Genomic DNA, 144,179 nt, shown 5'->3' with positions numbered 1-144,179 from the left:
ACTAACGTGTAGAACCTAAAATATACTTAAATTTGTGCAAAAATCGTAATTATAGCATATAAAAAAGATTCTCACGCTATGGTGAACATTTCCAAAACAAAAAATATTTTTTCATATTATATATATTTATAAATTCAAATGAATTCTTGCAAAACTATATAAAGAATCTTTTGGATATAGAAATTAATTATATTTTTTAATTATTTACGAAGAAAAGTAATGATCTATAAATGTACCAGTCAGTTTTCTCTAAAAGTAAATTAATGCAATATATTATTGCTTAAAAATATTAACTTCTAATTATAGCAATTAAGTATAGCACTGTAAATTAGAATTGTCCATATTAAGTACTTAAAATTTTTGTATTTATATCAATTCTTATTGGACCTCTAAATTTCAATTCAAATGAGAGAATGTTTGAGAATAATTGTGTGAGAATTTATATACTATAAATGCATTTCTGTATCATAAATTTTCCTATTATATACATAAAAATTAATAAATCACAAAAAAATATTTATATACAAGAATGTTTTACCAAAGTCAAAATTAATCCATTTAGAATAGCTGGTACGCCTAAAAGTACCATCGCATATAAAAATAATGTCACTGTAAAAAACTCAAACAGTGGCGATTGTTCAGTTTCAAAAGGAAGTTGTATCTTTATAGGAGACTGCCGTAAAGTGTCATTTTGATCATTAGTCGAAAGTACGAAACGAGGTACATATTCCCCTAAGAAATAAAGTACTGCAACAACCGCATAAACACATAATATACTGTTGGAAATAAAATGTGCTACATTGGCTTTAATTGTCATCATAAACAAATGTTCATCCATATTGATGCACTCGCGCCAGTCATTATCCATTGCAACTAGGATTTGACGGAAAACTCTGCAATACGTTATTTTAATCTATTATAATATTTCAAATAGAAAGATTGTATTTTTTCCAAGAGCCATCAACATTGTGTTTAATGCTTAAATTACGAAGTTTGGGTTACATTGTTAATAAGTCACTTTCACTTATGATAAATCAAATTCACAGTGTTATAAAATTAAAAAAAATTGTTTTTCGAAAACAAAATTAAATAAATCTAAGTAAATTATATATGGGACATTCTAAGTCAACGGGGACAAGTGTCTAGGCAAAATTTGTGAAGTCGAAATAAAATGTTCCTGGGGTTAAAATTTTCGATTTTATATGTAGTTTAAGGAAAAACGTGATGTTTTTTAAAATTCAAAGCAGCTGCTCTAATATGGCGGTTAGAATGAATAAAAAAATTTTAGACATTATTGAAAACATTTATTTCATTGATCAGATGATCAAATTCATCGAATTTCCTTGAACGTCTTATTTCAACTTCACAGATATTACCCAGACACTTGTCCCCGTTGACGTGGAACGTCCCATATACATTGTAGAACAAAATATCTTACTGACGACGTATCCACAGTCCAATCAATTTAAATAACGTCGAATTGTAAGATATAGTTACATTCAAACAGTCAATGAGATTCGAGATTTCACTGATTTTCAAGTGTTCAAAAATGTACAAATACTGATAATACTGTATTATCATTATGCCCAATATAATACTCAGAAAGTGTACAGTAGAATGCCAATTACTCGGCCAAATGCCAAGTAATTGCAAACCAATTTTCAGCACTGGGCTGAGAGTACTTCTGATTATCATTTGCCAATAATTTCTAAATCTTAAGGAAGAGATGAAAAGCGTTTGCACATTTGTACGATTCTCGAAATAATGGAGACAGTATATCGTCTATTTCTCCAAGTATTATTTCCCATTCGGTGCATTCCCACTCGCATAAATATGGATCAATTATTATGTATTGTGTAGCATCAACAAATGAAGAATTTTTTTATAAACGTGTTGTAATTTTCTATTGAAATCTAACAACGTAGTAAATTACTCGGAAAAGTAAGAAAGACGTACATGTCGAACTATTGATGCATGATGATGATGTGTAATATAGTCAGTTGCCTTTTCTTACGAACTTATATCTGAGCAACGAATAAATAAAAAACAAACGTCCGCTACCTTCTGTACATTGTAAAAATCGATAATCGCACATCAGACCAACAGTAGTTATACATTAAATATTCTAAGCGAACGTAACTGAATTACATTCGTGAAATTCTACTTTTAATGGCCTTCAAAGAAGTAATGTAATAGAAAGATAACAGAATATCTCGTTAAATGCCATGTAATATTCCTTAATGCTTCTAGAAATGTTATTATCCTTATGGAAGGTATTTCGAAATAAAAAATTATTTAATTGAAAATATTTCAAATATTTAGTTTATAGAATATACTTACATCCAACGTCACTGCAACGTCGCTGCAACGCTGCAGGAAAACTGCAACGTCATAATACAGGGTGATTCGTATAAGGTAATCTATTTAATTATTAACGAAATTTATATAAAGACAAACAGAAAAATGGTTTATGCCAACATGTTTAGTACAAAAAAGGACATCACATAGTAATTTAGATATTAAATTATTTATACGAGCAAAATCTAACTTAGCTCTGTAGCCTTTGTTCGGTTGACTTTTTAATATAATATAACGCAAAAAAAATATATTCTTCCGAGGCATAATTTAAAATATAATAATAATAGCAATATTAATAATAATATTATTATACGTATGTAATTACTAGACAGCGGATTTTTATGTAAAAAGATTTAACTGAATGTTTCGCATAAATGCATATTTGCATAAATCAAACATATTATTTGTATAAAACGCATATTTTTCAAAAATTTACATATTTCATGTAATTTTCAAGTAGGTATATAGTATGATGATATCATGATTATATATGACGGAATGCAGCTAATTCGAGTTTCCGCAAAGACAATATGCATTAAATCTATTTTCGGATTCGTATTAATATTTCGCGAGTATATCTGACAATGAGATCAGACAGACAGTTGAGAAAAAAAGGCAAACGATAATCTTTCATATCTGAAGTGCCGTCTCCGCGAAATTAAGTATTTATGTAATAGCTCCATTTAAAATCAGAAGAATAATATCAACGACTATGAATCGTCAATTTTGATTACGCGATCTATTTTGCCGCTAAAAATGAGCATCAAGTGTCAACATAAAAAGGCACGTTAAAATCTCACCACACACGCTTTTATTCGACGCGCCTGTCGTCTAGATGGGGGGGCAAATACCCTTTCTTGCACCTTGTGGACATCCATATATACAAGATATTAGCGGCATGCTAATTAATTAGAAGAAGTTTGTCATTTACGTGAAACCGTAGCTACGAGTGCATGTCAATACATGCAAAACATTCTTCTAGCGATAAAAGGACTGCAATCTTTAATTCGGCACTTTATATGGTTATACGAAATTCTTTTATTTTGTAGAATATCTTCTTGAGGTCGTACATAAATGGAAAATTTTCTAATATTAATACCGAACCGATAAAAAGCAGAATATTTTTTTTTGGATGCTAATACTACAAATTAAAAAATAACATTTTTTATTTATTGACTTATTACACTAATTTTATTACTATTTCAACGAATATCTGTCGTAATTTTGTTTAAATCAGTAAAGAGCATTCAGAATAGATACATATGACATTGACGCTTTAATGACCTAAAAAAGCATAAATAAAAAGAGTACATTTGAAATGGAAATTTAATTTGTTCTTCTAATCAATCTGCCATTTGCGTCCTTATGTATAAATACATTTTGATTTACAAATTATATTTACGCATAAAAACGTAAATTGATTAACAAATTAAAACAATTTTCTAAAAACTAAATGATCAAAAATTAGGAAAATTACATTCGTAAAAGTTTCGAGCGACATATCCATCATCTTTCCTGCCGTTATGGCTAATTGCTTCTGAGATCTCATTATTATTAGTATTAACATTTTACTCTGATGTGACGGTATATCATACCACGGCGATTCGTATGCTGCGCTGACAATTAATTTACCCTAAAAGTAAAAATATAATAGTTAAAAGCAATAACTCTTTATACATATGTTACATATATTCACTTTATTTAAGAATAAATTTTCTTTTAATTGTTGATATCAGAAAAAGTTAGGTATATGAAGAATGAAAAATAAAGAAAAATATAAGTAACAGAGAAGTTTAATATTATGATATATAGAAAAAAAAGAGTAGTAAAAAGAAAGCAGAAAATAAGAACATTTTTTATTGAAGATATTCTTATTTTTTTAAACAAGATTTGTTTTAAATAATACATATACTGTAATTAAAATATTTTTGTGCAAAAATCTCCAAACATTTTATCATAAAATTATAATTATAACATCTCTCCCGCTCGAGTTGTCGATCGACGGGAAATTACGAGCGATCGCGGAAAATAACGTGCGCGGGCTTTTTGACTTATATAAAGCTGCGTCTCGTGATTACGCGGCGTATTACGATTCCAATTCCGATCCCGTCTCCGAATTCCAGAGCCTGCGAAAACGAGACCACGGGTTAGAGAGTACTCTGACTCGATCGCGAGCGTTCTCTATACCGCGTCCAGGCATAATAATACATCGACGAAAACCAGGGACAGAGCTCTGCCCCTGTCGAGCGTTTTCGACCATCGCTCCTTGCACCGCTGCCACGCTGACGAAAACCAAGAGACGGAATATACTCTGCCTCGGTCGAGCATTCTCGACCGTCGGCCGCAGTCTTATATCCACGCCTCTAGATCCTCGCGGCCGCTGGCATTTGCAAAGGAGTAGAATGTTCTCTGCCTCCACACGACAATATTGCACACAGAGCATTGCATACACGACACTTTTGTAGACAAGCACATTATATACAGGATAATAAAGAGTTATCCAGATACGATGAATGATAAAGCCACGTTATTTAAAAAGTCGAATTGCATAGCGCAATTTGACTTTTGACCAAATAACGTAACTTTGCTGTGTGCAATATTATCGTGTGTGTCAATGTACTGTGTGCATTATTATCGTGTATGCAATGTGCTGTATACGATATTGCCGTGTGTAAGATAAGATTTGCGCAAATGAAACTGTAGGCAATTGGAGCCTTCCCAATGTTATAAATACTTACTTTGTAACTAAGATGTTCTCCAGTAAAGCAAATGACAAAAATCTGACACATCATGACAAAAAGACCAAGAATTGTTTTTGTTAGCACGAAAGCACCCGTATTGTTGTGAATCATCTAATTCGAAAAACGATAAAATAGAAAATAACGATATATTATATGATATCAGTTAATGCACTTTTATTGTAGAACTTACAATTATGATAAAAAATCCTAGACAGCAAATAAGTAACGTAGTCCACACAACTTCCATGAATGCAATAAATGAGACAAGTTTTTCAATATTTTTAGAAAATAAAACAATTCTATTATGTCTCTCAATTAACACTTTAAATAAAGATACAGTATGTTCATGAAAAGAAGTACTCTTTATAGAAATATTTCTAAGTTCATGACACATTATATCAATTTGTCCACTAATGTGCAGAACCTAAAATATACTTAAATTTGTGCAAAAATCATAATTATATAGCAAATAAAAGAAATTTTCACGCTATAATATACATGTTTCCAATATAAAAAATGTTTTTACATAATATATATATTTATAAACTCAAAGAAATTCTTCTTGCAGAATTATGTATACGATTTTTGTGAACATAAAAATTAATTATATCTTTTAATAATTTACGAAAAAAAGTGGCGACCTGTAAATATACCAATTAGTTTTCTCTAAAAGTAAATCAATGTAATATATATTATTGCTTAAAAAAATATTAATATCTGATTATAACAATTAAGTATAGCACTGTAAATTAGAGTCGTTCATATATTATTAAAAGATTAAAATTTTTATCATTATGTTCTATAATTGAATTATAACCATTAATTGTTTATTGACTGATCTATTTATCTTGTATAACAAACTTTTTAGAAATTTTGACGTAAAATTTGTTTATTGTTACCATAAATAAGTTTTAATTCTAAATCATAAATTTCCTTATTATACATAAAAATTAAGAAATCACAAAAATATATTTATATACAAGAATGTGTTACCTGTAAATGTACCAGTTAATTTTCTCTAAAAGTGAATCAATGCAATTATTGCTTAAAAAAATATTAATATCTGATTATAGCAATTAAGTATAGCACTGTAAATTAGAGTTGTCCATATTATTAAAAGCTTAAAATTTTTATCGTTATGTTCTATAATTGGATTATAACCATTAATTGTTTATTAACTGGTGTATTTATTTTGTATAACAAACTTTTTAGTAATTTCGACGTAAAATATTGTTACCATAAATAAGTTTCAATTCTAAATCATAAATTTCCTTATTATACATAAAAATTAATAAATCACAAAAAAGTTATATATATAAGAATGTGTTACCCAAGTCAAGATTAATCCATTTAGAATAGCTTGTGTGCTTGCAAGTATGATCGTATATAAAAATAATGTCATTGCAAAAAACTCAAACAGTGGCGACTGTTGAGTTTCAAAGGGAAGTTGTATTTTTATAGGAAGCTGCCGTAAGGTGTCATTTTGATCATCACTCAAAAATACGAAACGAATTACGTATTCGCCTAATAAATAAAGTACTGTAGCAACTGCATTAATACACAATAAACCATTGGAAATAAAATAAGCTACATTGGCTTTAACTGTCATCATATACAAATGTTCTTCCATATTGATGCACTCGCGCCAGTCATTATCCATAGCAACTAACATTTGACGAAAAATTCTGAAATACGTTATTTTATTATAATATTTTAAATAGGAAAATTCTATTTACTTCAAGAGCCATCAACGTTGTGTTTAAAAAGTAACATCTAGGTGAAATTTTCGAAAAATCGGAAATTTTTTTTGTCTGAAATGATGCTTTAGAGTCTTAAAAATAAGGTGCAATTGGTCTTATAAATAAAAAACTTTTTTAACTCGTTTTACAGTGGTTTCTTTAAAGCGATTGAAATATGAAATAATGTGTTACTCAAAACATTAACCACGTTTTTTTAATTGGCTTGCAGCATAACTTTAACAAACTTTACCCGATACACTTGAAATTTTTGCGGCATTTGCTAAACTAAATTTTCTAGAGAAGTACATATGATTATTACGATCAGTTAAAAACTTTTTTTGTTATACTTTTTTACTGACAAAATAACGTTTACATCCACTGTATTTACTGGTATTTGCTTATTTAAAACTTACGAAAATTCAGATTATTTCTTTTTTGTGTCAAATGATTGTAAGTCGTGTCATTAATCGTGCATGGACTGTTAACATTAATACAGAAAGGTGATCACTTCTCATTTTGTGAAAATTTACGAGGGACAGAATCGATTACCGTGGGTGTACGTCGCTCGGCTTTTACGTGCGTGCTCAGATCTTGGTAACACTGCGTCCTATATACATAGTATAATAGTATAACTTACTGACGACGTATCCACAGTCCAATCAATTTAAATAACGTCGAATTGTAAGATATAGTTAAAGTCAAACAATCAATGAGATTCGGGATTTCACTGATTTTCATGTGTTCAAAAATGTACAAATACTGAAAGTACAGTATTATCAGTATGCCCAATATAATACTCAGAAAGTGAACAGTAGAATACAAATCACTCGGCCAAATGCCGAGTAATTGAAAACCAATTTTCAGCACTGGGCTGCAAGTACTTCTGATTACCATTTGCCAATGATTTCTAAAACTTAAGAAAGTAACGATCTGCGTTTGCACATTTGTTCGATTCTCGAGATAAGGAGTAATTGAGACAGTATATCCTCTGTTTCGTCAAGTATATTCCACTCGGTGCATTCCCACTCGCATAAATATGAATTATGTAGCATAAGAAGATATAGCAAAGGAAGATATTACTAATTTTTTTATAAACGTGTTGTAATTTTCTGTAGAAATCTAACAACGCAGTAATAAATTACTCGGATAAGTAAAAGAGACATCTGTATCAAATTATTGATGAACGATTCGATGCGTAATATAGTCGGTCCGTCCCTATTCTTTCAAACTTATATCTTGACAACAGATTTCTATGTAAAAGAAACATATATCGATTACATTCTGTAATTGTAAAACACGATAATTACAAAGTAGAACAGTAATTGTATGTATTAGGTATTCTAAGCGAGTGGAACTGAATTATATTCGTTGGTAATTCTACTTCTGATGGTCTTCAAAGAAATAATGTAAGAACAAAATAACAGAATACCAGTAAAATGACAAATAATGTTCCTTAATGCTTCTAGGAATGTTATTATCTTTATGGAAGATATTTTGAAATAAAAAATTATTTAATTGAAGATAATATGAGTATTTAATTTAATGTATATCCAATGTGCTTGTACAGTGCATTGCACGAATGGCTGTGGTTCGATTTTAGAAGTATATGTTTTGTTCTTAGTTATTTTTACGTTCACGGCTGATACGGTCGAATGTTGCATCAGCGATCATAAATATATCGTAGAGTTAATGAATTGTGTTTTGACAGCCGACGTAATCTCAGTTTTGATCGCATTGATTCATAAAGTCATATTATTCATTCTGTTCGTACAAAAACTGAAAAAAAATGATATGACGTAGTCATGTTATAATATTTCGTAAGTAAGTAATTGCTTTTTACAATTATCAGAACATCATTAATTTTCGTAGTTCATATTATTGTAGCCCTATATATGTATATATATATATATATGTATATATAAATAATATATATTAGAAGGCTCTATAAGTATGTATATAAAAAACAACAAATAACAAATGAAGGGCTAAAAGCCAATTGTATAACAAAGAAACTTTAATTTAAATACTAAACATATTACAACAAACGTTTCGACGCCGATCGAATCATACACTGTATGTGATATTGTATAACCCGATTGGCGTCGAAACGTTTGTTGTAATATGTTTAGTTTCTAAATTAAAGTTTCTTTGTTATACAATTGGCTCGCTTAGCCCTTCATTTATAATTTGTTGTTCTATATACATACTTTACAACACTATATTTAGTTTATAATTAAATATTTTTGTTTATAATTAAAAAAGAAGGAACTCGTATAGTGATCCTAATGTGAACCACCTCTCGTCATATCCGAATAGTGCCAGCATGCACCACGCAAGTGCACGCAAGTGCACGCAAGTGCACGTAATCCAGATAACAATATGTTCGCATAATGATCGCATGGTGCACGCACGCGTGCGGATTATTCGCATGGCAATGAGCCCATGGCATTAGACAGATGCGTCCTCAATTGTTATATCGTTCGCATGCGTGAACCCGCACGCATGTAATACGAGTAAAATGCGCTCCTCGCGTGCGAGCGATATGAGCCTCACCTGAGCTATGAATGCGCATTTATGTTTTATATAAATATATATTGTAACAATATTTAATACTGAAGACCGTTAATGTGAGAACACAACCGATACAAATACAAAGCCATGTAACAGTCTAGCTTGGATCCTTTTATCGCTCACATATAGTAAATTACCGCGGTACTATCACGAATTAAATTAAATTAATAATTAACTAATATAGTATATAATAAATCATATTATAAAAATGAAAAGGTCAAGCCGTGTTCAAAAAAAGATCCTCAAAAATTTAGACCTTTTTACTTAATAATAATAATATTAAAGGTCTAAATTTTTTAGAGGATCTTTTTTTGAACATGGCTTGACCTTTTCATTTTTATGGTATGATTTATATTATTTAATAAATCATTTGCGTGATTGTCTATTTTAGCGTATGGTTAGCTTACATTATCAATACAAAATTGGACAAACTACTACATCAAGAATTATTGCGGAAACTACAAAAGCGATATGAGATACTTTACAACCAGAAGCACGTATTACCTATATTAAAAGAACAGGAATAGACCGTCGAGCGGCATTTGGATTACGCGCGGAGTGGTGAGATGAGGGGGACAGCGGAAGGCGGAGCCGATTAAAAAATCGACCGAAAGTTGCATCGCGTTCCGAGCCCTGTTCTAAAAGATATTTCAAAATTAAAAATATTACAAGCATTAGATATACGTATATCTGAACTAGCTGTAATTAACGTATTTTCTCTAATACTTGTTTATTATTGTTAAAATGTGAAATATTCTACGCAAAGTATTACAATAGTATTATACTTGATGATAAAGACACAACGTTAACAATATGAAAGTATATAGACAGAAAGTGTCTAAATATAAATTTTTCAAATACACTATGTGAATGTCGAATGACATTTTTTATCGTTTGATGACAATTTTTAGCGTGTTCGAAAGTGTTCCCTATTTTTTGTTGAGTAGTGTATAATTCTAGATACAATAATTTATAAATACATATATAAATTTTAAAACAGCATAATATGGTACTCAATAAAATACATAATAATATTAATTTATAGAAAGCAATTTAATAATAACACAATCTCTATTTTAATATATTATACTAGTAATACTATTAACATTACGATTTCAATTAAATTTGTTAATATTAATATATCGCATGTAAAACAGATACGTATGATGCTGATGCTTTTAATATCTAAAAAGTATTTTAAAATCAGTTTACATATGTACATTTTTTGGAAAATGCATAAAATTCTTATATACTAAGCTATCAAAAGAATATATGAACTTACACTCGTAAAAGTTTCCAAAGATAAATTCGTAATTCTCCCTGCCGTGATCATAACTTGTTTTTGAGCTCTCATTATTATAAATGTAATAGTCTTTTTTTGATTTGCCAATAAATCGTACCACAGTGATTCGTATGCTGCGTTGGCGATTGATTTACTCTGAAAATAATGATACAAAAAATAATTAATAATGTTATTAATAATTCTTCCTCATTAAAACAAATACTGTGTAAATATCTTCTATTTCATATCGAAATTTCCTTAATCTTTTGTTATTGTATGTTTATAAGTAACAAAATTTGAAAAATTATGTTTAAAAAAGATATAATACCGTTAATTGTAGAAAATAAAAGCAAAGGATCTATGTATGGTATAATAGTACTGTAAACGTGCGGTCATGTCGCGTATCAAATTTTCGAATGTCGTGCACGACAAAAAACATAAGCGATAAACCGCTGGTCAGAATGTTTGGACGCACAAACACGGTATTATATTGTAATATCATCGCATCATAATTTAGGTGCACAACTTAAATAAAATTTAAAATAAAAATACGCCCCTCTTATATATTACAGCCGTTCTGTTCTTGTTTAATAAATATTTTATCTATGTTTCGTATTAAATTAAAAATGTTATACTTGCAGATAATTTCCACATGCTCACTAACCTTGAAATTCAGATATTCTCCTGCAAAGCATAAGATGAAAACTTCCACTATTACAGCAAGATAAGTGAAAATTGTTTTTAATATTGTAATGACACCAGTCTCAACATAAAGGGACTATTTCAATAAACAATAAGACCAAATAAATTAAATATAATATTGATTACAAGGCATTTAATGCAATACTTACAATTATGATAATAAATCCTAGACTGCATATAATAAAAGTATTCCAGATAACTTGCATTAAGGCAATAAAGGAGAAAAGTTTCTCAATTTTGTCAGAAAACAAAAAAATTCTGTTGTGTCTTTCAATCAGTACAATTAATGTAGATGTAGAAGTATTATGAGGAAAAATTTTTGCAGAAATAGTTTTAAATTCTTGACATAATATATCGATTTGTCCACTTACATGAAATACCTACAAATATACAATATGTATACTTAAATTTTTATAAATAAATACTAACAAACAAAGCTCTTGATGTCAAAACAATAAAAAGGATACAGTAAAGGACAATTCGAGAGTCATTGATAAATATAAATACGAAATTGTTACTTATATAAAATTAGTAATATAATTAAGACAAATTCAAACTGCATACATAACAAGTTTCGGCTCCCGGATTAAGCCTTTTTCAGATGTAAAAAAAAACCATTATATTAATAGTTCTGGCATTATATTATTGTACCAATAGTTTTTTACATCTGAAGAAGGCTCAATCCAGGAGCCAAAAAATGTTATGTATGCAGTTTGAATTTGTCTTAATTATATTACTAATTTTTTATATGTGATGACTTCTTATTTATATTTATCGATAATTCTCAAATTGCCCTTTACTTTGTTCTTTACATTTTTATACAGGTTCCAATTATTAGAACCGTTTATACGAGTAGTTAATTGATATAAAAAAAAACGAAATGTAAAATGCAGATTACTTATATAAGTATAGTATTCAATTAATTAATTAATATTACACTTATCTACTATATTATTATCTTATATTATCTATAATAGAAGTGATATAAAATCTTAATTAACCGTAAAATCAAATTACGTGCGTAAAACGTAACAAATATGACAAGTGTCATAATTTATGTATAACTAAATCTTATATATCAAGAAAAATCTAATTTTAATAATTAAATTTTGCTTTTTTTTACGTTAATACTGATGTCATAAGCCATTAAACAACCTTTGTTTAAATAATAATAATAATATTTATAAAGTGAGACTTACTAGAGTAGAAATTAATGCGTTCAGAATAGAGATCGTGCACGAATTTAACATCACATGTAGAAATAGAATTATAACCAACAGCTCAAAAATTGGTGATTGTTGTGTTTCAAAGGGAAATTGTACCTTGATGGGTAACTGCCGCAAGGTATCGTTACTGTAACCTCCTGACAGATATATAAAACGAATTGCGTAACCGCTTAAGAGATAAATCACCGCAGCAATTGTATTAATACTGAACATAATATTACAACAAAAATGTGATATACTGGCTTTGACTGTCATTACATATAAATGTTGATCAATATTGACGCACTCTTGCCAATCTTTATCCATAGCGGTTAGGAGCTGATGAATGACTCTGTAAATGCATTATTCTAATTGGGCCAATTATAAGACATGTTCCATAATCATAAAATCTAACTGATGATACACACACAACATATAATAGATATTATATATAATATATTGTGTGTATATATATTTGTATAATAAAAAATAATATACATACGTAAAAATAATATAATATTCGGTTTAAATGATTTACACTATAACAATAATAATATTTAAATCTTAAGTTAATAAAAATATTATATGTGATTTAAGGAATTGGAAACCAAGTTATTAAATTTACTTATTATAATTTAAATTTTTTTTATGTGCGTACTAATAACTAATAATTTTATGTCTTAAATTAAATGGAAGAAGTTAATTTTTACAGCGATACATCTTACCGACGATGTATCCAAAGACTGGTTACTTTCAAAATTGTTAAGCTGTAATCTAAAGCCGCGGGTAAACTATCGACGAGATTCGAAAGCTCACTGATCTTGAAGTGCTCGTACACGTATCGATATTGGAAGTACTGTACTATCAGTATGCTAAATATATAAAGTAGCCAATATGGAATGGATTGCGACACCTCCGGCCACACACCAAACATCTGAAGACCGATCTTCAGCACCGGACTGACAGTACTCGTAACTATCATTCGTAATCAGTATTGAGAACACAAGAAAGTAAAGATCAGTGTTGGTACATTTGTCCGGCACTCTGGTTTAAGAAAGAAAGCTTTAATTCAGAAAGCTTCTTCTTCTTCGCAAGAGAATGATCCCGACTTCAGCCACGGAGTCGATAAGCCAAGAACTCAAAAAACACTGACAGTTTCTTCAAGAGCAACCCCAGGGCAGTCCATCCCCACTCGCGTAAATATGGATCAATTGCCATTATGTAACGCATATAACAGCAAAATCGGGATAGAGACTCATTATTTATGCGGACATCTCATAATTATCTGATGATAGTTTAACAACGTAGTCTAATATCTGTGTATAAAGAAACAATGACATCAGATATGATCGCTAAATGTGTATAATTTGATGTGTACAATTATCTATTCTCTTTTTTTTACTAACTTGTATCTTAGCAACGTGATTCTATAGAAAAATAAATAAATGTCTACGTTCTGTACATACGTATAGTAAAAATTAAACTTATAGTAAAACGATTGTAATTATATGTTCTGTACCTTAAGCGAACGGAACTGAATTATATTCGTTTACTTCTTGTCTTTAAAAAAATAATGTGAGGGAAGAACAACAGAATAGGGACGATATAACGAGTTATATAGCATAGGAAACATGTTATTATATTCTTCACTTGAGAAAGACATTTCAAAATAAAAAATTATTTATTTGGAGACGTTCATTTAGTTTCAAATATGTCTATATCCAACAGAATATATCTATACGTACTGAGTACGATTTTCTAAAAAGGATCAATATCTGGAAATAAGCTACAATTTCCGTAAGAATATTCTTTTAAGTAAAAATACGAGTATGTACTGTAATATAATGACGATAATATAAGTCAGAAAAAAACGAATGTGTATCATTTTTTATATATTGTCATTATTGTTGAACATACGGCAATTGAAAGTTTATTAAGATGCAATTATTTGCATCTTGGATATTCTTGATAATGGAAATTAATTGTGTTCATGGCATTGATCGTGAATTTTTAAAGAGACAAGAGAGAGAAAACGTCATTATAACTTCCTTTGATGTATTAAACTGTAACATTATAATAATGGATACAATTTGTTAAAATTAATAAAAATATGGTAAATATAAGATTTACCGAAGCAGAAAAAATGTCTATTTAGAATATTAAAGTACATAGATGTAACGTTACACACACACACACACACACATATTCATGTATATACACAAATATTGTTACACAAGAAGCTCAAACGTCGGTGATTGTTAAGTTTCAAAGGGAAATGTATCTCTATAAAAAGCAAAAAATCTGCTCTGATGTTATGTTGTAACATTTGGTTATAAATATAAAACGAATTATGTAGTTGTTAAAAACGAAAAATACAAATGTAATTGGTAATAATAATTTCTTTATATTAACGTATATATACTAATAATACAGCAATTTCACATCAATACATTGCACGTAAGACAGATGCGTACGATGCTGATGCTTTTATTATCTAAAAAGATTTAGAAATTAATTTACAAACATATATTTGCACACATATACTTTTTATTGTATAAATGTTAAAATTTATATTTAATTGTTTAAAAAGTTATTCCGAAATCTTACACTCGTAAAAGTTTCCAAAGATAAATTTGTAATTTTTCCTGCTGTAATTATAAGTTGTTTTTGAGATTTCAGTATTACAAACCCTATAATCTTTTTTTTATTTAACGGTAAATCATACCAAAGTGATTCGTAAGCTGCATCGGCAATTAATTTACTCTGAAAATAATAGAAAAAGTGTATGGATTATAACAAATCGACGTTTCTCGTAACTTATTATATGTATATGTAAGAAGTCTTTGTATAAATAATATCAATGGAACTATTTTTACACAAATTTTAATTTTAATTTGTTTATTCTTGCATAAAAATGAAAAGTTGAAATAAAAATGATATATATTATTTATTGTGAAAGTAGAAGCAATACATTCGTGCTTTAAAATAGCATTTTTAAACATTTAGATTAGAATTTAATTTAAAATAACGATATATGTATATTATAAAGGCACATTCACATCCATCTCTGTGTTTTTAAAAAAAGAGGTTTTATACACATGAAAAAACGTCTAATTAATTAGCATTGGATATCATTTCTATATTATTTTATATTTAAAAGATGTAATTTTTATTATTATATGTTATACATGTCACTATTATGCATTACATATATACATATGTATATATATATATATTATATATATTATAATGTATTTTATCATATAAATAAATATTTCACCATAACCATATTGCATATTAATATGAAGTTAACAATTTTTTAATCTTTTACTAACCTTCAGCTTAAGATATTCTCCAGCAAAGCATAAAATAAAAATTTCCACTAGTTGTGCAAGATAAGAAAAAACGGATTTTACTATTACGCTGACACCGGTCTCAATTTGAACGGACTATTTTTGGTAAACAATAAAATCAAATAAATTAAGTATAATACTTATCACAGGTTTTTTTTTATACTCACAATTATGATAATAAATATCAGACCACAAAGAACTAAAGTATTCCAAACAACTTCCATTAAAGCAATAAAGGAGAAAAGATTATCGATATTGTTAGAAAACCAGAAAACTTTATTGTGCCTTTCATCAGTATACCTAATGTAGATGTGGAAGTTTTATTTGAATAAGTTTTTGCAGAAATAGTTTTGAATTCTTGACACAATATATCAATTTGCCCACTTACGTGAAGCACCTAAAATGTTAAAATTTCTAGAAATGTTCTAATAATATATATTAAAAATATGAAATATCACGTAAGTATAGATATATTATGCATGCATAAACATTAGGTATAAAGGAAAAATCGAGAAACGCAGTACGTTCGTAAATAATATTCAAATTATAAAAGTTATTAAAATTTGTCTGCACATTATAATATTTTATTATATTATCAAGTTACGCATAACATATAATTCGTATAAAACTATAAATATTACTCATCAAGCAAAAAGTAATATTGAAATTTAAATTTTATTCTAAAATCTATTCTGACATTACATTCCGTTCAACATTTTTTATGAAAAAAAAAAAAATTAATTTATAAGATTGCAACTTACCAGAGTAGAAATTAATGCAGTTATAATAGAGAGCATGTACGAGTTGAATAATATAAGTAGAAATTGAGTTACAGCCAGCAGCTCAAAAATAGGCGATTGTTGAGTTGTCAAGGGAAATTGTACCTTGATAGGAAACTGTCGCAAAGTATTATTATGATCTCCGGGTAGATACACAAAACTAATCGCATAACCGCCCAAAGAGTAACTTATCGCAGCTAGTATATTGATACTGACCATAACACTAGAATAAAAATGCGATATATTAGCTTTGATTGTCATCACATTCAAATGCTGATCAATTTCGACGCACTTGCGCCAATCATTATCCATAGCAGCAAGGAGTTGATGAAGAACTCTGCAATGTATTACTTTAATTAAACAGATGAAATAAATAAGACATAGTATAGATATAATATAATCTTTGTAAAATTCTATAAATTTCGTTACTCAAATAAAGATTTAAAATTAGAGAAAACTGACAATGAGATACACTGCATATTTAAAAATAATACTGCATATTTATGTACCGTTTGTAAAATCTAATCGATAGTTTACAAGAACTAATAATTTTATGTCTGAAACGGAGCGAGATTAAGTAAAACTAATATTTGCTGTGACACCCATCTTACCCACGATGCATCCAAATACTGGTTACTTTCAAAATTATTAAACTGAAAGCTAAAGCCGCTGTTAAGCTATCAACGAGGTTTGAAAGCTCACTGATATTGAAGTGTTCAAATACATATCGATATTGGTAATACTGTAAAGTCAGTATACAAAGTATATTAATTATATGATAGATATTCCAATATAAGGTGGACATTCCCGGCCATACACCAAGTAATTGAAGACCAATCTTCAGCACTGGACTAACGGTATTTGTAACTGTCATTCGCATACAGTATTGAAATCGCGAGGAAATAAAGATTAGAACATTTATACTCCAGTTTGAAAAAAAATTGAAAGTGCACTGGCAGTTTCATCAATTGCAACCCTATAGAGTACATCCCCACACACGCAATGGATCAATCGCCACGTATTGTGCAGTACAGCAAATCCAGATAAAGCTTATGATTTATATACACATCTTATAATTGTCTTTGATGACAGTTCAACAATGTAATGTGTGCAAGGTAACAAAGTAAAAAATCAAACTTATGAACTTTAAATGAATAATTTGATCCGTAATTATTAATGTTCCTTTTTTTTGCAAACGTCTCCTGGCAACGCGATATCAATAGAAAGAAACAATACGTCTAGTACATTTTGCACATCATAAAAATCGTTAAATATATAGCAGAACAATTAATTATATATTAGATTTCATTCTAAGAGAACGGAACTATATTGTATTCTTGCAGTTCTACCTCTGGTTTTGAAAGAGATAATTTGAGGGGAGAAACATGGATGGGATATACAGTGAGGTGTAATTTCCTTTAATGATTCTAGTAATGTTATCATGCACAGAACTCGCTTGAGGAAGAAATTTCAAAAATAAAAAGTTTTCAGTTGAAGTTGTTATAAACATTTAGTTTTAAATATAACTGTATGTCTCTACAAACTGAATGCAATTCTCTAATAAAGGATCAACATATCCAACGTATTTCATAACAGCATATTCTTTTATGTAAGATAATATAATATATAATACGAAATATAATAATAATATACAAAAACAAAAAATAATTAGTATATAATATATATTAATTGCTTTATATAAAATGTAATTGTTAAATATACAGAATTTATTAATAACTAATAAAAATTAATAATTTGTTTATAAACATTTAATTTTGAATTTATTTCAGCATCTTTTTACTATTTAGTTTATATTATCTATGTTTCAACAAATATGCAGTAAAAATCCAAAATAAATAGTCGTATAATCATCAAAACGATAAGTATATGGAGTTAGTTTTAATGTTACACTATTATTTGAGAATCTTTTGATCAAAATTAAATTGTGTGTTGCTCGATATAATAATCAGTAATAACAGATAAAAATTTACTTTATTTTATAGTTTCAAAGGGAATTTATATTTTTATAGAAAGCTGTTATAAAGTAAAGTTGTAATCTTTAGTTAAAATAATAAAACAAATTACGCAGTCGATTAGGAAGTAAAAAAAATACTAAAATAATAATTATTAACAATATATCTATATTAATATTTTAAATGATACTACAATTTCATTTAATCACTGTTGTTAATTTTAATATTAATACATTGCATGTAAGACAGATATATACGATGCTGATGCTTTTATGATCTAAAAGATGTTAAGAAAGTTAATTTACAAACACATGCACGTTCACTGTGGAGCAAAAGTAAAATTCTTTTTTTGGCGTAGATAGGTGTATAAATATTATCTATAAGTTGTGGATGACACGCTTATCTACACCTATCTACTTCAAAAAAGCGATTCATTTTTGCTCCTCAGTACATACATATATTTTTATTGAATATCAAAATATTTTATTCAACTATTTAGAAAGATATTCCAAAAACTTACACTCGTAAATGTGCTTAAAGATAAACTTGTGATTCTTCCTGCCGTGATCATGAGTTGTTTTTGAGATCTCATTATTATAAACATTAAAATTCTCTTTTGATTCAACGATAAATCATACCAAAATGATTCATATGCTGCATCAGCGATTAATTCACTCTGTAAAAAAACGCAAAGATATAAAAAATAACAATATAATAAGTTTCTTATTAAATCAAATATCGTTGGAAAATCTTATTTATAATAAAAATAATGACAATGCTTCTAATTTCTTACAGTTATAAAGCTTTGAAAAAAAGCTTTGAAGTAAAGTAAATATATATCGTGGATAAATATTATTGTGGAAAAATAGAATCAGTGTAGATATGTATTACAAAAAGTAGCATTAAAGACATTTAAAATATAAAAATAGAATATTATAATACATATTACAAAAATTCAGTTTCTTTTTTAGTATCACTTCCTTTTAGCAAAATTGTAATCTCATCCACTTTATTGGCGTGATATTGATGTATTCCTGACACATGCTAATATTTGACCAATATGTATCACCAATAATCTTATATATTTTCAAGTTCTGTTATAAATAAAAGAATTCTAATACCCACAAAAAAAATAAGCACATTACACTTTTCTATTATTTTCCATTATAAAAATGTCTATTTGTGATTATGTTATAAATGTTATAAATATAACATCTTTATTTTATAAGCATTTTGCTTTACACTTGCAATTAATAATTTTTAAATACTTACTAACCTTTAGATTGAGATATTCTCCAGCAAAACATAAGATGAAAACTTCTAATATTACAGCAAGGTAAGCAAAAATGGATTTTAATATTGTTGTGACACCAGTCTCAGTATAAAACGACTATATTGATCAATAATAAAACCAAATATATGCATTAACTGTAATATTAATCACAATAAATTTGTTGCTACTCACAATTATAATAATAAATCCCAGGCTGCAAATAACTAGGGTATTCCATATAACTTGCATTAAGGCAATAAAGGAGAAAAGATTTTCGATATTGTCAGAAAACCAAAAAACTCTGTTGTGTCTCTCAATCAATATCCCTAATGTAGATGTGGAAGTTTTATCAGGAAGAGCTTTTGCAGAGATAGTTTTAAATTCTTGACATAATATATCAATTTGTCCACTTATATGAAGTACCTAAAGTATATAGGTACATAAATTTCTGCATCGTTTTCAAATTTCCGAATTTAAGAAGTATTACACACACACACACATATATATATATATATATATATATTTATAAAGAATTGCTTGGTATAAAACGCATTGCGCGCGCGCGCTTATCAGTATTATCTAATTAACACATTAAGTGCCGAGAGTATTTTATTTATCCCTCCATTCATGCTGTATTTAGCTATACATTTTCTTTTTTCTAATGCTAAAATTTTGCAATTTTTAGTATAAGGATATAAAATTTTGTATTATATCGGTTACCAGTGTTCAATGTGGCATGAACGGAAAATTTACAATTGGTTACCGATAATCGACACGGTCCTTATTAAATTTTTTTGACAGTGATATAAAATCTTATAATAAAATTAAGTTTGTATATAACACGTCATAATTCGTATACCTATATAAATTTTACATATCGAAGTGTATGTTAAAAATTAAATTTTGTTTTGAGTGTCAAAGAGTTTGCTGATTATCTCCATGCGATCCATTGCTAATGGTAACATTTCGTCAACCATGCCGTTCACTTTATCAGTGCGCTTCTTGTCCTAATGAAGTGAATGGAAAGGTTCGCAAAACTTTGGTCTTAATAATGGATCACGACATGACGATAACCCGTAAACCCTTTGTGGCACCTCAAAACAAAAGTTTAGTTGGCATTAGCAATGCATCACGACACAACGATAACCCGCAAATCCTTTAGTACTTTTGAAGAAGATACTCGTAAAAGTTTCAAAAGTATTTATTCTGAAGTGTCTCTCTTTACTAATATTACATGCAGATAAATGATTTTCATGAAACATCAAAACAATAATTTATAAAATAAAACTTACTAAGGTAGAAATTAATGCATTTAAAATAGAAACCGTGCACGTATTTAACATCACATGTAGAAATAAAGTTACGGCTAGCAGTTCAAAAATCGGTGATTGCTGAGTTTCGAAAGGAAAATGTATTTTGATAGGAAACTCCCGCAAAGTATCATTGTAATCTTTAGTTCCATATATAAAACGAACTACATAACCGCTTAAAAGGTAAAACATCCCGGCAGTTGTATAAATACTAAACAGAACATTAGAATAAAAATGTGACATATTGGCTTTAATTGTCATCACATACAAATGCTGATCGGTATCAATGCATTCATGCCAATCGTTATCCATAGCAGCCAAAAGTTGATAAAGGTCTCTGTAATATGTTATTTTATTGGACAGTTATTGGGATAAAGATGATACTGTCTATACAAAACTGTATAAACATTAATTGTATTAAGATTCTTTTTGTTTAGAGAAAATTTTGGTTGCGTTCCGTTAAACGCGTAATGCGTATGAGATATTGCATTATCCTTGTTGCTCGCAGAGTAGGGGAAATCAGATCTCGTTGGCACTGCATGCTTTCACAATTTCAGCATTAAGTCCTTTAAATAACTGATTAGTATGATTAAACTATGCTAATATGATAGAAAGAACCTTTTCCTACATTTTGAAGCTAGAAACGATTCCGTATATAAATGTACAGTTTCTTTGTATTAAGTGTAATACGAACACGCTACATTGCAGCCGCTTGCTCCGATAGAGGGATAAGTTGAGAGATACCATGAGACAAGTTGCCTATAGTATACATATATCAAGACATAACCTCGTAAGAGAAGTTATAGGTACCTATCATGGAACAAAATCGGAATGGTTTCCGATCGAAATTGTTCTTACGACTTTCACGTGCAAAGTGCAAACAATAGCAAATCATGCGAACCTATGCTGACCTTGCATAAGTTGCATTAAATATGAGTAAACGTACTCCATCTCCACATAAATTTGATTTTAATAGTTTTATTGTAACAAATTACTATCATCACTCAAAATAACATGTCGTATATAATAACAAAAGCTTTTCTTTTAACTAATAATATGTCATTTAGATTTATTTTCTCAAGCTGAAACGTATTAATGCAAAATATTGAAAAGCTCGAAAATCTACTTCGTGCTTCTTGAATTACATTATTCTTTTTTTTTATTATAATACTTGTTTGATTTAAATGAAACTTAAGAATAAGTACCTATGTTATAAAAGATATATTTTATAGTAACTATTGTTTCTTTTGCCACAGATACATAAACTGAACGCGATGCCAACTTATCTCTTGTGCCAACGAGACTCGGACTCCCCTATTAAACAAGGATAAAATAATTTTTTTATTCTTATTATGCGTGCAATGAAACACAGCTTTAATCAACACGTATGTTACATATATGAGAAACTAATATCAAATTTATAATATTATTATTTTGTGTTATAAACAGAACAATATTTGATAAAGTTAACGTTTGCAGCAACATGACACCTTACCGACGATGTATCCAAAGAATAATTATTTTAAAAATTGTCAAGCTGTAATCTAAAGACGCGGGTAAGCTATCGACGAGATTCGAAAGCTCACTGATCTTGAAATGCTTGTATACATATAGATATTGGAAGTATTGCACAATTAGTATGCTACATATATAAATTAGCCAATACGGAATGGACACACCAGGCCACACACCAAGCAGTTGAAGACCGATTTTTAACGCCGGACTAACGGTACTTGTGACTATCATTCGTAATATTGAAATTGTGAGAAAATAAAGATCAACCTCGATACGTTTATCTAGCACTATATGGTTTGTGAAAGGACTGAAAGAATACTAACAGTTTCTTCAATTGCAACCCCACGTCGTTCATCCCCTCTCACGTAAATATGGATTTATCAATGTATTGTGAGTAATATAACAGCAAATCGAAATAGAGCTTATTATTTGTATAGACATCCTATAATTTTTTGTTAATGATCTAACATATACACGGAAAGTAATGAAGATATCGGACTCAAACTCAGAATGCACAAGTCGATGCCTAATTGTCAGTTATCTTTTTTTTATAAACTTTCTTGACAACGCAATTCCAACAAAAAAAACCAAATGTCTGTTACTTTCTGTATATAGCAAAAAAACGTACAGAACAATGATAATTGTATGTATATCAGATATTCTAAACGAATTGAATTGAATTACATTCGTGCGTGTACAGTTTTACCTTTGCTTTTTTTTTAAGAAATAATTAGGAGGAGAATAACAGAAAAAAGAAAAAAGAAATGAGGATGTAATAATAAATAATTCCCTTTAATGATACTAAATTATCATAAAGAATATTCGCTTGAGAAAGAAATTTATAAAATTTTTTCAATTGGAGATATTACAAATGTCTTTAATTAAGTCCACCTATATCCAACGGATATTCTTAAATTAAATATACAATTCTCTAATGAAGAGTGAATGTCTGAAAATCCAACGTATTCGTTAAATATAAATATATAATTTAATATATTATAATATTATAATAATAATAATAATAAAATTAAAATAACTAACAATAATAGAAAATACAAACATATTTTCATTTATAATATGTAAATATTTTGTAATAAGTGAAGCTTTTAGTTTATATAATTTATCAACTAATTACAAATTAATAATAGCTAATAACCTGTTAAAAACAATTTAATTTTAAATTTATTACCAATTGATTTACTTATTAATTCATTAATGACGTTATTATTTCAACAAATGTATATTACATTTTTGTTAATACATCACATTTAGGACGGATATATATGATACTGATGCCTTCATGACCTAAAAAATAGAAACAGACGAATTAAATCTCTATAAATCATATTTATATATATGAAGGACACAAAAAGTAGATTTATTATAAGCAAAATAAAATTTCTAAAAAATTAGATGTAGAAGAAATTTTAGAAATTACATTTGTAAAAGTGTCAAATGACATATCCATCATTTTTCCTGCTGTGATCGTCAGTCGCTTTTGAGATCTCATTATTATAAATATTATCATTTTACTTTGACAAGACGGAATATCATACCATAACGATTCGTATATTGCATTTGCAATTACTTTACCCTAAAAGCAAATAGTTTTAAATGTGAAGACTTTTTGCATAAAGTAATATTTATTGATTTTACTTATTCAAATAAAATCATTCTTTAATTATTATTAGTAATGTTGCCAATATTATGATATTAAAAAAAAAAGAAAACACTAAAAAATAACAAAGAAAGTACAATTAGAAGGAAGTACAAATACAAGAAAAATTAGTAAAAAAAAATTTGTAATTAGAATTCTATTCTTTTATTTTTAATTTTATTATAAAATAACATATTTCTAATTAAACTAACTGACAATATTTTAAATTTACAACAACTTTTTTATTAGAAATGTCGACATTACTCTTAAAATATATTATATTTATAAAATAAATAACATTTATAATTATAGAAAACGTTATTATTTATATAATTCAATGCTTTTGAATAATATTATATGCACTTTAATATATTATACTCAGTACACATTATACCCAGTAAACAACACCATGTATTTCATTATATATATATAATATCATGATTATATTACATACAAATATTATAATAAATTAGAATAAGTACCTATTTTAATTTATTTCTTTGAAATCTTATTAGAGATATATATTTATGGTTTGTATAATATAGTGCCAAGAAATTTTTTTTAATTCATTATTTCGTAAATAGTTAGATAATAAAATACTTACTTTGAGACTAAGGTATTCTCCAGCAAAGCAAATGATGAAAGCTTCAGCCATTATAGCAAAGTAAGAAAGAACCGTTTTTATTAATACGAAAACACCAGTTTCACTATGAATACACTAGTTCGATAAACAATAAAGAGAAAGATAATTTACACGGTGTTAATTATTGCACATTTACTATGAAACTTACAATTATAATGAAAAATCCTAGAAAACAAATAACTAACGTATTCCAAACAACTTGCATTAATGCAATAAAGGAGAAAAGCTTTTCAATGCTCTCAGAGAATGATATAATTCTATTGTGTCTTTCGATTAATATTCCAAATAAAGACACGACAGATTCATGAAGAAGAGTACTCTTAATTTTTTTAAATTCATGACATATTATATCAATTTGTCCGCTAACATGTAGTACCTACAATATATACTTAAATTTTTGCTTATATATAAAAAAATGCTTTATTTAAAAAAAATTTTGTGCTACAATGAATGTATTTTGAATACAATACAAACATTTTATAAAAAATACTTATTTATTCAAGAGTTTTTCTTGTAAAATTAATTTCAAGATTTATCGAACACGAGCATTAATTATACTTCCAGATTTTTTACATACAGAAGATATAACAAATTATGTACAACAAAATTCTATATATTTAAAGTAAAATATTAATATGACCGATCCACTATAGTTATAAATATATTATAATCTTCACAAATTGCTGTGTTACGTACAAATTAATTCAGAATATATATATAAAATATATATCATAGTTACCAAAGTAAGAACCAATCCATTTAAAATGCAAAGTATACTGACGTGTAACATTACATGTAAAGATATAGTTACAACAAAAAACTCAAATATCGGCGATTGTTGAGTTTCGAAGGGAAACTGTATTTTTATAGGAAATTGTCGTAAAGTATCATTTTGATCTTCAGTGAAAAACACAAAACGAATTACATAATCGCCTAAAAGATAAAGTATCGTAACAGACGCATTAACACTCAATAAAGCGTTAGAAATGAAATGTGCTATATTAGCTTTAATTGTCATCATGTACAAATGTTTATCTATATTGATGCACTCGCGCCAGTCATTATCCATAGCAGCCAAGATTTGATGAAAAACTCTGCAATATATTATAATATTTTAATCTGTCAAATGTTTCAGATAAAAAAATCACATTTTTTCGAGAGATCAACTTTGTATTTAACAACAATTAAGCTAAAGTCCAGATGATATTATATCACTTTTAATTATAGTAAATAAAACCAATGATGTGTTAAGAAACTGAGAGGAAATCTTGTTTTTTTAACACGACGATTAAGCGTTAAACCATTACATAGAGAATATCTTACTGGCGATGTATCCATAATCCAATCAATTTAAATAACGTCAAACTATATTCTAAAGTTACAGTCAAACCGTCAATAAGATTCGAAAGCTCGCTGATCTTCAAATGTTCAAAAATATACAAATATTGAAAGCATTGTATAATCAATGTGCTTAACATAATACTCAGCCATTGAATGGTGGAATACGAAACATTCGGCCAAATGCCAAGTATTTGAAGACCAATTTTCAGCGCTGGGCTGACAGTACTTGTAATGACCATTTGCTAATAATTTTTAAAACATAAGAAAATAAAGATCAGTATTTGAGCATTTGTATGATATTTTAGATGAGAAGTAAATAAGACTGTATTGTACAAATTTCTCCAAGTAATATATCCCCACGGAGTACACAATCCCCACTCGCGTAAGTATGGATCAATCGCCATGAATTTTGTAGTATAATAGCAAATCGAGAGAGAGCTAATTTTTTTATGGACATTGTGCAATTTTCTGTTGGTAGTCTAACAACGTACATTATTTTCAAAGTAATAAAGATGTTGAACTCTGAATGAACAACTCGATGTGTAATTGTCAGTTTCTTTTTCTTGCAAACTTGTCTCTTGAAAATATAGTTCCATCAAAAAGAAAAAAATGTCCATTACATTCTGTATAGAACGACATTAATTATATATTAAATATTCTAAGCAAACGAAACTGAATTATATTCTTGCAGTTCAACCTCTGGTGTTTAAAGAAATAAAGTGAGGGGAAACCAACAGAATACAAGTGTAATGATGAATAATTTCTTCTAATGATTTTATGAACGGTATCATACTGAAAACTCGTTTGAGGAAGAAATTTTAAAAGTACAAAGTTTGTAATTAGGGATATTAACATTTAGTTTTCAATATGCCTATAACCAACGGAATATATCTATACGCGAATTCAATATACGATTCTCTAGTAAAGAATTAATGTCTAAAAACATCCTAACATACTCAGCATCAATATTCTTTTAAACTAGAACGTATAATATATATAATGATACACAAAGTTAAAAAATTATTTGCATTTGTATTAATTGCTGTTTATTAAATGTAATTTTTAATTTATGTAATTTAGTAAATAATAATTAATAAAGAACAATTAATAAACTAATCATAACAACTTAATTCTAAACTTATTCTCAATATTGTTTTACTAATTAACTTACAATAATTACTTTTAAAATTTATGATTGCCACAAATGTATATTTCGTTTTTATTTGTATTAATACATAGCATTCATGACAGATATATATGATACTGATGCTTTTATGATCTAAAATAGAAAAATAGAAAAATTTATTTAAATCTATAAATTATATTTATACATAAAGAACATATGCAGCAAATTGATTAGAAACAAAACGAAATAATCTTTTAAAAATTAAGTAATCCAAAAATTTTTTTAATTACATTCGTAAAAGTATCAAATGACATGTCCATCATTTTTCCTGCTGTGATCATTAGTCGCTTTTGAGATCTCATTATTACGAGTATTAACATTTTACTTTGACCTAACGGCATATTATACCACAGCAATTCGTATGTTGCATTAGCAATTAATTTACCCTAAAAGCTAATAGTGTCAAATGCAAAGTTTTTTGCATAATTATATTTACAATAATTATTATATTTAAATAATTCTCCTATTTATGTCTAAAATATTGTATGCACCGTAATATATCAAAATATTTATTATCGTTAGGAATCAACGCTAGGTATTTCATTATAGTAAGTTAATTATATGAATCGAAAAATTTTGTATGTACGTATAATATGTATAATACATATTAATGTTTAAAAAAATAAAATCTTAAATACTTAAATGCTTACTTTGAGACTAAGATATTCTCCGGCAAAGCAAATAATAAAAGCTTCAGCCATTATGCCAAGGTAACCAACAATAGTTTTTATCAACACGAAGATAACAGTTTCGTTATGAATTGACTAATTTGAACAAAAAAATAAATATTATGTATCAATTATTACACAATATTATAAAACTTACAATTATCATGAAAAATCCTAGGCTGCCAATAACTAACGTATTCCAAACGACTTGCATTAACGCAATAAAGGAGAAAAGTTCTTCGATCTTCTCGGAAAATGAAATAATTCTATTGTGTCTCTCGATCAGCGTTCCAAATAAAGATACGATAGATTTATGATGAAACACACTCTTATTAGAAATTCTTCCAAACTCATAACACATTATATCAATTTGTCCACTTACATGAAGCACCTGGAACATATTTACATTTTTAAAAAATCGTAATTATTAGATATGAAAAAGATTCTTGCTATAAAAAATGTATTTTGAATATAATGAATAAACATTTTATGTATATATATATATAATACTTATAGTATATATATATATATTCTTATATAGTATATTCATCAGTTAGAAAATTTTTCTCGTAATATTTAATTTTCTTAACACAAGCATTAATTAGACATATTATACAAGCTATCAAATAAATATATAACAATTTATCATCAATATTGCACAAATTATTTAATATAAAATTTTAATTCGGTATAGTATCAATAATTTAATACAATCTTGTTTCACAAATTGCTTTATTACATTTAACCTAGTAAACGCCAACTAACAGTAATATAATATTAAAATTTCATAATTGTACATTCAATAATATAAGTACAATATAACACATGTTGTACATAACAGTTATATTAAATGTAAAATTATAAAATTAATGTTATATCACCATTAATTAATGTTTACTAAAAAATTAGTCAAAAATAAAAATTTTAAAGATTAGAAATAAAATGTAAAAGTTACCAAAGTAAGAATTAATCCATTTAAAGTACAACGCGTGAATCCGTGTAACAGTACAAGTAAAAATATTGTTATAACTAGAAATTCAAATATCGGCGACTGTTGAGTTTCAAAGGGAAGTTGTATCTTTATGGGAAGCTGCCGTGAAGTTATGTTGTCATTTTCATTTAAAAATATAAAACGATTTACATAATCGCCTAAGAGATAAACTACTGAACCAACTGCAATAATGCTCAATATAGCATTGCAAACAAGATGCGATATGTTAGCTTTAATGATCATCAAATACAAATGCTGATCATTATTGATGCACTCGTGCCAGTCATTATCCATAGCAACCAGGAGTTGATGAAAAATTCTGTAATATGTTATTTTAATTTATTAAATTTCCTATAGAGAGAGAGAAAGGTTGCACCTTTTTTAAGAGAACAAGAATGTGTTGTGTTTATCAACAATCTCGAACTGTAAAGTTTACTATTAAATATTTATTCTTGGTTATCATAAGTCGCATTAACAATGTGTTTAGAAACTAAAATAAAACCTTGTTTTTGAACACGACACTTGTTTTTGAGCAAAATTAAATTATTACATATTGCAATTGTGTAATTATAAATACTTACCGACGATGTATCCACAGACCAATCAATTTAAATAATGCTAAACTAAAATCGAAAGTTACAGTTAAACAATCAATGAGATTCGAAAGCTCGCTAATCTTCATGTGTTCAAAAATGTATAAATACTGAAAGTATTGTATGATTAATGTGATTAACATAAAACTTAACCAATGAACGGTAGAATACGAAACACACGGCCAAATACCGAGCATTTGGAGACCAATTTTTAGTACTGGGCTAACAGTACTTCTGAATACCATTTATCAATAAATTTGTAACATTTAAGGAAATAAAGATTAGTTTTTATATATTTGTTCGATACTGTAGTTGAGATGGAAATGAAAAAGTATCATCTATTCTTTTAAGTATAACCCCACAAGTGTCTCTATTCAGGTGAATATTGATCAATCGCTATTATACGTCGTACAGCACACGACAATAATTCGAGACAGAACTCATTATATGCATATACCATAATTTTATAAACAGGTTGATAACTTATACTTCGAATGTAAAGTAGCAATGTTATTATATTCCAGAAACAGGAAAAGAACAGTTCGATACGCGTCAATTTCTTTTTTTTTGTAGCTCTGTCTCTTTGGCAACGTAATTCCAACAACAAGAAACAAATGTCTAATACTACATGAAAATTATCAGAGGTAACTATTATAACCGTAACTATTATAACCAAAGTAAAAAAAGTTGTAGCATAACAATTAATTTTCTCTTAAAGCGATTCTGACCATGAATAACCATTATAAATGATTAAAATTATTTTTGATTACGAATAACTATTGCTGATGTAGGAAATTGTTTTTAAATTATTGAGGGGTTAGTCTACCCTGAAAACTTTCAAAAAATCGAACAATTTTTTATTGCTTAAATCGATAGTTTGTGTCTTAAAAATGTAAAATTTTTAATCCGAATACGAAATTTCAAATATTAACAAAGATACAGTCGATTATGTCATATTATTTTATATACAAAATAAGTTAATATCTCTCTAATTTTTTAAAGAAATATGATAAAAGGAGAAAATCAGAATTTCCTAATTGGATTAAATAGCGTAATGTGATAAGTAATTCAAAAAATATTATTATGCAAAACTCGTTTGTAGAAAATGTTTCAAAAGTAAATTTTTTTAAATCTGAGATATAAAAATTAATCACAAGCTTAATAAAAAATTATTTATATAAGGATATATATGATATATATAAAAATATATATAACTATTTCTATAAAATATGACCATTGTGTACATAAATGTTTCTTTCTTTTAATTTTTGTTTAGTGTAAGGATGATAATATAATACGAAAAGACATAAAAAAAAATATTTAAAAATCATTTTATATTGTTTCTTTTAAAAAATTTTTATAAAATTATAAATTCTGTTGTTATAGGCTAGAAGAGTATATAATATACAGAAATGATATCCATGTCTCCATATTAAATCTAGAAAGCCTCAACTAAGAGATTGGACATCGTTTAGACAATTTCTGATTGGTCCATTATATTTTTCAAGACGTATTTAAGATAGCATGCGAGAAGAGATGTGCCGATGTCATATTTTATTTTAGGTCCTGAAATATATGGTAAACTAATGTATAATATCTAATCTTTTACTTGAGAATGTCTAATTGGATGCAACCATTAGCGAAACACTCATTAAACGGCAATTTTTATGTTTATATTCATACATATATAATATATTTATATGTATTTATATATATAATCTTATATAAAAAAATTTTTTTAATATGGTACATGCGATAGAATACAGACAAATACATATGAATTTTTAATAAAAAGTCAATGCTTGACGTGTTACATAAGTAAATATTGCTCTTAAGAGTAACAATATAATAAATTATTTAAAAATATTTAAAAAATTGTTTGCATTTACATTAAATATTTTTATATAACGAATGTAATTTCAGTTGTGTAATTTACTAATCGACAGTTATTAATGAAACAGTTGTCAATATAATTTAAGTCGTAATTTCTTGTAAATATTTTTTACTTATCGCTTATTATTGATTATATTATAATTGCACCAAATAAATACATGCTGATATCTTCTGTTGATATTAATACATAGCATTTAAAACGGATATATACGATGCTGATGCCTTCATAATCTAAAAAAAATACAAGTTAAGGAATAAAGTTGGAATTATAAATTATATTTAATCATAAAAGACACACACATACACACATAATAGTAGATTATAAAATAATAAGTAAAATATACATAAAATTATTTGGTGATAATTAAATATCCATAAAATTTAAAAAATTACACGAGTAAATGTTTCCAATGACATATCCATCATTTTTCCTGCCGTAATCGCTAGTTGTTTTTGAGACCTCATTATTATAAATACTATAATTTTATTTTCATTTGATGGCATATCGTACCATAGTGATTCGTATATTGCATTGGCGATTGATTTACCCTAAAAATAATGCAAACGCAACGACTCCTTTTATATCTAATTGTTTAATTTATTTTACAGTAGTTTTTCTAATATTATTGTCGATGTTAAAAAAATGTTATATATAGATTTGAAAATATTAAAAGAAATAAAAAAATTATAGTAAAAAAATAGTAAAATTAAATTAAATTTGAAATGTTTTACTTGTTTTGAAACGTCATTATTCATTGAAGAAATAAATATTATTGGTATTATACTATAATATATAATAAAAAACATTTTCATTGGGAAAATTCTCTTAAATGATATCTTGATGCTAAAGATTAAATATTTTTATTAAAAAATAACATCGTATTTTTATTATTACATTAATATAATTGTGTGATTAAAAGCTTTTGTAAGATACGATTTATTATGTATTGAATATTTACCTTTAAGCTAAGATATTCTCCGGCAAAGCAAATTACGAAGGCTTCAATCATTACAACGAAGTAACCAGAAATAGTTTTCACTAACACGAAAATCCCAGTTTTGTTATAAATAGACTAATTCAACGAATTATAAAAAAGAAAAATGAATACGTATAATCAATCATTGCGCATGTATATTATAGTACTTACAATCACGATAATAAATCCTAAACAGCAAATAACTAACGTATTCCAAACAACTTGCATTAATGCAATAAAAGAGAAGAGTGTCTCAATGTTCTTGGAAAATAAAATAATTTTATTATGCTTCTCAATCAGTAATCCAAATAAAGATTCGGAAGATTCATGAAGAAAAGGTACTTTAGGAATATTTCTGAATTCATGACACATTATATCAATTTGTCCGCTTACATGAAGTACCTAAAATATACTTGCATTCTCATAAAAAAATTATAATTATAACGTAAAGGACTTTTTGAAGAAAATATTTCAAATACAGTAAAAATAAATAACAATACAATAAAAATAATATTATTATGTTTACATACTTATTATAATAACGAAAAAATGTATTGTGCAGATATTATAATTAAATTTTTCTAATATTGACTTTAATATAATACTCTTTAAAATGTTTTATACACAATAATATACAATTCAACGATAAAAATATATAATTAAGAAAAATTTTAATGTGACTGTGCTTACAATGCGTTATAAATAAATAAATTAATTACATAATAAATCATAAAATGATATTTATATACAAATATGCATTACCAAAGTCAAGATTAATCCATTTAGAATAGCAATTGTGCATGCATGTATTGCCACATGTATAAACAATGTTACAACGAGAAACTCAAATGTTGGCGATTGTTGAACTTCAAAGGGAAATTGTATTTTTATAGGAAGCTGCCGTAAAGTATCATTTTCATTTTCAATCAAGAATACGAAATGAATTACGTAGTCGCCTAAGAGGTAAAGTACTGCGACGACCGCATTAACACTCAATAAAATATTAGACGTGAAATGTGCTACATTCGCTTTAACAGTCATCAAATACAAATGCTTATCCACATTGATGCACTCGCGCCAATCATTATCCATAGCAGCCAAGATTTTATGAAAAACTCTGCAATATGTTACTTTAATTTGTGATATGTTTTAAATAATCACAATATACACACACACTTTTTTTATAAAACAATCAATATTATACATATATTTCAATATTTGAATTATGATTTATATATCAGTAGTCACTTCCACTAGAGAGAATCCTCTTAGAAAATTAATATTAAGGAATTAAGGGACAGTCTGGTTTCTTGATTATAGTTGTAGAGCATAGAGAGAGAGAGCTGAACCATTACATGATGCATGTTATCTTACCGACGATATGCCCACAGACTGGTCAATTTAAATAACGTCAAACTGTAATCTAAAGCCACAATCAGACCGTCAACCAGATTTGACAACTCGCTCATCTTTAAGTGACCAAATATGTACAAATATTGGAAGTACTGTAAAATCAACATGCTCAACATAAAGCTCAGCCAATGAATGGTAGAGTATGAATCACCTGGCCACATGCCAAGAAATCGGAGGCCAACTTTCAACGCTGGACTAATACTAGATGTAATCATTTGCCAATAATTTTAAAAACGTGAGAAAATGAGAAAATAAAGTTTAGTTTCGACACATTTGTTCTGTACTCTAGTTGAGAAGGAAATAAGAGAGCACTGTCCATTTCTCCAAGTGTATCCCCACACGGTGCGTCCCCACTCAATATGGATCAATCGCTATTATACGTACGTTGCACAGTATGACGATAAGACGAAACAGAGTTCATAATTTTATTATACGATAATTCCATAAACAGTCTAATAACGTATAATTCTTTGACCGTATAGTAATGAAGATATTGTACAGCTAAGATAATACAAAAAAAGCTTTTATTGCGAGACAGTTCTTTTTTATACAATTTTTTTTAACACAAAATTATAGGTAAGAAAGAAGTGACCAGATGTTCACCACAATTCCTGCCTTTCATGAAAATATTATATACACGACGTGGTGGTTACACATATTAGATATTCTAAGTAAATGGAAATAAATTGCGCTCATTTAATTGATTTTCAAATCTTTGAAGAAATATGATGAGGAGAAAACAATAGGACTCACTGACTGAACATAAAGTAATTCGTTATTTCCACTAATAATTCAAAAAACGTTTTTGCGTATATACAAACTTGTATATTGTACAAATTTAAAAGTAAAAATGGCAATTGGAGATAATATAGACGTGTAATTGTAAATAATTCAATAAAATACGAGTTAAATTGCCAATCCTGTGATAAAAAGCAATCGATTAAAAATAATAGCCTACATACTACTGCAAGTTTTTATTTTGTTGAGAGACAGAGAGAGAGAGAGAGAGAGAGAGAGTGAGAGAGAGAGAGAGAATAAAAAATTAAAATAATTCACAAGATATATGAGATTATTTTGCATTTACAATTAATAACTATTCCATTAAATGCAATTTAAATCTGTGTTATTTATTAACTAATAATTAATAAGTAACAGAAACCAACTTTATATGATAATTTGAGTTCTGATTCATATTTCTAATCTGTTTTAACTTAACTATGGTATGAAATTATAATAATTACCAGATATATAAAAATATTTGAAAGATTACAGTCGTAAAAGTTTCAAATGACATTCATCACTTTTCCTGCCATAATCACCAGTCGCTTTTGTTCTCAATATTACAAACACTATAATTTTAGAAATGGATTGTATTTATTTAACTTATGGTCTTAAAAGAAATAACGTAATCCACAAAGAAAGGAATTCTATAATTAGAGTTATACTGATTGAAAATTTCCTCTAATAATTTGAGGAACGTAATTATATTAAAGACTCGTACAGAAGAGAAAATTTTAAAATAAAAGTTGGACAGAAGACATTATCAATAAAATTAATAAATTAGATACAAAATATGTATATTCATACAAATTGAATATGCTATTCTTTGGTTTTTATTAAAAGACAGTGTCCACTAACATATGACATAGATATAACATATATGTCATTTTAAAAATAAATAATAGTACTCCAAAAAGAAGGAATTATTTCTAATTAAGTTAATTGTTTATATAACAAAAATACAACTTATGTAATATATGTATTATAACTAATAGTTTAAAAAATAATTAAATGTGATAATAACATTTAGATTTTCTTAATTCTGTTTCCATATACTTTCTAACTTATGACTTATGTAAATAATATTATAATTTTAAAAAATTAATTCTTGATAATATCAATATATAGCATTTAAAACAGATATATAAGATGCTGATGCCTTCATGATCTAAAAAAATTATAAAAGATTTTATTTAAATTATAAGACATGACTATGTAAAACGGAAAAGTGTTTAAAAAAATGTTAATATAATAAATAAAATAAATAAAAAAAAGTAAAATGAAGTGCCCGAACTATTTAAAAATTTTAAAAAATTACATGTGTAAAAGTATCAAATGACATATCTATCATTTTCCCTGCCGTGATCGTCAGTCGTTTCTGAGACCTCATTATTATAAACATTACAATCTTTTCTGTATTTACTGGCATTTCATACCACAGTGTTTCATATGTTGCATTTGCAATTAAATTGCCCTAAAAAGGATTACAAATAATTTCAAATTGATTAGCTTATTTTTTCTATTCAATTCTTGTGACAAAAACATTTTTTGTGACAAAACTACAGACGTTACAAGAATAATTTTTATAACAATATTAAAATTTTTCATGAAAATATTTTGTATTATTAAAATATAGGAGGTCTAGTTGTAATAAAAAATTTATTGATAATTTTGTAATTTTAGTACTCTTCATTACAAGAGATAAATTACACATTATCATAATATTACAGTGTACCAAAAAATATAATTCTCTTTAATATAATTAATATAAAATAAAAAAGATTAATTTGAATTTTATTTTCTTAAATAATACTATATGTACAATATATTGCAACACATTAAAATATTTTTATTAGAAAATAATATCAAACATTTTTATTATCAAAATAATACAATTATGATTTTAAAAATCATACGAGTCAATCACGATTATCTTTCATATTAATACAATTATGTTGTGTTAAAAATAATGTACTTTTGATTACGACTTTTAAATACGCACCTTGAGGCTAAGATGTTCTCCAGCAAAGCAAATAACAAAGGCTTCAATCATTATGACGCAATAAGCAAAAACGGTTTTCACTAATACAAAGACACCAGCTTCATTATGGATAGACTAGTTTGACAAATAATAAAAAAAAAAAGATAAAAGATATATGTATATAATACCAGAAAATGTATTTATTAGTATTTACCACTATGAAGACAAATCCTATACTGCAAATGACTAACGTATTCCAAACAACTTGCATCAATGCAATGAAGGAGAAGAGTTCTTCGATGTTCTTAGAAAATGAAATTATTCTGTTATGCCTCTCGATTAACATTCCAAATGAAGGTACAAAAGGTTCATGAAGAATAGTGTTTTTGGAAATATTTTTGAACTCATGACATATTATATCAATTTGTCCACTTATGTGTAGCACCTAAAATATACTTCAAGTTTTGCAAACATTACAATCACTACATGTAAGGAAAATTATTACCATAAAGAATGTGTTTCAAGTATATAGACATAAGATACTTTTATATAATACATTACAATAGTTATTTTAAAATGTTTTTAATAATGACATTTTGCTATAAAGTTTTTGTAGACAGAAATGGCATAGTCCACATAGAACTAAGTTAATAAATTAAAAGCAAAAATTTGATATGATAGGCTTTATTATATTATAACATTGCGTTATAAATTTCTTTGATATTAAAAAACAAATAAATAAAAAACACAGGCAAATATGTAAAAAAAATATAAATTACCAAGGTAAAAATCAATCCATTTAGAATAGCGACAGTGCACACGTGTAACATCACATGTAAAAATACTGTCCCAGCAAAAAGTTCAAACATCGGCGATTGTTGAGTTTCAAAAGGAAATTGCACCTTTAAAGGAAGCTGTCTTGAAGTATCATTATAATCTTCGATTAGAAATATGAAACGTATTGCGTATTCCCCTAAGTAGTAAAGTGCGGCAACGATGGCAGTAAAGCTCAATAAAGCATTAGATATAAAATGCGAAATATTCGCTTTAATTGTCATTATATACAAATGATGATCAGTATTGATGCACTCACGCCAATCATTATCCATAGTAGCAAGAATTTTATGAAGACTTCTATACAATATTTTATTTATTTCGTTAAATGTTTTAGAAAAAACACTGTTTTGCAAGAAACCATTAATATTATACGCATCAATGTTTAAAATAACATTTAGATGGTATGTAATTTTATATTTGAGAGAAAAACTATCGCATCTAAAATATATGTTAGGATAACAAAAAGGAATCTCATTTTCTGGAGATAATAATTGAGCAAAATTGTATTACTTCGCTGTATGTTAACAAATATTGTGAGAGTCCGGTTTTAAATAACTTAATCGCTACATCGCATGGATCATCAGTGCCCAGTAAGGTGTTTCTGTTTGTTTTGGTTATATTTATCATATAACATGTATATTAATGGTTTTTAAAAATTACAAAAATTATTAATGCAATATACATTATACATATATACATTATAATGTACACATATATAATGTACATAAAAAATATATATATAATAAAATGTATTATATTAGATATGTATTTAAAAATCATGATTATATAAAATACATTATAAAATGTATTATATAATAACACAGAAAAGGTAACATACCAATATGACATAAATTATAATTAAGTATTCACATATACGAAAAATCATTGTATAATTATATTATTTTTTATAGTTAAAATATCATTGCCTGAACAAAAAGTTCAGCATGGATCACCAGACTCCTATTAATTAATAATATCTTACCGACGTTGGATCCACAGACTTGTTAATTTAAAAAATGTCAAACTATAGTCAAGAGTCATAGGCAGCCCATCAACAAGATTTGACAGCTCGCTCATACTCAAGTGTTCAAATATGTATAAATATTGGAAGTATTGTATAACCAACATACTCGACATAAAGCTCAACCAATAAGTAGTAGAATATGATACATTTGGCCATATGCCAAGGAATCGAAGGCCAATTTTCACCGCCGGGCTGACAGTACTCATTATATCCTTCGCCTACACTATCAAAAAAGAAAATGAAGATCAATATAGACGTACCCGGTGTACCCGTTTGACAAGAAACTGAGAGTGCACTGTCCATTTCATCCCCACATAATGCATCCCCCCTCAGAAGAACACGGATCAATCGCTGTTACCTCGCATAGTACGACGATAAAACAAGACAGAACTCATTATTTATATGAACATCCTATAATTTCATTAGCAATCTAATAACGCGTTTTCCGACCGTAATATTATACTCTGTTAATGCAAAAGAAAACTAAGATATACGTGTACAGTAAAAAAAAAACAGTCTAAGGGATGGTTTTTGCGCTTGTTTCCGTGGTAACAATATATCATCAAGAAAAAACAAGTATCTACGCATTTCCTATCAATTGCGGTAATCATCAAAAATACAATGATAATAATATAATTGTGATTATACATAAGGTATTCTAATAAACATAAGTGCATAATTATGCCATTTAACCTATAATTCTTGAAAAAAATAATGTAAAGGGAAAATAAAGAAACTCTACGAATGGAAGTATAATAACTGAATAATTTTCTTTAGTTTTAGAGAGGAATGTATTTATAAATTATATTATAAACTCGCTCGGAAAATATGAAAAGCATATTTAATTTTTAAACAATAATAAACATAATCCTCCAGCATCATTTTGTGTCTTTTAAAACAAAATCGATATCACGTTTTCTCAAAATTCTTGTTCAGATTTCAATATATAAAAACTTAATAAAACACAATGCAATTTTTATTATAGTAAAAACTTATTGTCAAAAATTTTACAATTGTAAAAGTATAAACTATGATCGAAAATATCAGGGTGGTGCTGAAGGGATATAATAATAATAATAATAATAATGATAATAATAAACTTTTATGCATAAGATTATTTGCATTTATAATAATAGTGTTTCTCTGTTAAATACAGTTCAAATTTTTATATTTTATTAATTGATAATTAAGAAGTAACAGTCACCAGCTTAATATGACAATTTAACAATCTAATTTATCAAGTAAAAAACAATAAGTTATGATAATATAACTATCAAAATAACATCAAAATGACATTAAAATAAATCGCAAATGAATAATGATCTTTGATGATCATTTTGATGTTATGATAATTATTGTTATTCTGCTTGGATCATTATAAACATTTTTAACTTAACTATGATATAATTTCAGAGAATAAATATCATACTATTTTGTTGATGTCAATACATAGCAATTAAAACGGATATATACGATGCTGATGCCTTCATAATCTAAAAAATTCAAGTTAAAAAATTAAATTTGGTCTACAAATTATATTCACATGGAAACATGTAGCAGCAGATCCTAAAATTAATTTGTAAGTAGAATAAAATTAATTATTAGATATCCAAAAGATTTAAAATATTACATTCGTAAAAGTTTCGAATGACATATCCATCATTCTTCCTGCCGTGATCGCCAGTCGTTTTTGTGATCTCATTATTATAAACAATATAATTTTACTGTGATTTAACGACATATCATACCATAGCATTTCATATGTTGCACTACCAATTAATTTGCCCTAAAAATGATGCATATATAGAGGATTTTTTGTGATTATTTTTATTTGTCAAATTTCACAAAAATATTTTTCTATTCACATTGTGAAAATGTAGGCCGGTATTCATAATCGGTTCTTATTTCAAGCTGTCTCACGTGATACCTTAAGATGCTTATACGGCTCTGTGATTAATTCATGACATTTATGACAATTTTATAATTTACCTCCCATGTCTCGCGTTGAATCTCATTAGCCTTGAAGTTCTTTATTTGTTGTTATTTTAAAGATTAAGATTCCTTTTAAATTAGATTATTTCTGATTTATAACTGTACTTAAGAGACGGCTTTAAATGTAAGAACTGATTATAATCGGTCCTTCTACTGAAAATGTGTCAGAAATTCTTTACTAATTCTATATTTACTTTTATTTTTAAAATACAGAAACTACATAATTTTATTATAAAATATGTTGTCATTTCTTTTAAAAATATTATATGATCAGAAAATTTAAAAACAATGTTACTTAAGAAATTGGTTACCTGAAATAATACCTCACCAAAATATTTTTATTAAAAAATAATAATATATATTGTTATCATTTTTATATTATATAGCATTATTATGTCTAAAAAATTATATATTTACAGGTAATCACTCCTGCTCACCTTGTAGGTAAGATATTCTCCGGCACAACAAATAATAAATTGTTCCATCGCTATGGCAAAGTAAGCAAAACCGATTTTCATTAATTCGAAAATACTAGTCTCGTTGTGAAAAGACTAAATACCAATAAATAAAAATGAGTAAAATATATGACATCTATCAAAACATTGCACACGCATTTATTATAATACTTACAATTATGAAGAGACATCCTAGACAGCAAATTACTAAGGTATTCCAAACAACTTGCATTAATGCAATAAAAGAGAAGAGCCGTTCCATGTTCTCGGAAAAAGAAATGACTCTTTTGTGTCTCTCGACTAGCATTCCCAATGACGATATGGAAGATCCACAATAAAGAATATTCTCAGAAATATTCTTAAATTCTTGACAAATGATTTCAATTTGCCCGCTTACATGGAGTCCCTAAAATATATTCAAATTTTTACAAATATTATAATTATTGCACATAAAAATTTTTTTGCTATTTTAAACGTTTCTTACAAGTTTAGTACAAAGATTCAATAAGAAATCTTACATATAATAATATATTAAATTTTTTTATATGATATATAATTTAAACTCAAAATATTTTTAATACTGACATTAATTATACTTAAAGTTTGTAATAAAGAAATGCAGCATATGTTTTTATACTATGTGACATAATATTCTGCAAATTGCTTTATGAAAAATCTTCATGCAACAACGTTATGCTTATGAGTTTGTAAATCATTATTGTATAAATATTAATCAAATTTAAAATAACAAATGTACAATATAAGTTACCAAAGTAAAGACCAATCCGTTTACAATAGTATTCGTCCATACTTGTAATAACGTATGTATAAATATTATAACAGCAATAAATTCAAATTTAGGCGATTGTTGAATTTCAAATGGAAATTGTATTTTTATAGGAAGCTGCCGCACAGTATTATTGTAATTTTCATTTAGAAATACGGAATAAATTACGTAATCGCCTAAAAGATAAATTATTGTAATGATTCCATTACAACTCAATAAAGCGTTAAAGAAAAAATGTGATATATTAGCTTTAATTGTCATCAAATGAAAATGTTGCTCGATGTTGGTACATTCGCGCCAATCATTATCCATATCCGCCAAAATTTTATGAAGGACTCTGCAATGTAGACATTACTAACACGGTGCTTTAATCAGTGTCATAGATAATAGTAATACTTTTTTTTTTTTTTTAAATAATGTAGTATACTTTAATATCTAAATTAAGATATATCTAAACAAATAGTAAGGTGACGTCTTATTGAAATTAAAGTTGTTACTGAGACATCATTTGACGTCACTTTACTCTTTACATCGAATTTAGGTATTATTAAATCACTTTCAGTTAGAGGAATAGAAAATCAGATTAAAAGTATATGTTATAACAGAAATCTAAAAGACAAACTCGAACATGGTAATTAAGTTGAGATACTACGCAATATATTACATCATCTTACCGACGATGTATCCATAAACCAGCCATTTTAAAACATGTTAAACTGTAATCCAGAGTAAAAAGTGAACTGTCAACAAGACTTGATAACTCGCTGATCTTCAAATGATCAAACGTGTACAAATATTGGAAGTACTGTATAATCAGCATACTTGACATAAAGCTCCAATAAACTGCAGAATACGATACACCCGGCCAAAAGCCAAAAAAACGAAGACCAAATCTCAGCGCTGGGCTGACGCTACTTGTAATTGTCATTTGCCAATAGATTTAAGAAAATAATAATCTATTTCAGCACATTTCTACGATACTCTGGTTGGTAAGGAAATGAAAGTGTATCGTCTGATTTTCCAAGTGCATCCCCACGCGGTGCGACCCCACTCCTGTGAATATGGATCAATCGCTATTATATGTCGTGCGATACTAAATAAGCCAAGAGAGAACTCATTATTTGCATGAGCATATAAGTTCTGTAGCAATCTAATAACGTGTATTCCGACCATAAACAACGATATTATTTTTCTGAAGTAAAAAATACTTACTTTCTTGAGGACTAATTTATTTTTTTGCAAATGCGTTTTTTTAGCAACGCAATATTGTCAACAAGAAATAAATGTCTGCACGATTCCTACCAATTGCGAAAAGTATCAAACGTATTATAATAGTATAGTTGTGATTATACATGAGATTCTCTAAAAAACAAAAATTGATTGTATTTATATCAATTACCTATTGATTTTAGAAATAAACTGTCTAAAGAATAAAAGTGTTTTACAATTCGAGATATAATGACTGAATAATTTTCTCTAATAGTTCTTGGAATAAAGTTATATTAAAAACTCGCTTGATACAGAAATTTCAAAGTAAAAAGGTTTTGAATAGTCTACAATATAAACGAAGTTAACGTCAAATACAAATAAAATATGTTCATGCAAATCGAATATTTGTAAAAGTTACATGTTCACATAAATCGAACATGCTATTCTCTGATTTGGATTAAGAAACAATGTCTTAAAACATATGACGCAAGTATAATATATATCTTTCTTAAACAAGATAAATAGAGATAATAGTAATCGTGAAAAAAGATACTATTTCTAGTTACATGTTAATTGTTTAATAATATAATTTATGTAGTATATAATTTATGTAGTATATAATTTATGTAGTATATTAATATATATATTATATATGTAGTTTATTAATTTATATATATAGTTTAAACCAGATAGTTTAAATAATACCTAATTTTGTTAACAACAATTAATTTCTAAATTCACTTACAATACTTTTTATTTTATTAACTAATATTAATTTTATTATAATTTTAAAAAGTAATAAATCTTTGGTAATATTAATATAAAGCATACACTCTCACATACGCACGCACGCACGTACACAAAACAGATAACAAGACGCTGATGCTTTCATAATCTAAAAAAATATGTATTATAAAAAATTTAATTTAATTTCTAAAATGCGTTCATATTAATATAAAACAATATTTTAGAAAATGCCAAAATTAGTGGTAAGTAAAATAAAGAGGAGTCAACATTTAAAAGATTACTTGCAAAAAAGTTTTGAATAACATATCTATTATTTTCCCTGCTGTAATCGTCAATTGCTTCGGAGATCTCATTTTTATAAACATTATAATTTTTTCCGTATATATCATATCACAGTGTTTCATATGTTGCTATTACTTTTCCCTAAAAAATAATACAAATGTTATTTTAAATGTGTCGACTTCTTCTGTATTTACTTTTATTTATTTAATTTATTTGTCAGAAAAACATTTTTCTTCTATCATCATGTCGTTATAAGAATATTTGTTAACAACGTTAAAAATACTTCATGCAATTTTTTTATATTTTTAGAATATACATAGATAGTCTTACAGATGTAGCAAAAAATTTGATGATAAATAGGATATATTTTAATTTTAATAATCTTTTGTTATAAAAAAGAAGTATATCATCATTATAATAGTACAATTATACATTATATTTTTCAACAATAAGAAGTGAATTGTAATTATATTTATTCAACCTTTAATCTTTAAAAAAAATTAATTAAAGAGAAAATGAAGAGACTATACAAATTGAAATTTAATGACTGAAAAATTTTTGTAGTTCTGGGAATGTAATTATAAATTATATTTAATACTCGCTTGGAGGAAAAAAATATCGCAAGTTTAAGAGTAAAAATTTGAAAAAGCAAATATTAAAAACTATTTATTACAGAAATGGCGAAATATATTACTTAAAATCAAATATACAATCATCAGATTGAGATTAAGGATCAATCTAAAAAGATCTAATACAAATACATACATACATATGTTGCTTATACATTAAATGCACTTTTAATTTGTGTTATTTTTGACCTGACAGCCAATATAAATTGTAATTTACTTTGTTAATATCAATGAAATACTTAATTCATTGTTTATATGTAAACTATAATTTATATTATAATTTAACTTATTGAAACATGTTTTCATTAATATCAGTACATAGCATTTAAAACTGATATATAAGATGCTGAGGCCTTCATAATCTATAAAAATACAAATTAAATTTGATTAATCAATTACAAACGTTCATTTATCAAAACATATTAATATCTCAAAAAATTCAACAATTGATTACAAGCAAAACAAGATCGGTTTTTTAATCAGATATTCAAAGTATTTAAAGAATTACATTTGTAAAAGTTTCGAATGACATATCCATCATTTTTCCTGCCGTGATCGTTAGTCGTTTTTGAGATCTCATTATTATAAACATCATAATTCTACCCGTATTTACGGGCATATCATACCACAATGTTTCATATGTTGCATTTGCAATTAATTTACCCTAAAAAATAAATCAAATAGTTTTAAATTTGATTTTTTTTATATCTATAATACATTTATTTATTCAACTTATTTGACAGGAAAACGTTTTCTTATGTATCATCACATATAAAAATCTTCTAAATATAACAAATAATTAGATAGATAGAATATATCGCTAAATATATTTTTACAATAAGAGATTAACATTGTATACAAAAATATATTTTGTAATAACGTGATATATGTATCATATATTATATTATCACATTATATATATAGGTGTGTGTGTGTGTGTGTGTGTGTGTGAATATATGGTATATATACCTATATATATATACACACACATGAAAACACTACAATACGTATTTCATAAATAAATATTTTGACAAAAATAAAAATTAGAAATAGAATATATTTGTTATAAATTCTATTATATTAAGTAATGTTTTATGTAATGCAACGTATATTAAAATACATTTATTAGAAAGTAATATCACGTATTTCTATTATTAAGGCAGCCCTGTTGTACATTGTGTTAAAAGAATTTATATTTACGATTAACAAATTCTGAATACGTACCTTAAGACTAAGATGCTCTCCGGCAAAGCAAATGATAAAGGCTTCAGACATTATGACACAATAAGATAAAATTGCTTTCACTAACAGGAAACCAGCAATTTCACTATGGATACACTAATTCAATAAACAATTAAAAATTAATGTTACACACAATATTAATAACTACACATTAATTACAGAACTTACAATTATGGTGAAAAAACCTAAGCAGCACATAACTAACGTATTCAAAACAAGTTGCATTAACGTAAAAAAAGAAAAAAGTTTTTCAATATCTTCAGAAAATGATATGATTTTGTTGTGCCTCTCAATTAGCATTCCTAATGAAGATTCGTGAAGAAGAGTATTCTTAAAAATATCTTTAATTTCTCGACATATTATATCAATTTGTCCGCTTGTATGTAACACCTAAAATGTATTTAAAATTCATATATTAATAATAATGCATATAAATATATCTCTATTATAAGTATGGTATACGTATCGAGTAATGATAAAATACTTATAGGCTACGTTTACACCGTGCACTTAGTTCGCGACCTATACGATAGATATCTTTGTTTAACTTACAGGATAAACAAGGACATCTATTGTTTAGGCCGCGGCCTAAATGCACGGTGTAAACGTAGCCATAGTGTTTTTATATAATATATTATATATTGTAATGAACGTTATCTTAAAATATTTTTAACACTGACGTCGTACTTAAAAATGTTTTATGTAGAAATGGAATTGTTTATATGTGACAAAAATTAACAAATTATTTAAACAGAAAATTTAACAGTGTTATAAATGTGCGTTAAAATCACTCCGCTATTAAAATACATTAATAAAAAAATTATAACAATAATAAAATATTAATATAAATATTATTAAAAGTAAAATTATAATAAAATTTATACCAAATGTAAATTACCAAAGAAAAGATTAAGCCATTTAAAATAGCGACCGTGCATACATGCATCATCGCATGTACAAATATTGTTACAACGAGAAACTCAAACATCGGCGATTGTTGAGTTTCAAAGGGAAATTTCATCCTTAAAGGAAGCTGCTTTATAGTGTCATTATAATCTTCTATTAAAAATACAAAACGAACTGCGTATTCGCCTAAGAGGTAAAGTACACCAACAATCGCAGTAAAGCTCAATAGAGCGTTAGAAATGAAATGCGATATATTTGCATTGATTGTCATTATATATAAATGCTGATCTATATTCATGCACTCACACCAATCATTATCCATAGCAGCAAGAATTTGATAAAATATCCTGAAATATAATACAATATTTTATCTTGTTAAACGTTCTAGATAGAAATGTATTATACTATTTTTTGAAGAGCCATCCATATAGTCGTTAATATTTCAATTAAGATTTAGATAGTATATTCCTTTAGGTTAAAAAGAATTATAGATTAATGTTAATACGATATTTTACCGACGATTTATCCACAAACAGAATAGCTTAAGAAATGTCAAACTGTAATTAAACGTCATAGGCAGACCATCAATAAGATTTGATAGTTCACTGACACTTAAATGGTCAAATATGTACGAATATTGGAAGTACTGTACAATCAACATGCTCAACATAAAACTCAGCCAATAAATAATAGAATATGACACATCTGGCCATATGCCAAGAAATTGAAGGCCAATTTTCACCGCCGGACTGACAGTATTCATGATAAATCGCCTACAGTTTTTAAAACGTAAGAAAATGAAGATCAGAACATGTATTATAATATACTCGTTTGAGAAAGAACTGAGAATGCAATGTTCGTTTCTCTAAGTTCATCCCCACACGATACAACCCCACTCAGATGAATGCGGATCAATCGCTATTATACACGTAGGTACGTTACACAGTACTACGAGACAGTATTCATTATAAACATCCTATAATTTCATTAGGAGTATAATAACGTGTATTCCAGTCGTGATATTATACTGCTAAAGATAAAAAACAGCTCTCTGAGGGATAGTTTTTACTTTTTTGCTAACTTGTTTCTTGGCAACACAATAATATCAACAAAAAACAAATGTCTATGTTCCTACCAATCGTGAAAATTATTGAAAGTATCATGATAATATAATTGTGTGATTACATAAAATGTAACAGATAGAAGTGAGTTGTAATCATATTATTCAACTTGTTAAAAAAAAATGTCTAGATAGAACAAAAGAAATTATACGAGCGGTAGTATAATGATTGAATAATTTTTTTTAATTCTGGAAACAATTATACTATATTCAAGACTTGCTTGGAAAAATATAGTATCAAAAGCGAAAGTTTTAAATAGTAGACATTACAAACCGTTTGATTACAGGTACAAACAAAATGTGTGCAAATTGAAGATGCAATCCTTGGAGTAGGATTAAGAAGTAATTTCCAAAAAAGTATCTAACACGGATACACGCCATTTTAAATAAGAATACAACTGTTAATATAAGTATATTATACAAGTATCAGTATATTCTTGAGGCTTCCATAAGTACTTTTTATACAACGTTCACGGAACGTTGACATTCCAAAAATCAATTCGGACACGGAGATAACCCGCGAAATGCATAATTTTTGTAAATAATGAAATTCTTAATTTATCGTCTATATTTTGTAACCAATTGACTTATATTACTTATAGTATATAAGTTTTAATTATTGATGCTGATATGTTCTCGTTGAATATCAATATAGTATTTAAAATTGATATACATATATAAATCGTTAACGTGCCTTCATAATCTACAAAAATATATATTAAGACATTAAATTTGATTAATAAGTCATGTATATACATGTATAAAGGAAAAATCTCAGAAAATCTCAAAATTAATAATAAGCAAAATAAAACTGTCTTATTTTATTAAGATGTCAACTTATCATTTGATCAACTTTATATCAATTTATCCGATTGCATATAACATCTACTGGTAAATTACATTATAATATAGTTATTTTAAAATATTTTTGCACTTCCATTGCGTTTTAACATTTTTTTATACAGAAATAGAATAAACCACATAGTACAACAAAAATCGACAATTATATAAACAGAAAATTTGATATATATAACAATGAATTTTTTAATAATGGGTAACGTAATTAAGTAACCTATTTCTGTTTGTTAAATAAAAATGTTGACACAAATGTTTCGTTAAATTATAATTTTTATTTTTAATTTTGCGTTTTCCAGCGGATGTAATCAATTATAACAAAACAAGTTTAATGATTTAATAATTTTAGTAGTTTTTATTGTTTTATGAATACTTGTACAAATTATTAAACAAATCAAGTTAATTACTCGCGCAAGATTTGAGTTTTAATACATTACGTGCAATACCGACATGTACGATGCTGAAGCTTTCATAACCTGAAAACAAAGTATTCTTATGCAAAAGCAATAGATAGTATGAAACAAATGTTCTTCAGAATCTGATTATTATAAAATAAATAATTAATTAAACATTAATTTGTTTCTAGACTCCAAGAATAAATCACAAAAATTATAATAAACAATACATTTTGTATACACAATCGTTGTATATATACATATCATTGTATATACATAGACAACGATACAATTTTAATATTATTATATCTAATTAGAACTCATAGACGTTTGATTTTGAGCCAATATATTTCTAAATATGTAAATATCATTGAGTTCCTCTATACTTAAAATCGATTATAATCTTACACTTGTAAAACCTTCCAAAGTCAAGTCCATGACTTTTCCGGCCGTAATGGTCAATCGTTTTTGAGATCTGACAATTATCAATAATAAGATTCGACATTCGCTAGTAGACAGATCGTACCAAAGTGTCTCGTACGCCGCATCGCTGATGGACTTGCTCTGAGAGAAAGAAAAAAGATGTTTTCAAAATACTGATCTAGTAGTACGAACTAAACACGTATGCAAGGAACGTGTACATTGCAGCTATAAATCCTCGTCGTTAAATCGTAAAATGGAAAACTATATAATTATTTTTGAAAAAATATACGTGGCGCGCATTAAAGAAAAGTACTCATACTTATGAAAGCCGTTAAAAACAAAGGAATCATGCTAACCTTAGTACTTAGATATTCACCAGCAAAACAGAAAACAAAGGCTTCTAACGTAACAGCGATGTAAGGCACAATGGATTGTATTAATAATCCCGATTTCCCCTCCACAAGAGACTGTATAATCACGTGTTAGATTAAGTTAATTGGAATGTAAATCACAATATCGCTTTTAATTATTAGACCGATATTATGCTTTATATGCAACGCTCTAAGAATATAATCCTAATGTCAAAGAAATGAGATAATACATTGTTCTGAGAAAAATAAAGTTATGCTGCAAAAATATTTTACAAGGTTCAAAACGCGTTTGCAATAATTTAGTTTTCTCCCTCTAGAATTACTTTTGATAAAACAAAAATATTGTACATTTTATTTTTCTCTCTCGATATATTTTGAACAATAAAATAAACAAATAGAGTAAAGCAGCGGTATTATGTTTAACGAAGTTTGGCATACAGAGAAGTTTCGGGACAATTTTCTTTGTTTTCTAGGAAGATTGTATTTTCGTTGTAGATAAAACATTCTCTTACTCACTATCATAATCATGATTCCTATGGAACAGATAACTATGGTGTTCCATATGAATTGAATCAAAGCAACAAACGAGAAAAAATTGTCGATATTGTTCGATAAGGATATGATCTTCTGATGCCTCTCAATGAGCGATCTCATGGCTGACGGATGAGATTTCTGCGAAATTTCTCTTAATCCTTGACACATGATATCGATCTGGCCGCTTACGTGAAGTACCTCGAAATAAAAACTAAAGATTCGAGACGCATTCGCGACGATTTAAAATGAGCTATTTAATTTGATTAAAGAGAGCTCGTGCGATAATTTGATAAATATTATTTATCATTAAGTAATCTAATGGCTTTAAAAGTTCTCATTTCTTGACTTACCAATGTTAAGATTAAAGAATTCAGCAATGCGATTACGACTGCCGTTTCCCACACATGAAGAAATAATCCCAAAACAATGAACTCGAAGATCGGCGAGTCGGTGGCATCGAACGGAAATTGTATCTGAATCGGAAATTCTCGAAAGTCCGTGGAAGCAGTGCGGTGACTCATGTAATTGCCGATGAAATAGAAAATAGTAGACAAACTGTTAAGGATTATCATGACGTTGGAACACCGATGCGCCAGATTGGCCTTGTTCATCATCGCACATGTATGTGTGGAGCAATTATTCCAGTCGTCGTTCATCGCACCCAAAATATCAGAAAATATTCTGCAACCAATTAGTCGATAATTAATCTAAAAATCACGGCTGACAGTCGCGAATCTTACCGACGATTGTGCCAAAGGCTTAATAGCTTCAAAAACGTCAGAGTATAATCCAAAGTGATGCTCAAGCCATCCATTAACTTGGAGAAATCATTTGTGCCCAATTGCGTAAAAAAGTATGAATACTGAAAGTATTGTATGACGACGAGAGTGGCCATGTAAAAAAGCCAAAAAAACATTCTACACGAAAAGCCAGGCCACATGCCGATCAAGCAAAGGCCAAGTTTCAGCGAGGGGCTCACGGTGCTTGTTAACATAGCAGCTTGTGAATTCACATTGAAACGTTGACCGAGCCGTTTGCGTCGTCTTGTTCTAATGAAATGGATCTCGACTGTCAGGGGGAGGAGCGTTGCCATAAGGAAAATATAGGAAAGAGGTCTTTAAACTCTTGTCCATTCTCCATCCCCTCGCACACCGTTAGCAATTTCGCAGAGAGCTAAACTACCCCGTAGAAGAAATACAGGGTAGTGTGAGCATCGATCAATTGCAATTATGTATCTCGCGATACGACACGTCATGAAATAATAAACCAAATTACAATGATAGGCGATTACAGGTTTTTTTTCTCGTAATCAGAAAAAAGTACATGGGGAAAATATCATTGTCGACTCCTCTAGATGAACTGAGCGTAATAGTATTAAAAAAATTATAAATAATTTCCTTTCTTTAAACCCGCACTTATGACTCTCTGATATAAAAAAATACGGCTATAAGAAAAAAATTACATACTATGAGCAGATCTAAAAATTAAATTAAAAAAAAGCGACTGATTGATAAATGACATACAGCACAGTAATCAATCGCATTAGCAGGGATATTAATTTGTTGAATATTAGCCTGCAATTTGAAGGCAAAAAAATTTATGCAGAAAGATCAGATAATAAAAACGGGAATTATAAAGTAAAAAAAACTTTAATGTATAGTGATTAGGAACACTGTGTTATTATATACTACTTAAATGTTATATTATTATTGTGAATTATCTTTACCTTCTTTAAAAAAAAAGTTTGCAATAATTTATACTTGACGAGAAGAATTGGAAACAAACGTTGACATTTTCAAAGCACACGCACGTTACATATTTTCATTACAATTTTTTACTACAGAATGTATCGCAAAAAATTTATACTAATTTATTTATCTTATAAGTCAAATCTTAAAAGGATTAATATAAAAACTGTAATAAAAACATTCTAATAAAAAATTAATAGAATTGCTGAAAATAAAAGAAAATCTGCATGCTTATAATAATTATCTTTCTCTATGAATCTTTCTACAAATATACATACATCATTATTTTAGTCATTGATTTGACCATATAGTATATATCCATATATTCAACATAAATTAATTCAACTTTCAATACATCGCGTATAAAACTGAAATATATGAAGCCGAAGCTTTCATAACCTAAAAAATATCACGTAAAAATGAATATTAACAGAAATGTTCATTTGAAGTTTAAAAATAATCAACATGATCCACATATTAAATTTTTTAAATATATTAACTATTGTTGTATACACAACAACAATTGGCACTTGTTTGGCAATAATAACAAAACATATAATTAAGAAAAATATATTAACGTATTATTGTAAATAATAATTTATTATCAGAAAAAAACTCGACACAAAGTTCGAAGCAAAAAAACTTACGTTAGTGAAACCTTCCAATGTCAAATCCACGACTTTTCCAGCAGTAATTGTCAATCGTTTTTGAGATCGAAGAATTACAAATAACAAAATTCGACATTCGCTAATAGATAAATCATACCAAACCGTTTCATACGCTGCATCACCAATAGCCTTGCTCTGAAAAAAAAAATTGCTTGATACATGGAACTATAACATACGATACATAAGGACAAAATTCTCTATTTAGAAAAACACGATAATGTACAATATAGAATGGTATTTTTGCAATTTATTCTTATTTTCAAGATGCTATTCCGGCTCTGTTATTGGATTCCACTCCAATGTAACAGAAAAAATATTGTTAACAAAGCCATGCTTACCTTAGTGCTCAAATACTCGCCGGCAAAACAAAAAACAAAAGCTTCTATAGTCACTGCAAAATATGGAATAATGAATTGTACCAATATTCCGAATTTACTCGTCATGTTCATACCTAAAGACTGAAATATTAAATAATGTTTATAAATGGTATAAAATAATTGATATTAGAATTAGATCTGTATAAAAATGTTTTTTTAGTTATTATTTGATCATTATTATTATTGCCAAATAAATATTACATATAATAATAATATTACATTCGTCTCAAAATTGCATTTTGAATTAAATATTGAATATACTGACTTATCTTTATAGAAATAAGATAAAAAAATATTTTAATATACATATACATATATATATATAATTTTAACAAGACTTTAATTAGGCAAATTTTCAAAACGTATTTCTTTTTTTTAGGCAATATTAGATGACGGATAGTTTGGTTCTATGGTTGCTGAAGCAGTCTTACTCACTATTACGACCATGAATCCTAAAGCGCAAATAACAAAAGTATTCCATACAAACTGCAATAAAGCAACAAATGAAAAGAAACTTTCAATGTTTTTCGACAACGATATGATCTTCTGGTGTCTTACGACGAGCGATTTAGTGAGTACCGAGCTAGATTTGGTCATGGAAGGAATCGCTTTTAACTCTTGACACATAATATCGATTTGCCCACTTACGTGAAGTACCTCGAATAAAAACTAGGATTTTAGGCAAAATACAACAAATTCCATAAAAACTTTAATTTAAAAAACTCGAACTATATATAGGATAACTGTCCCTATTATTGTGCCTGTTTCTATCAGTGTGGAAAGTATTGGAGCTGAGACATTGTAAATACTATGATTATTGAAATAAATATAATTCAAAAAAATAATAATTTATATAATACATATATTAACTTAAACAATTAGCTTACATTTATTATCTGTTTAGTAACTATGTGTTAAAATAAGTCAAATGCGGTGATAGGCACAAATTGGGGGCACGTTAATAGAACCATCACCGCTTGGAAAACTTATTAATATAGGAAGAAAAACATGTTTCTCATTTTTTTAAAAAGTATTATAAAGTATTAACATATTTACATTAAAAAAATATAAGAAAAAAAATATGGAAAACCGATATTGATTTTAAATAAAATTAAAGCTACCATATTTAATAATTAATTCAGTAATAAGCAAATTGGTTTAACTATAGCTGCACTAATAAAGACAGTTACCTAGAGTATATTTTAAATAGCATTATGTTAATCTTACCACATATAAATCTATAGCTAAAAGTTAAAATTCAAATTTCTTTAACTTACCAACGTTAAAATTAAAGCATTTAACGTAGCTATTATGATCGCCGTTTCCAACACATGGAAAAACAATCCCAGGCCGACGAGCTCGTAAATGGGCGTTTTATAAACCTCGAACGGAAATTGTACCTGTATCGGAAACTTGCGAAACTGTCCGTTCTTAGAACGTGTACGTCCACGCACGTTACTATCAATAAAATATAGAAAAGTGGCAAGAGCGTTAACGGATATCATGGCATTGGAGCAACGATGCGCCAAATTAGCCTTGTCCATCATCATGCATTCACGTAAATTACTTTCGCTATCTTTCCAATCGTCATCCATCGCGATTAAAATATCCGCGAATATCCTACGATCGATCACCGATATCAGTGTCTTTTAAATAATTTCGAAACAATCACTGACCGAATAATCGCTAGTCTTACCGACGATTAAACCAGAAGCTGATCAACTTCAATATTGTCAGAGTGTAATCTAGAGTGAGGCCCAGACCGTCCATCAGCTTAGTAAGGTTGTTGAAATCGAGATGCGCGTAGACGTAGGAATACTGAAAGTACTGCATCACAACTAGAGTTGTCATATAAAAGAGCCAACAGAGCGTCCCGTATGAGACACCAGGCCATATACCGATCAAACCAAGACCCATCTTCAGTAACGGGCTCACGGTACTTCTCAACATAATAGTATGTAACGTCACATTGAACCATCACTCTGGAAAACCACACGCGTCGTCCCCTTCCAACGAGCTGAATAACGACTGTACGAGAAGTGATATCGCGAAGAAAACCCGACGATCGACTCCCTTAGTCTAGCCCCGTATAGTGTATTCCCCACTACAATGTCACAAGGGAGGTAGAACAATTTTACAGAATAAAACTACTATGTCGCGAGCAACGATCAACCGCAATTACGCATTTCACGGTATAAATTGAGCGATAAAGCAAGCTAAATTGCGATAATAAATCAACGATCGTATGATAAACGTTTCAGTGTGCAAAAAAAAAAAGATAAAAACGATCATTGGCGTAATTACACGGGTATATCTTCATACAAATAACCGTTTTTAAAAATGTAAGCGCATGTGTTCACCGTTGATAATTTCTTTACAAAAAGCATTGAAAAAAGTTCTTGTGTTTCTAATAGATCTAAAAAAATACAATATTTCCAAGACATAAGATATAAGAATTATACAATGTACAGCACATTGTCCCCAAGTAGTAGAATATTTACGAGTAAGGATATTTATCCGAACGAAGTGAAAAGGAGATGTCACAGATAACAATATTAAACGAAGACTGCATAGAACAGACATAACAAAGAGATGTATTTTTTATATAATATGCAAATTTTAACTTCTAATACAATATTATTATTTAAATACATATATACATATATATGTTCACACAATCCATTTTCGTCACTGTAACAAGTGTCTGTTGAAAAAGATCATAACAGGTTATCTACCACCAGCGCGGAACGTTTATTAAAACTTTGGACTCTCTAATTACACTTCTCCTGATTTAATACATAGCATGCAATACCGACATGTACGAAGCAGAAGCTTTCATGACCTAAAAATGATTTTGTTTAAAAGACACGAAAAAAGTGCGTCTACGTTACCGATATCTTACGCTCATAAACCCTTCTAAAGTCAGATCAAAAATTTTCCCTGCAGTGATTGTCAGTCGCTTTTGTGATCTCACCATTATTAACAACAAAATCCGACTATCGGATGGTACCATGTTGTACCAAAGAGACTCATATATTGCGTCGCCAATTGATTTACTCTAAAAAACGTGACACGAGTTCAAAAAGTGTGAATAGGTTTTTAAATTGTTTAAATACGATTATTACTAAATATGTAACAATCAATAAATTGATGACAAATTATGCACACTGTAGCTATGTTTCTACATCTTAATATAATTAATTTATTATTATTTACTGTTTTAGAACAAATGCATAAGAAGAAATGCATATTCTACTCATAAGAAACATTTCTTATGAATATTACATCGCACTTACCTTGGAGCTTAAGAATTCTCCTGCGTAGCAAAATACGAAGACTTCTAACGTTTTTGCGGTATAAAGAAATACAGACTTTATTAAAACCATTATGCCTTTATTACTACTGAGAGCCTGCGAAAGAAAGCAAATCATCTATCAGAAAATCGAAGCATTTGACATTGCTTACAACTATGATCATGAAACCGCAGAAGCAGATGATTAAAGTATTCCACAGGAGCTGCAGCAGCGCGATGAACGAAAATAGAGTTTCGATATCATTCGACAAAGTAATAATCTTTCGGTGTCTATGAATGAGATCACGAAGTACGGTTAAAGATGTACCAAGTTTATCGTTGCTGTGCACATCCATTATGGCTCGCCGCATGATGTCGACCTGACCGCCTACGTGAAGTATCTGTAAATATAAAACAATTGATATTATCTAAATTGATAAAAATATTGGTTCATAATCGAAATATGATAATTGTATAATTTGTTCATGCATGAATGTTACTAAGCACCAAGACCATTTTGACCGAAAATGGCTTTCTTCTTCTTTAGAATGAAAAAAATCTTTCATCCACATTTACAGAATATTTTTGCATCTGAAGTCGCGAAGAGAGATTTTGAAGTTTTTATTGAACAGTTGTGTACTTACCAATGTAGCGAGCAATGCATTTATCATACCAACGACAGGGGCTATCAACATTAAAAGAAAAATTTGCCCAAAAAGAATGCATTCAAAAATCGGCGATTCTGAGACCGCGAAAGAGAATTCCATTTTTACAGGGAATTCTCGTGAAACTTCGCTTTCAGTATTTATCGTGCGAAACATGTAAGCACCGACGGATAAGGAAAAGCCAGTCAGAAAATGGATACCGATTAGCACGATGGAATAACGATATGACTGATCCGCAATTGCCGTCATGATGGAATAAGAATCGCTGACAACACGATTGTCATTCCAGTCTCTATTCACTGCTGCCACGATATTATAGAATGTCCTGTAGACAGCGCATTATGTTATCGAACAACTGCACGCGTTAATCACAAAAACAGCTTTAAATGCTTCAAATATATAACTCTTTTTTATAGAAAATATTCGTATTTATTATTTAAAAAAATGGTTATACGTGTAAACGTTCTTAGCTAAAATAAATATTAATTGTATGCTAAAATCATACATCTCAAGCACATTTAATATAAAAAAGGAGGAAATAATAGAGATTAGGTAATGGAAATAAATTCTTGTTATACGTCTCGAAAAATTCCTAAACAACTAATATCGTCTAAAATTAAAGTAAAAATTACGTTAGAATGCTTTATTACATCAATATTGTACGTATACTAAAAAATCCATTTGTATTTCGTTTTCTCACTATCTCTCTTTTTCAGCACTTATAATAATCTATAAGTCCTATAATAATCTAAACCTATAATAGTCTTTGATATTATTTCTTTTAAATCAGATATTAAAACGGAGAGTCTTACCTCCGGTTTAAACGCAAAAAAATTAATTTAAGAAAGAAGGACGTATTCGCTAGGGCGAGACCTAGACAATCCGTTAAAATTGAAAGACTGCTCGTGTCAAAATGCGCAACGATATACGAATATTGAAAATATTGATATAACCCTAGCATTGTCATATACATAGACCAATAAAGATTCGGATAAGCCGAATCTGGCCACATGCCAATTAGGCGAAGACCGAACTCAACTAAACGGCTAATGGTGTTTGTACGTTTCATCGCCTTTTCAGAAGTACTAAATGGCAAAAGCATACGGTCACGTCATACGTAAAAATGTACACACAGACGTATGCTTCGCGTGATGACGGCAAAAGTACAATACTAAATAACCATAGCAAAGACGCAATGAAGCGCAAGCAACAACGATCAATTGTAATTGCACCTTATCGCATTAATTCCTGGAAGCTTCGTAGTATTAAAAGCGAAACGATGACAATGCCCGCTTCCCCTTCTGAAGCAGTGAACAATTTAATAGTTGCATGATAGCACATAATTATTTTAAAAATAAATTTCTAGCTTCTAGATGTCGATTTAAACTGTATCCGATTAAAAAAAAATGATAAAAACGTCAATGTTTGCAGAATATGAATGTGAGAAGAAAGAGAAAAACAGAGGACTTATTGCAGTAAAATATGATATCTGAGAAGTGATTAATGTTGCTATTATTTTTTGCCCTTTATTTATGTATTCGCAAACATTTTGTTCCATTTCGCAGAACGTGTTTTTTTTTTTTACAGCCGGAGTCGCTGTTGAACGATGGCAGATAAGTTAAACAAGAAAAGTGAATTTAACAGCATGCAATGTAAAACTGTAAGCAATTGAAAACTAAGTAAATTATAATATTTAGTTAATATAAATATATAGCACATTTAATATAAAAAAGGAGGAAATAATAGAGATTAGGTAATGGAAATAAATTCCTGTTTTTAAGCAAAATTTTTTTCTAAAAATATGTACATGAAAGAAAAATTCGTTATATTGTTGTTAAAATGTATAGGGTAAACTAGGGTATTATGGCCATACGGATAAGATAGCCATAGGTTGTAATTTCTTTAATAATCGTTAAGTAGAGCGTTTTTGTGGTCGTTCTGAAAGACTATGGCCATCTTATCCGTTTGGCCATCTTACCCTAGTTTACCCTATTGTTAAAATGTAGTATGTTTGCGTCTTTTTTTTTAACTGCTTAACACATTTTTATAACATTTAATACATAATTCTAATTTAACACATAATTTTGTTAGTCATAATTTTTTTTTAGACTAAACATTTTTATCTTTTATATAAGTATCAATATTCACACTCAAATATATATATACTATATATAAAATAAGAAAAACTTTAAACAATTAGAATTTCTCGGCCTAAATAGTTTTATTAATAGTGAGTCGTCTGAATTGTTGATTGCTTATAAATTTTAACTATTTGAGTACAAATTATTATTCTTCACAAATTCATTTACAACTATGTCTTATTGATGATTTACTAGATAAATTTTTAATTTATAAAAAGCTTTGTGAAGTCTGCTTGGTTGATAAGATGTCAAGGTTACCGTTCCCCACAAACCAGAATTGGGCACGTAATGTATTCGACATCATCCACACGGATCTGTGTGGCCCGATGCGTACAAAATCAAATGGAAACACGGTCTACCTGCTGACATTCACAGATGATTATACTCGTTGGTGCGAAGTATTCTTCTTAAAATGTAAAAGCGAAGTCGCAATTAAATTCTTGGAATACAAATTGAAAGTTGAAAACTACACAGGGAGAAAAATCAAGGAAATCCAATTAAACAATGAAACCGAATTTTGCAACTTGGAGACGGACGACATCTTGAGGAAAGCCGGAATACGTCGAAGATTAACTACTGTATACACTCCACAACAGAACGGCGTGGCTGAATGACGTAATCGGACCCTGATTGAGACTCCCCGATGTAAGATGATACACAGAGCGGACTCCTACTATCTTTATAGGCTGAGGCGGTCAACACTGCTAATTACATAAAAAATAGATTTCACGAGAAGCTCTAACGGCGAAACGCCATACGAGAAATAATGGTATAATAAGAAATCTAATATTAGATATTTCGCCACTTTCGGTGAAAGAGTCTATGTGTTAAACAAATCCCCTAACAAAAGTAAAATGGATCCGAAAGGCATCCAAGGAATTTTCGTAGGATACTACGAAGTATCTAAAGATTTTAGGATATGGATTCCCCTGGCTCCAAAAAGGTTATCATCAGAGATATCAAGTATCTACGAGAAATTCAGAAAACAAATAATGAAGAAGATGTAATATGTAACGAAACTAACAACGGTAGATTTATACTCCGTGCCAATAAAAAGCACCAGAGCGAAGCTATCATGTAAGGTCACAGCACATCGACGTAAGGTTCCATTTCATTCGAGTGTTTCTCAAACGTCATCCGATCGAGCTGGAGAATCTACCCTCGGAATTCATGATAGTATATTACGTTTGTATGTCTGGTGAATCTGTGATTACCTTGTACCTTCCATTTTGCATCCTGGAAATGGTTATGGGCCTAGGATACTGCGATTGTAAGTGTTACCACCTAAAACTTGTTGAAGATCATTCAGGGTCTTGACATTCATAACATATGTCAAAGTCAAGGTCTACAAACAGAAGCTAAAGATAATATACATAGATAGTCAAGAATTTGATATTATATACATAAATATACGCATGAAAGCTAGATTATTTTTGATGATAGCGTTTAATAAGTGGCAGCATCACTTCTCTGTTTCACAGGTGAGTAAAATCGTATTATTCAAAAATTCAACTGTGGATAGTGTACGTACTGTAGTAAAATACAAAATGTTTTTTTCCAACCCGTGTGAAGCTGGCCCCCCAATATTAAAAAATCGATTTTTTTCTTCATGCATTCGTTTGCTCATCGTTTGCTCACCCTTAGTTTAAAAGATATACGAAAATTATGTTTTGGGGGGCCAACTTCACACTAGCCCCCCAATATTGAAAAGTCGATTTTTTTCTTCATGCAATCGTTTGCTCATCGTTTGTTCACGAATGCTCAGTTGGAATTTTCGTTTGCTCACCCTTAGTTCAAAAGATATACGAAAATTATATTTTGGGGGGCCAACTTTACACTAACCTCTAATATTAAAAAATTGATTTTTTTCTTTATGCATTCGTTTGCTCACGAATGCTCACGTGTATTTAATCGTAAATAACAGTTTTTTTTTTCTAATGCAAACACATACGTTCATCTGTTGATAATTTCTTTACAAAAGCACTGAAAAAGTTCTTATTTTTCTAACAGATTTCAAAACCTAAAATTTCCAAAGTATAATGTATAAGTATTATATGATATACAGCACATTGTCATCAAGTGGTAGAATATATATGGATATTTACGTCGACGAAGAGAAAAGAAGATATCATACATAAAAATATTAAAGGCTGCATAGAAGAGACACAATAAGGAGATATATTCTTTATATAATATGTAAATTTTAACTTCTAATATTATTAATTAAAAACATATATATATGTATATATGTTTATACAACCCATTTTCTTCGTGTTTACAACAAGTGTCTGTTAAAAAAGTTCATAACAGGTTGTTTATCACCAACGCATAGCGTTTATTAAAACTGTAGACTAATAATATTTCTCTCGACTTAGTACATAGCATGCAATACAGACATGTACGAAGCAGAAGCTCTCATGACCTGAAAATAATTTTGTTTATAATAGACACGAAAAATGAAGAAATTCGTCTATATTATCGATAACTTACACTCATAAAACCTTCTAAAGTCAGATCAAAAATTTTTCCAGCAGTAATTGTCAATCGCTTTTGCGATCTCAGCATCATTAACAACAAAATCCGACTATCGGACGGTACCATCTTGTACCAAAGTGACTCGTATATTGCGTCGCTAATCGATTTACTCTGAAATGTGTGATCCGATTAAAACGCGCGAATAAGTGTTTACATATTTTTAATATTATTTATTACTTAATATTGTGTAACAATCAATAAATTGATAACAATAATTATGTAAATCTACTGTAGCACACGCAGTATTTCTACTCCTTAATTTAACTAATTACTTACAGTTTTAGAATAAATAAGAAAAATTGCACAATCATATATTATACTCATTAGAAACATTTCTTTGCTCACCTTGGAGCTTAAGAATTCGCCTGCATAGCAGAATACGAAAACTTCTAATGTTTTTGCAGTATAAAGAAATAGCGTCTTTATTAAAACCATTATGCCTTTATTACTACTGAGAGCCTGCTAAAGAAAGCAAATTATATATCAGAAAATCGAAGCATTTGACATTGCTTACAAGTATGATCATGAAACCGCAGAAGCAGATGATTAAAGTATTCCACAGAAGCTGCAGCAGCGCGATGAACGAAAATAGATCAGTTTCGATATCATTCGACAAAGTAATAATCTTTCGGTGTCTATGAATAAGATCATTAAGTACGGTTATAGATGTACCAAGTTTGTTGTTGCTGTGCACATCCATTATGGCACGCCGCATGATGTCGACCTGACCGCCTACGTGAAGTATCTGTAAATATATAAAACAATTGGTATTATCTAAATTAATAAAAAAATTGATTCATAATATACAAATACATTATTGTATTTGTATATTCATATATGCATATTATTAAGCACCAAGAATCGCTTTTCACCAAAAATGACCTTCTTCTACTTTTTAATAAAAAAGCTTAATTGACATTTAAAGGATATTTTTGCACATAAAATTGCAAGAAGGGATTTTAAAGTTTTTATCGAATAGTTGTGTACTTACCAATGTAGTGAGTAATGCATTTATCATACCAACGACAGGGGCTATCACATTGGAAACAAAAATTTGCCCAAAAAGGATGCATTCAAAAAGTGGCGATTCTGAGACCGCAAAGGAGAATTGCATTTTTATTGGGAATTCTCGTGAAGTTTCACTGTCAGCATTTATCGTGCGAAACATATAAGTTCCGACGGTTAAGGAAAATCCAGTCAGAAAGTGAATGCCGATTAGGACGATGGAATAACGACGTGACTGATCCGCAATTGCCATCATGATGGAATAAGAATCACTGACAACGCGATCATTCCAGTCTCTATTCATTGCTGCCACGATATTATAGAATGTCCTACAAACAGTGCGTTAAGTCTCTCATTGAATAACTGAACGTGTTAACCAATATCAGGAAAAAAAGCTTCAAGTGATGAAAACATTTAAATATATAACTCTTTTTTATAGAAATTATTTATATCAAATGTTAACTTCATTAATGATATGCTAAACTGGCCTTTAACTATATATTATATAAAGATTATATGCACTTATATGTCTTGAAAAATTCTCGAACAACAAATATCATCCAAAATTGAGATAAAATATATTAAAATGCTTTATCAATATTATTGTATAATAGAAGGACTATTTTCACTTTTTCTTTCACTCCCTCTCTTTCTTTCGGCACTTATAATAATCGTCTTTAATGTTATTTCTTTAGATATTAAAACAGAGATATTAGAACAAAGAATCTTACCTCCGGTTTATCCGCAAAAAAAATAATTTAAGAAAGACGCACGTATTCGTCAAAGCAAGACCCAGACATTCCATTAAAATTGATAGATTGCTCGTGTTAAAATGCACAATAATGTACAAATATTGAAAATATATATATAACGCTAGCATTGTCATATATATAGACCAATAAAGATTAGGATAAGCTGAATCCGGCCACATGCCGATTAAGCGAAGACCGATTTCGACTAAACGGCTAATGGTACTTCTACGTTTCATCGCCTTTTCAGAAGTACTAAATGGTAAAAGCATACAGTAACGTCATACGTAAAAATAACACACACAGACGTTGTATGCTTCGCGTGATGACGGCAAAAGTATAATACTAAGTAACCATAGCATAAACGAAGCGCAAGCAGAAACGATCAATTGTAATTGCACACCTTATTGCATTAATTCCTGGAAACTTGAGAGTATTAAAAGTGAAAACAATGACAATGCCCGCTTCCCTTTCTGAAACAGTGAACAATTTAGTAATTGCATGATAGCACATAATTATTTTAAAATTAAATTTCTAGCTTCTAAATGTCGATTTCAACTGTATTCGATAAAAAAAAAACGTAAGTAACTGTTTGTAAGGACATATATGTAAGAAAAAAGAGAAAAGCGGAGAACTTTTTATAGTAAAATATCTGATATCTGAGAAGTGATTAATGTTGGTATTATTTTTTGCCCTTTATTTATGTATTCTCTAACATTTTGTTCCATTTCGCAGAACGTTTTCTTTTACCGTCACGTCCGAAGATGCTATCAGAACAGTAACGATAGAGAAGTTAAACTAGAAAAGTGAGTTTACCAGCATGCAATGTGAAAACGTAAGCATTTGTAACGACATAAGTTATAATATTTATTTATAAATATATAGCGCATGTAATACAAAAAAGAGAAAAATAACAAAGATTAGGAATAATAGAAACAAAACCTTGAATCATGCCGTCTCTTGGAAAGAATCCTGTGGAGTCTCATGAATATCTATATGAGTTATATACATATAATATATTTAATAATACTTTATCTTGATATTTTTTTTTGTTTCTCGAAAGCCAAAAAGAATTTCGATAATGACGATAAAGTCAAACAAAATGAAATTGCCTGCATATGATGTAAGTAATTGTCAGTAGAAAACAAATATTACGTATATTGTAGTTAAAATACGTGTTCTAATGCTTTTTCTTCTCCAAATATATAATAATTTTTTATAATTTTAGATAAAAAACCACTTTTTATTTAATTAATTATCATTAATAAAACATAATTTTATGAAGTCGTAAAAAATTATTTTTACTTAAACGACTTTGTATGATAAATAATTTGTGCAACCTCATTCATTCAACAATAATGACGACTAATTATTGATGAAACTATTCAGGCCTTAATAAATGTTCTAATTGTCTAACATCTTTCTGATTTTAATACATCGCATTTAATACTGATATATAGGAGACAGAAGCCTTTACAACCTAAAAAAGGATTATTCACAACTAATAAAGTTGTATAAGAAATTATGTTAAATAAGAATTTCACTTATAGTATAATGTCTTACACTTGTGAATCCTTCTAAAGTCAAATCCATAAATCTTCCTGCAGTGATTGTCAATCGCTTTTGACACCTTAACATCATAAACAGTATAACGCGACTGTCGCTTGGCGGCATATTGTACCAAAGTGCCTCGTACACTGCGTTGCTAATCGACTTGCTCTGGAAACAGGATGGAATGTTAGAATATTAAAAAGTAATGGTTAAAATGTTTAAAATGTTTAGAGTCATAATAAACTTAAAAATACTTTTTGTTGATGCAGATTTCCATATTCCAACATCTTCTAATGGTAAAAATAATTTTAAAACATAATATGATACATTATAGTATAATTAATGCTTGGTGCAACTTAAAAAAAATTTATAATGTACATTTAAAATATACTAAAAATATTTTTACACACTTTGGCACTTAAAAATTCTCCTGCAAAGCAATATACAAAAACCTCCAGTATTATTGCAATGTAATAGCTCACTGATTTGATTAAATTTGTTGTATCTTCGCCACTGCTAACGACCTGCAATAAGATAAGAAAAGAACTATTATTAATCATTATTAATTAAAACGAAGAAATAATCGACATTACTCACAATTATAATCACAAAACCAGTGCAACACATAACCAAGGTATTCCACAGAACTTGCATCAGCGCAATGTAAGTGTATAAATTTTCGATATTTTCTGATAAAGTAATAATTTTTTGATGCTTGCAAATGAGACTTTTGATAACAGATATAAATGTATTACGATCGTACTTTTTATTCGAAATTTCAACCAAGTCTTTTTGCATAATATCGATTTGACCGCTCACATGAAGTATCTATAAATATTATATAGATAAATCTGTATAAGTTACAACATAAATAATAATTCATATCAGTTATATAAAATAATATCCAAAGTACTACATGATCTCAATATTAATTTGAACTAATCGTATTGAAAATAGGCTTATTATACAAAACTTTTAATTTCTTCGAATCTTATCGTGTACTTACCAATGCAACAAGTAACGCATTTATCAAATTAACTACAGAAGCTATCAACAAATCGTAAAGAAATTGTCCAATTAAGAAACATTCGAAAATCGGTGATTTGCTGACATCGAAAGGAAATTCCATTTTTATAGGAAGTTCTCGAGAATTATTGCTGAACTGATTGTCCATCGACTGAAGCAAATGCTCGCCAATTGATAGAAAGAAAGCAGAGAAAGCATAAATACTGAATGATACATTAGCAAAACGGCGCGACAGATCCGCCATGCTCACCATCGTGGATTTGTACGAATCATTAATAACACACTCACTCCAATCTTCATCTATCGCCTTTACAATATAATAAAATATCCTACAGGACATATTCCTTCATGTGTAACGTATAATTACCAAAGATTATTTATATATAATTTTATTCAAGGTGCAATAATATATTTTTCATCCACATATTTGCCTCGTCGAGATATCGTAATATCAACATAATTTTATAATATTAGCATTAAATATAAATTCATTCTAGATCATTTTCGCAAAAGAACACATCTTACCGACGATTCCACCATAGAACGAGAAGCTTGAGAAAAGCGAGGCTGTACGCTAGAGTAAGACTAAGACAGTCCATTAGAAGCCAAAGATCGTTCGAGTCAAAGTGTACAAATATATACATATATTGGTAATATTGCACTATAGCTACTGATATCATGTAGCTAAACCAATAAAGATTCGGATAAGCCGAATCCGGCCACATGCCGATGAAACGGAGGCCGATCTCAACTGAGAGGCTAATAGTATTTGCCCGCTTCATTGCTCTTTGTTAAGCGATATACATTAAAAAGTCAACGAACGGGAACATTAATACGCGAAAAACACTCGCATATTGTCCAACGCGCTTCACGTAATGGTTAAACCACTAAATAATCGCAGTTGTAAGACCGTAAAGCGTAAGATACCCTGAACGTGAATCAATTGTAATTATATTTCGAACGTTCTCATTGCATTAGGTAAGGCAAGCTTATAGCTGTACCGATTTAAAAAAAAATATGATAATGTCCACTTCTTCTGAATTAGTGAACACTTTAGTGGTGCACAATAACATATAATTGCTTTGAAACTGTGCGTTTCTATCTCGAAGGGGGCAGTTTTTTATGTTCATCTATATCCATAAAAAAAAATGCGCAAAGTCTTTACGTCTACTGAACACGGAAGATGAAAAACAACGGTTTATTATAGCTATTAAATGTGATCATAATATTACCAATGTCGCTAATTCCATTTTCCCCCCTCATATATTCCGCTTATATTTCAAGTAAAAACAAAGACCTCTAAAGTTACGACAGTGGAGAAAATAAGAAACTTTGCAGCCATATTCTTCTGCATTAAATTTTTCTATAAAGTAGAAATGTAAGTTATTTTGACTATATAAACTGCACCGCTTTGTAGTTACCGATTTTCAAAAAGATACTAAATCTACACAAACAAAAAAGAATTAATACCAAAATTTTTTGATACATTACTTTATAACACAAGACAAAAGTTAGAAGACACAAGTATTATGTCTAATTTGTTAAAGAATTAAGAGGATAAATAACTCTATCTAAAAATGCAAAACAAAGAACCGTTATATTTAATAAATAAACATGTATTACAAATATGCGCAAAAAGTTTTATATTTCCGATAAAAGAAATTAAATGTACGGAAGAAAATTACAAAAATAAAATATAATAGTACAAATATATATATATATCGTTTTAATTATTATTATATAATAATTGTTACGCGTTATTTATATTTAGAAAAAAAGAAACATATAAATTGGAAAATCAGTAAATATTACGGCTAGAATTTGAAAAAAAATTATGAACATATTAGTTCTATAATGTCATAAACTTTTGATGATATTATAAAGTGCATTCTCGTACACCTTCTTGTTTAAACCTGAAATATTTAGTAACAATATTTTTAAAATTAAAACAAAAATAAGACAAAAGAGTTAGTATTCACAGAAAATTTTAAAATAGATTATATAATTACCATAGAAAAATAATTATTCACTGAATTCATAAAGAATAACTTATAGAGAGAGAGTATATTAAAGTAATTTTATATTGTCTCTTCTCTTGTTATATAACTCATATAATGATATTTAATCAAGCATAACAATTGCCTGATATAATTATTGTAGATATGGCAACATTGAATATACATACATAGCAACTGATAGACGTCATTCGGTACTTAATACATCGCATTTAATATAGATACGTAAGAAGCTGATGCTTTCATAATCTAAAAAGTTGCATAACAATAAACTATGAAATTAATAATTCAACATGTTAAAAAACTTAATGCTTATAGTATTATATCTCACGTTTGTAAATCCTTCCAGAGTTAAATCGACAACTTTTCCTGCAGTAATCGTCAATCGTTTCTGTGATCTTAATATCATAAACATTAAAATTCGGCTATTAGTAGGTGGCATATTATACCAAAGTATCTCATACACCGCATCGCTAATTAACCTACTCTAGAAATAGGATAAATTCAATTTGAAATATTGAGATACAATAATAATCGATAGCTTTTAAAACGTTTTTTTATCGGTCAAAATACATATGTTTTAATATTTGTTAATATTGTTAATAAAATTCTTAATATTCGTTAATAAAAATTAATTTTAAAAAAATCGTTTTTTATGTATAAAGTTCTTTACAAACCTTGGCGCTCAAAAATTCTCCAGCAAAGCAGAGTATGAAAATTTCTAGAGTGATTGCAATATAAAAGCTCACAGATTTGATTGAAGTTGTTGCACTAGTGTTGGTACCAATAGTCTGCAATAGAACAACGAAATATTCTTCATTAAAAGCGTGGAATAACAGCCACAACCATTACTCACGATTACAATCACAAAACCAGTGCAGCAGATGACTAAAGTATTCCATAAAAGTTGCATTAATGCAATATAAGTATATAAGTTTTCGATATTTTCTGATAAAGTAATAATCTTTTGGTGTTTACAAATAAGACCTTTGATAACCATTAAGGATAAGCTGGGATTGTATTTGCTATTAGAAATTTCATTTATGTCTTGTTGCATAATGTCAATCTGTCCACTTACATGAAGTATCTATTTATAAATTGGAATATATATAATATAATTAAAATGTTACAGAAGCAATTTCATTTTATTATTAATTATTAATAATAATTATTAATTATGTTATTTAAAACGTCAAATCACACGAAGGACATTATTATAATTGTAATTAATAAAATTAGACAAAGAATAGATATTAAACAAATACATATTAATTTTTGTAAGACGTACATAGAAATAGATTTGAAAAAGAATCACAAAACTCACCAATGACACAAGTAATGCATTCATCATACCAACTATAGAAGCCAACACCAATTCGTAAAGGAATTGCCCAAATAAAAAACACTCGAAAATAGGAGATTCACTGACATCGAAAGGGAACTCCATCTTTATAGGGAGTTCCCGAGAATTATTGTCAATGCCATTAACATCCCCCATCGTTTGAAGCAAGTGCTCGCCGATTGAAAGAAAAAAGGCTGCTAAGGCATTGATACTAATCATCACGTTTGTGCAACGATGCGATAGATCCGCTGCGCTCATCATCGTCGATTTATACGAATTATTGATAACGCACTCTTTCCAATCTTCATCCATCGCCTTTACAATACAATAAAATGTCCTGCAGGAAGCAGCTTATATATCGAGTATTGTGCACTTATTAAATTTCTTCACAGAAAGAGACAGAAGAAACATTTAAACACATATTTGGTTTTAATCAGACATCCGGTTTATAGTCCGTTCTTATTGCAAAATTATCCTAGAAAATGTCTTAAGTCGTTGATACTATACTCTGTAAAAGTTATTCATAGTCCGTTTGCATTTTAAGACCGTCTTAAATACTGTCTTAAAATGCTAATATAACAATCTAGTTGTTTTATAACATCTTAATACTGACGATCTTAAATATAAGATTAGACTATGAATACGGGTCTATGATTGGTTTATGACATCTTGAGATGATCTTAAATATAAGAACTGACTATAAATACCAGAGCCGTGGTGTCGATAATCAATTCGATTTTCATTTATTTCATCGAAATTATTCAGTAATAACAAAGATGTAGTCTATTGTCTAAATCGCTCTAATTCGTTTTCAGACATCTACAACGAAATATGTCTTACCGGCGGTTCCACCATAAGACAAAGAGTTTGAGAAAGGCGAGAGTGTACGCCAGGGTAAGACCGAGACAGTCCATGAGGAGCGAGATATCACTCAGATCAAAATGCGTAAAAACGTATGTATACTGATAATACTGCACTATCACCATTGTCGCCATATAAAATAACCAATAGAGAGTCGCGTAGGCCGAATCCGGCCACATACCGATGAAACGGAGACCAATTTCGACTGAGCGGCTGATGGTACTTGTGCGCTTCATCGTTCTGCAGCAATCACTGTATGCTACAAACTGATGGCTATCGAGATGTCAATGCACCGTAGCGAACGTAAACTTTGGCCAGTAAAACGCGCGAGAGACCGTTGCTCCTCAAATAATTGTGGAGAGAGACGATAAAGCGCAGGTTCTCTTTCGATCAATCGTAATTGTACGCCGACTATTCAAATCCCATTATTTCTTGAAAGCTTATAAGTACACCGAATGAAAAAAACAAAACGCGTCTACTTTTTCCTCTAAAATAGCTCATGTAATATTTCTTGATAATTGCCGAAGAAAACCTTTTAAATACGAGGATAATCATTTCTACAAGCGTCTCTACATGCGACAAAAAATGTGCACTTTTACGGAAAAAAAAAACGTTAATATCTACAGACAGATACTAAAGATAATATGGAAAAGGAAAGTGAATAATTTGAGACTAAATACGAGCATGAGAGCTAAATTATTCTTAATGATAGCATTTAATAAGTAAGTAGTAGCATCATTTCTCTCTTTTACATGTAAGTAAAATCGTATTATTCAAAAATTATACTTCTGTAGAGTATATGATAAGATACAAAATGTTTTTGCAAAACTTTTTGTACTAATATATATATATATATATATATATATATAAACATTCCGCTCAACGGAATTGTACATTTGGTTAAAACTATCCTTGTCATATTACCTAAAAATCGTATGGCGTCCTTTTCCTTAGAAAATATCACTTTGTTATCGTCATAGAGATTTTAATTTAATATTCAATGGTACTAAAAGACTTACCAATGTCAAATATTATTCTTCATTCTTTTTTAATATAGTGCACTCAATACTGATATATACGACGCAGACGATTTCATAATCTGGAACAATTAAGTATATTAAAATTCTTGTTTTAGTTCAAACGACGAAAGTTTCTGCATATTTCAAGTAAACTCACGGTTGTGAAACCTTCCAAGGACAGATCAGTTATCTTGCCCGCAGTAATGGTTAATCGTTTCTGTGATCTCAACATAAGGAACATCAAGATTCGACACTCACTGGGTGTTAAATCGTACCACAGGCACTCGTACGCAGCATCGCTGATGGATTTACTCTGCAATGGTAAACAAGCTTCCACGATTAATCGCGTCTAATAATAAATTTCTTTTGGAAGTTAACGCGAATTTTCAAAAATTTCTACAACGCTACCATTACGCTCCATTACGCTGACCTTGGCACTGAGATATTCTCCAGCGTAGCAAAAGACAAATGCCTCGAGAGTTATTGCAATGTAAAAAATGAGGGATTTTGTTATCATCGTAGTACCTTTTTCCGTGCCAATAGACTGCAATATATGTATAATAAGTATAATTTACATATAAAAACATTTCATATCTTTGTTGGTAAAAAAATTTTTTTTTAATTGCATACATATACATATTACATATATATATATATAAATTTTAGAATACTTCATAAAAAAATATATATACATATATATTATTCATGAAATAATCAAAAATTTTTAAGATTTTTTCATCGTATATAATTTCTAAAAAATATCCCTCAAACTTTTCAAATTTTTATAAAACTTTACAAAAAATCACAGGATGAAAAATCTTAAAATATTTTAGTATTCATGTATATATAAAAAATTCCAAAAAAAATGTAAACTTTCTTAGCACTTTTTTGAAAAGTAATCCAATTTGTATTTTAAAAAACTGAAAATTTTTCTGAAATTTAAAATTATTCAGAAATTTTTAAAAATTACAAAATTTTTATATAAAAATTCTAAAAATTAATATAAAATATTTTAAAAACAATATTTAATAGGATTAAAAATAATATTCTACGTTTAAGCGTAATACACCATAAATATAGATATATAAAAAATCAGTGACAAAAAGAGAGGGAGAGAGAGAGAGAGAAAGCGAAACGGATAAAAATTATAATACAAAAAAGTGTATAAAATTATAACTTACTATTACGATCACAAAGCCTATACAACAGATGACCAAAGTATTCCAGATAAATTGCAATAATGCGATGTTTGAGAAAAGGTCTTCAATGTTGTCTGATAAATCGATGATTCTCTGATGTTTATTAACTAAATCTTTAATAGTAGCCAGAGAAGATCTTGATGTATACTTAGAGGAAATTTCCATGAATCCTTGCAGCATAATATCAATTTGACCACTTACGTGTAGTACCTAAAAAACATCTTCAGTTTTATAGACACTTTACAGTAGTATCGCTCTATCGCCGCAAAAAATCTGAAAAATTATACACACAGAATTGTATTTAGAAATAAAGTATTGTAGCGTTTATTGAAATACAAAATTCCAATGTCACTAAAAGGATAAAAAGCTAATAATCGAGTATAAAAAATTATGAACTATAATAATAATAATAATATAGTCTGTCACAGGTATTCTAAAAACCAGTACAATTAATTTCTCATCCTGATTGATTTTTTCTAGCTATTAGATAACTCAAAGAGAAAAAACATTGTACGTACACACGTAAATATATATGTATGTGTCTCTATTTATAATAAATGCAAGATGTAACATAAACCTGGGAAAAAATATATATGGACATATTTTATATATAAATATGTATAATTATAAATAAAACCTTTTTTCACAGAAAAGCAATTACTTATGTGCTTCTTAAGAATTTAATAAAATTTAGACAATTTTTGAACCGACTAAATCATGAAATACAATGAAATCTTACCAGCGTAACGAGCAAAGCGTTCAACATAGCGATGATACAAGCTACAGACAAATCATGAAAGAATTGAAATATTAAGATTAGTTCAAAAATCGGGGAATTGTCCACCTTAAAAGGAAATTCCATTTTGATAGGTAGTTCGCGAGTTGAATCATCCTTATTTTGAACTATTGACCGGAGTATTAAACCTCCGATTACATAAAAGAACACGGATATCGCATTCGTGGTGATCATTACGTTGGAGCATTGACGAGACCAATTGGCGTGTCTGACCATCGTAGACACGTCCGAATGGATTGCGATCCCGTTGCTCCAATCTTTGTCCATTGTATCCAGAATAGCGTACAATTTTCTACGAAACATTTTGTACGTCCGGCATCATACGCGCAAGATAGAATTGAAATTAAAAAGAAATGAAGGCACACGATTGATCACTCGTCTTGTCTGCAGAGACCATTCAAGCGTTAATCTTACCGACGATTGAACCACAGATTGATCAGTTTCAGGAATGAGAGACTGTAGCCCAATGTAATGCTTAGACCATCTACAAAAACCGACAGATCACTGATGTCAAAGTGCGCCAGAACATACGCATATTGGAAGTATTGCACTATTGCAACAGACACAATATAAGTCCACCAGTTGACATTCGCATATACACAATGTGGCCATATTCCGATAAAACGTAAACCTGCTTCAACCGATTCGCTGATGGTGCTTGCGCGTCCTACTGTATCTTTGCGTAATTCCAGCATGTTTCTTTTGAGAAAGACTATCTTTGAGCCACGTATGCCTCTTAGGCATAATAACATCGGACATAGCAAAAAATAGAGACAATAAGAAGAGGGAGATAAAACATAATAACGAACTGTCGATCAATCGTAATTATCCGTACTGCACAGAAATGGAATAAAATTGAAATTGAATGCTCGCTAATTCATTAGATTATAGACTTGGCAGGAAAATGATACGAGTAGAAAATGCAATCTATCTCGCATTTTTTTTCTGTCCAATTTAAAAACATTAAGTTTTCCGATGATATAGAGTCACTAATTTGCTGAGTCACTTTAAAGATGCATAAAGCTTACTGAAAATTGCTCAGAGCTCGCTAAGACAAAAAATGCAATACACTGAAACGTAAAACGAACAATAAAGTAAAGATAAAGAAGAATATGAAAAACAAGTTGGACGACATATTGTACAGTTTTCATGTTTCTTATCATATAAAAAATTATTTTCCTATTTTCAAAAATATATAGTAAAAAGAATTTAAGTTAATGTACAAATTGTTCAATTACAGTTATATTGAAATATAAAATAAAATATAGAGGTTTGAATATATATGCGAGTAATGCAAGTAATGATCATGATAATCTAAAATACTTTATTATAAACTGTGGAAGGTAAATTGATAAATTATGTCTACATTTAATTTACATAGTTATTATCCTACAAATTTACATGCATCATAAAAATTGACAAGAAAGAATCGTTAAGAAAAATTCCTAATATCTTTAGCAGCATATAATGGCCACATAGACACTAAATGACTTGCCTATGAACTTCAATACATCGCGTGCAATACTGATATGTACGAAACAGAGGCCTTCAAAATCTAGAAAAATTATATCAAATGATATTAATATAATAATACAATGATATAACAATAATAATAACACAACATAAAGTAGATAAGAATATTGCAAATTTATAAATTAAAGAACTCTGTTTAAATATAAATCAAACATTTCTAAAAAAGACATATTCCACAATCAGTTAAAAAAAAGATAGTATTACAAATCACTTAATAACTAAAATAAATCGCGATTCTCTACGGAATGACATCAGTGACCAATTGATCTACGAAAACGAGGATTTTATTAACAAAAAATTTGGTGTTGGAATCTTACACTTGTAAATCCCTCTAGCGATAGGTCCATGAACTTCCCAGCCGTAATGGTAAGTCTTCTTTGTGATCTCAATATTACAAGCAGAAAGAGCTTACTCTCCTTAGGTGTAAAGTCGTGCCAAATTGATTTGTACGCTGCATCGCCAATCATTTTGCTCTGAAGAACAGTGTTGTAAAAAATTCGCATAATTATTACAAGGGCATTGCAATATATTTACATTGAAAAGAAAATATTTATCGATTTCTCTTTTCACATTAAAAAATAGGAAAAAAAAGTTTTAATGTTTCGTTTAAATAATTGCGCGTCCTCCGTAAAAAGACAAAATTGTCATTATTTAAAATCACCGCAAGATATATAGTCAAATCGCGTAAATTGATGCCTCTACAAAAAGGATTAAACGGATTCCGACCTTGGTAGTGAGATATTCTCCGCAAAAGCAAAAAGTAAACGCCTCCAAGATAATAACAATATAAAACAACACAGCTTTTATTAATGCCGTGCTATCGATCGTATCTGTATCTTGCATCGTGTTGATCGACTGCAACATCAAATCGCGATATAAATTATTATCGTTGCAAATTGAATATCGTTTCCGTTGTCTCTTTACGTTTGGCAAAATACTACTTACTGTTATGACCATAAATCCTGTGCAAAAGGTTAGCAATGTGCTCGACATGAATTGAATTAGCGCTATATAAGAGAAGATTTTGTCAATTTTGTCTGAAAAAATGATGATCTTCTGATGCTTGCCAATCACTTCTTTCATATAGAAAATTAGTTGTTGATTGTTCATTTTAGAAGAGACATCCCTTAATGCATCACACAAAATCTCTATCTGACCGCTCGTATGAAGAATCTGAAAATGTATTTCAATAACATCATGATACAAATAAATAAATAAAAATTTAACGCTATTATAACAGTAGTTAACTATATACGTGATATACAAAAGAAGTTTACACAAACACATTAATTTTTCCAATATTTAATACTTGTACTTTCTACTGATATTTAATATTTCTTTAATTGTACTCAAATCTACAGAGTGTAATAGTGATAAATCACTTACTTTGCATCCAGTAAGAGTCTGACATACGTATAGTGCTATTAACTAAGATTAATCTAACTATACAACACAAAACTATAGAACATATACATAGTTAAAGATAAATACCATCATATATCTTCAATGTTTTTTTTATAGAAGGGAGAATAAGGAAATTGCGAATATATAGGAAAAAATTAAACGAAAAGCCGATAATTTTTAATTAATTAAATAAGTGTATAAAATGATATTGACATTAAACGAAAATAATTAACACTTATATACTAAAAATGTAATATCAACATAAACATAATTTTAAACGAAAACAAAACTCAGCTCGGCATTGCTCAATGTAGAGACAAGTAATTTGAAATTACAATAACTTTGTTTGGTGTTCAAAATTATATCACTTATATATGAATGTTAAATATTGCACAATTTAAAGACAAATAACTAGAGATCTTTTTAATAGAGACGTTTATAACTAATAAATATAATCATTAAAATTTTATTTAATTTTTTTATATACTTACAATTCCTCACTCTCCTTTATACAAATATAATCTGTTAGCATAATGTTAAAAAACATTAATAAATAAGAGTATAATACTATATGTATAATATTATATGAAGAGAATAATATTATATGAATATATACAGTAATTGACATTATACAATATCGTCTAAGTGTAAGTCTGAAGGTATCAAAAGAGAATTTTTCTATCATACATTGCACTTACTAACGAAATGAGCAGACTGTTAAGTATGCCTGACACAGTGGCAGATGCCAATTGATGAAAGAATTCCAAACCCATAACGAGTTCGTACAGCGGCGATTCGTTACATTGCGACGGAAGCTGTAGTTTCAGTATGAACGCGCGAACAGGTGTGTTGGTTCCATGATCAGCATCGTAATCGTCGGTTTGGGACACAAGCACCTCAATAACAGAGCAAAATATCGCTACCGAATGAAGCCCGATGATAACATTGGAAAAGCGCCGCGATAAATTTGCCTTGCTAATCATAATGTGTATTTCGCCGTTGGTGGCTTCCCTCCAGTCTGCAGCCATCGCAGCTAGGACGTCGTAAAATATACTGCGGCAGTTTATTCTATCCATATGCATGGATAAATTAACAGTAAATGAGAACACAATAAGATGGAAAAGGATTTGCTATTGTACATGATGTATAAAATACGACGACAAATGTAATAGTAATTTGGCTTTACCTATGTATTATATATAAGTAGTATAATTATAATTAGATGGTGACGTTTATATTGTATAAATTAACTAATAGAGGCTACCGAATTTAATTGACCACATTAGTACGATAAAATATGTGACATCGAGACATTTAGGAGTCCAAGAATACTAAATTAAAAAGAAAGTTGTGAAAAAAACCAGTATTAAGAATTAATAAGGAAAAAAATCAAAATTTATATTTAATAATAAAAGAATAAAAATTAACATGACATGCATTGACCGCCAATTCAAGCCATTTTCAGATGTAAAATTTTTTTCTTTACTTAAGAGGAAAAAGATAATGCTATGAAAATTGTGACTTTTAAAAGCGATTTAAATAAACGTGATTTCCACTTTCTACTGCGTGAAAAATATTTTCTTACCGACTATAGAACCATAAAATAATCAGTTTTAAGGATATCACGCTGTACTCTATAGTGACACTTAAACCATCCATCAAGTACGACATATCGTCTTTTCTAAAGTGAATAATGATCCACCAATATTGGAAAGTCTGCGCTATACAGAAGGTCAATATCCAAAGACATCGAAGCAACAGGGCGCAAGGCGTATTAGGCCAAAACCCAATACTTCGAAGACCGATTTGCACCGAAAGAGCAACAGTGCTTGTAGTGATGCTATCGATTCGTGACATCTTATAGCAAAATATAATAATACCGATGTTCCAGTTTATGTTTATTGTTACGTAGAATTTGGCTAGGAATTCGATATCTGAGATATCTGAAATGTAACTTAGAATATTTATCGAAAATGTTAACGTTTTATAGCCACAAATAGGAGCATGCGAAGTTTTAGAATAATAGCTCTTTCAAGAAAAGTTTTAAATGTACTGAAAGACACATGAAATGAAGCGAGACAAGCAAATATATAACGGGTACATTACGGTGTACAGTATTTTTATGCATGTAAAACATTTTTTTCTTAACAATGTTATTAAATATTATTGAATTTATACTCAATTTATTAAAAGTTATTTAACTGTTTAAAATACGATATAATTTCTATCATTTTTTTAACATTTCACTATCATAGAAAGCGCGCGATTTCTTTTGGACAATTTATGTCCACATTTAATTTGCATAGTTACTATCATGCAAATTTACATGCATCATAGAAATTGACAAGAAAGAATCGTTATGAAAAACTACTAATATCTTTAGCAGCATATAGTGGCCATCTAGACACTAAATGACTTGCCTTTGAACTTCAATACATCGCGTGCAATACTGATACATACGAAACAGAGGCCTTTAAAATCTAGAAAAATTATATCAAATGATACTAACATAATAATACAATGATACAACAATAATAATAACACAACATTAAGTAGATAAAAATATTATAAGTTAATAAATTAAAGAACTGTTTAAATAAAAATCAAACATTTCTTTAAAAAGACATATTCCACAATCAGTCAAAAAAAAGATCATACATTACAAATCATTTAATAATTAAAATAAATCACAATTCTCTACGGAATGACATCAGTGACCAATTGATCTATCAAAACGAGGATTTTATTAACAAAAAATATGATGATAGATTCTTACACTTGTAAATCTCTCCAGCGATAGGTCCATGATCTTCCCAGCCGTAATGGTAAGTCTTCTTTGTGATCTCAATATTACAAGCAGAAAGAGCTTACTCTCCTTAGGTGTAAAGTCGTGCCAAATTGATTTGTACGCTGCATCGCCAATCATTTTGCTCTGAAGAACAGTGTTGTAAAAAGATTGTGTTGTCAGTGAAATAAATGATTAAATCAACTTAAAAGCTTTTTTACAGTATAAAAAAGCAATTTACGTATAGCTTGTTACAAAATCATTATATACTTTAATTACCAAAAAAATAAATTTTCGCTAAATAATTAAGACAAATTATTGTTATCATTGACATGAATTAACTTTTAAATAATGTAAGTGATAATGATTATATTTAAATAATAATTAATATGTAAAAGCAAGATGTTTCTTTAATAAAACTTGCACATGACACAACACACGTATATTATACAAATTCCCACAATTATTATAGGGGCATTGCAATATATTTACATTGAAAAAAAAATATTTATCGATTTTTCTTTTCACATTATAGAAAAGGAAAAAGAAGTTTTAATGTCTCGTTTAAATAGTTGCGCGTCCTCCGTAAAAAGGCGCTATTGTCATTAAAATCACCGTAAGATATATAGTCCTACTATATATTTTGCGGTGATGCAACCCGCGTAAATTGATATCTCTACAAAAAGGATTAAATGGAAAAATCTCGATTGTTCCGACCTTAGCAGTGAGATATTCTCCGCAAAAGCAGAAAGTAAACGCCTCTACGGTAGCAGCCATATAAAACACCACAGCTTTTATTAATGTTGTGCTATCGACCGTATCTGTATCTTGCATCGTGTTGATCGACTGCAACATCAGATCGCGATATAAATTATTATCGTTGCAAATTGAATATCGTTTCCGTTGTCTCTTTACGTTTGGCAAAAGGTTACTTACTGTTATGACCATGAATCCTATGCAACAGGTTAGCAGCGTGCTCGACATGAATTGAATTAGCGCCATATAAGAGAAGATTTTGTCAATTTTGTCTGAAAAGATGATAATCTTCTGATGCTTGTCAATCACTTCCTTTATACAGAAAGTTAATTGCTGATTGTTCATTTTAGGAGTGATATTCCTTAATGTATCACACAAAATTTCGATCTGACCGCTCGTATGAAGAATCTGTAAATGTATTTCTATAACACCATGATACATATAAATAAAAAAAGATTTAACGCTATTATAACAGTTGTTAACTAGATACGTGATATAGAAAAGAAGTTTACACAAATGAAGCATAACATGCAAAAGTAATTAATTTAGAATAAATATACTAAATAATTTACTGGCAATAATATTTTATATACATATTGACAACGAATATGAAATTCTCCTCTTTCTAATTAAAATATTGAAAATATTTCTACATGTTAAAGCATTTTACAAAACTTAAATAAAAAAATGAAACAAAGAAAAGAAGGATGACATTATAAATAAAGAGCGGAATAATTATTAATATCGTGTAATAGTACATATTCTTGTCGATCTTCAATAATGTACATATAGGAGAATGCAAATACGGAGTGAACGCGAGCAATATTATTGCATAATATTAGATTTGCATACAATGGAAGAAATATTAAGAATATATATATATTAAATATATAATATATAATAAATATATAAATGAAAGATAGGAATATAAGAATGAAACATAATTGAAATAAATCATTACGCGTAATAAATGTATAAATAGGATATAAGATATACTATATACCTTGTATATATCTGATATAACAAGTTTAATATTTTATGTGTTCTCAGTGTATATTTGTGTCATATACACACTCATTCCATTCTTAACTTTTTAATTAATTTTTCGAATAATTAATACTTGTACTTATAACTGATCTCTAATATTTCTTTCATTATACTTAAATCTATAGATTGTAATAATGATAAATCACTTACTTTGCATCCAGTAAGAGTCTGACATACGTATAGTGCTGTTAATTAAGATTAATCTAACTATACAAATAAAAACTATAGAATATATGCATAGATAAAGATAAATACCATTACATATTTTCGATGTTTCTTTATAGAAGGGAGAATAAGAAAATTGCGAATATATACGAAAAAATTAAATAAAAATCCGACAATTATTAATTAATTAAGTGTTTAAAATGGTATTGACATAAAACGAAAATAATTAACACTTATATACTAAAAATGCAATATCAACATAAACATAATTTTAAACAGAAGCAAAACTTAGCTCGGCATTGCTCAATGTAGAGACGAGTAATTCAAATTACCATAGCTTTGTTTGTTGTTTAAAATTATATAACTTATATAACACTCCTTTATACAAATATAATCTGTTAGCATAATGTTAATAAACAATTAATAAATAAAAATATAATATTATATGGAGAATACAGTAATTGACATTGTACAATACCGTCTAAGTGTAAGTCTGAAGATATCAAAAAAGATAATTTTTCTATCATATGTTGCACTCACTAGTGTAATGAGCAGACAATTAAATATGCCTGTCGCAATGGAAGATGCCAAATGATGAAAGAACTCCAAACCCATAACGAGTTCGTACAGCGGCGATTCGTTACACTGCGACGGAAGCTGTAGTTTCAATGTGAACGCGCGAACAGGTGTGTCGGTTCCATGAACAGTACCATAATTGTCGATTTGGGATGCAAGCACCTCAATACCATAGCAAAACACCGCTACCGAATTAAGCCCGATGATAACATTAGAAAAGCGCCGCGATAAATTTGCCTTGCTCATCATAATGTGTGTTTCGCCATTGGTGGCTTCCCTCCAGTCGGCAGCCATCGCAGCTAGGACGTCGTAAAATATACTGCGGCAGTTTATTCTATCCAGGTGCATGGATAAACTAACAGTAAATGAGAACACAATAAGATGGAAAAGGATGGGTTCTGGAAAGGAAACAAATCTGATCTTTTATTGTACATGATATATAGAATACGACGACAAATCTAATAGTAATTTCTCTTTACCAATGTATTATATATAAGTAGTATTATATATTATAGTTAAATGATAATGTTTATATTGTATAAATTAACTAATAAAGGCTACCGAATTTAATTGATCACATTAATACAATAAAATATGTGACATCAAGACATTTAGGAGTCCAAGAATACTAAATTAAAAAGAAAGTTGTGAAAAAAACGAGTATAAAAAAAGTAAAAATTTATATTTAAAAATAAACAAATAAGATTTAACATAAAAAGTATCGACTGCCAATTCGAGCCATTTTCAGATGTAAAATTTTTTCTTTACTTACGAGAAAAAAGTTTGTGCTATGAAAATCGTGACTTTTAAAAGCGATTTAAATAAACGTGATTTCTACTTTCTACTGCGTGAAAAATATTTTCTTACCGACTATTGAACCATAAAATAATCAGTTTTAGGTACATCACGCTGTACCCTATAGTTACACTTAAACCATCCATCAAGTACGACATTTCGTCGGTTTTAAAGTGAATAATGACCCACCAATATTGGAAAGTCTGCACTATACCGATGGTCAATATCCAAAGACATCGAAACAACAGGGCACAAGGCGTATTAGGCCAAAACCCAATACTTCGAAGACCGATTTGCACCGAAGGGGCAACAGTGCTTGTAGTCATGCTATCGCTTCGTGACATCTTATAGCAAAATAAAATAATACCGATGTTCCAGTTTATGTTTATTGTTACGTAGAATTTGGCCAGGAATTCGATATCTGAGATATCTGAAATGTAACTTAGAAAATTTGTCGAAAATGCTAACGTCTTAAAGCCATAAATCACAATGCCAACAGTACGATTTTAAAACGACTCTAGAGCTGCAAATTGATCACGCAAAGTTCATTGGCTGAACATATAGCCGTAGCAAGGTAACCGATCAATTGCAATCAACTGAAAACAAAATTATACAGTAGCTTACGTGAAACAAAGGGGATTAAAAATTGTAGTTTTTCAGCTGTAATTACGATGTAGAAACGCAGTATATAATGGTTAGTCTTCTTACTTCTTTGTAAAAAAAAAAATGTCGCCGACGGAACAAATTAATTGCTTGAAAAATCCAAGAGACAGCGTTTCTACTTACATCAATTATACTATTCATATATAATAGGAGCATGCGCAGTTTTAGAATAATAGCTCTTTCAGGAAAAATATTAATGTACTGAATGACACATGAAGTGAATATCGAGACAGGCAAAAATATAACGGGCAGTACAGTGTACAGTATTTTTATGCATGTAAAAGATTAATTTTTTAACAATCTTATTAAATATTATTAAATTTATACTCGATTTTTTAAAAGTTATTTAACTGTCTAAAATACGATATTTCTATCATTTTTTTTAACATTTCATCATCATAGAAAGCGCGCGATTTCTTTCGGACAATTTATGTCCACATTTAATTTGCATAGTTATTATCATGCAAATTTACATGCATCACAGAAATTGACAAGAAAGAATCGTTAAGAAAAACTCCTAATATCTTTAGCAGCATATAGTGGCCATCTAGACACTAAATGACTTGCCTTTGAACTTCAATACATCGCGTGCAATACTGATACATACGAAACAGAGGCCTTTAAAATCTAGAAAAATTATGTCAAATGATACTAACATAATAATACAATGATATAACAATAATAATAACACAACATAAAGTAGATAAAAATATTATAAGTTAATAAATTGAAAAAATGTTTAGATATAAATAAAACATTTCTAAAAAAGACATATTCCACAATCAGTTACAAAAAAGATCGTATTACAAATCACTTAATAATTAAAATAAATCGCGATTCTCTACGGAATGACATCAGTGAATAGATTTACCAAAACGAGGATTTTATTAACAAAAAATTTGGTGTTGGAATCTTACACTAGTAAATCCCTCTAGCGATAGGTCCATGATCTTCCCAGCCGTAATGGTAAGTCTTCTTTGTGATCTCAATATTATAAGCAGAACGAGCTTACTCTCCTTGGGTGTAAAGTCATACCAAATTGATTTGTACGCTGCATCGCCAATCATTTTGCTCTGAAGAACAGTGTTGTAAAAAGGTTGTGATGTCAGTGAAATAAATGATTAAATCAACTTAAAAGCTTTTTTACACTATAAAAAAGCAGTTTATGCATAGTTTGATAGAAGATCATTACCTATATACTTTAATTATCATAAGAAATAAATTTTCGCTAAATAGTTAAGACAAATTATTGTATCATTGACTTTAAAGTAATTATCATTTACATAATATAAGTAATAATGATTATATTTAAATAATAATTAATATGTAAAAGCAAGATGTTTCTTTAATAAAACTTGCACATGACACAACATACGTATATTATACAAATTCGCATAATTATTACAGGGGCATTGCAATATATTTACATTGAAAAGAAAATATTTATCAATTTTTCTTTTCAAATTAAAAAAAACGAAAAAGAAGTTTTAATGTCTCTCGTTTAAATAGTTTCGCGTCCTCCGTAAAAAGACGCAATTGTCATTATTTAAAATCACCGCAAGATATCTAGTCAAATCGCGTAAACTGATGTCTCTACAAGGAGAATTAAACGGAAAGATCTCGATTGTTCCGACCTTGGCAGTGAGATATTCTCCGCAAAAGCAGAAAGTAAACGCCTCCACTGCAGCAGCCATATAAAACACCACAGCTTTTATTAATGCTGTACTATCGATCGTTTCTGTATCTTGCATCGTGTTGATCGACTGCAACATCAAATCGCGATATAAATTATTATCGTTGCAAATTGAATATCGTTTCCGTTGTCTTTTTACGTTTGGCAAAAGAGTACTTACTGTTATGACCGTGAATCCTATGCAACAGGTTAGCAGTGTGCTCGACATGAATTGAATTAGCGCTATATAAGAGAAGATTTTATCAATTTTGTCTGAAAAGGTGATAATCTTCTGATGCTTGCCAATCACTTCCTTCATACAGAAAGTTAGTTGTTGATTGTTCATTTTAGGAGAGATATTCCTTAATGTATCACACAGAATTTCTATCTGACCGCTCGTATGAAGAATCTGAAAATGTATTTCTATAACACCATGATACAAATAAATAAAGAAACTTTAACGTTATTATAACAGTTGTTAACTATATACGTGATATACAAAAGAAGTTTACACAAAAGAAGCATAACATGCAAAAGTATTTAATTTAGAATAAATATACTAAATAACTTACGGACAATAATATTTTATATAGGTACATATTGACAACGAACATGATATTCTCCTCTTTCTGATTTAAATATTGAAAATATTCCTACATGTTACAGCATTTTACAAAACTTAATTAAAAAAATGAAACAAAGAAAAGAAGGATTACATTATAAATAAAGAGCGGAATAATTATTAATATCGTGTAATAATACATATTCTCGTCGATCTTCAATAATGTACAATACTGAAGAATGCAAATACGGAGTGAACGCGAGCAATATTATTGCAAAATATTAGGTCTGCATACAATGGAAGAAATATTAAGAACATATAAATTAATATTTATTATATATTATATATTTAATAATATATAATATGTAATAAATATATAAATAAAAAATAGGAATAAACATAAAACATAATGGAAATAAATCATTACGCATAATAAACTTATAAATAAGATATAAGATATACTATATTTTGTATATACCTGATACAACATGTTTTATATCTTATGTGTTCTCTGTATATGTTTGTATCACATACACATTCATTCTATTCTTAACTTTTTAATTAATTTTTCTAATATTTTTTTAATACTTGTACTTATTACTTATCTTTAATATTTCTTTCATTGTACTTATATCTATAGAGTGTAATAGTGTTAAATCACTTACTTTGCATCCAGTAAAAGTCTGCTATACGTATTGTGCTGTTAATTAACATTAATCTAACTATACAAAACAAAACTATAGAATATACACATAGTTAAAGATAAATACCGTTACACATTTTCGATGTATTTTATAGAAGGAAGAATGAGAAAATTGCGAATATATAAGAAAAAATTAAATAAAAAGCCGACAATTATTAATTAATTAAATAAGTATTTAAAATGATATATTAACTTTAAACGAAAATAATTAACACTTATATACTAAAAATGTAATATCAACATAAACATAATTTTAAACAAAAACATAACTTAGCTCGGCATTGCTCAATGTGGCGACGAGTAATTTCAAGTCACAAGAGTTTTGTTTGTTGTTTAAAATTATATTACTTATATATGAATGTTAAATATTGCAATGTAAAGACAAATAACTAGAGCTCTGTTTTTAATAAAGACGTTTACAATTAATAAATAATTATTAATTTAATTTAATTTTTTTATACATTTACAATTCCTCACTCTCCTTTATACAAACATAATCTGTTAGCATAACATTAAAAAATAATTAATAAATTAAAGTATAATATTATATGCAGAATACTGTAACTGACATTATACAATACCGTCTAAGTGTGAGTCTAAAAATGTCAAAAAAGAATTTTTCTATCATATATCACTTACTAACGAAATGAGCAGACTGTTAAGTATGCCTGTCGCAGTGGCAGATGCCAATTGATGAAAGAACTCCAAACCCATAACGAGTTCGTACAGCGGCGACTCGTTACACTGCGACGGCAGCTGTAGTTTCAATGTGAACGCACGAACAGGTGTGTCGGTTCCATGATCAGCATCGTAATCGTCGGTTTGGGACGCAAGTACCTCAATACCAAAGCAAAACACCGCTACCGAATGAAGCCCAATGATAACGTTGGAAAAGCGCCGCGATAAATTTGCCTTGCTGATCATAATTTGTGTTTCGCTGTTGGTAGCTTCCCTCCAGTCTGCAGCCATCGCAGCTAGGACGTCGTAAAATATACTGCGGCAGTTTATTCTATCCAGGTGCATGGATAAATTAACAGTAAATGAGAACACAATAAGATGGAAAAGGATGGGTTCTGGAAAGGAAACAAATCTGAACTTCCATTGTACATGATGTATAAAATACGACGACAAATGTAATAGTAATTTAGCTTTACCTATGTATTATATGTATATAAGTAGTATTATTATAGTTAGATGGTGATGTTTATATTGTATAAATTAACTAATAAAGGCTACCGAATTTAATTGACCACATTAAACGATAAAATATGTGACATCAAGACATTTAGGAGTCCAAGAATAGTAATTTAAAAAGAAAGTTGTGAAAAAAACCAGTATAAAATTAATATGGAAAAAAATCAAAATTTATATTTAATAATAAAAAAAATAAGAATTAACATGACATGTATCGACTGCCAATTCGATCCATTTTCAGATGTAAAATTTTTTTCTTTCCTTAAGAGGAAAAAGATTATGTTATGAAAATCGTGACTTTTAAAAGCGATTTAAGTAAACGTGATTTCTACTTTCTACTATGTGAAAAATATTTTCTTACCGACTATTGAACCATAAAATAATCAGTTTTAGGGACATCACGCTGTACTCTATAGTGACACTTAAACTATCCATCAAGTACGACATATCGTCTGTTCTAAAGTGAATAATGATCCACCAATATTGGAAAGTCTGCACTATACCGATGGTCAATATCCAAAGACATCGAAACAACAGGGCACAAGGCGTATTAGGCCAAAACCCAATACATCGAAGACCGATTTGCACCGAAAGAGCAACAGTGCTTGCAGTCATGCTACTGCTTCGTGACATCTTATAGCAAAATATAATAATACCGATATTTCAGTTTACGTTTAGTGCTACGTAGAATTTGGGCAGGAATTCGACATCTGAGATATCTGAAATGTAACTTGGAATATTTGTCGAAATTGTTAACGTCTTAAAGCCATAAATCACAATGCCAACAGTACGATTTTAAAACGACTCTAGAGCTGTAACTTGATCACGCAAGGTTCGTTGGTTGAACATAGCCGTAGCAAGATAATCACCGATCAATTGCAATCAACTGAAAACAAAGTTATACAGTAATTTACATGAAACAAAGGGGATTAAAATTGTAGTTTTTCAGCTATAATTACGATGTGGAAGCGCAGTATATAATGGTTAGTCTTACTTCTTTGTAAAAAAAAATGTCGCCGACGGAACAAATTAATTGCTTGAAAAATCCAAGAGACAGCGTTTCTACTTACATCAATTATACTATTCATATATAATAGGAGCATGCGCAGTTTTAGAATAATAGCTCTTTCAAGAAAAGTATTAAATGTAGAAAAAGACACATGAAATGAATATCGAGACAAGCAAAAATATAACGGCCAGTACGGTGTGCAGTATCTTTATGCATGTAAAAGATTATTTTCTAAACAATGCTATTAAATATTATTAAATTTATACTCGATTTTTTAAAAGTCATTTAATTGTCTAAAATACGAAATAATTTCTATCATTTTTTTAACATTTCTCCATCATAGAAAGTGCCCGATTTCTTGTCACAAAATTGTTTTCATTCAATCTTTTACAATAATTTGCATAAGTGATAATTTAATGAATATCAAGGTATTAAGAAAATCAAAGAGTACAATTGAAGATCCTAATTCAGCTTTTAGAACTTTCGATGGGTTTGCGCAAAGCTTTGGTCAAATGATGAAGTTTACATTGTAGTGAGGAACCTAATTCTCATTGATCCATGTGGTATGTTATTCCTACGTTGTTTCCTTCTAATTATTCTACTATTAGCAGTCAAAATTAATTTTATCTCCGAAAAGATTCTAAACTTAAAAGTCATTACTTCGCAACATTTTCACCAAATCATTAATATCAAGAGTATAAGATTAGATTTTTTTTATATTTCGTATAGATTAACTAAAATAACATGATAAAAATATATATTTTGTATCCGATGTGTATTGCTAAATTATTACACTTAGTACGTATTATTATATTAAGTATATAGTATTAATTATTACGCTCACGTACGCACTACTAGACGCGCGGCTCACGGACGTGCGTCCGTTTAAAACACGGCGTCAGTTGGATTATCTTTACTCGATAATAACTGCTTCGGTAAGCATGGTGGAAAAAAATTTCCTAATAGTAATCGACTTATTTTTTATCAGGAATAACGCTATATGAATACTGGCGGTATTTTGGAAACACCCTGTATATGTGTGTGTGTGTGTGTGTTGTGCGTGTGTGTGTATATGTATGCAATCAAAATCTTGAAAATCTAAACATTTTATTATCATTATCGATGAATAAGTTGGTACATCACGTATTGTCTACATTCAATTTGCATAACCATTGTCGCATCATTATGGACACCGACAAGCAACAGCTGCGATAAAGAGTTTCTACTATTATCTTTAACTGCACGTAATAGACATCTAAACAGATTGGCCCACAAACTTCAAACTTTAATACATCGCGTGTAATAATGATATATATGAAACAGAGGCCTTTATAATCTAGAAAAATTATATCAAATAATAATATAATAAAAAAATATAAGAAAATAAATTTGTAAATGAATAAATTGTGTAAATATAAATCAAACATTTCTATAAATAGACATGGATATATTTTACAAAGAAGAGACTCAAATATTTCCCAATAATATGAATGAGCTTCTAATACATTGTTTTATAGATGGAAATAAGAAACACGTACTTTTTTATACGTGTCCTATTAAGGAATGCAACATTCTTTAAAAATGCCGTTTTTTTGTTTCAAAGCAAATATCGTAGGAACTATAAGAGATAGAAAACGAGTTTAAAATAAAATATACTGTACACCATATATACTGAGGAGGATCCTATCACGTGGGTCAAAATATTTGTATATTGTCCATTCTAATATAAGATAAAATTGATTACTCAACAATAATCGGCGTTGGATCTCAAGAGCTTATTAATTCAGTTTAGATTTAATATAAAAGTTGCATAGTTTTAAGAGTACTTAATAATCATTATTTAGAACATTTTAATGTCCTTTTTTTTATAAACAAAACATTTTGTTTAAACAAATATTTTAAAATTATTAAATAAAGTTTTCTTGAACTATTATAAACTTTTATTTCCAATATTTTCTTCTATCTCTTAAAGTTTCGACAATATTCGCTTAAAGAAAAAAGGGTGTTTCTATTACATTTTTTTTCTAAAGTGTCTCACCTCTTAAAAATGCTATAGAGTATGTTTAAAAAAAAAATATTTTCCTTATTTTTTCCTTACAAAGTACCATTAAAGGCTCATCAAAAATCGCAGGGGAATACTTGAATCCCTTCTTTATCATTTAAAAGATTGTCGTATAAAATTACTTAGTAATAGTACATCTTGATTTCATTTTCAAAATCGAATGATGACAATGTTGTTTCACATTAAGACGAGATTTTTATTAACAGAAAATTCAGTGCTGGGATCTTACACTTGTGAATCCCTCTAGTGACAAGTCCATGATCTTTCCAGCAGTGATAGTAAGCCTTCTTTGTGATCTCAATATTATAAACAGGATGAGCTTGCACTCGTTGGGTTCGAAATCGTACCAAATTGTCTCGTATGCCGCATCGCTAATCATTTTGCTCTGAAGAAAGTCGTAAAAATGTCGTATTATTAGTGAAATAAATAACTAAATCGATATAGCTTCATTTATACAGTATTGTATACAAAGAAAAAGTTCAGACACAATTCTCCTATATATTACAGAAATCATCAAAAAATTAAATTATTAACAAGATGCCTTCTTTTTAAATAACTACGGAACTATTAAAATTAATTTATGTAATAATCATTTAAATAATTATCCTAGCAAATAACAAATATAAATGTTGTATAACTTAGATGTAAAATGATGTATATTTAGGCTATAACAGTTATGTTTGTATTTGGAATTATTTGACATAACAATAAGACAAACACTTTTTTAATTCGTATATGGCATGAATAATTAATTATTACGGACGCATTGTAATATATTCACATTGAAAGAGAAAAGAAGATCTTTATCTTTTTTCTTTAGAAGTTTAGAAATGTATTTTGTTATGAATTGTTCCATGATGATTATGATGAAAGTGCAGTTTAACATTATTTCAAATCGCCAGGCGCGTATAACCAAATTGCGTAAATTAATGTCAATGTAAATCAAATATAGAAATCTCGCTTGTGCATTCCGACCTTGGCACTGAGATATTCTCCACAAAAGCAGAAGATAAACGCCTCTACTGTAGCAGCCATGTAAAACACAATAGCTTTCATTAATGATGAGCTATCAATCGTATCCGAGCCTTGCCTGCTTATCGACTGCAACATAAATCAAACTACAATATAAATTGTTACCACTCTAAGACGCAAATTCTCTTTAGTTTTGGCGAACAATTACATAACATATTTACCGTTACAATCATAAATCCTAAACAACAAATCACTAAAGAGCTTGACAAGAATTGGATTAGCGCTATGTAACAAAAAATTTTTTCGATTTGATCTGAAAAGACAATGATCTTCTGATGCTTGTCGATTAGTTCTTTCATGATGGAAATAACAAAACGTTGGTTATTTCTTTCGGAAGAAATATCCCTTAATGCATCACACAAAATTTCTATCTGACCGCTCGCATGAAGAATCTAAAAAAATACACATTCTATAAACACATATGACAAAAAATGTTCACGCCATTAGAGGTAAAAATTAATTGTTAATTACACAGCATATAAAAAAGTTATATATATGTATATATTTTAACATTTAAAACAAAATGTAACATATAAGAAATTTTTATATTATAACTTTAAAATAGTATTAAAGTGAAAAGAAATACATATAAACAAGTATCTGATTTTAACTTATTTTTTATTTAACTTATTTTTAAATATTAAGTTGTCCGTGAGATACGCGATTATTAAATAGTAAGAGTGGCAGATTATGAAATTAATATATTTAATCCTATAATATTTTATATACCGAGAAAAAACAAAATTCTTTTCCTTCAATTATGTATATAGGTACAATTTTGAAAATATTTCCACGTGTCCAAATGCGCTAAAAATCTAATTATAGAAAGAAAACGAAAAGAAAGTTTTTTTTTACAACAGTGAAGATAAAAAAAAATATCATCAGTATTTTACTATAATCCAATGTTGGGATATAATTTTATCCACACATTCAATAGCATTCAGGAATAAAAAATTATAACTTTTTATGATGGTATAAACGATAATATCAGAGTTGAAACACTTTTGGAAAACTCGTTATCATTACATACTAACGATAATAGCGTTGCAAGTAACGCGTTATTTACCATCCCTGTCATATATGTATATACATAGAGCACAGTCGTAATAAATCTTAATACAATAAAAAAGCACAAAAACATTAATAATATCACATAATATTGTTTAGTCAAGTAGGTGAAACTTATAATATTAAAAAAGATTATTTTTTGTAGATTGTACTCACTAATGTGATGATTAGAGAGTTCAGTACGCCAGTCGTGGCTGAAGATGCCAATTGATGAAGGAACTCCAGACACATAACGAGCTCGTACCGAGGCGACTCGTCACTCTCAAACGGAAGCTGTAGCTTCAGCGTGAACTCACGAGCCGGCGGCGTCTCGACTTCATCAATATCGTAATTGTCATTTTGAGACACTAGCACACCAATACCGTAAGAAAATGCCGCTGCCGAGTGAAGTCCAATGATCACGTTGGAAAAGTACCGTGACATATTTGCCTTGTTCCTCATGGTATGCATTTCACTGATGGCGGCTCTCCTCCAGTCTGCAGCCATTTCAGCTAGGATGTCATAAAATATACTGCGGCAGTTTATTCTATCCGTGAATTCACTGATTCTCATTAGATGAAAATGTAATAAGTACAAGAAGGGGATGGGGACCAGAAAGAAAGCAGATCTGACTTTTTAATATAAATATATCTTCATGTAAGATTGATTGCACTTTTGACAATTATTGCAATAAAATAGCACGATCCTATATAATGTAGATATTCTAACGTTCTGAGAACGCTCATAGAAACATCTCTGGGATAAAGTGCAGTATAGGCTTGTATATGGCCATATAAATTAATTGATTAAACTAAAAACAATTTTAATAAGATATTGAATAAATCTACTATATCTTTTCTTCCTCACATATTTTCAAAATTTAAATTTTTATTGAATATTATGTAGAAGACATTAATCTCTATTTAAAAAAATGTTGCCATAAGAGTCATGACTTGTAGGATTAATTGACAAATAAATTTGATTTTGATCCTTGACAGATATTCTCTTACCGACTATTCAACCATAAAATAATCAGTTTCAGGAACATCACGCTGTATTCCATGGTGACACTCAAACCGTCCATCAGGTGCGACATGTCGTCGGTTCCTGAGTGGATAACAATCCACCAGTACTGAGAAATTTGTACTATACTAGTAGTCAATATCCAAATACCTCGAAAGAACAGCGCATACGACGCATTAGGCCAAATCCCGACAAATCGAAGACCGATTTGCACCGAAAGAGCAACAGTGCTTATAGCCGTCATTTTTCGCGTCCTGATATGTTATTTACACCGAAGTATACCAATTTTCGTTCATCAATTTATATTTATTATTATATAAAGTTTGGCCAAGAATTCAATAATAACATTATCCAAAATGTGTGTATTGGATACTTAGATATTTATCGAAATTGTTACGTTGTAAAGCCTCGAATCACAATGGCAATAGTATGATTTTAAAACGACTCTAGAGCGGCAGTTGATCACGCAAGGTTTACTGGCTAAACGTAACCGTAGCAAGATAATCACCGATCAATAGCAATCAACTGAAAATAAAAATTATTGTAGTTTGTATGAAACAAAGGAGATTAAAATTATAGCAATTCAGCTACGATTACGATGCACAACCGCAACGTATAATTGTCAACTCGACTATTCTTTCGTAGAAAATGTCGCCGATGAGATAAATTAGTTACTTAAAAAATGCAAGAGATAACGTTTCTACTTGCATGCATGGGATCATACGCAGTTCTAGATTAATAGCTTTTTCAAAAAAAAATTATTAATTGTACACCTATGGTAATTCTGTGTCTAACCTAAGAAATTTTTACAAAATGAGAAAAGGACATCTTTCTACGCAACCGTTTAATTAACATGTTGGAAAAGCGTAAACTGCTAGGTGGCAGTCAGCAGAAAATTCTATAACAGTTACAAAGCTGCTTTCTCCGCTAAACGCAACTCTTGACTTTATATCATGACGTTCTGCAGAATGATATATATGTATAAAGATATTTAAAAATTAATATACCATTAATTAATTATTGTGAAAATTGAAAATGATGCAGAACTCTTCGACTCAGTTCAGTTTACCCTATCTACACAAGAATGTTTTGTTAATAATTGTGGTAGACCTTATATATAGAGTGTTTAACTAATAAACAAAACTCTAGCATAATGGCAGAATGGACTAAACTAAGAAAAGTTTTCTACTATTTTTAAGGACATATTTGGATTCTCACCCGGTTGCTTCCCGAGTGTCATGTTATCATTGTTTAATATTCGGTAAACAAGGATAAAGTTATCATAAATAATATTATACATTCGTATAAACGTTTCTTCTCAAAATTTTGTCAAAAATTATTTTTATTTAAAAAAAAATAGCAAAAAGAATTTTCTTATATATGTAATGTACAAAATGTTTAATTATTTGTATATTAAGATATAAAAGAAAATATAAAGGTATAAAATATAAATTAAATATATATGCGAGTAATTATTATGACAATCTAATAAATACTTTATTATACATTGTGGAAGGAAAATTTCTACATTATGTCTACATTTAATTTGCATAACTATTATCGGTTTATTACAAAAATTGGTAAGAAAGAACCGTTAAGAAGAACTAATATCTTTAGCAGAATGACCATTTAGACGCTATATGGCTCGTCTTTGAACTTCAATACATCGCGTGCAATACTGACACATACGAAGCAGAGGTCTTTAAAATCTAGAAAAATTATACCAAATAATAATAATATAATAATACAATATCATATCAATAATAATAATAATAATAATGATACAATAAAAAATACATTAAAAAATTTGTTTTAATTAATTGTTCAAATATAAATCAAATGTGTTCCTATAAAAATGGACTATTAATTTAAAAAAATTGTCTTAAGATCACTTAATAATTAACGTAAATTGTGATTGTTCGAAATAACAATTCAATAATCAATTGATCTATCAAGACGAGGAGTTTATTAACAAAAAATTCAGTGTCAGAATCTTACACTTGCGAATCCTTCTAACGACAGGTCCATAATGTTTCCAGCCGTAATGGTAAGCCTTCTTCGTGATCTCATTATTATAAGCAGGACGAGTTTGCTCTTATTGGGTAAAGTCGTACCAAACTGATTTGTATGCTGCATCGCCGATCATTTTGCTCTGAAATATAGTGTTATAAAAAGGTTGTGTTGTTAGTGAGATAAATAATGATAAATAACATAAAAGTTTTTTTACAGTATAAAAGAAAAGAACAATTCAGATTGTTTGATATAGACACACACACACACACACACACACACATTATCATATATCTTAATTATTATAAAAATATTATATATTCTCATTAAATAATTACAGTAAATTATTGTATCACTGACTTGCTTCCCGAGTGTCATGTTATCATTGTTTAATATTCGGTAAACAAGGATAAAGTTATCATAAATAATATTATACATTCGTATAAACGTTTCTTCTCAAAATTTTGTCAAAAATTATTTTTATTTAAAAAAAAATAGCAAAAAGAATTTTCTTATATATGTAATGTACAAAATGTTTAATTATTTGTATATTAAGATATAAAAGAAAATATAAAGGTATAAAATATAAATTAAATATATATGCGAGTAATTATTATGACAATCTAATAAATACTTTATTATACATTGTGGAAGGAAAATTTCTACATTATGTCTACATTTAATTTGCATAACTATTATCGGTTTATTACAAAAATTGGTAAGAAAGAACCGTTAAGAAGAACTAATATCTTTAGCAGAATGACCATTTAGACGCTATATGGCTCGTCTTTGAACTTCAATACATCGCGTGCAATACTGACACATACGAAGCAGAGGTCTTTAAAATCTAGAAAAATTATACCAAATAATAATAATATAATAATACAATATCATATCAATAATAATAATAATAATAATGATACAATAAAAAATACATTAAAAAATTTGTTTTAATTAATTGTTCAAATATAAATCAAATGTGTTCCTATAAAAATGGACTATTAATTTAAAAAAATTGTCTTAAGATCACTTAATAATTAACGTAAATTGTGATTGTTCGAAATAACAATTCAATAATCAATTGATCTATCAAGACGAGGAGTTTATTAACAAAAAATTCAGTGTCAGAATCTTACACTTGCGAATCCTTCTAACGACAGGTCCATAATGTTTCCAGCCGTAATGGTAAGCCTTCTTCGTGATCTCATTATTATAAGCAGGACGAGTTTGCTCTTATTGGGTAAAGTCGTACCAAACTGATTTGTATGCTGCATCGCCGATCATTTTGCTCTGAAATATAGTGTTATAAAAAGGTTGTGTTGTTAGTGAGATAAATAATGATAAATAACATAAAAGTTTTTTTACAGTATAAAAGAAAAGAACAATTCAGATTGTTTGATATAGACACACACACACACACACACACACACATTATCATATATCTTAATTATTATAAAAATATTATATATTCTCATTAAATAATTACAGTAAATTATTGTATCACTGACATTAATTTAAATAATTATTATTTAAATAATATAAGTAAAACATAATGAGAGACTATTTAAATAATCTATATCTCGAACCATTCAGAAATTTAGGTAGCCCGGGATTTTAAGCAAACACTGTATATTATATTTGCATAATTATTACGGGGAAGAAGGCGGCCATTATAGCACATTAAAATATCTATCGATTTCCTCTATACATATATAATCTATTAACACAATGTTAATAAATAAAAGTATGTAAAATATGACAAAAACAGTAACTGGCATGTAATATCGCTTAAATGTAAGCCTAAAGATGTTAAAAGAAAATTTTTCTATCTTATGCACTTACTAGTGTAATGAGCAGACAATTAAGTATGCCGGTCGTAGTGGAAGATGCCCATTGGTGAAAGAACTCCAAAACCATAACGAGCTCGTACAGCGGCGACTGGAGCTGTAGCTGCAGTGCGAACGCACGAACAGGAATCTCGATTCCATCGGCATCATAATCATTGGTATAGGATGCGAGCACCTCAATGCTAAAGCATAAAAACGATACCGAATGGATCCCGACGATAACATTGGAAATGCGCCGCGATAGATTAGCCTTGTTCATCATGATGTCCATTTCACTGTTGGTCGCTTCTCTCCAGTCTGCAGCCATCGCAGCTAGGACGTCGTAAAATATACTGCGGCAGTTTATTTTATCCAGGTGTATATGGATAAATATTTAACAATAAATGGGAACACAATAATGGATAAGGATAGGTAAGGAAACGGGTATGATTTTCCAATGTACATTTAACGATAAATAAAGTGATATATATTATAAAATGCAAAAAATGTAATAGTAAATTTAGCTTCTATATATTATACATAAGTATTACCGCAGTTAAATATTATTTAAATTAGCTAATAAAAGCATTTATATCTGGATTAAATATATCTTCTATGCATTTCAAATTAAATAAAAAATTTTATTGAAAAATAGATACAGGATATAATTTTTTTTTCTCTCTACTTAAGAGAGAAAAGATAAGCTATGAGAATCATAACTTTTAAAAGCAAACTAAATAAACTTATGATTTTTGATTGCATGAAAAATATTTTCTTACCGACTATTAAACCATAAAATAATCAGTTTTAGAGACATCACGCTGTATTCTAAAGTGACACTTAAACCATCCATCAAGTGCGACATATCATCGGTTCTGGAGTGAATAATGATCCACCAATATTGAAGAGTTTGCACTATGCCGATGGTCAGTATCCAAAGACACCGAAATAACAGGGCGCACGGCGTATTAGACCAAAATCCAATTCCTCGAAGACCGATTTGCACTGCGAGAGCAACAGTGCTTGTAGTCATGCTATCGCTTCGTGACAACTTACAATTTTATAACAAAATATAAGTAATACTGATATTCCAATTTATATTTACTGTTACATAATATTTAGCCAGATATTTGTTATCTGGTATGTGAAATGTAACTTAGAATATTTGTCGAAATTGTTAACGTCTTAAAGCCATAAATCACAATGCCAACAGTACGATTTTAAGACGACTCTAGAGCTGTAACTTGATCACGCAAGGTTCGTTGACTAAATGTAGCCATAGCAAGGTAATAACCGATCAGTTGAAATCAACTAAAAACCAAAATTATGGTAGTTTATGTAAAAAATAATTGCAGCAATTTAGCTATAATTACAATGCACGACCTCAACGTATAATGGTTAGTCTTACTCTAAAAAATGTCGCCGACGAGGTGAATTGGTTGCTTGAAAAATGCAAGAGACAGCGTTTCTACTTACATTCACGGGAGCATGCGCAGTTTTATAATAATAGATATAATAGCTCTTTTAAGGAAAGTTAAAGTCAACTGTATTATCAATTAAATGATATAATTTTTATATAACAATCATTTCTTTCCTCTTTTACATATTCGAAGATCCATTTCCAGAATTAAAGTGTACGCATTAATATGTGTTTGTAAGATGGAGTTTTTGTCGAAGACAAAAAGTTTCAAAATTAATATTTTTACCATTTCTTAGTCCAATATAACGCTCTAGAGCTGTCACATTGTAATAGTATTTGCTTCGTATAAAGCTGTGCAATCTGTGCTTACGAAATCCACAGATCAGTAGTTTGCAAGAAGAAACAACGTGGAATTTTTAGATTTGAGCTTAGACGTTTAATTAAAACGATACTCTTCCAATTATTAGCTAGTATCATATGTTTTTCCTGGATTGTTTCCTTTTAATTATCCAACTGTTAGCAAATTAATTATATCTCCAAAAGAATCCAATTCAAAAAAATTACTTATTCTAATAATTTCACCAAATCACCTAAACGAATAAAATTTGATTTTTCCTATATATCATAATATTAACTATTATAAAATAACATAAAAAGTTTGTATTTTGTATCCACGATGTATTATTAAATTATTACAATTTTATAGTTTATATATATAAAAAGAAATAAAAGATACTTTGACTTTGTCACAACATGTGTACGTAGTTCAAAGTATATACATTATTCTTGGTATCAATACATTGCGTATAAAACAGATATATACGAAGCGGAGGCTTTCAAACTCTGGAAAATTAAATAATATGCAATGAATAATAAGATGTAAATTATATCTTTATTAATAAAGAGAGATACTCAAAATTGCTTTCATTTTTAATATACTGCATGTTAACTGTATACTTATCCTTAAACTATTGTTATGTTTAAAATAATATGTAATTCTTTTTACATTGTATATATACATATATGCATTTACATGAAATATATGTCTATATGTCTAATTTTGACTCGAAAATATACTGCAGTAATAAGATACATCGGAGATATCAAACATGAACTCTCTCTCATTATAAAATGTTTCTTAATATTTCTCACAATAAAAACAACACAATATTAACACTAACTATATGTATTGCAATATACAGTTACAAGACTATATAATTATCCGGGTTATTATATCGAGTATTTCTTTAAACTATTGTCCTGTTAAAAATTGTGAATTCACGTACAATTTTTTGTGAAGAAGGAAAACCTACATGGTAATAGAAAACTGTAATTTACAATTTTTGGAAGATTCTCATACCGGTTTGTACTTTTCCGTATTTATTTGTGTTTTTCCTTTTATTCTGAAGAAGGAATTTTTATTCTGTATAAGGAAAACGAAATGGCATGAGAAATATGAAATGAGCGTTCGGTAACTCCAACATCCCCTTAATAGCTCATATTTAGACAATTAATTGTGAATTATACCACTGTTGTAACGAGAGTGCTAGAATTATTGTTTCTAATTTACCCAAAAAGCAGTTTGAAAAAATCATCGATATAATGACGTACTGTCTGAATAATTATTTAATTTCGTAAATGTAGATGTCGATATTGCAATATACGTATATTAATTTATGTTATTAACTTATGTAGCTGTAAAAAGTCTACAATTTCAATAAAATCTTACGTGCGTGAATCCTTCCAACGATAAATCCATAAACTTCCCTGCAGTAATTGTCAGACGTCTTTGCGATCTCATTATAACAAACAGTAGAATGCGGCAATCCTGAGGCTTGAGGGTATACCAGACAGATTCATATACGGCATCGCCGATTGTTCTGCTCTAAAATGTAAATGAGAAACAAGTACTGCGAAGAAATAAGATGTCCTCGGTACGTATGTTATGATGCTTTATTATTAGATAACTAACAAATGATTTCCGATATTCACCTTATTACTTAAATATTCACCAGCGAAACAGAAGATAAATGCCTCCAAAGTGATAGCAATGTAAAAAAACAAGGTCTTCACTAACATCTTTATCCCTGCATCAGTGCCCAACGACTGCAAGTCAAGAAAACGGTCAGCAAGAAAGGGCGATATAAAGCCGAGATCTTAGACACGCGAAAAGCGAGCGAATATCTCCCACCATCGTGCAACTCGTAAGGGCTTTGTGTGAAGATAAAGGAGTTCGAGGATATCCGGTCAGTCTTATAGCATTTCTATACATGAAGAAGTGACTCGAAGTCATGTCAATACATTTATATAGAAATCTTTTTACTTAAAATAAAAATACTGCAGCAAATAAGATTACAAATAGAAACGTTGATTCTTTCATATATCGTAATAAAAGCTATTGGCGGTCATACTTATACAGTCAAAGTGCACGACACTTAAAACGATAATTTAAACAAAAATTCAGTTATAAATATTTGTTACTCACAGTCACTATGAGGAATCCAATGCAACATATGATCAAAGTATTTGAGAAAAATTGCATCAGTGCGATGTGAGAAAAAAGACTTTCAATATGCTCCGAGAAAGCAATAATTTTATGATGTTTATTGATTAAGGATCTTATTATAGTAGTGGATAAATTATATTTATTATTCCTAGGGGAAATCTCTCCCACTTCGTGTTGCATAAGGTCTATTTGCCCACCAATATGTAGCATCTATATATATACATATATATAATACATATTAATTATTTACAGTGTTTTCCGTTATCTCGAATAAAATTATCTAGATAATCGTCTAGATGAAGAAATGGCTTTATCTTATCTTCATCTAGATTATTAAGAATATAGATTATCTCTATTCTATCTTAAAACATAAAAAAGAAATGTTATCTTTTTCAAACTATCTAAAAATTGTACAAGAGTGGTATTATAAAAAATTAACTTCCAGTAGTAGTAGTATAGTAGTAGTGATGAGGATTTTTTTCGTTCTACAGACAAAAAATTGAGATTAGTGTGACACCAGTCATTTAAAGATATATTGAAGTACTTTCATATTTAGAAAATAAATCTAAGAAAATAGATATTCTACTTTTATATCCACACGTCAAATAAATTTTTTTTTAAATATGACATATCATTGCCATCAACGTCAGCAGAGCACGTCTTTAGTTATAAACAACAAATATTAATTTGTACGTAGAAATCGTTTATCAGACGAAATGTTTGAACAACTTTGGTTCTTAAAAAATAAAAATTTATAAAAATATGAAATCATCATTTTTGCAAATATGAAATCATTTTTTGCATCCTAAATTGTTTTACTACCTAATAGTTACTTAAAAATAAAATTATCTTAAAATTTATCTAGATAAATTTTTTTTATTTTATCTAGATTAATGTAAAATTAATCATCTTTATCTTGTCTAAGCTACATTTTTGTGTGCTTTATCTTATCTATATCTAGATAATTTTTAATTATTTAAGCGCAACACTGATTATTTAATTATATAACTGCTAAATAACAGTCCTCGCTTAAACTGTCAACAGAATCGCATAAATACCAAATCTTTAATATAACTTAAACAATACTAAATATATAACATACACATTTATCGATGCATCAAATTAGAAAAAATGTTGCTAAGTGAGGCCCAGTGCACAATTGACAACAGTGCTTGCAATTATCTATGTAGATACTTAGATAGTAATTATCTAGAGAAAGAAAGAGAGAGTAAAAAATGAAATTAATTTTATTTTGTCTAAAACGTATACTTCTACGTGTAAAAAAATTATATTATCAAGATAATTTGAGTTATCTGACTAAACGGAATACTGCTTAATAATTCGTCTCACAAGTAGCCGCGTGCATATTTATGTATGTATGCGGTTTATAATAAAAAGAGAACAGGTGGTCAAACTGACCGTTTCAAACTTCTTTTAGGTATTATGACATTTCTTCAAAATAAATGGAAACACCAGCCGGCCTGTTGTAAGGCATCAGAACAAAACAAAGTGCAAGGTTTTGTCCACCTCGCTATTGTACATGGTATAGCAGAAACGTGAAACAACTGGAAACGAAATCTCACTCATGCGCAGAGCCCAACATGAAAGAGCCACTGTTCGCATGCGTGTGGATAGTAGATCAAAAGCGCGAACGAATTGCAACGACGCTGATGGACTTGTGTAAAAGAGGGAGTACAGTTGAGATCTGCGGTCATCGATCGCTATTATGGATCGAGAATCTGTCAGTTCAGAACGTCTCACGTATGCTACTTACGCTTACGTTTTATCGTATTATTTCACTTTAATTTCTGCTCTCCTATCTTTCGTGCAATTTACTTTTCCTTCAGTGTTATCCTTAAATTATTCTTGCGTTGTGCATTTATTATGATTTAAATAACATATAAAATATTGTTTTTATTTCTTTGAAAACTTTTAATCAGTTAAATAAATTTTTTTTTAATTGTTTGTTTAGAATAACTAATACTAGGATAACTAATACGCTTTATTTTCGTAAGGAAAGAGATATATTTTTATTTGATAAAATGTTATTTTATAGCGAGAAGAAGAGAAATTACTTCTTATTATTATGATGAATTATTTCTAAATATTATAATAATTAACACTAAACGTACCGAGATTTAATATATCTACCTATTTGTAGCGTAACCGGTCAAATGACCAGTGTGATAAATAACGCTAGACTATACGTGTATATTAGATTTAACAAATAAAAATATAAATTATAAATGATGTAAAATTAATTGTATATATTTAATAGAAAAAATCATGAAGTCAAATGTGAAAAAGCGATAACATATTATGCGAATTTTCTAATCAAAAGTTACAACCGGTCATTTAACCGGGTCGTGGTACGTTTAGTGTTAATCATGCATTATGAATTTATAAAATTAAAAAAACAGTAGTACTATGAACAACGATCATAAGTATTACAATGTACGTATCAAGACGCAAGAAGGAAAATTATAAATATTGTTGGTTGCAACTCACCAAAGTAACCATTAATGCATCCAGCATACCTATGGCGGAGGCAACAGCCATTAAGTGAACAAATTGCACACACTCTACGATTTCGTAGATTGGCGATTCGCAAAATTCGAACGGCAACTCCATTTTTATCAATAACTCTCGGCAACTGTCGTTGGTTTGCTTACGAAAATTAATAGACGCGGTACTGTAAAGCAATACCGCTGTAGAGTAAACACCGATGGTCAATTTTGAACAGCGGTGCGCAAGAATCGCCTTGTCGATCATAGCGTACATGTTAGAATACTCGCTCCAGTCGTTGGACATCGCCGTCAGAATATCAATGAATAATCTGTAACGTAATACCTCTAATGCCTCTAATGTCTCTATTGCAGCACTAATTTATATTTATGATATGATACAACAATTGTATATTAATTCGTGAAAAAAGGAAAATCACAAAATCATCAAAAGAATTTTCTAACTATCAAATATCTTTGAATTGCTGCATCATATTATCAAAATACAATAAAAAATTAAATAACATTACATTTTATAATTTAAAATCTCTTTTCGGCGCAATCTAAAATTATAAGACGTTATATACTTAAATAGTTTTAAAACAATCTTGCTTAGCAATCAACGTATTTTATGAATCATTATCTTCAACGAAGTATTAATCTGAGAATATGATGTTTTATAAAATTATTATGTTGTAGGAAATGCACACACACATACCGGTTTTTGACCCATAAGACAACTAGCTTGAAGAAAAGAAGATTGTACGGTAAAGTAGTGCTTAAACCATCTATCAAATACGGTAGTTCCTTGATGCTAAAGTGTACCAGAAGATAATGATACTGGAAGATCAGTCCTGTTCCCATCACCATTGTCCAAAGCAATCTGAAGAAGATTGAAGAATTTGGCCATATCCCAGTAAGACGGAGGCCAATTTCGACCGGTCGACTGACAGTGCTGGTTGGTATCATCAGGCATATAAAAATCCACGTTTTTTTTTATCTCTTCGTTAATGAAGCCTGACAAAATGAGCTCCTGAGACTTCAATCGCGTACGATCGCTGCACGTACTTCTCAGAGAATAAGCTTCAAGATATTAACATGAAGATTGGATGCGGCCCCACCTTAAAGGCCACCAACCAATCGCAAACGTTAACCGTGTATTTTTGTCATGTGCTTAGGAATGCAGAAAAAAGTTACTACGATCGAACGATGATTGTAGGCCTTGACGGGGAAAGAATCGATGAGAACTATTTTGTCATTTCCGGAACGAGAAAACCGCCTGTCCCCGTTTATTGCAGGTGATTTACTTTAAATATGCAAGAAAATATTATAGGGAAAAAGTTACAACACGCCAGTGTAAGAACAAAAATCGTCAGAGTGACTATCATCTATCATCAATAGAAGTTTCTGAGAAAAGTACCGAACATAAGTTTTCGATCATGGTACTGAATTTTCGCGAATGATAGGTCGATACGCATGAGGAAATGCAACAGACAAAAAAATAAATCAACTTTGTATGTAATTTTCATTCAGATGTATACGACTTAGAATAAGGTGTCTAAGACCGGCAATAATACTTTACTACATATAAGCTGATATGTGTAAATTGTTATGGATCCACATCCATTTTGGACGAGGGAATTTTGATAAGCATTTTAATAGAACTTTGTACTATATAAATAATACAAATAATAAATACGGCAAGGTAAATGCTGCTTTATATATTTTTAAGTTATAGTGATACTTATGCATATACATTCATATACGTCTTGTTCTCAAAGTTTATAAAAAAATGAGTAAAAAGTATAAAAACGACAAGTGTGTAAAAAAACATAGGAAAGTAAAATATTCACGTAGCACATAATGACTTAAAATTATTTAATAGATAAATATAGTATGCAAACATATGTATATGTTTCTGTAGACTTCGCAATTGATATTTTTTTGTTGATCAAGACATTGCATATAGCATCGACACGTAAGAAGCAGAAGCTTTTAAAATCTGAAATATATAGAATCGTTTTATGTTAGGAAACAACAACCCACTTCCACAGAGGACAACATTGTTATATCTTACAGCTGCAAAAACTTCTAATGATAAATCATTAAATTTTCCAATTGTTAAAGTCAATCGTTTCTGTGATCTCAATATTAAGATCAACACACTTCTACTTTCGCTGGGTTTTGCATTATACCAAAGAGCCTCGTAAGCTGCATTTGCGACTGATTTACTCTGCAAAAATAAAAAGAATTATCAATATATAAGATAGTGCCATTCACAAAATAAAACCAGGGTTGCGCATAGATTTTACGTAAATAATTCGTGTAGACGTAATCTTAAAATCTACGGCACAACCCTGAATAAAACATTTAATCAATAGTTGTATTATAGATTATAAAAAATGTCTACGCTCTGAAAATTATGTTATTATACTGAAATATTATATTAATACAATGAAAATTATTTGCAAAGTTAAAATCTATTTACATGTATATTACTAATTTAGTAAAATATTTATTTTAAACCTTATTACTAAGATATTCTCCAGCAAAGCAAAAGATGAACGCTTCCAATGTGATAGCGATGTAAAAGAATAAAGATCTCAACAGCATGTCGTATCCTTTGTTACCTTCAATCGACTAAAATAATAGAAAAATGGTTTTATCATGTACATGTTGGATATTTACAGCTTATTTTCAAATATATTGTAAATTTAACAATCTTTTATTTTATATAATCTTTTATAATATATATATATATATGTATCTTAATATACATATATGTATATATGTATATTGTTTATTCGACGCGAAATATTTACTATCAAAATGACAAATGCTATGCAACATATGACAAGCGTGTTCGTAAAAAACTGCATTAGCGCAATATATGAGAAAAGACTCTCGATATTATCTGAGAATGCAATGACATTCTGATGCTTGCGGATAACTGCGTTCTTCGCGTCCTTATAAGATTTATATTCATAGTCTTTTGAGAAAAGTTCGAGCAACTCTTGGCACACAATATCTATCTGTCCACTTATATGAAATATCTAAAAGTCCAAGAGATGCCACATTATAAAGATAAACAGAACTTTTGCAAATACAAATAATTATACTAGTGTAAATTTTCGCAATGATACCCACCTATAGTCACATTTTATAAATCAATCTATAAATCTTGAACATTTAGACAAAATAATTTATACTTTTAAAATCAACTTACATATGTGAACTTATTAATTTAAAAAAATCATCGCATTATTACATGCTATCAAATGATATTTGGTATTCGTCTTCAAACTAGATCAGAAACTTACCAATGTCATAATCAGCGCATCCAGCATCCCAATTACCGAAGCATTGCTCAATAATTGTACAAACTGAACAAACATAACGATTTCATAAACAGGAGAAAATTCATAAACAAAGGGGAATTCCATCTTAAGAAAAAGCTCTCCTTTGCCGGATTCACTATTAATGCTATTAAATTCCATTATAACGGAAACATAAACCACAGCGGCAATTGAGTATACTCCGATAATCAACATCGAGCAACGATGAGAAAGAATTGCTTTATTCGTCATAATGCGTACATCGGAAGCAATGGCATCGCAGTTGCGCCAATCTCGTGACATCGATGTCAAAATGTCGTTAAATAATCTGAAAAGATTGTCTCCATCATATACCATATATAACAAAATTAATTCTAATTGCAGATTACAAAGTAAAAGATTGTAATTATGTAAATTTTTTATATACATATATGAAAACAAGATAAGAAATTCTCAACCACTTTTTCACCATCAATTTTTTATCATAAAAAAACATATTGTATATTGACAAATAATTAAAATTTAAAATATGTTCAACTTGTGTCAAAATACCTATATTATATATATTAGTTTCTTACCTTTGATTCTGCCAGAGGATAATCAGTTTCAAACAGAGCAAGCTGTAAGGCAGAGTAGTACTGACGCTGTCTACCAGATCGAGAAAGTTAGCAGTTTCGATGCAGGCGATGATATATTTAAATTGGAATGTTTGAGCGAGACCCAAAGAGATTGTCCAAAAAATCCGATATAAAATGCTATGAGATCCTGGCCAAATCCCAATAGCGCGCAACCCGAACTCAACCGAAGGGCTTATGGTTGTCGTAAGACTCATTTTTACTTCCGATTAACAGGATTGACTGTATCCGGTGCGTGAGCTTCTCTTAATGCCTCAAATAGCAATCGAAAAGTTACCACATTGTTACTGATAATTTGATACGACGTAGAAATCTTACCACTTACCATGCAACGTTCAGTAATCCTGAAGGATTCTAGAAATCTAGAGAGTTCATCGCCCAAGTATGAACCCAGTGATCGTCCGATCGGTCGAAATTATTCATCGCACATATACCTAGTATATTGCAAGAGAAGAAAACTATGCGACACTATGATTTCAGGTTTGCCGAAGGGAAAAAATAAATCATAGGTAATAAGTTTTGTAGTCTTCCATGTCGAGTGTCCCCTGCAGGCGTGCGATTGCAATATTATTTGCTTTAAAAATGCAAAAGGCTCGTTTCGGGTAAGCTTATACATCATGGTACGCTACAGAGTTATAATCGAAAGTAAGCGTGATGCAAGGGAGGGGATCGAATATCTTGGACACAACCGATGCACGAAGCATATGACACAGTCTTCTGTGTTCAATATTCGAGAGTGAGGATTTCAAGATGCTTTATATCTAGTGCTGTGTGTGCTGTGTATTGTTTTTCTTCATAACAGATATTAATAAAGAGGTTTATTTTTTAGGTAAAAAAAGTGAGATTGATATACATAATTGCTTGCAATGTAATATTGTAAATGTTATATAATACTTTTGTTATATTGGCCTCTTCTTCTTTCATATTTTTTATTAATCGAAAAATTTATGACTATTCTGAAAGCAAAATGAATAGCAAGAAATGGAAAAGTTAATCAATTGCATATAAAAAAGTGCTGTTACATCATATTTAAATATTTACATATGTTTGTATAATTTTTTTTACATTATTTAAGATAAATAAATTCATTCGAAGTGTTTACCGCATTGATTTAATTTTCATAAATAGTACCATATTTGTACAAGGGTTTTATCATTTTTTATACATTTTTAATATATCATGTATAACATTGATACATGAAGATATTGATATTTTCAGAATTTAAAAAAAGAAAAGAAATAATACAATACCAATTTCATTATTTAATAATTAAATTTCATGCTTTTGTAATTACGCAAAGGAAGTTAACATAAAATAAATGTTATGTTACAGAAATATGATTTTTTATTAATTGTAAAGATCTTGTTAATTAATAAAAATTATATCAATTAAATTACGACAGTGATGTTTAAATCGTAATGCTTAAATACTATACTTATAATCATATCACACTATTATTATTAAGAAAAATTTCAAAATTTTTATGTTAATAGAATCAGAAACAAGTCTATGCATTTTCCGACTCTTATCTGTCACTGTTCAATTCGCGGATGGCTTTAGAATAATATATAGCTCTTTGAAGAAACGTTAAAATATGGTAAAGAAAACACAGATCATATACGTGTGCTTCCAAACGTGCAATAATTATGACGATTTTTCATGGAAGTAACATATATTTGGTTTCCAAATTTTTTATTTTCATTTTAATACATTTTTTTATTAATACGAAATCATTTTTCTTGATAATAAATCAAGTACTGTACTATCGCTTCTTTTAGATCCTTTATCTAACGAGAAAACGATGATAAATGTTAGAAGGTTTTAAAGTATTAACTCAAAATAAAGTTATATTAAATAATTTTTTCCCACTTCAAGTGTTACAGGATTAACTAAAATATCATGATAAAAGTTTATTCGCATCCACAATTTCTGCTATTACATTGTTACAGAGTTAATTTATAGAAAGAAGTGAATAATACCTTCTAACAGCATGTATACATAATTCTAAGTATACACAATTTCTTCAACATTAATATTAATACATTGCATATAAAACAGATATGTACGACGCGGAGGCTTTCAAACTCTGAAAAATTAAATAATATGAAATAAATCAGTTTAACGTGCATATTAATTAAAAATAAAACATTATAACCTTGTTGAAATTTCCAGATAGGTTTTCATGGAAACCCATAAGAATTCATATAGGATATATTCAAAATCCATGTAGAAATCCATATAGGCGTGTTCAGATTCCCACCCAAATGCTCTCTGATGAGTGTCATATCATCTTTATTTAACATTCGGTAAACAATAAAAATAAAATGATACCTGGGTGACACTCGGGTGGAAATCTGACCATAGCTTAGTGAATGAAAATTAATATGAACATCAATATAGAAATTTACGTGTAAAGTTTGGTATATGAAAATATAGTAAGACTGACTGAGACGATCAAATCTTATAATGTATATGCTAACTTTATGATTTCTTTAGTTAATTTTTCGAAAATCTTCTTGTTATATTAATATAATATATTATTTTAAATCACAAATTATAAAACCTTGCGTTATAATTGCATACATAAGAGGTCCCAGGAACAAATTCCACTAAGATGCGGACATGTTTTCAAGACCAATTTAGATAGTTTATTTTAAATAAAATCACTGCAAATCTCTTATTAAGAATAAAATATATAAATCTTACATGTAAATAATTTTTTTTTTAAATATTGAACCAGTGTCGATTTAAGTCCAATTTATTTCAATAGATTCTGACATAAAAAAAATCATATGATTTCTTTTGTATAAGAATATATAGAAATCCACATAGACCCTAAATTTTAAGTCCTATGGAAAATCATATAAAATCCCATACGTACGGATTGCCATATGAATTTCCCATATGGATTCCTACCTGGTTTTTTTCAACAGAAAAACCAAACATTATTGAATAAACGATATGAATAATACATAAATGATATTTTTATATATATATTGTAGTACGAAATAAGTGTGAGCTACCCAAAATTGCTTTCACGTAGTATATTATTAATTTTAATTATTCTTACATTATCATTCTGTTTAAAACAACATTAAGTTTTTTAATATCATATTCGCATACTTAAAGATAAACACTAATGGCTAATTTTGATTCCACATCTAAACAATGCTTTTCAAGATAAATCGAATATCACACATGAAGCATAAAACGATTCTTATCCTACTCTTATCATAACAGAAATGACATAATATGGATATATAACATATATATTGTAATATAGATATCTGTTATTGACTTATGCATAATTAAAAAACCCACAACTCTATTGTTAAAATCTTACGTTTGCGAATCCTTCCAACGATAAATCCATAAATTTTCCCGCAGTAATTGTCAGCCGTCTTTGTGATCTCATTATCACAAACAGTAGAATACGGCTATCTCGAGGCTTGAGGTTATACCAAACAGATCCATATACAGCATCGCCGATTGTTTTGCTCTAAAATGCAAATAAAAGTCAAATGCATGTAAAGAAACAAGTGACGTTTTCAGCATATGGTGGTCTATTTTCAATTTCTCCCCTAACTAACACTAAATATTTCTGATATACCTATATTCGAAAAATGTTTCTAAAGTCTCAAAATAACATTCCAAGAGTATTCCGGAATATTCCAAAATATTTACCTAAATGTAAAAATTGTTGAAAATTCCATTCATACATCGTTATATAATATATTTGGAGAATGTTCTATTTATATATTCTTATAATATACAAAATTATAATTTTTTTTTTAAATCTTAAGTCCGTTAATCGCTGAATTAATTTTTAAACAAAATTGTAATACAACCTAGTAATCTTTTTAACATTAACAATAATAAACAAATTTACGTGGAACAGAGAAAAATTGATAAGTAATTTCAGATACTTACTTTATTACTTAGATATTCACCGGCGAAACAAAAAATAAACGCCTCTAAAGTAATAGCGATGTAAAAAAACAAGGTCTTTACTAACATCCGAACGCCTTCATCTGTGCCCAATGACTGTAAGTCAAGAAAAGATCAGGAAAAAAGTGCAATAATCTTATAAGACAGAGATCTCAGACACGAGTAGAAAGCAATCATTTTCCACTATTGTGCAACTCTTGAGGAGTCGCAAAGATTTTGTGTGAAGATAAAAGAAATCGAAAATATCTGATTAGTCTTAAAACATCCTAATAGATGGAAACGATGATCTTACAAGAGCTCGAAGTCATGCGAATACGTTCACACAACAATCTTTTTATTCCCTTTCTATTTGTGGCTGAATATACGTAGTACAGTTTCATGTCTACAATGCAGTTTGAACGAGGACGTTCTAAGACCACTGCTATTTTGACGTCTGTGAAGCTGATACCACCATTAAAAAAAAATTTGCCCGTATGCCATTAATTAAGTGCTAATTATGTGCTAATTTATTGCTCTAATCCCGAATTTTATACTTCTTTCTATTCGTAGGAAATTAATTTCAAAAGTGAGGGTGCTAACTTCACGTTAAGTTTGTACCCCCACATGCGTAAAACACATACAGAGTACTGTAAACAAAAAATAAATATACCAAATTTGTGCTATTTTGGTGCTCTAAGATACTGCATTGAAACTTTGAGAATTTTAAATAATTACTTATCAGAACAATATCGGTCATTATACGTGCGTTAGCATATATGTATATGTATAGATATCATATCTTCGCATATTTTGTAAAGTGCATTAATTAAGTCATTTTAAGTGCATTGCAAAAATTTCAAATACATACGACACTTAAAAAAACAAAAATATATACAAACGCTTGCAGATCTCTGATACTTACAGTTACTATAAGGAATCCGATGCAACATATAATCAAAGTATTCGAGATAAATTGCATCAGCGCAATATGACAGAAAAGACTTTCGATGCTCTCCGAGAAAGAGATAATCTTATGATGCTTATTGATTAAAGATCTCACAATGGTAGTGGATAAACATTTGTCGTCTTTGACGAAAATCTCTTCTACTTCCTGTCGCATAAGGTCTATTTGCCCACCAACATGCAGCATCTGTATGTTGGTTGTAATTATTTAGTTACATATATGTCTGCTGAGCAAAAGTACATATAGTAATTTAAAAAGAAATTTTAAAGGAACAAATAATCAAGTTGACTATTTCAAATTTGTTTCAGGTACATAATAATTACGTCTTCAAAATAAATAGGAATACTATCCGACTCGCGACAAAACATCAGAACGAGATCGCTGAAAGGTCTTGCCCACCTCGTAATTCGTAATATGAGCAGAACCGTGGCGCAACCCCGAAGAGAAACTACCCCACCTATAAGCGCGGAACCCGACGTGAAGGGCCAATGCTACGCATGCGCATGGATCGTAGATCGAAACGCGAATGAATTGCAGAACAATGCAAGGACATGAACCTGATAGACTTATGAAAGAGGGGATAAGAGATTGAACCCTGCAGGCATTGATCATCGCTGTGGATCGGAAATCTGTCAGTTCGATACATATCATGTATGATACATGTATTATATCACTGAGTTTACATTTTCGTGTCATACCATTCGGTTTAATTTTATTTTACTCTTTTGTTTCTTGTATATACTTTTTTTAATTACTTTTTCTCCAGTGCAGTGCTCTTCTTATATTCGTGCGTCGCGCATAAATTACGATTTAAAACAAATATATAATTATTATTATATTAATAAAATTATTAATAATTATTAATAATGAAATTCTTATCGGTAAAATTATTGTATTGTTTCTTTTATCACTGAGAATTATTCATGTATTACAAAATTATAGAAAAAATACTGAAAGTAATTGTAAACGTTGATCGTAAAACTCACCAACGTAACCAATAATGCGTCGAGCATACCTATGGCGGAGGCGACCGCCATTAGGCGAACAAATTGCACGAACATAACGATCTCATAGATCGGCGATTCGCAAAATCCGAAAGGCAATTCCATCTTTATTAATAACTCTCGGCAATCGTCGTCATTCTGTTTGTTTAGGTTGATGGAAGCGGTACTGTAAAGCAACACTGCTATCGAATAAACACTGATGATCAATTTTGAGCAGCGATGCGCGAGGACTGCCTTGTCGATCATAGCGTACATGTTGGAATATTCGCGCCAATCGTTGGACATCGCTGTCAGGATATTTTTGAATATTCTGCAATTTAATACTTCGCAACACGTCACAAGACCGATCTGTGTTTACAACGTGGAAAATATGCTTTCGCCAGTTCGCGATGACGCAAAAAGAGTCACGAATTTGATTGCCGAGCTAGTTCTTTTCATCGTAAACACAAGTTTATGACTGTCAAATGTATTTGAATTTTTCTCTGATCAATAGAAGAAAAGCATAACGTTATGTTTGTAGTATAAAATAATGTTATCTATCAGGTCATTCAAAATTAAACACAACAATTAATTGCAAAGCATTTTGGAATAACTTTGCTCAACAATCAATATATTTTACGCTCAGAATTTTTAACCTTCAACTTTATACACTAGTGCGAATTTGCACCACAAAAATTTTCAATTTGCTAGCAGTTGCCCAAAAAGTAATTTATTTGCAACGAATTTTTTATTGCAATATAGTTTTTTCATTAACTTGAGTGATACCATATTGAATTTGTGACAAATTTTACCCCAAAAAAGTGTGGTTTTAATGAAATTTCTGTTTTAATTCTCAGAAAAAATTTGCAATTAAAAATGTCAAATTCCAAAATTCGCACTTGTGTTCCATTATACATATCGTAGGTACTCAAGGGAGATGTACTATTATATTTGAAAGTTAAACATAAAAATATAATATTTTGTAAAATTATTGCATATGTGTAGGTACGTAAGTACGTACCGGTGATTAACCCACAGAATGATCAGTTTGAAGAAGAGGAGACTGTGCGGCAAGGTAGTACTTAAACCATCTATCAGATTCGGGAGCTCCTTGGTGCTGAAATGTGTCAGAAGGTAATGATACTGGAAGATCAACCCTGTTCCCATCACCAACGTCCAAAGCAGTTTGAAGAAAATTGAAGAATTTGGCCATATTCCAGTAAGACAAAGGCCGATTTTGACCGATCGACTGACAGTGCTAGTCGGTATCATCGCGCAAAACATTCCACGTTTTTTAATCTCTCCGTTGACAAATCTGAACCAAATGATGTAAATTTCTATTGAAGTTTCCGTATGATCGCCGTACGTATTCACTGAAGAATAAGTTTCAAGATATTAATAAGAAGATCGGCCCACCTTAACGACCACCGACCAATCGCGTATACTAAGCGTATATTTTTATCATATACTTAGTAATGCAGAAAAAAGTTACTACGATCGATCGATGATTACAGGCCTCGACAGACGAAGAATCGACGAGGCCTATTTTGTCGTTTTCTAAATGGGAAAACCGTCTATCACTATTATTGCGGGTGATTTACTTTAAAAATGCAAGAAAATAGGGAAAAAGTTACAACACGCTAGTAGAAGAGCAAAAATCGCCAGAATAATCATCATAAAAGTTTCCGAACATAGTACTGAATTTCTGCGACTGATCGGTCGACATGCATAAGGAAATGCAATATATAGAAAATAAACCAACTTCGTATGTCATTTCAATTCGAATGTGCACAATTTAAATTAAAGTGATCTCGGATGAGGAATTTAAAGTTGCTAATAATATTTTACTGTATATAAACTGACGTATTTATGTGTACATTAATCCACATCCACCCAGGACGAGAGAACTTGGATAAGTATTTCAATAGAACTTTGTATAATCGAAATATGTATAAAGATGACAAATGAGTAAAATATAAAAAGTAAGATATAGACCAAAAATGTCATTATAAATTAACATTTTTTTCTCATTTTTTTTATTGATGGACTTACCTCTAACCTGAAAGCAAAATAAGTAACGAGAAACGAATAGAGTACACAAAAAAGAACTTTTATATTATATATAAATATTTGTTTATCTAACTGTTCCTACACATTAGTTAAGGTAATTTTAATTTTAGACGTTCATTGCACGGCAATGATTTCATTTTTACGCGTTTTATATTTGTACAAGATTTTTTATAGTTCTATGTTTAATACATAGCATGGAGCACTGACATATAGGATGCAGATGCCTTCAGAATCTGCGAAAAAAAGATATAATATTAATTTTGTTGTAAATTAACAATTAAATTTCAGGTCTTTATAATTAAGTGCGGAAAGATAGCATAAAAATAAATATTGTGAAATAAGAATTAGATTCTTTACAAAAATCTTACTAATAATAAAAGTTGTTAAAATTAATAAGTCAAGTAATACTTTGTAGATACTTAACCTTAAGAATACACACATAGATCTCCAGACCCAATAAAAATATCGCTTGCTCCGAATACGAAAAAAAGAAAAGTTTCATTTTATAATTTAACAATATAAAAATTTTTGGTATCACAACTTATACAGGTATATTCCTAATTCTCAAAGTTTCAAAATAAACAAAAAAGAATTTAGAAATATTAATCTAAACCAAAATTATAATCTACATCAAAATTACAGCGGGTTTTTCAGACCTATAATACGTACGTATATGTGTCTTCGACAAAGAATTTTTCGGAAGTTGTGTATATTTTATAGTTAAGTATTATATATTTATAATCATCTCACTGATGCTGTTATTAAGATAAATGGAAATTTCAAAATTCTTACGCTTGTAAAACCCTCCAGAGATAAATCTACAAATTTTCCGGCTGTCATTGTCAATTCCTTTTGCGATCTCATTATCAATAACAACAAGATTTTGCTTTCCTTAGGCTTCAACTTGTACCAAAATGAATTGTACGCGGCCCAATTTATAGACTTGCTCTAAGACAAAATGAAAAATAAAGTATTAAATAATTTATAGAGTACTGGTTACAGTTAGTAAGAAAAAAGCACAGACAATATAGGAAGAGAATTAATAGATTTCAGCCTATAAAAAAAAAATGTATTACACCTTCACTGTGTAATGTAGAATTTGGTAAAATAAAATCGTTCTACCTAAATATTCCCTATTCCTATTGCCTATGCTTTTTATTGTGCATTGAGCTTTTATATATTTTACAATATAAAATTGATTTTTCTCTTTTCTTTTTCTCACCTTGGAATTAAGATATTCGCCACTAAAGCAAAGTATAAATGCTTCTAAATTCACGACGGCATAATAAGGTATGATCTTTACCATCAGAATATTTCCATCACGAGTGCCAAGCGACTACGATTCAGAGACGAAATCCTTCGAACAAATCGCAAAAATTCTGTTTGAAACGAGCGTGTCAAGTTACTCACAGTTACAATTACGAATCCGAGGAAGCAAATAACGAATGTGTTTAAGAGAAATTGCATCAATGCCATGTAACAGAACACATCCTCGATACTGTCCGCGAAGGCAATAATCCTTTGATGTCTACTCACGATAGATTTCAATGCGACTATACGCAAGTCGCTTTTGTTCTCGGCTACAGGAATTTCCAACAATTCATGACATATTATGTCAATCTGACCGGCAACGTGAAGTATCTAAAAGTGATAATTTAGAAATGTCCTAAAGGTTACACAACCCGTCAACCATCTAGTGTGCGCACATTATAAAAATCTGTTAACTCAAATATCGGCACTTAAAATTCTTTGATGATATAAAATTAATTTTTGTTGTAAAATGTAAAGATTTATTTAAAAAGAAATTATATATATATATATATATATTAAGGCAATTATATAAAACATAGTGGATGAACAATTCAGATATTGAAGTTAACTAATATATGTTAATAATTATCATGATTGACGAGGCATTTCTTCCATTGTGAAACCAGATGCGGATGTCCTGTTTATAAAATTCCTTGCGCTCAAATCAAACCCATTCATAAATAGTCATCTTCTAAGTCCGACGGAAATTTCTTGTCTTTTAGATTCTTTTTCAAATCTCCAAAAGTATGGAAATTGCATAGCAGCAAATCTGGTATAGGCAGGGTGCTCCGCCATTTTCCAATGAAATTGTGTCGTTATAAACTTTTCAAATCTTTAGAGACTTGTATCCCGATTCTATAACTTTTAACGACAGTATTGATATCATTATACTGTCGTTGCGCAGATGTTACACATGGTAAAAAATCTATCCAATGACAATAATACCGATATCGAATGATCGTTAAGAGTTACGAAATTGGGGATAGAATTTGAAAAGCAAGAAATTAATCGAACGCAGTGCAAAAAGTTATTTGCGAGTGGATTTAATCTCAGCATATAAAGAATTTTATGAACAAGGTATCTGATTTTACAATGGAAGAAATGCCTTGTCTCCCAACCACGGTTATTAATAGTATATATAACATGTTAGTTGCTTTCAATATCTGAATTTTTTAGTTCAGTGAAACACACTACTCTCGGTTAGTGCGCACTCAATGCTTACCAGTGCGACCTGTGAAAAATGCTATTAGTAAAAGGAATATTTTAATGCAGCAATATTTTATAAAATATTGCAATTCTTCAAATTAAATAATATTGCTGCAATATTGCAATATATTTCATAGGGATAAAATACCGTAAGGATAAAAATAGTGACTAAAATTGAGCTTCTTCAAGAAAAAACGCAATATTATTTGGTACGAAACCAACTTACTAACGTTACAATGAGAGCATTCAACATTCCCGCTATAAGTGCCAATGTGAATTGCAAAAGAAATTGCGTGACTACGACAATTTCGTAAATCGGTGACGCATCGAACTCAGACGGCAGTTTCATTTTGACAATAAGCGGCTTCTCTTCAACAAGTTGCTCAGAGCCCAAAGTCTTTTGAACGATCATGTTACCTGCTCCAAATAAAAATAACACAACAGTATATGTACCGATGCTGTATTTTGAAACTCGATGAGACAAAATCGCTTTTTTTAGCATCGGTTGCATCTTTGCGTGAGTAGAAGAGCACTCATTCCAGTCTTCGGTCATCTTCGTAATCATGTCATAAATGATACTGGATAATATGTAAATATATAACATAATATACCTATGCAATTAGTATACAAACTAACAGCAAAACTAATATTTCCAAAAATAAATTATAAATTAATTTTTTTAAAATTAAAATTATTATACATTCGGAAGGATCTTATAATTTCTATTTTAAAAAAAACGTATCTAATCTATCGCAATGCAACTCGTTCAATGTTGAACTTTTTATGATCAAGCATCAAATTAACTGTTTCACAAGTTAACGTATTCAACTTTAAATTTGAAAAAATTCAGATAACCATAAATGTAAAAATATTTACGCGCATCCATCCCTTGCTCATCAGTTGATGATACCTCAAACGAATCTTACCGTCCGTTCAGCCAAAGAAGGCCGAACTTAAAAAATAACAAGCTGTTCGATAAACATAGACTCAAAGAATCCATGAGGTTCGGCAGAGTATCGGAACCAATGTGAGTAAAGAGATGCCAATACTGTAAGAGTTGCCAGGTGACCATTGTCGTCGTCCAAACAATGCGCATCAAAAATCTGTACGATGAATCTGGCCAAACGCCGATCAACCGCAAAGTGAATTCCATCAGACTGTCAACAGTGCTCGTAGGTATCATCTTCTCTTTCTTTATCCGTGCTTCTCGATTAATTGATTGATTCCAACAATTGTTACAGCCGCAGCCGCCAGCCATTCTTTCGTTTAACGTTGACCAACGTAGATTCACACAGTTCTATCTTTCGTTTCTTATAAAAAAAAGATGAATTTTTTTCTTATTAAACGTGATCAGCTGTGAGTCAAGTGTTCGAGACACAGAGTGTCGGATAGAACCGTGCAGCTAACTAAACGCTATGCTGCACCATAAAAACTTTTCACTATGGCTGGTTGACCTCATAGAGGCAGCGGATAAAGTGCTGCTTTGTGCAGGACTACCGTCCAACTGCAATTACCGAAGACCATTATATGAAGCGCACGTAAATGTGTAACTACTTTGATGATCAGCGGAGAAAGGGACTATTGGAGGTAAGAGCAATCACACGTACTTCGTGAGTTACATTGTTCGCGATATCACCGTCGAGATCATGCGACTTTTGCTTTAAAACTACACAACCATAATTTATCAAATTATTCCGCGAACTCACGGGCAATCACGTGGAAAATTAAAATACAATTGTTCGTAGATAATGAAATATAATAGCCAACTATAATAGTTCAATTTGTTGCGTCGCGTCTGCTATACATCATGGAGGATTCGCTCAAGTGACACTTTCGCATTAGTCACTTGATCATTTCACTCCAACAAGTTAATATTTCAAGATCATTTTTTACAAATATATACATTCGAGATTAATCAAACAAAATATAAACTTCATGCTTTCTTTTTTGTTCAAACAAATACATATTTTTCTTCTTTCTGTATTAATGTAACGGAAGAAATAGTTTTTTAAGAAATATATCTCCTCGACTTCGATCTGAAACTGCCACAGTAAGTAAATAAATATCGTTGAGTTAGCATGAATTTACGGCTGTGAGAATTCCGATACCTCCGGTTCCACAATGATGTAACGTGACAATTTTACAACGTACATGTAGCGGCAATGGCAACCGTTGCCTCCGCTCCTAAAGTTACATCACATAATAAATTTTATCCGTATCAGCGGCAGTGGATGTATTACTTCCGGACGAAGGCAGACATAAGATTCAGTCGTATCTCATATAAATGTATGCACTGCAGTCGTTTTGAAGCGAAACATATCGCGCAAAACAATCCTTTTAGAAGAGAGCAATGATGGATGTCGTCTCCATTACGTTTCTCCAACCAAATAAGAGAAGAGTATCGTGCATGTATCGTAAAAATTATATGAATATCTTCGATGAAAATCAATTCGATTACTGGACGAAAAATTGCAACATCTCCACATTGTGTGTACTTGCTGTACATTTTACAAGTCTCGATCGATTTCTTCACTTGATATTATTAAATTCACTTTTCCAAATGTAACCACTCAAAAGAATAAATCGCAAATAGGTATAGCAACTTATAAATGTTCGCTTCAAAGTGTGTTATAATCATTCTTATAAATCATCCTTGCAGTTAAGTTATTGCAAATTGCAGACGTTTGGTCAGCATCCGTGGTCTCATAGGAAATCATGATGCTAGTAGGTAGAAAGGTGTTGCGGACAAATACGAAATAATGCGAGCCATAAAAATTTACGTGCGCTTTGGGACGCGAATTTCAGTAGAAAAGCAAGATTGAATAATATTAACAATATCAACTGAATGAGAAAATGTGTTTTATTCATAAATCTAAAATAAAAAGATCAACGTGCATCTGTACTGAATATAAAAATTTCAAAATGAATATATTTTTAAATTCTGTATGCACACACACACATTTTTATAGAATTACACTTATTTTAAATCTAACTGTTGGACTTTACAGTTTTCAACATAAAAATTCACTTTTGTGAATTAAATGTTTAAAATTTCAATTTAATTGAGAAAATGATTTTTCCCAATGAATATACAGCTTGAAACGAGTTTTAAGAAAAAAACCTGATTAAATATGATATAAAAAATAGAGATTTAAAGGATATCAAAGGATATTGTTTTATTAAAATCATTTGGGATAAACACACAGCTTTATATTTTTATTATATAAAAATTTAACAATATTTCTATTTTAATCGCGAATGATGATATTCTTTTCGTAAAATTTTTAAGATATTGAAACCTCAAGAAAAACATCAAATGAAAAGTTTTTAAGGTAACTCTCCATTGCTCTCATTCAGCAAACAAACATTAGTACTATCGTATAAGCATCACACCGTGTCATAAGTATTGTATCGCTATATTAGTGTAGTGTTGGGTGTGGTATCAGTAAATAAAACAGTCTTGTAAAAGCCAAAGGCTTTAAACCTCGATTGGTTCGTTGATCTGTAACAGTTACTCGGATTTAACAATACGTACATATTTGCTCTCGTTATAAACATTTGCCACATACGGAAGCAATGAAGGGTTAAAAAATGTATACGCATTCGCCGCCATTATCTAAAAGAAATCTTGAATCTAGAGAAAAGTTGACGATTATTACTGCAGAATAGGATGGTAAATAATAGCAAAGATAAAAATTACATTCCGACAAATTGGATTGTACATACATATATACATACATATGGGGCATTCGCCGCATTCCATCCCAAGTGTGCCACTCGAAAAGTTTTGGATTTTTGATTTGGTTGAAATTTTGATATATTATAGTACCCATCTCAAGAAGCTACCATAATTTTTTTCGAATTTTCTCTTTAACGACTATACGCATGATCTATAATAATGAATTATCTACTAAACTAGTAGGATGAAACATATGCGCAAAATTTATTTCACACTTTTTTTGCACAGGGACAGTCACATGTAAAATATGCAAATCAAAAGTGCAAATAACTAAGACAACACAAACATGTCTGTTTTTTTATCTTGAAATATTCTTCCAGATGAACAATGTTAAATATGCAAATGGAATAACTTTAACTGATATTCCTGAAAAAATTAATCTTCAAAATGAAATGTATGTTTTTAGTGGCGTTGTACGATATATTCCTGGACACCATTTACCGTAGTGCCATTTTGTGCCACTGATGACTATAATTATTTAACTGAACAAGAGAATTGGAAAGGTTTAAATTCTGAAGTAGGTAAACAAACGAAAAAATTGGAAGAAATAGAAATTCAAACTACATATTATATATATATATATATATATATATATATATATATATATATATAAGTATATCATATAAATAGATATTATGATATAGGAATTTGAGAAGATTCAACTCGGATAATTTTACTGGATATAATATTGAAAGATTAGTCTCGCCAATTTTTTATTCTTTACTGTTAATAAAGTTAGCTATATCAAAACAACTGATATATATGTACCATATATATATATATATAAAATGTTTTAAAAATATACATATTATAAATGCGTTAAACATAATAATTACTATAATACAAATATACGTTTAACTAAAATACGATAACAGATATTGAATAAATCTGTTTTATCAGAATTATTGACACATAAGTGTCAAAATCACAATAAAATAATTGAGATAAACAGAAACCAGGATCATAAAATTAAGAATCTCTCCATTGAGGTACAAACTGTTCTTTAAATTTCTAATTTTATTAAACTTTATATTTTTAACTAATGACATGTTTTATTTACTAATTCTTTTACTATTTAACGAATGTTGGGCTCGTAGCCCTGTTGTTTTAATTATTTATAAAGAATATAATTAAATAGATGTAGTTTGTATAATATACACATATATAAATATTACTTAAAATTCATTTTCCAACTTCAGATTATTTTTCCTTCTTTCAATTAGAATAAATTGAAGATTATGTAAGATATCAAAAGTGACGGCGAAATGTTTAATTACTAATTTGTTTATAATTTTTGTTTGACGGATGGATAAATGAAAATAACAGATGGGCGTATTGTGGACAAACGATTCCCGTACATAGTTATGAAAAATAATCATTTGGAGGTGCTAGAATTCTGTTTTTTTATGTATAACTTTTTTTTAGAGGGTGGATGAAAATAACGGGTGGACAAACGTGGACAAGCAGTGGACAAACGAATGCAATGATTTTACCAAAATTCGCATTTAGGAGTGCCGACTTCACAGAGCAGTTCTGTGAATTACTAAATTTGATTAGTTTTGCCCATAAAACTTTCTTACTACGTTTTTCGTTTCTATGGGCAAAACTAATCAAATTTAGTAATTGTACATGCAAGCTTAATTCTTGCATGCAGAAGTGTAGCCGTACTCTTACAAATAAGATTGGACAATAATAACAATTTATAAAAATGAAAAATTATGTTGTAAAAAAATTCATAATAAGAAAACGATAATTTTAGTATAAAAGAAAAAATAGTGAAAATGTTGGAGATTATCAACAAGTACTCTCACATTACTTAGCAGTTTCAATACTGTCCGTAGCGCTTGTTGCGCTGTACCGTCATATTCTCGTATATTCTAATTACTCAAAAATATAAACCGTCACATTACGATATTCTTTGTTCGCTGTGCCGGATGCTCTTCTACGACATTCTTTGTAATATAACCTTCTTTTCATTATATTAAATTTGTGCATCATTTATATCGCAAGCTCTACGTGTTTTCGGATAAACCTTAATCGATTAATTCACGCCTGATATCCAAAATATCCTGTGCACTCTAACAGAAAAAATAGTGAAAAAATTTATATCTCATGACTATGTTGATAAAAAAATCCGAAAAAAATCATGGTAGCTTCTTGCGATGGGTACTATATCAAAATTTCAGCCAAATCAAAAATCCAAAAATTTTCAAGTAGCACACTTGGGATGGAATGCCCCATATATATTACAATTCGCCTCTCTGTATGTGAGCTCTGTATAAAAATATAATATAATATATAATATAATATATAAATTGATCATTTATACAAACTTTATCAAAAATAGTAACAATAGCACTATTACGCAAGTGCTTTAGAAATATATCTTCCCCCCTGCATCCCTCCAAAAATGGTATGTAATAAGAGCTTTTCGTAAAAAGAGAGAATAATACAAAGATATTTTCCATATTTTCATCAAATATGATTATAATATAATTATAATATGATAATTATGTTATTTTTCCATTTGTCTAATAATACACACATTTCAATAAATATTATCCCAGCAAGGATAAATCCTGTAAATTGTCCCAATGTTCAAAGAATTATATATGTACACAACATGTTAAAAAATTATTCAGCATTTATATGGTAAATAATGTACACCATATACTGAATAAAAAAGCTTTAGTAAAGATCGAAATCAGCTTTAGTAAAATCGAAACCTCAACCGTTTCTGGAATATAAACAATTTAAATCTTCACATCGCGTAGACACGTCGGCGACACGTAGAAGACAATAAGTTGTGATACTAACATACATATTAATTGTTTAAATTTTAACTCTCGACCTATGTTCACTGCTTTTTTACTCATTATGGTACTATTTAGTGATACACATAAATGCTGAATTATTTTTGAACACACTATATACGTACATTGATATGTATAATGTCACAAATCAGTATGTGTGAGCATGGATAAAAAGATAGATCGTTCGTTTCTTTCGGGAAATTAATCCGTAATTAAATTGATTCATTCAAATGGAAAATAATTACATTATTCATGTAGTGTGTTTGAATTTCTATAATTATACCGTTAAAACAACACGCAATCAAAAATATAATTACGATATTATTGCAATATGTCCATGCATTTCATCGAAAAGCGTTTCAAATATTGAACGATAAAACAATGTAGATCACCGAATATTTACGCAATCGATCAATCAACGAGTTGATCGATTAACATAATATATTTACATGCCGTTGTAAGCTGGACCGCCACCACCCTCCGGCACTACCCAATTGATGTTCTGACTCGGGTCCTTGATGTCGCAAGTTTTACAATGAATGCAATTTTGTGCGTTGATCTGCAATCTTTCGCCATCTCCGCTTTCCAGCGGCACAAATTCGTAGACACCTAAAATCAGATTGCACATATTTGTTTTCGAATTGCTGAACAAACTGCCCTCACATATCTTCCGATGGAGGGTTGGAGAAATCCATAAACCACCGAGCATCTCCCAGCTGCACGAAAATAATTACCGGAATTCTAATAACATAAGTAATTAACTTATGTGTTCTTGGAAAACGATCCAACTTATGTATTCTTGGAAACCGTTTGGCTGCTCTACGAAAATGCTAATAATGTCGCAATGCGCAGAATGATTTATTCAACGCGGTTTATTCAGCAGACACATATATCCTCAGCACTCTACGGAGTGTGAGATTTACGTCGCGAAGGTCATGCCATGCCCTCGACCAGACAGTCGATAACCTGGTCCCCACTATCTTCCGGACGGCGCAGCAATTCTGTAAGAAAGCTCCCAGAATTCCTCTCCGATACCCCGACTCCCCACGTCCATGAAAGGAAACAGGAAGAGGCATCCTACAGACACGGGAAGGAAAAGCACGAGAATGAAGAAAAAATACGTTGTAAATATCAAGGGTGGATGTTCAAGAAATAATAGTAAAAAAGCACATAAATTTATCTGATTCGAAGGTGTAAATGTGATGTGATAAGATATATGTATACGATGTCTATGTAAAGTCATAAATTTTAAATTAAGAAAAACGCTCATTGTTATAATGTTGTATCATTGATTATAATTTTGTATAAACAATATAAATTTAAATTGATAGAGAGAGTTCGAAGAATTATTTAATAAAATAATAAAATTTTGTTTTTCTCTCTCTCATGATCAGTTAAATTTCGTATAAATTTTATCCTATTAATTCAATTTAGCTTTAGAATTTCACAAAAATTAAATTTTTTAAAGAATACTTAACGATCAAAAGATTACGAAAAATAATAGTTTTTTAACTATAAAAAAGTCTTAAATTCATTGATAATTTCTAAATTAATTCATAGATCATAGTTATCCATTTATACGACTGCAGGTATCTTTACATTTATAATTACATATTTCTAATTGCATCTTTCACGTTTATACAATGTTAATTTTGTGAATTACAAATGAATTGGTTTTTAATTCCTCATGTTACAACAATAACTGTTTGATTTTCCACAAATTATATCATTAAATTTACAATAATTACAGTAATTTTCCATGCCTTGTACATATAAAAATTATATTACCGTAAAACTTTTTAACATTTAATAATAAAATAAAAATATTCAAATATAAAAAACTAAAATTTTTGAATTTTATTAGATTAACAATTAATATAAATATTATAACTTATTTCTTTTATGAGAAAATTACTTGTTACTTATTAAACGTACTTATTGAATTGTTTATTACAAGTAGCAATAGTTACAGCGGCGAAAAAAAAACAATTCCTATCGCGTTTAGCGACTGAGATTGATGGGCGTGTATGATGATATGGCCAGGCTATGAATTCGTGCTTTTTCGGCGATCTTCAAAAATTAATATTTTGTTAATTTCAATTCAGTTTAATCCATCACTCTATTTTTGCCTACAAACACTGTCAGCAGAATTACCAAACACCCTGTATATATACATATAAAATACATGCTCTGCTATAAGCAAATTTTGATTGTTATATAATTAAACATTTCATTATTAGAACACTTGTAGTATTGCAAGATTAATATAATATAGGGAGATTCTTAAGGAACAGAGAGAGGAGATAAATCGACAGTGAAGGGTTGTTGGCCGGGCTGCAGGGCGCTGTTCGATTTTGGAGATTGAGCTTGGTCCGGGGTTGTCTAGCCATGCGGGGGTTGTCCGGGTAACTCAGGTTCAAGGACACAACGGTCGATAAACCCCCGACAAGACTGGAAAAAGGGGAGAGGAGGCAGACGTGGCTCGAGGGCGGAAGTGGAAAGAGCTGGATTGCCTGCAGATTACGAAAATGTATTGCGAATGAAATTGATCTCTCTTGATAATGCCCTTCATCAAATACTAAATTTTGCATCAGATACATTTTTTTTATGAAAAACAAGTAAATTTTATACGATTGATAAAATCGTACGGAAATAAGAGAATGTTAAAAATTCAATAAACTCGCACAACAAAAATAATGAATTTACTTTTACAGCAAATTTTAATAGCAGATTTAGATTTAACTTTTATTAATAAATATACAGTAAGCAATCTAATATGTTCGGAAAAAATGCAAAAAATTGCTTTAAAATTATCTGTTAAACGTCTAAAGCTATGGTTCACTTGATACTACAAATGTTTCGTTTTTTAATTACGATCGATTAATAAACTTCTTTTTACCGATTAGTCAATCAAAAGTTTCAAAACATTTGTAGCGTCAATTTGGATCACAAATGAAATAGAACACGAGCATAAAATTACGCGAGATATATATATGAAACTCTACAATGCGGTAAATATACTACTTATTCATTCTCATCAGAATAAATTATTCCATCTGAACTAACAGAATAATACCATTGTTGAATAAATTGATTCTGAGTATTTCGAGCAATTTGTGAGAAGAAATTGTATGAAGAAAATATATTATAATTTCTAAATCATATAACCAAATAAAAAAAAATCATGAAAAAATTATATGCATTTATTAATACGTATAAATATGTGTAATAAATTATTGTTAATATAATAATTGAAACAAGGTAAAGGACAATGAGAGTCAATTCGTAAGTAAACAAAAAAGCGATTAAAACATTAAAGTTATAATATGAATATTTAAAGAAAAAGAATACATGAAATACTTAGCCGCTTTAAACGCACAATTAAAAATTAGAATATCAGTCAATATATAATAATATAAATAAATCGCTCGATATAAATGTAACCAGTTTCGACTCTTGGTTTGAGTCCTCTTCAGACGTTTAACAAAAATTCCTCATTCCAATATTAAGAACAACACACCTCTCACTGACTCCTCGATTTCTTTCCTCGTTACACAACATTAGCGAGGTAGTAACGAGGAAAGAAATCGAGGAGTCAGTGAGAGGTGTGTTGTTCTTAATATTGGAATGAGGAATTTTTGTTAAACGTCTGAAGAGGACTTAAACCAAGAGTCGAAACTGGTTACATTTATATCGAGCGATTTATTTATATTATTATATATTGACTTGATATTCTAATTTTTAATTGTGCGTTTAAAGCGGCTAAGTATTTCATATATTCTTTTTCTTTAAATATTCATATTATAACTTTAATGTTTTAATCGCTTTTTTGTTTACTTACGAATTGACTCTCATTGTCCTTTACCTTGTTTTAATTATTATTTTCATATAAAGAGTCCTTCAACTTTAATTTTGTTTATAATAATTGATTAATAATTTAAAAACAATTTTTTAAACTATTTATTTAATATAAACATTTTTTATTTAATATTTTTCTGTTTTATTCAATAAATAAATTTTAATATAATCTTGATACATAAAAATATTTATATGTTCGCGCATATATGCATTCAAATTTATATCTCGAAAAAATACAAATGTCTAGACTCGGAAATGATGTATGAAAAAGTATACGTTTATATAATAGATTTATTATATCGTATTTCTCATTTTCTTGACTTTTTAAATATATTTTCAAATATTTCTTAATATATTCTTTGTTTAATATATTATATTTCTATCAAAAACTGTAATACTGAAAAATGTAAAACTTTAAGAGAATACTGAAGTAACCAAATTATTGACATTAAAATCGTATAAAAATCTCCAAATTGACTGAATAAAATTAAAAAATCTTTTTATACAGGTTATCTAATAATTACATTTGGGCCATAATCCTACTGAATACAATCAATATAAATTTAAGACTAATAAGCCATTTTTCTTTGAGATAGGCCTGCCACGCTCTTACTAGACAGACTAGATAATAAAAAAAGGTTAAGTAAATTTCTAACATTTTTCGATTTTTAGTATATAAAGTCCACTGCATCATCTCCTAATTTTGCATCTACTTTAATCCTATAAATAAGGATTTTTTATTTTGGTTAGTCAAATTGGGATTTTTATACGACTGTCAATAATTTTGTTTCTCTCTAGCATCTTCTTAATAGGTATTTAAAAAAATAAAAATCTACTTATGTATGTATGAAAGAAACAAATACAACTAAAAATTCATAAAAAGTAAATATCAAGAAAAAAGAAAAGATAATAAAATAAATCAATAAACATATATTTTTCGTATCTTATTGCGGAATCTGTTCAAAAAATGTACATTTTTCGCAAAATAAATTCAACAAATATATATATGTCTGAAAACATAAATATTTTATATCATGATACTTTATATATAAGATTACATTACAATTTATTTACAACAAAATAACGTTTAATTTTAACAATATTAAATTTTGTTTAGGCAAACTCTACTACCTTTATTAACTGCTACAAATTATATTCACATAGATTGTAATAAATATATTCAGTAAAACAAAATTATTTATAAAATTGATTAGGTCAATCCACTATGCAATTCGCAAAAGTAGAATATAACTAACATTCAATCAAACAGAATTAACGAACATTATGTATGTAATTACAATAGATTAATAAAACGACAAATATATGAACATGAAACAAACTGACTTACCAGCAGGGCAAAAGCGACCTTCTGCACCAGCAAATTCAGTCAAGTTTCTCTTTACTGGAACAGTATCGTCCATCAAAGTTAAATGAGCTGGTTGATCAGCTTCATGATTGGTACCAGTTAGAGCTACCGATGACAGAAGATCAAAAGATACCTCGTTATCTGGTTTAGGATAGTCTATCGGTATCGACTTGGCAGCTGATTTCAATTTCTTATAATCAGGACCTACGAACACACGGTACAAAAATATTAAAAATTAATAATTGCAATATTTTTCAAAAAACCTCTTCAAAATCCCCTGCATAAATTTGTTCCTACCTCCATGAGATAAAGTCCACGGTTCCCTTCCACCTAATAGCATAGAGAAACCAGAGTACATTAAACCACCGTAAAGCCCAAGAGAAGAATGGAAACTGGGCCTTATATTTCTTACGGCTTTCAATTCCTTATAAATCCAACTATTTTTTATGTTATCTGTATACGTTTTCGGCTCTATGCCTTTCGTTAGTGAGGTATTACTTTCTGCGTCTACGATTGCTTCAATAACGCTTTCTGCAGCCAACATGCCACTTTTCATAGCATTATGTGTTCCTTTAATTTTAGGCACGTTTAGGAAACCTGCCGTACAGCCAATGAGACAACCCCCAGGGAATTGAAGTTTGGGAATAGATTGGAATCCACCTTCCACTAATGCTCTAGCGCCATAAGCTATTCTAGAATTAAGAAGAACAAATGAAGGAAATATGAAATAGTATGTGCAACTAAAATTTCATATAAAAGACATTAACCTTTTTCCTCCTTCAAATGTTGGTCTAATACTAGGATGCTGTTTAAACTTCTGAAACTCTTTGAATGGAGATAGATAGGGATTAGTATAATCCAATCCTACAACAAAGCCTACTGCAATCAAAGGTGTTTCTTCATTCAGATGATATAGAAATGATCCACCGTATGTATTTCTATTAAGTGGCCAGCCAACAGTATGCTCTACTGCTCCAGGTCGATGCTTACTTGGCTCTATCTCCCAAATCTTTCAAAAGTTTTACTATTTTACTTTAGAATGTAAGTATTTTATATTTATATGTATAATTTTAAATTATTAAAATTTTATTATTAAAATTTCATTAAAATTTTATTATTGTAATATAACTCGATGATAATCACCTCTTTCAATCCAAGACCATATGTCTGCGGTTCACAATCTCTTCTGAGATTCAATTTTTTTGATAACTGTTTTGTTAGGTGACCATGACAGCCTTCTGCAAATATGGTACATTTTGCATGAAGCTCCATACCCCGTTCAAATGTATCTTTAGGTGAACCATCTTTAGCAATACCAACATCATTTGTGGCTACTCCTTTAACAGATCCATCCTCATGATATAAAACTTCTGCTGCTGCATAACCAGGGTATATCTCGACACCAGCAGCTTCTGCTTGTTCACCAAGCCATGTTACTACATGGCCTAATCTATAATCAATATTCAAATCTAAAGACCGTCAATGTACGAACATAACTAATACAAATACGAAGCCTATAACAGTCTAGCTTAGAAGCTAGACCAATCTATAATCACAGAAATACACTTTTTTAAAATCAAAAACAAAAGTGTATTATTTATTCCTCATTTACAAACATATAGTATTAAATTTCAATACTCACCTTACTATATAATTCCCATGATTATACAGTGGCATTCCCTTAAAAATAGGTATAGATATCCTCTTCTTTTCCGTGAGAAATGCAAATTTATCCTCAGTAACAGGAGTATTTAATGGAGCACCTAATTCCTTCCAATTTGGAAAAAGTTCATTCAAAGCAATTGGATCTAAACAAGCGCCACTAAGGATATGTCCACCAATTGCAGACGCCTTTTCAACAAGAGTAACCCTGAGTTCCTTGCCATGTTTCTCAGCCAGTCGACGAGCCTGTATAGCTGCCGATAGTCCCGCTGGACCACCACCAACAATTAAAATGTCGGTTTCGTCTATGTATCTCTCCATATTCACATCTAGTGGATAAAAAAATATTCTCAATGCATTAATTGTATTATTTTAGTGAATAAGAAAAATAAAAAATAATTTACCTTTCCATCTCGAGTCTGTCTCTCTGAGTTTCACTGTATAATGAGTGGTGATTTGAGGAAATTTGGCATCCGAATAAGCTCTTTGAAAAATTCTTTGCAACCTCTGTACTGCCAAAAATTCAACCAAAATTAAATTACAAAATACAAATTCTCACATTCAAATTAGAGCATTTTATTGTGTGCATAGGTAAACATATTCTATTTACATAAAAGTATATTTGAACGATAAAAAAAATTAAAGAAAAAAATCTAAGGAATTTTCAAAATTTAAATATTTCAAATTTTTTAAAATTAATTCGGATCATTTATACGCAATCACATATAATATTATCGATCAATTACAAAATTTTAATTTCACAATTTCATATAAAAATTTTTTTTTTCGCAATGTGCTAATACTTTATCTCCTGCTTTTTATTTAAAATAAAAATACATTTCTATAGATAAAAACAAAAATTTATTTTCTCGATTAAGTTTTTACGAACTTCTAGTGTTTAAAAATACAATAATAGACCAGTCAAATTATACATTTGAGGTTTCAAGTGATATAATATATTGAATGAAAAACATTTACAATGGTGTAATATTTAATACTAACAATTTGTAATGTTTTAATATAATATTGAAATGTAAAATTTTATATGAATATTTCACGATAATATTTGAATGAAACATGTAAACGTTATATTAAAATGTAGCATTTAAATTTATTATGCAAGTGTAATATTTAATCATTTAACATTAATAACAATTATTCTTTAAATGTTACATGAAAAATGTCATATTTGAATTTGTAACGTAGAATTTTGAATATTTCCATTCTATTATTGTAAGGTAAAACGTATTGTATTCATTTCTTTATAACGCTGTGGAATGCGAAGGTCAGGTAGCCCCCCCCTTAAAATTCCACAACCTCGCATGATACGCAAATCTGGAAATAAGCTCTACTAGACCCCCCCAACAGCCCCCAAAAGGAATTGAGCTGTTTTCATCACTTGAAAGTATTCGCCTTTTTTTGTCTAATTTGACTGGCCTATAATAAGCTTTCGCGTTTTGAGAAAGAAAACCGAGAAAGAGAGCTAAATAAGTGCAGAAAGTGGAGCACTGAACATTTAAAGAATATTTATATAACGCGGAAGGCAAAGGGCAATCTTGTTTACATTATTTGCCATCACGTAATACAATTTCTCTGAGAGAGATAGAGAGAAAAATATTAATGCTTTACGAAACAAAAACAGAAGCACTCGCAATTCGCACTGTCTGTTGCATGTGCCATGGAAAGTAGCAACCGCGATTTAATGTGATACGCTGGATACTTTAAGAACATTTTTCACGAATAAAATTGTGCCACTTTTCTTTGATTAATCATGTGTTATTTTATATATCTCTTGCAGCTCTCTCCTTCACACGTGCAACAGACGGTGCAGAATTTTTAAAAAATATTTTCGGTGCGTATTCGAAGCTTGTGTAAATTCGGGATGCGGTCCGGTAACGAAATCGATGCAATACATGCTCAATTCTCGTCTCGTTCATCGGTTTGTCGAGTTTATCTCGTGAAACGAGCGTCTAACTGGCCGATAAGCCGGGAGTAACCACGACTAAGATACGAGGGATGCGGGCACTACCGCCCCAGAAAGTGGAGTGCCTCGCGTCGCGTCTACCTGCCTAATGGTTTCACTCTTTGAGTGTACCGCAGAGTATCGTGGTTACGAAGGCCTCGTCGACGTTAGAGTCGCGTGTTGAGTCGAGGAGCCAGCTGTATTCGCAACGATTTCGCTCCTGCATCCGTTGCGTCGATCGTAGGCACAGGCAGTCGCTACTTGTACGCAAATCTGGAAATAAGCTCTACTAGACCCCCCCAACAGCCCCCAAAAGGAATTGAGCTGTTTTCATCACTTGAAAGTATTCGCCTTTTTTTGTCTAATTTGACTGGCCTATAATAAGCTTTCGCGTTTTGAGAAAGAAAACCGAGAAAGAGAGCTAAATAAGTGCAGAAAGTGGAGCACTGAACATTTAAAGAATATTTATATAACGCGGAAGGCAAAGGGCAATCTTGTTTACATTATTTGCCATCACGTAATACAATTTCTCTGAGAGAGATAGAGAGAAAAATATTAATGCTTTACGAAACAAAAACAGAAGCACCGAAAACGGAAAGAAAACCATACAATTCATTTCAGATAATAAACATTTATTGAATGGAATGCACGCGATTCAACGATCGTAGAACGAGCAAAAAAAATATTTACATTTGACCGTAAATATACTTTATAATACATTAAACGTTCTTTAATGACGTTACATAATATCGCGATATTTTTTTATAAATTAATAATCGTCTTTGGCGAAATATGTATATCGTGTTATCATTAAGATGAAATAATCATTCGAAAACGGAACAGTCAGTAAATTCCAAACAATACGATTGTCATTGTTGAGTGTAATGTCAATTCACTGTGGTATCCATTGTGATAAGGTTATAAGAGGCAGCAAAATTCTGCTGAGGTTGACGTACTTACAGGTGCAGGACGCATTAAATACCGCGGAAGCCATAATCGTGCACAGAAAACGCACAATCACCTAATAGCTGCTAATAGCGCAATCAGTGATCTGACAATAATATAAAAAAAAAAGAAAGAGAAACCAGTTCACAGACTTTATTTCAAAAAACGTGAAAGCGGATTTTCCGTGAGAATAGTGAGAGCAGAGCTTCTCTCTTGTGAGAGACTAAAAACTCCGTACACTAGCGCTTTAACGATTTGGAAACTTATTGGAAGTACATTAATTCTCTAGATAATAGTAGCGATTTGACTTACCGACGTTGAGTCGATAACTATCAGAAATCAAATACTTAGCTGCATTCGGTAATAGCAAATCTGAAGCGTCGGAGTGCTCTTATATGTATTATAGCAGAGAGAACGAGAGAAGCCTGAGAGCCGCCATGCCCGGGATTTAGCTGTTACTTTCATAGACTTATAAGCTATGATTACTTTATTTTGAAGCGCCTTTATGTCCACAAAATGTGGACATTGAACTATATAGCCAATGTCCACGATCGTGTCGGTAATGTCTAAGATTTTTGGTTCGAATCTTCCCTATGTCCATGATTTAAAAAAAAATGCCTCTGAGGTACCAAAATTGGAACTAAAAGGGTCAAGTGACCAGTAGTGGGGATATTCAAACCTATACGCGCATAACAATATGAACTGGCTCAATCTGCACCGTCTATCACACGTGCCATATGGAGAAGCTGCAATCGAGACATAAAATGATTTCTGGAACATAAAAACAATTTTTTCGAAGAGAGGTTTGCGCTACGTGGAATGTGTCGGAGATGTAAAATCGAAGATTGTTCAAGTTATATCAGTAGTAGTTATTTGTCGAATCTCGGAAATGGAAGCTGCGATCAAATAATAGAAATCCAGGGGGGTGTATTACAACTGTTTTGGTGTTTTTAATTGATCCTTCCCACCTTGTTTTATTAGTATTTATTCTGCAATTGCTCCTCTCGTTTTGCTTTACCAATAACCTCTTTTCGAAAGTATTTTAATTGTGTAAATATTATTATTTTATTATGATATATGTGCGGCATATTGTATATTGTTCAATTTTTTATACATGTATTGATTTATGTTGTAAATTGTATCCGTATACATTTATATACATATTATTAATGCATATTGTAAATATTATAGTATATTGTTAATATTATAGTATATTGTTAATTGCGATTGGTTGTGTGTATGATGCTGTGGAGCATGAAAATGCTATGCATCACATTTTTTAACCACACCGGGTATTCATTATTTGTATATCCGACAGTCCGCAGTCTGTAAAGTGGGACGGGAAAATGTGTTGCATTATATTTTTAGTAAAAGAAAAATAAAATAAAATTAGCGAAAACTAATTATAACTTTTATGCCGTATAAGGAAGACAGCCCTGATGACCTTGTTGTCCCTGAGTATCGGTGCGCGTGGCTTAGCGCCGAGACACTACCGTGTTTTCAGAACTTTTAATAAGTTTTAAAAAATAATGTATTATTTCTGCTATAACAAAATTATAAATGTAAAATTTTGTTTTGTGTTGTAAATCCTATTCTACAATGCGCATTTTATTTCTTGTTGCTTGCTTTTTGCTATTTTTTACATCTTTTTCGTTTGCCTCTTATCTCTTTTCTCGTTATCTGTCGTCCGAAATAAAAGTTAACAAACTTTCAAAAAGAAACAAGAAATACATGGCAAGAAATATAATTGTTGCCAAAATAAAATGGTTGTAAAATAGAGAAGAATCCAAGAGATAAAAAGCAAGAAACAGGAAACAAAAAGCACATTGTAGAATAGGCTTAAGTGTAGATGTTGATGCAGTGAGTCCACCTCTCATACGGGTGGAGGGGTTCCACAGTGGACATATGTTGTCAAGGTTATAACTTATAACCTTAACAACATATGTCAAGGTCAAAGTTATCGCAGGGAAGATGTCTTCCCTATTCGACATATTTATATATCCAAAATAATATCATGATACAATATTGCAAAAGGAATTGTAATAAAGTATCAAAAATCCTGTACAGGTGCAATCCTGCACCTTTTTTTTATAAATCTGTTTTATATAAAAAGAATCTTACATGCTGACAGAACATAACAATATCATATCGAGGGACTTACCGATACTAGAGAATGACTCGGAATGAGCCAAGTTGAGTCTTGTCTGGTTGTCTGTCAACTGACTCTTGTCAACTTGGTTATCTGCGTTAGATGATGTCTCTATTTCAATGACCAAGCTGCTGTCGCAAGTAGGACATTTGATTTTTGTACCTAAGAGAGAAAGAGAGAGAAAATCATCATTTTATCTCCAAAAACGCAATATCTCATCATAAAACAAACCTCTGTCATCGATTTAATAGCAAGTGCCACATATAATTCCGAATCCTGTGAGAATTGTGTCGAGCATTTCATGCATTTGAAAATCTTGAGCAGTATCGGTCGCATCTCAATTTGCTCGCTAATGGATGTTACAATTTTCTGAAAAAGTAATATCAAATTTTATTAGACCGTGTGAGTTTAAACTAAATACTGATGAAAACGGTCAAGCTGGATCTTGGATATTTCTAATATGTAATTTCGTATGAATTTATGTACTACATATGTAGATTCTTAAATACGCGCCAAAATTTTTTCAGACTTACCTACAACGCAAATTCTAATAAACTACCGCAGTACTATCACGAATTAAATTGACTAACAATCTAACAATTTTGGTACTTGTAGTATCTTGGATCTTAATAATGTTGAATAAAATATTAAAATATGTAATTGATTTATACTGCGAAAAATATTATCTAGGAGTCGAACTAAACTCTGGCACTCCGTGCGAGCGTCGTGAACTTTTAGACTATCAAGGCAATAGTATATGCAATTGTGTACTATTGTAGTCTAAAGGGGTTTAAAGGATCAAGACGCTTACACGGAATGCCAAAGATCCAGACTTGACTCCCGACCGAGATAATATTTTTCGCAATATAAATTAATTATTTACAGATTTTTAATGTGTCATTAATAGATTTTAATATATCATTCAATATTATTAAGATCCAAGATGCTACGGACATCAAAATTGTTAGATTGTTAGTCAATTTAACTCGTGATAGTACTGCGGTAGTTCATTAGTTTGCTTTGTAAATCTGAAAAAATTTCGGCGCGCATTTAGGAATCTACATCGTAGTATATAAATTCACACGAAAATTATAATAGAAGCATTCAATATCCAGCTTGACCATAAATAGTTTATTCTCATCGGTGTTTAAAATTTCACGGTCTAAATAAGAGTTTGTTTGTTTTATTTGTTATAAATTTATTTTATGAATGAATAGGCTACAAATTATTATATGTTAAAATTGATGCTATGCTATGTATGTCAAGTACTGATTGTTTATAGTCTCTCTCTAATTTAGTTTTGCATTATATATGGCATTTGTGTATATGTGTGTAAACACACAAAAATAAGATGAGATTAATTAGTGTTGTATAGCATTACTGTATTCTTTTTTTTTTAAAAGAAATACTGTTTTTATTTATACATTGAAAAATTATTTTTAAAAGTGTACGTATTTCTTCTTTGCACCAATTTGTAGTATATTTAATCTTGGATAAATATTTAGAAATAGAATTAAGAAAAATAAATGCGTATCTTATTTAATCGATTTTGCTCTATCAAAATATAATTTTTTATTTTTAATTCACATGTATTCAATGTTATATGAATATCTTATATTAAGTTTTTTTTTACGTGGAAGGTTTTTTATTTTAAAATTCATAATATATTTTACTTATATAATTTTTGTTTTATTTCATTATTTATTTTATCAATTTTAATTTAAAAACTAATTATTTCAACAATTTTGTCCTGATATCTTTCTCTATAAAACTATTTTTTTTATTAAAATTTAACTCTAAATATAAATATTTATTCTAATTTATATTGTTTGTAAAGGAAAAACCTTAGTTTATATATAATATTCTTGTAAATTTAATAACTCTCAATCATTTTTAATATGTATAAAACAAATAATAATTTAATGAAATTCACAATAATTCAATAAAAATATACTTCTTTAACTAAAATTGAAATCCTTTCTTTTAATATATCACATTTATAACAAAGTGGATGATTAAATTCTATTTCATTTTCTTTCTTTATACTTATATCATGAATATTTGCATGAATATAAACATAACGTCAAAAACACAATACACATCAAATAGCAATAGACAAATCCAAGATTAAATATATGTGTTACAGCTTTGTAGCTCATTCATTTTAAGATAACAGATCTATGAAGCTCGTTATATTCATTTCTAATATCATTTCGTCAATAAAATAATTTTATGCTACAAAATCGTTACCTCATTAAAACCTTTTTCATCACTCACCGACCAATGCATAGCAATGAAATTATCAGCATCCTAGCTACGATAATTCTGTAACATACAAACATAAGTTTCAAGTTAAAATAGTGTGTTAAAAATAATTAACATTACTCAAAAATTAATTTGAATAATAATTAAGATAGCGAAGAAGTTTCATTTTTGCGTAATTAACTTCACGCGTTAGAATAAGAGATAAGAAAGTAATAATCATCATACAAAATGAGCATAGGTATATATTGTAAGGTATGCAGAAAGATAAAGAAAGACGGAACTACCGTTCTCGGACCTCGAAGTATTATAGGATAAATATAAACTCACAAGGATAAGTTAGGAATGTCACGTAGGAATGGAATGGCAAAAACGAGCAAAGGGATATGTCGTGGATAGCGGAATAATTCTCACACACTTTACTAGGTACCACACTGTTTTTAATTTACGTCGGCTACACTCGTGGTGTTTACATGACGGAGGTCACTACTCGTTATATTTTCAAAAATAACTCAAGCGGCCAATCACGCCAGCCTGATCGCTTTCCGCCAATCGGCAGCAACTAGTTCTACTAACGTATATCTTACAATATATTATATTTATTATAATAGTCCGCTCGTCTTGTATTATGATTGTTATTTCCATCTTGTAAATTATGATATGAAAATCTTATTTATTATCAATTATTCACGACGCTACTTTTTCGGCCAAATTTTACGAAATATACTTCACGCGCGCGCGAATGAATTATTACATCCTTGTTCGTTAACGTTAAACAAAGATAAAACGATCACGTGTTACACAGAGTCACTTGTTGGAAAGCTTTCTTAAAACATTTTAATAGTATAAATAAGCGATAGGTTCTTAAAATATTTCGCTAGCGTCACGCGCGCGCGCGTATAAATATATTACATAATTTAATATTTATTTATTAATTAGTTACCTCGTTGGTCAAGTCCAGTAGTCCTATATGATCCTATCTTCTCAAAGAGATTCTCTGCAACAATCAGGATTCAGGATGCTTCTACAGGAAATCGGGATCAGAGCGATCAGGATGCTTCTTCAGAGTTTAGGTCTTCAAGTCCTTTTACGAGGAAAGGTAATCGTAATCGACGATTCGATCGCCAGGGCCAGAGATGCGAACTATTCTAACGTGATATGACAGGTGATAACAGGCACACACCCGTCCTCCCGAAGCGCAAAAGTGTGAAACCGCGAATTACGCGATATTTGTATGCTCCGATCAGACTCGAACCCCTCCACTCGCAGTCAACCAATGAGCGCGATGTAGCGCGATGCCCTGCTACAAGCGCGTATTCAAACACTGATTCGATCACCGTTAGCTTTCTATTGAAGTATATAAAGCGCGACGCGCAAAATTTTCAGTAATTTTCAGATTTTGATGTGTGATTCTTGAGGACAGAGAAGTTGGCATATATTTAAAACGCAATTTTACGATGATAGTGCGTATTTACGAACCCTTTGTTCGCATGCAGTATCAATAACGTAGAACGATGTGAATAAAAATGAATATTAAGGACGATATAAGTATATAAAATAAGAAATTATTAATTTTCCCTTTACCAATAATTAGTACTGAGTAATCGCTGCGACTACATTGGATTGTGACGTCATAAACAAATAATATAATACATTAAAGTTTCTGGTATGCCTTTTGTAAATAAAGAAAATTTAGGTAAAACAAAATAATAAGATTATCTGTAAAAGTGGGTCAAAGCTGTACTTACTCCTCCTGTCAGCCAGTAAATAATCATAAAAAGCATGTAAAATGCGTTTACTAGCGTTTATTCATTGTGCATGCATAGCCATTTTTATTTCGATCGATCGTTTGTCTTTGTCTGTCTAACGAACCGACAAAGACAAAGGTTATATAATCTCTGACCGATAATCATGGACATAGGGAAGATTCGAACCAAAAAATCATGAATATAGGGAAGATTCGAACCAAAAATCGTGGACATTACCGACACGATCGTGGACATTGGCTACATAGTTCAATGTCCACGTTTTGTGGACATAGAGGCGCTTCAAAATAAAGTTGGAGCCAGGAACTCCAGGAAGTTGTCAATGTCACATACAGTTACTTTGGAATAAACAGTGTGTATTCCATCATTCCATGATGTAAACTACATGAAAAAACAGATCTTACATATTGACCAGTATAACTGCACGGAATGCCGAATTGTAGAGTACATGTTTTCTGGTGGAATATAAAATTTAAAAGATGTATTCGTGTATGTTGTATGTTTTGCAGGTTGGGCGAATGAAAGTTAATCCTGTTGAATCGCCAGTTCCGAGAAGAAATCATGTTTTATGTGATAGGATTAGGTCTAGGTGACGCTAAGGACGTCACCGTCAAAGGGCTCGAAATTATTAAAAAATGCGACCGCGTCTACCTGGAGTCTTATACTTCTGTCTTGACAGTACAGCAGGAAATCTTGGTTTGTATTATAAGGTTTGTTTTTTATTTTTGCAAACTACACTAAAATTATTTCTCGCTTTCGCCAGATATCATAGATATATTTATCTTACTTTCATAAGTGTACATTAGTTTAGCTACAAAAAACAATTTATATTATAGTCTAAACCATCTTAACGTTAAAGATGACACGAAACTTGATTTACTTTTGTATAAAGTAAAGCGTTTGATCATAAACCTTTAATTTAAAAGTATATTGAATGTAATTTTAAGTAACACATGTGTGCATCTTATAACAGGAAGAATTCTACGAACGTTCCTTGATAGCGGCAGACCGCGAACTGGTGGAGAACAATGCAGACGAGATACTGCCAAAGAAAGAAGATGAAGATGTTGCTTTTCTGGTTGTAGGAGATCCCTTTGGGGCTACCACTCATACAGATCTAGTTCTACGTGCAAAGGAGAAAAATATAGAGGTGGGTACTTCTAGAACAACAATATTTAGAATCATTATTTTTAAGAAGTATCAAAATATTTTCTTACATTTTTATATATCTAGTAAACGTTATTTTAAAGTATTATACTTTTAATCAGGTAAAAGTCATACATAATTCGTCAATACTAACTGCAGTTGGTTGCTGTGGCTTGCAATTGTATTCATACGGAGAAATCGTTTCAATTCCATACTGGATCAACACTTGGCAGCCAGATAGCTTTTACGAGAAGATAGCTTCCAATAGACAGAGAGGGCTGCATACACTCTGTCTCTTAGACATCAAAGTTAAAGAGCCTACCTTAGAAAGTATTACGAAGAAAAAAAAGGAGTACATGCCACCAAAATTCATGAGTGTCAATGAAGCTGCTAGTCAATTGATAACGATACTGGACAATAAGATTCAGAATGGTCATAAAGATTTAGGTCAGTGGCAACAATTCTATTGGAATGATAAATCTCATGATAGTTATATAAACTGTATAATAAAAAAATATAGCAATCACATAATGATTATATAACGATCACAAATAATGATAATTAAATTAATAATCCGTATATATATAATTTTTTTTATTTAATAGCGTTCACAGAGCAAAGCTTGGTGATAGGCTTAGCGCGAGTGGGATGCGAGGACCAACACATTGTCGCTTGTTCCTTACAAACTATGACACAAGTAAACTTGGGTCCACCGCTGCATTGCCTTGTTATACCGGCTGAAAAGCTCCATCCTCTTGAGCTAGAATTTCTAATACAATACGCTCTCGACAAGGATCAGTTCAAAGAAATAACGCAACAAGCATGATCTTTTTTCATCCAAAAAAAGATAGACTAAATTCTACATTTTTTGTGACTTAAAATATGTATTGAACTATTGAAAAATATATTTATTTTAAATATAAGATATATAAAGAAACTTGCATCCTTTTATTACTAATTCTTAAAGAAAACATGCTGACTTTTTTATTTTTTATTTTTTCACAGAAATTAACATCTATTTATATTATATTGTCTTTTCTAGAAGCAATTATATTTGCTTTAACCCTTCATAGTCACACTTCTTAAGTAATTACACTGGTGTCAAAATGACCTTAGAACATAATTAACTGATTGCCATATTCACAATTTCTATAAAGTAATTACTAGTTAAATGCACTCTGGGGTGATTTTGATCCCAAGTGATCATGAAAGAAAACGATTTCTCGGTATACTCGATTTTGCAGGTTTCGTAATCCTAAAATCCATAAAGAAGTTTCCGACCCCGGGTTGTATAAAACTTACATGAGCGCTGTCGCAGTTATTAAATATTCGATATTTCCGGCCGTGTAACGGGTGATCGATCGCAACCGAACCACATCATTTAGGTATGACCGTCACGGAAGGCAGAGAGAAATTTGCGACCGCGCACACCGTATTTACGCGAACAGCATTATTATTCCGTTCGTTCTGGCCCGGTTCCATATTCTAAGCTAAGCCGCATATAATTCTGCGGGCCGAGTCACGTGGCCGTGCGCCAGGGTAGAAACTAATCAATGGACGAGCATCGACCACTATGCCGACGAGGCTGGTATCGCGTATCGGTGATTCAGTTGTGCTACAGGGTTGCACGGGGTGGCAACTCTTCCGTTTCATTCCCTTCCGCAGCAGGTACACTTGGTTTCTGGAACGTGCGAAAGACAGCAATATATCTGCGTTTTACGACACTGCTCCAATTTATGTTCTCGCATGCTTTAGCAGGTATACGGAATTGCAGTACGAGCACCTCGTTGTTTCGCGATGAACGTAGCACTGTGATCACGCACATGTACAATATATTGTTACTCACTGGAATTGTTTCTGCAAAAAGAAATATATAGAGAGCGATTGTAATATTTTTCTTGCAATTATTGTACCCTCGCACTCATTTAGTTAATTTGAAGATATATCTCTATTTAGCACTGAAATAAATAAGTAAAATACACTTCTATATAAAATGTAATTAAGATATAAAGTGAGATCAAATAGAAAAATTAATATCGAGTAAAAAGAAAAATATTTTTGGAA

The 144,179-nt window shown here is 29.6% G+C and overlaps 10 protein-coding genes and 1 pseudogene across 12 annotated transcripts in view; 1 reads left to right on the top strand and 10 right to left on the bottom strand.

Annotated features, from left to right (window-relative positions):
• The window catches only part of LOC108778764 (uncharacterized), a 45,321-nt gene extending 37,589 nt beyond the window's left edge, over nucleotides 1-7,732 (bottom strand). The window contains 2 exon segments of the mRNA XM_018546026.1: nucleotides 6,624-6,784; nucleotides 7,476-7,732. Of these exon segments, the coding sequence (XP_018401528.1) occupies nucleotides 6,624-6,784; nucleotides 7,476-7,732 (418 nt within the window).
• A 2,929-nt stretch (nucleotides 7,733-10,661) lies between these two features.
• Nucleotides 10,662-34,378, bottom strand: LOC108778724 (uncharacterized). The gene is made up of 14 exons (XM_018545976.1): nucleotides 34,125-34,378; nucleotides 29,438-29,606; nucleotides 28,454-28,687; nucleotides 28,279-28,392; nucleotides 20,169-20,399; nucleotides 19,224-19,379; nucleotides 17,342-17,472; nucleotides 16,713-17,067; nucleotides 15,477-15,492; nucleotides 15,208-15,288; nucleotides 13,324-13,573; nucleotides 12,859-12,950; nucleotides 12,593-12,756; nucleotides 10,662-10,847 (listed from the first exon to the last, which is right to left on the bottom strand). The coding sequence occupies exons 1-14, from the start codon at nucleotides 34,376-34,378 to the stop codon at nucleotides 10,662-10,664; spliced, it is 2,433 nt and encodes an 810-aa protein (XP_018401478.1).
• Nucleotides 34,379-36,060: 1,682 nt separating this feature from the next.
• On the bottom strand, nucleotides 36,061-39,088 carry LOC108778722 (odorant receptor 13a-like). Its single transcript, XM_018545974.1, has 6 exons — nucleotides 38,892-39,088; nucleotides 37,704-37,932; nucleotides 37,139-37,369; nucleotides 36,946-37,059; nucleotides 36,262-36,417; nucleotides 36,061-36,111 (listed from the first exon to the last, which is right to left on the bottom strand). Exons 1-6 carry the CDS (start codon nucleotides 39,086-39,088, stop codon nucleotides 36,061-36,063), a joined length of 978 nt encoding a protein of 325 aa, XP_018401476.1.
• A 1,139-nt stretch (nucleotides 39,089-40,227) lies between these two features.
• Nucleotides 40,228-41,494, bottom strand: LOC108778721 (putative odorant receptor 92a). Its single transcript, XM_018545973.1, has 4 exons — nucleotides 41,408-41,494; nucleotides 41,215-41,328; nucleotides 40,416-40,571; nucleotides 40,228-40,278 (listed from the first exon to the last, which is right to left on the bottom strand). Exons 1-4 carry the CDS (start codon nucleotides 41,492-41,494, stop codon nucleotides 40,228-40,230), a joined length of 408 nt encoding a protein of 135 aa, XP_018401475.1.
• A 7,940-nt stretch (nucleotides 41,495-49,434) lies between these two features.
• Nucleotides 49,435-51,627, bottom strand: LOC108778720 (odorant receptor 4-like). The gene is made up of 6 exons (XM_018545972.1): nucleotides 51,473-51,627; nucleotides 51,083-51,413; nucleotides 50,715-50,930; nucleotides 50,184-50,294; nucleotides 49,813-49,968; nucleotides 49,435-49,485 (listed from the first exon to the last, which is right to left on the bottom strand). Exons 1-6 carry the CDS (start codon nucleotides 51,625-51,627, stop codon nucleotides 49,435-49,437), a joined length of 1,020 nt encoding a protein of 339 aa, XP_018401474.1.
• Nucleotides 51,628-52,742: 1,115 nt separating this feature from the next.
• Nucleotides 52,743-55,442, bottom strand: LOC108778718 (odorant receptor 22c-like; annotated as a pseudogene).
• An 874-nt stretch (nucleotides 55,443-56,316) lies between these two features.
• On the bottom strand, nucleotides 56,317-74,416 carry LOC108778717 (uncharacterized). Its single transcript, XM_018545971.1, has 25 exons — nucleotides 74,136-74,416; nucleotides 73,665-74,013; nucleotides 72,908-73,135; nucleotides 72,157-72,270; nucleotides 71,884-72,039; nucleotides 69,829-70,137; nucleotides 69,361-69,591; nucleotides 69,182-69,295; nucleotides 68,838-68,991; nucleotides 67,015-67,240; nucleotides 66,470-66,818; nucleotides 66,061-66,291; nucleotides 65,874-65,987; nucleotides 65,476-65,631; nucleotides 65,349-65,392; nucleotides 63,150-63,492; nucleotides 62,673-62,903; nucleotides 62,504-62,617; nucleotides 62,114-62,269; nucleotides 62,002-62,045; nucleotides 57,462-57,807; nucleotides 56,991-57,218; nucleotides 56,822-56,935; nucleotides 56,428-56,583; nucleotides 56,317-56,367 (listed from the first exon to the last, which is right to left on the bottom strand). Exons 1-25 carry the CDS (start codon nucleotides 74,414-74,416, stop codon nucleotides 56,317-56,319), a joined length of 4,839 nt encoding a protein of 1,612 aa, XP_018401473.1.
• A 4,671-nt stretch (nucleotides 74,417-79,087) lies between these two features.
• Nucleotides 79,088-93,993, bottom strand: LOC108778716 (uncharacterized). The gene is made up of 15 exons (XM_018545970.1): nucleotides 93,737-93,993; nucleotides 92,904-93,273; nucleotides 91,841-92,071; nucleotides 91,623-91,748; nucleotides 90,877-91,032; nucleotides 87,938-88,209; nucleotides 87,022-87,376; nucleotides 85,299-85,526; nucleotides 85,080-85,208; nucleotides 84,363-84,518; nucleotides 82,855-83,126; nucleotides 81,952-82,306; nucleotides 80,161-80,289; nucleotides 79,435-79,590; nucleotides 79,088-79,138 (listed from the first exon to the last, which is right to left on the bottom strand). The coding sequence occupies exons 1-15, from the start codon at nucleotides 93,991-93,993 to the stop codon at nucleotides 79,088-79,090; spliced, it is 3,243 nt and encodes a 1,080-aa protein (XP_018401472.1).
• A 5,804-nt stretch (nucleotides 93,994-99,797) lies between these two features.
• Nucleotides 99,798-119,704, bottom strand: LOC108778715 (uncharacterized). The gene is given in 19 exon segments (XM_018545969.1): nucleotides 99,798-99,848; nucleotides 100,735-100,890; nucleotides 100,998-101,111; nucleotides 104,020-104,392; nucleotides 104,734-104,976; nucleotides 106,073-106,248; nucleotides 106,542-106,636; nucleotides 106,825-107,068; nucleotides 107,336-107,398; nucleotides 111,329-111,484; nucleotides 111,916-112,029; nucleotides 112,835-113,062; nucleotides 113,863-114,190; nucleotides 114,881-115,199; nucleotides 115,202-115,244; nucleotides 116,722-116,877; nucleotides 117,152-117,265; nucleotides 118,673-119,024; nucleotides 119,373-119,704. Coding segments are annotated over 19 exon segments (3,657 nt in total).
• Nucleotides 119,705-125,443: 5,739 nt separating this feature from the next.
• Etf-QO (electron transfer flavoprotein-ubiquinone oxidoreductase) lies at nucleotides 125,444-134,841 on the bottom strand. The gene is made up of 8 exons (XM_018546038.1): nucleotides 134,808-134,841; nucleotides 132,289-132,396; nucleotides 131,865-132,213; nucleotides 131,366-131,672; nucleotides 130,990-131,231; nucleotides 130,520-130,914; nucleotides 130,205-130,426; nucleotides 125,444-125,607 (listed from the first exon to the last, which is right to left on the bottom strand). The coding sequence occupies exons 1-8, from the start codon at nucleotides 134,839-134,841 to the stop codon at nucleotides 125,444-125,446; spliced, it is 1,821 nt and encodes a 606-aa protein (XP_018401540.1).
• Nucleotides 134,842-141,267: 6,426 nt separating this feature from the next.
• Dph5 (diphthine methyl ester synthase) lies at nucleotides 141,268-142,941 on the top strand. Of its 3 annotated transcripts, none has more exons than XM_018546032.1 (5): nucleotides 141,268-141,321; nucleotides 141,479-141,665; nucleotides 141,943-142,119; nucleotides 142,238-142,562; nucleotides 142,721-142,941. In XM_018546032.1, the coding sequence occupies exons 2-5, from the start codon at nucleotides 141,531-141,533 to the stop codon at nucleotides 142,939-142,941; spliced, it is 858 nt and encodes a 285-aa protein (XP_018401534.1). In that variant the 5' UTR covers nucleotides 141,268-141,321; nucleotides 141,479-141,530. The 3 variants fall into 3 exon arrangements, with proteins under 3 accessions (XP_018401534.1, XP_018401535.1, XP_018401533.1); XM_018546033.1 differs by having other exon boundaries at nucleotides 141,268-141,345; XM_018546031.1 differs by having other exon boundaries at nucleotides 141,285-141,408.
• Nucleotides 142,942-144,179: the final 1,238 nt, after the last annotated feature.

This window comes from Cyphomyrmex costatus, unplaced genomic scaffold (assembly GCF_001594065.2).
Source record: "Cyphomyrmex costatus isolate MS0001 unplaced genomic scaffold, Ccosl1.0 scaffold51, whole genome shotgun sequence".
NCBI lineage: Eukaryota > Metazoa > Arthropoda > Insecta > Hymenoptera > Formicidae > Cyphomyrmex > Cyphomyrmex costatus.
This window is presented reverse-complemented; position numbering and strand designations above follow the sequence as displayed.

Excerpts from the sequence above, each read along its gene's own strand:
- Dph5 (XM_018546032.1), top strand. The coding sequence starts at position 141,531 with ATGTTTTATGTGATAGGATTAGGTCTAGGTGACGCTAAGGACGTCACC. Across the intron at positions 142,120-142,237 it reads CAAAGGAGAAAAATATAGAG|GTAAAAGTCATACATAATTC; the intron begins GTGGGTACTTCT and ends ACTTTTAATCAG. Across the intron at positions 142,563-142,720 it reads GAATGGTCATAAAGATTTAG|CGTTCACAGAGCAAAGCTTG; the intron begins GTCAGTGGCAAC and ends TTTATTTAATAG.
- LOC108778717 (XM_018545971.1), bottom strand. The coding sequence starts at position 74,416 with ATGCTGGAATTACGCAAAGATACAGTAGGACGCGCAAGCACCATCAGC. Across the intron at positions 65,988-66,060 it reads CTGGTTTTGTGATTATAATT|GTCGTTAGCAGTGGCGAAGA; the intron begins GTGAGTAATGTC and ends ATCTTATTGCAG. Across the intron at positions 56,368-56,427 it reads CTTTAGAAGGGTTTATGAGC|GTCATGAAAGCTTCTGCTTC; the intron begins GTAAGATATCGG and ends AATCATTTTTAG.
- LOC108778721 (XM_018545973.1), bottom strand. The coding sequence starts at position 41,494 with ATGGAACGGCTCTTCTCTTTTATTGCATTAATGCAAGTTGTTTGGAAT. Across the intron at positions 41,329-41,407 it reads TAGGATGTCTCTTCATAATT|TCTTTTCACAACGAGACTAG; the intron begins GTAAGTATTATA and ends ATTGGTATTTAG. Across the intron at positions 40,279-40,415 it reads CATTCGAAACTTTTACGAAT|ATTATGAAGGCATCAGCATC; the intron begins GTAATATTTTAA and ends TGAATTTTTTAG.
- Etf-QO (XM_018546038.1), bottom strand. The coding sequence starts at position 134,841 with ATGGCTTCCGCGGTATTTAATGCGTCCTGCACCT. Across the intron at positions 132,397-134,807 it reads ATTTAATGCGTCCTGCACCT|TACAGAGGTTGCAAAGAATT; the intron begins GTAAGTACGTCA and ends AATTTTTGGCAG. Across the intron at positions 130,915-130,989 it reads ACATTTGAAGGAGGAAAAAG|AATAGCTTATGGCGCTAGAG; the intron begins GTTAATGTCTTT and ends TCTTAATTCTAG.
- LOC108778724 (XM_018545976.1), bottom strand. The coding sequence starts at position 34,378 with ATGATTACATCTAGTATTAGTCCAGCGTTGAAAGTTGGCCTCCGATTT. Across the intron at positions 12,757-12,858 it reads TGTAATGACAGTCAAAGCCA|GAGGTTACAGTAACGATACC; the intron begins GTATATCACATT and ends TATATCTGTCAG. Across the intron at positions 10,848-12,592 it reads ACGCATTAATTTCTACTCTA|AGTAAATCAATCGCCAACGC; the intron begins GTAAGTCTCACT and ends CATTATTTTCAG.
- LOC108778716 (XM_018545970.1), bottom strand. The coding sequence starts at position 93,993 with ATGACGGCTATAAGCACTGTTGCTCTTTCGGTGCAAATCGGTCTTCGA. Across the intron at positions 83,127-84,362 it reads CGCTAGAGGGATTTACTAGT|ATGTCACGAAGCGATAGCAT; the intron begins GTAAGATTCCAA and ends TTTTGCTATAAG. Across the intron at positions 79,139-79,434 it reads CGCTGGAGAGATTTACAAGT|ATTTTAAAGGCCTCTGTTTC; the intron begins GTAAGAATCTAT and ends TAATTTTTCTAG.
- LOC108778720 (XM_018545972.1), bottom strand. The coding sequence starts at position 51,627 with ATGGCCACTCTCGTCGTCATACAATACTTTCAGTATTCATACTTTTTT. Across the intron at positions 51,414-51,472 it reads AGCCTTTGGCACAATCGTCG|AATATTTTCTGATATTTTGG; the intron begins GTAAGATTCGCG and ends AATTGGTTGCAG. Across the intron at positions 50,295-50,714 it reads TAGGAATCATGATTATGATA|TCTCTTGTGGAGGGGAAATC; the intron begins GTGAGTAAGAGA and ends GTGATTATACAG.
- LOC108778722 (XM_018545974.1), bottom strand. The coding sequence starts at position 39,088 with ATGGACAGTGCACTCTCAGTTTCTTGTCAAACGGGTACACCGGGTACG. Across the intron at positions 37,933-38,891 it reads TTGGTTGAGCTTTATGTCGA|CTTTACTGCCATCGTTGCCG; the intron begins GTATGTTGGTTA and ends TGCTTTATTGAG. Across the intron at positions 36,418-36,945 it reads GAGAACATCTTAGCCTCAAG|GGCAATTTAATTGCAAATGC; the intron begins GTGCGTATTTAA and ends AATCCTTTTTAG.